This window comes from Oncorhynchus masou, unplaced genomic scaffold, assembly GCF_036934945.1.
Source record: "Oncorhynchus masou masou isolate Uvic2021 unplaced genomic scaffold, UVic_Omas_1.1 unplaced_scaffold_675, whole genome shotgun sequence".
In the NCBI taxonomy this organism is placed as follows: domain Eukaryota; kingdom Metazoa; phylum Chordata; class Actinopteri; order Salmoniformes; family Salmonidae; genus Oncorhynchus; species Oncorhynchus masou.
This window is the reverse complement of record NW_027016922.1, coordinates 35,013-170,580: the sequence shown is the minus strand read 5'-3', so window position 1 is coordinate 170,580 and position 135,568 is coordinate 35,013. Positions and strand designations below refer to the sequence as shown.

General features: G+C 45.8%; 2 protein-coding genes and 1 pseudogene across 2 annotated transcripts; 2 read left to right on the top strand and 1 right to left on the bottom strand.

The window, feature by feature from the left end:
• Positions 1-15,346: 15,346 nt before the first annotated feature.
• galr1b (galanin receptor 1b) lies at positions 15,347-83,843 on the top strand. Its single transcript, XM_064965161.1, has 3 exons — positions 15,347-16,462; positions 55,591-55,656; positions 81,728-83,843. The coding sequence occupies exons 1-3, from the start codon at positions 15,788-15,790 to the stop codon at positions 82,046-82,048; spliced, it is 1,062 nt and encodes a 353-aa protein (XP_064821233.1). The 5' UTR covers positions 15,347-15,787; the 3' UTR covers positions 82,049-83,843.
• A 21,567-nt stretch (positions 83,844-105,410) lies between these two features.
• LOC135539336 (galactose-specific lectin nattectin-like) lies at positions 105,411-106,082 on the bottom strand. Its single transcript, XM_064965159.1, has one exon. The coding sequence runs from the start codon at positions 105,985-105,987 to the stop codon at positions 105,472-105,474; it is 516 nt and encodes a 171-aa protein (XP_064821231.1). The 5' UTR covers positions 105,988-106,082; the 3' UTR covers positions 105,411-105,471.
• Positions 106,083-133,750: 27,668 nt separating this feature from the next.
• LOC135539340 (C2 calcium-dependent domain-containing protein 4C-like) lies at positions 133,751-135,123 on the top strand (annotated as a pseudogene).
• Positions 135,124-135,568: the final 445 nt, after the last annotated feature.

The window sequence follows — 135,568 nt, the reverse complement described above, 5'->3', positions numbered from 1 at the left end:
TGTGCTCTAGGGCAACAGTGTCTAGATGGAATTTGTATTTGTGGTCCTGGTGACTGGACCTTTTTTGGAACACCATTATTTTGGTCTTACTGAGATTTACTGTCAGGGCCCAGGTCTGACAGAATCTGTGCATAAGATCTAGGTGCTGCTGTAGGCCCTCCTTGGTTGGTGACAGAAGCACCAGATCATCAGCAAACAGCAGACATTTGACTTCAGATTCTAGTAGGGTGAGGCCGGGTGCTGCAGACTTTTCTAGTGCCCGTGCCAGTTCGTTGATATATATGTTGAAGAGGGTGGGGCTTAAGCTGCATCCCTGTCTAACCCCACGACCCTGTGTGAAGAAATTTGTGTGTTTTTTGCCAATTTTAACCGCACACTTGTTGTTTGTGTACATGGATTTTATGATGTCGTATGTTTTACCCCCAACACCACTTTCCATCAGTTTGTATAGCAGACCCTCATGCCAAATTGAGTCGAAGGCTTTTTTGAAATCAACAAAGCATGAGAAGACTTTGCCTTTGTTTTGGTTTGTTTGGTTGTCAATTAGGGTGTGCAGGGTGAATACATGGTCTGTTGTACGGTAATTTGGTAAAAAGCCAATTTGACATTTGCTCAGTACATTGTTTTCATTGAGGAAGTGCACGAGTCTGCTGTTAATGATAATGCAGAGGATTTTCCCAAGGTTACTGTTGACGCATATTCCACGGTAGTTATTGGGGTCAAAATTGTCTCCATATTTGTGGATTGGGGTGATCAGTCCTTGGTTCCAAATATTGGGGAAGATGCCAGAGCTAAGGATGATGTTAAAGAGTTTTAGTATAGCCAATTGGAATTTGTTGTCTGTATATTTGATCATTTCATTGAGGATACCATCAACACCACAGGCCTTTTTGGGTTGGAGGGTTTTTATTTTGTCCTGTAACTCATTCAATGTAATTGGAGAATCCAGTGGGTTCTGGTAGTCTTTAATAGTTGATTCTAAGATCTGTATTTGATCATGTATATGTTTTTGCTCTTTATTCTTTGTTATAGAGCCAAAAAGATTGGAGAAGTGGTTTACCCATACATCTCCATTTTGGATAGATAATTCTTCGTGTTGTATCTCTATCTCTCTGTCTCTGTGTCTCTGTGTATTTCTGTCTCTCTTCTCTGTCTGTCTGTCTGTCTGTCTGTCTGTCTGTCTGTCTGTCTGTCTGTCTGTCTGTCTGTCTGTCTGTCTGTCTGTCTGTCTGTCTGTCTCTGTCTCTGTCTCTGTCTCTGTCTCTGTCTCTGTCTCTCTTTATCTGTGTGTGTGTGTGTCTGTCTCTGTCTCTCCATTCAATTCCATTCAATTCCATTAAATTCAATTAAATTTGCTTTATTGGCATGATGTAACAATGTACACATTACCAAAGCTTACTTTGGATATTTACAATATGAAAATAATAAGAATCAAAATTGTCATCAGGACAACAGTAACAACGATAACCAAGTGTCAAAATAACCATACATTGAACAATAACATTAAGCATAGAGTAGAGGACATGTGCAGGTTGATTGGTCTGTCAGACACTGTCCCTCATCTTATGTCAGGCACAATGTAGTGGTCTGCCAACCCACAGCTCTCTGTGTCCTCCCCCAACAGAACGGGTAGCCTATCCTCATCAGAGAGGTCTTTAAAACCTTGAATAAGTGTTTTGAAAACCTTGAATAAGAGCCTGTACTTTGTCAAGGTTTTTCTAAGGTTTTGATCAGTAACCATGGCCAAATATTTAGCCACAGTGTAGTGTCGATTTAGGGCCAGATAGCACAGCCTTTTGCTTTGTGTTTGTGCTTGTGTTTCCCCTTATTAAGGTAATGTAGTTTTGTTTTGACTGTGTTGTAATTTGTTTTCTTCTGATTGTTTGGATGTTCTGGTCCTGAGGCTTCAGTGTGTTAGTAGAACAGGTTAGTGAACTCAGGACCAGGACCAGCTCGACGAGGGGACTGAGGCTTCAGTGCGTTAGTAGAACAGGTTAGTTAACTCAGCCCCAGGACCAGCTGGATGAGGGGACTGAGGCTTCAGTGTGATAGTAGAACAGGTTAGTGAACTCAGCCCCAGGACCAGCTGGATGAGGGGACTGAGGCTTCAGTGTGTTAGTAGAACAGGTTTGTGAACTCAGCCCCAGGACCAGCTGGATGAGGGGACTGAGGCTTCAGTGTGTTAGTAGAACAGGTTTGTGAACTCAGGACCAGCTGGATGAGGGGACTGAGGCTTCAGTGTGTTAGTAGAACAGGTTAGTGAACTCAGCCCAAGGACCAGCTGGATGAGGGGACTGAGGCTTCAGTGTGTTAGTAGAACAGGTTTGTGAACTCAGCCCCAGGACCAGCTGGATGAGGGGACTGAGGCTTCAGTGTGTTAGTAGAACAGGTTAGTGAACTCAGCCCCAGGACCAGCTGGATGAGGGGACTGAGGCTTCAGTGTGTTAGTAGAACAGGTTAGTGAACTCAGGACCAGCTGGATGAAGGGACTGAGGCTTCAGTGTGCTAGTAGAACAGGTTAGTGAACTCAGCCCCAGGACCAGCTGGATGAGGGGACTGAGGCTTCAGTGTGTTAGTAGAACAGGTTAGTGAACTCAGGACCAGCTGGATGAAGGGACTGAGGCTTCAGTGTGCTAGTAGAACAGGTTTGTGAACTCAGCCCCAGGACCAGCTGGATGAGGGGACTGAGGCTTCAGTGTGTTAGTAGAACAGGTTAGAGAACTCAGCCCCAGGACCAGCTGGATGAGGGGACTCTTTTCTTTGCTCAGCTCTTGGCATTGCAGGGCTTGGTAATGATATGAGGAGGTCACTGTATTTTAGATGTTTCCAAAACTTAATTGCTCTTTTTTGAGTTTTCATTATTAGTGGATATTGGCCTAATTCTGCCCTGCATGCATTGTTTGTAGTTTTCCTCTGGACATGTAGGAGAATCTTACAGAACTCTGCATGCAGGGTTTTAATGGGGTGTTTGTCCCATTGGGTGAAATCTTGTTTTGCAAGTGGACCCCACACCTCGCTGCAATAAAGTGCAATTGGTTCAATGACACATTCAATTAGTTTTAGCCAAATTTGAATAGGTATTTATTATTTGAATTCGTTTTTTAATGGTGTAGAATGCCTGCGTGCTTTCTCTCTCAGTTCATTCACTGCCTCATTAAGGTGTCCAGTTGAGCTTATTTTTAAACCTCAGTAATTGTAGTGTGTTTAGGACTCTATATACTCCTGGTCAGTAATAGTTGAGTTTCTTATAGAGCTCCTGGTCAGTAATAGTTTAGTTTCTTATAGAGCTCCTGGTCAGTAATAGTTTAGTTTCTTATAAAGCTCCTGGTCAGTAATAGTTTAGTTTCTTATAGAGCTCCTGGTCAGTAATAGTTTAGTTTCTTATAGAGCTCCTGGTCAGTAATAGTTTAGTTTCTTATAGAGCTCCTGGTCAGTAATAGTTTAGTTTCTTATAGAGCTCCTGGTCAGTAATAGTTTAGTTTCTTATAGAGCTCCTGGTCAGTAATAGTTTAGTTTCTTATAGAGCTCCTGGTCAGTAATAGTTTAGTTTCTTATAGAGCTCCTGGTCAGTAATAGTTTAGTTTCTTATAGAGCTCCTGGTCAGTAATAGTTTAGTTTCTTATAGAGCTCCTGGTCAGTAATAGATTAGTTTCTTATAGAGCTCCTGGTCAGTAATAGTTTAGTTTCTTATAGAGCTCCTGGTCAGTAATAGTTTAGTTTCTTATAGAGCTCCTGGTCAGTAATAGTTTAGTTTCTTATAGAGCTCCTGGTCAGTAATAGTTTAGTTTCTTATAGAGCTCCTGGTCAGTAATAGTTTAGTTTCTTATAGAGCTCCTGGTCAGTAATTGGGGAGTCCAGTGGATTTTGATATTCCTCTATAGCTTTTTCTAATCCATTCAAATTCTCATGAATTTGGCGTTTGTCACGACTTCCGCCGAAGTTGGCCCCGTCCTCTGAGTAATATGGGGATTCTTAGTGGGGGGGGATCTCCTCTGAGCAATATGGGGATTCTGAGGGGGGATCTCCTCTGAGCAATATGGGGATTCTGAGGGGGGGGATCTCCTCTGAGTAATATGGGGATTCTGAGGGGGGGGATCTCCTCTGAGTAATATGGGGATTCTTAGTGGGTGGGGATCTCCTCTGAGTAATATGGTGATCCTGAGGGGGGGGGGATCTCCTCTGAGTAATATGGTGATTCTGGGGGGGGGGGGGGATCTCCTCTGAGTAATATGGTGATTCTGAGGGGGGGATCTCCTCTGAGTAATATGGTGATTCTGAGGGGGGATCTCCTCTGAGTAATATGGGGATTCTGAGGGGGGATCTCCTCTGAGTAATATGGGGATTCTGAGGGGGGGATCTCCTCTGAGTAATATGGGGATTCTGGGGGGGATCTCCTCTGAGTAATATGGGGATTCTGAGGGGGGGGGGATCTCCTCTGAGTAATATGGTGATTCTGAAGGGGGGATCTCCTCTGAGTAATATGGGGATTCTGGGGGGGATCTCCTCTGAGTAATATGGGGATTCTGGGGGGGATCTCCTCTGAGTAATATGGGGATCCTGAGGGGGGGGATCTCCTCTGAGTAATATGGGGATTCTGAGGGGGGGATCTCCTCTGAGTAATATGGGGATCCTGAGGGGGGGGGGGTCTCCTCTGAGTAATATGGTGATTCTGAGGGGGGGGATCTCCTCTGAGTAATATGGGGATTCTGAGGGGGGGGATCTCCTCTGAGTAATATGGGGATTCTGAGGGGGGGATCTCCTCTGAGTAATATGGAGATTCTGAGGGGGATCTCCTCTGAGTAATATGGGGATTCTGAGGGGGGATCTCCTCTGAGTAATATGGAGATTCTGAGGGGGGGATCTCCTCTGAGTAATATGGGGATTCTGAGGGGGGGGATCTCCTCTGAGTAATATGGAGATTCTGAGGGGGGAGGGTCTCCTCTGAGTAATATGGGGATTCTTAGGGGGAGATCTCCTCTGAGTAATATGGGGATTCTTAGTGGGGGGGGGGGGGGTCTCCTCTGAGTAATATGGGGATTCTGAGGGGGGGGATCTCCTCTGAGTAATATGGGGATTCTGAGGGGGGGGATCTCCTCTGAGTAATATGGAGATTCTGAGGGGGGGGAGGGTCTCCTCTGAGTAATATGGGGATTCTTAGGGGGGAGATCTCCTCTGAGTAATATGGGGATTCTTAGTGGGGGGGGGGGGGTCTCCTCTGAGTAATATGGGGATTCTGAGGGGGGGATCTCCTCTGAGTAATATGGGGATTCTGAGGGGGGGGGGATCTCCTCTGAGTAATATGGTGATTCTGAGGGGGGGGATCTCCTCTGAGTAATATGGGGATTCTGAGGGGGATCTCCTCTGGGTAATATGGGGATTCTGGGGGGGGGGATCTCCTCTGAGTAATATGGGGATTCTGAGGGGGGGATCTCCTCTTAGTAATATGGGGATTCTGAGGGGGGGGATCTCCTCTGAGTAATATGGGGATTCTGAGGGGGGGGATCTCCTCTGAGTAATATGGGGATTCTGAGGGGGGGGATCTCCTCTGAGTAATATGGGGATTCTGAGGGGGGGATCTCCTCTGAGTAATATGGGGATTCTGAGGGGGGGATCTCCTCTGAGTAATATGGGGATTCTGAGGGGGGATCTCCTCTGAGTAATATGGGGATTCTGGGGGGGGGATCTCCTCTGAGTAATATGGGGATTCTGAGGGGGGGATCTCCTCTGAGTAATATGGGGATTCTGAGGGGGGATCTCCTCTGAGTAATATGGGGATTCTGAGGGGGGGATCTCCTCTGAGTAATATGGGGATTCTGAGGGGGGGATCTCCTCTGAGTAATATGGGGATTCTGAGGGGGGGATCTCCTCTGAGTAATATGGGGATTCTGAGGGGGGGATCTCCTCTGAGTAATATGGGGATTCTGGGGGGGATCTCCTCTGAGTAATATGGGGATTCTGAGGGGGGGATCTCCTCTGAGTAATATGGGGATTCTGAGGGGGGGGATCTCCTCTGAGTAATATGGGGATTCTGAGGGGAGGGGGATCTCCTCTGAGTAATATGGGGATTCTGAGGGGGGGATCTCCTCTGAGTAATATGGGGATTCTGAGGGGGGGATCTCCTCTGAGTAATATGGGGATTCTGGGGGGGATCTCCTCTGAGTAATATGGGGATTCTGAGGGGGGGATCTCCTCTGAGTAATATGGGGATTCTGAGGGGGGGGGGATCTCCTCTGAGTAATATGGGGATTCTGGGGGGGATCTCCTCTGAGTAATATGGGGATTCTGGGGGGGGGATCTCCTCTGAGTAATATGGGGATTCTGAGGGGGATCTCCTCTGAGTAATATGGGGATTCTGAGGGGGGATCTCCTCTGAGTAATATGGGGATTCTGAGGGGGGGATCTCCTCTGAGTAATATGGGGTTTCTGAGGGGGGGGGATCTCCTCTGAGTAATATGGGGATTCTGAGGGGGGGATCTCCTCTGAGTAATATGGGGATTCTGAGGGGGGGGGATCTCCTCTGAGTAATATGGGGATTCTGAGGGGGGGATCTCCTCTGAGTAATATGGGGATTCTGAGGGGGGGATCTCCTCTGAGTAATATGGGATTCTGAGGGGGGATCTCCTCTGAGTAATATGGGGATTCTGGGGGGGGGGGGATCTCCTCTGAGTAATATGGGGATTCTGAGGGGGGGATCTCCTCTGAGTAATATGGGGATTCTGAGGGGGGATCTCCTCTGAGTAATATGGGGATTCTGAGGGGGGGATCTCCTCTGAGTAATATGGGGATTCTGAGGGGGGATCTCCTCTGAGTAATATGGGGATTCTGAGGGGGGGATCTCCTCTGAGTAATATGGGGATTCTGAGGGGGGGGATCTCCTCTGAGTAATATGGGGATTCTTAGTGGGGGGATCTCCTCTGAGTAATATGGGGATTCTTAGTGGGGGGGGATCTCCTCTGAGTAATATGGGGATTCTTAGTGGGGGGATCTCCTCTGAGTAATATGGGGATTCTTAGTGGGGGGATCTCCTCTGAGTAATATGGGGATTCTGAGGGGGGGGATCTCCTCTGAGTAATATGGGGATTCTGAGGGGGGATCTCCTCTGAGTAATATGGGGATTCTGAGGGGGGATCTCCTCTGAGTAATATGGGGATTCTGAGGGGGGATCTCCTCTGAGTAATATGGGGATTCTGGGGGGGGGATCTCCTCTGAGTAATATGGAGATTCTGAGGGGGGGGATCTCCTCTGAGTAATATGGGGATTCTGAGGGGGGGATCTCCTCTGAGTAATATGGGGATTCTGAGGGGGGGGATCTCCTCTGAGTAATATGGGGATCCTGAGGGGGGGATCTCCTCTGAGTAATATGGGGATTCTGAGGGGGGGGATCTCCTCTGAGTAATATGGATATTCTGAGGGGGGGTCTCCTCTGAGTAATATGTGGATTCTGGGGGGGGGATCTCCTCTGAGTAATATGGAGATTCTGAGGGGGGGGGGGATCTCCTCTGAGTAATATGGGGATTTTTAGTGGGGGGGGGGGATATATATCGCACAAAGAAACACATATTTTTCTGTCAGTACAAGTTATTTTTTTCAGTTTTAACCAAATGTGATATTTGCCAATTTTGAAGAGATCGATTAGATGTTGTAGTTGGGATTTGTACCAAATGATCAATCCTCCAGAGTCTCTTCCTCTGTTGACAGAGATGTGTTTCTGTGACGGCAGAGTGACTTCTCTCTAACCTGTGGGAGAGTGACCTCTCTGTAACCTGTGGGACAGTGACCTCTCTGTAACCTGTGGGGCAGTGACCTCTCTGTAGCCTGTGGGACAGTGACCTCTCTGTAACCTGTGGGACAGTGACCTCTCTGTAGCCTGTGGGACAGTGACCTCTCTGTAGCCTGTGGGACAGTGACCTCTCTGTAGCCTGTGGGACAGTGACCTCTCTGTAGCCTGTGGGACAGTGACCTCTCTGTAGCCTGTGGGACAGTGACCTCTCTGTAGCCTGTGGGACAGTGACCTCTCTGTAGCCTGTGGGACAGTGATGGCACAGTGACCTCTCTGTAACCTGTGGGACAGTGACCTCTCTGTAGCCTGTGGGACAGTGACCTCTCTGTAACCTGTGGGACAGTGACCTCTCTGTAACCTGTGGCACAGTGACCTCTCTGTAGCCTGTGGGACAGTGACCTCTCTGTAACCTGTGGGACAGTGACCTCTCTGTAACCTGTGGCACAGTGACCTCTCTGTAGCCTGTGGGACAGTGACCTCTCTGTAGCCTGTGGGACAGTGACCTCTCTGTAGCCTGTGGGACAGTGACCTCTCTGTAGCCTGTGGGACAGTGACCTCTCTGTAGCCTGTGGGACAGTGATGGCACAGTGACCTCTCTGTAACCTGTGGGACAGTGACCTCTCTGTAGCCTGTGGGACAGTGACCTCTCTGTAGCCTGTGGGACAGTGACCTCTCTGTAGCCTGTGGGACAGTGACCTCTCTGTAACCTGTGGGGCAGTGACCTCTCTGTAGCCTGTGGGGCAGTGACCTCTCTGTAGCCTATGGGACAGTGACCTCTCTGTAGCCTGTGGGACAGTGGCCTCTCTGTAGCCTGTGGGACAGTGACCTCTCTGTAGCCTGTGGGACAGTGACCTCTCTGTAACCTGTGGGACAGTGACCTCTCTGTAACCTGTGGGACAGTGACCTCTCTGTAGCCTGTGGGACAGTGATGGCACAGTGACCTCTCTGTAGCCTGTGGGACAGTGATGGCACAGTGACCTCTCTGTAGCTTGTGGGACAGTGACCTCTCTGTAGCCTGTGGGACAGTGACCTCTCTGTAGCCTGTGGGACAGTGATGGGACAGTGACCTCTCTGTAGCCTGAGGGGCAGTGACCTCTCTGTAGCCTGTGGGACCGTGACCTCTCTGTAGCCTGTGGGACAGTGATGGCACAGTGACCTCTCTGTAGCCTGTAGGACAGTGACCTCTCTGTAGCCTGTGGGACAGTGACCTCTCTGTAGCCTGTGGGACAGTGACCTCTCTGTAGCCTGTGGGACAGTGGCCTCTCTTTAGCCTGTGGGACAGTGACCTCTCTGTAACCTGTGGGACAGTGACCTCTCTGTAGCCTGTGGGACAGTGACCTCTCTGTAGCCTGTGGGACAGTGACCTCTCTGTAGCCTGTAGGACAGTGACCTCTCTGTAGCCTGTGGGACAGTGATGGCACAGTGACCTCTCTGTAGCCTGTAGGACAGTGACCTCTCTGTAGCCTGTGGGACAGTGACCTCTCTGTAGCCTGTGGGACAGTGACCTCTCTGTAGCCTGTGGGACAGTGACCTCTCTGTAGCCTGTGGGACAGTGACCTCTCTGTAGCCTGTGGGACAGTGACCTCTCTGTAACCTGTGGGACAGTGACCTCTCTGTAGCCTGTGGGACAGTGACCTCTCTGTAGCCTGTGGGACAGTGACCTCTCTGTAGCCTGTGGGACAGTGACCTCTCTGTAACCTGTGGGACAGTGACCTCTCTGTAACCTGTGGGACAGTGACCTCTCTGTAGCCTGTGGGACAGTGACCTCTCTGTAGCCTGTGGGACAGTGACCTCTCTGTAGCCTGTGGGGCAGTGACCTCTCTGTAACCTGTGGGACAGTGACCTCTCTGTAACCTGTGGGACAGTGACCTCTCTGTAGCCTGTGGGACAGTGACCTCTCTGTAGCTTGTGGGACAGAGACCTCTCTGTAGCCTGTGGGACAGTGACCTCTCTGTAACCTGTGGGACAGTGACCTCTCTGTAACCTGTGGCACAGTGACCTCTCTGTAGCCTGTGGGACAGTGAGTGACAATGTCAACCTTACATCATGTCTCCTGCAGAATAATGATGTCAACATCTTTAAGATGTGTGTTGAACTCCAGCATTAAACTCTTCAGTCTGGAGGTTGATGAGTTTAGGCCCTGAATGTTCCACATGCTAACTGATAGGTTGATGAGTTTAGGCCCTGTACTAACTGATAGGTTGATGAGTTTAGGTCCTGTACTAACTGATAGGTTGATGAGTTCAGGCCCTGTACTAACTGATAGGTTGATGAGTTTAGGTCCTGTACTAACTGATAGGTTGATGAGTTTAGGCCCTGTACTAACTGATAGGTTGATGAGTTCAGGCCCTGTACTAACTGATAGGTTGATGAGTTTAGGCCCTGTACTAACTGATAGGTTGATGAGTTTAGGTCCTGTACTAACTGATAGGTTGATGAGTTCAGGCCCTGTACTTACTGATAGGTTGATGAGTTTAGGCCCTGTACTAACTGATAGGTTGATGAGTTCAGGCCCTGTACTAACTGATAGGTTGATGAGTTTAGGTCCTGTACTAACTGATAGGTTGATGAGTTCAGGCCCTGTACTTACTGATAGGTTGATGAGTTTAGGCCCTGTACTAACTGATAGGTTGATGAGTTCAGGCCCTGTACTAACTGATAGGTTGATGAGTTTAGGCCCTGTACTAACTGATAGGTTGATGAGTTTAGGCTCTGTACTAACTGATAGTGATTTCATGTTGCAGAAAGAGAGATTAGCAGTCAGAAATGCAGTAACTATAAACTATTACGTTGTCTATATATATATATATATATATATATATATATATATATATATATATATATATATATAAAATAAATATTCCTATTCACTGAACAAGTAAACTGTTCGTACAATAGGTCTCTCTCTCTCTCTGTCTCTCTCTCTCTCTCTCTCGCTCTCTCTCGCTCTCTCTCGCTCTCTCTCGCTCTCTCTCGCTCTCTGTCTCTCTCTGTCTCTCTCTGTGTGTGTGTGTCGCTATCTCTCTCTCTCTCTCTCTCTGTGTATCTGTCTATCTCTCAATTCAATTCTAGGGGTTTTATTGGCATGGGACACATATGTTAACATTGCCAAAGCAAGTGTGGTAGATAATTTGTTTCAAACTTAAGGAAGAGATTAATTATTGATTGATCCCCTAATTGAATCCTGCTGTGTAACGATATGCGCTGAGAGTCAGGAAGCAAGTTCAGGAAGTGAGTGTTTTAATCAACAAACACAACAGAATTTTATTTCACCTTTATTTAACCAGGTAGACCAGATCACCTTTATTTAACCAGGTAGACCAGATCACCTTTATTTAACCAGGTAGGCCAGTTGAGAACAAGTTCTCATTTACAACTGCGACCTGGCCAAGATAAAGCAAAGCAGTGCGACACAAACAACAACACAGAGTTACACATGGAATAAACAAACGTACAGTCAATAACACAATAGAAAAGTCTATATACAGTGAGTGGAAATGAGGTAAGATTAGGGAGGTAAGGCAATAAATATGCCGTAGTGGCGAAGTAATTTAGCATTTAAACACTTATAATACAAAATAAGAACCAGGAACAGAAACAATAACGCCTGGGGATGGAACCAAATGGAGTGACATATATAGGGAAGGAACCAAATGGAGTGACATATATAGGGAAGGAACCAAATGGAGTGACATATATAGGGAAGGAACCAAATGGAGTGACATATATAGGGAAGGAACCAAAGGGAGGGAATAGGGAAGGAACCAAAGGGAGGGACATATATAGGGAAGGAACCAAAGGGAGTAACATATATAGGGAAGGAACCAAAGGGAGTGACATATATAGGGAAGGAACCAAAGGGAGAGACATATATAGGGAAGGAACCAAAGGAAGTGACAAGTATAGGGAAGGAACCAAATGGAGTGACATATATAGGGAAGGAACCAAATGGAGTGACATATATAGGGAAGGAACCAAATGGAGTGACATATATAGGGAAGGAACCAAATGGAGTGACATGTATAGGGAAGGAACCAAAGGAAGTGACATATATAGGGAAGGAACCAAAGGGAGGGACATATATAGGGAAGGAACCAAATGGAGTGACATATATAGGGAAGGAACCAAAGGGAGGGAATAGGGAAGGAACCAAAGGGAGGGACATATATAGGGAAGGAACCAAAGGGAGTAACATATATAGGGAAGGAACCAAAGGAAGTGACATATATAGGGAAGGAACCAAAGGGAGGGACATATATAGGGAAGGAACCAAAGGGAGAGACATATATAGGGAAGGAACCAAAGGGAGGGAATAGGGAAGGAACCAAAGGGAGGGACATATATAGGGAAGGAACCAAAGGGAGGGACATGTATAGGGAAGGAACCAAAGGGAGGGACATATATAGGGAAGGAACCAAAGGGAGGGACATGTATAGGGAAGGAACCAAAGGGAGGGACATATATAGGGAAGGAACCAAAGGGAGGGACATATATAGGGAAGGAACCAAAGGGAGAGACATATATAGGGAAGGAACCAAAGGGAGGGACATATATAGGGAAGGAACCAAAGGGAGTGACATATATAGGGAAGGAACCAAAGGGAGGGACATATATATAGGGAAGGAACCAAAGGGAGGGACATATATAGGGAAGGAACCAAAGGGAGGGAATAGGGAAGGAACCAAAGGGAGGGACATATATAGGGAAGGAACCAAAGGGAGTAACATATATAGGGAAGGAACCAAAGGAAGTGACATATATAGGGAAGGAACCAAAGGGAGTGACATATATAGGGAAGGAACCAAAGGGAGTGACATATATAGGGAAGGAACCAAAGGGAGAGACATATATAGGGAAGGAACCAAATGGAGTGACATATATAGGGAAGGAACCAAAGGGAGTGACATATATTGGGAAGGAACCAAAGGGAGTGACATATATAGGGAAGGAACCAAAGGGAGTGACATATATAGGGAAGGAACCAAATGGAGGGACATATTTAGGGAAGGAACCAAATGGAGGGACATATATAGGGAAGGAACCAGGGAGTGACATATATAGGGAAGGAACCAAAGGGAGGGACATATATAGGGAAGGAACCAAAGGGAGGGAATAGGGAAGGAACCAAAGGGAGGGACATATATAGGGAAGGAACCAAAGGGAGGGACATGTATAGGGAAGGAACCAAAGGGAGGGACATATATAGGGAAGGAACCAAAGGGAGGGACATGTATAGGGAAGGAACCAAAGGGAGGGACATATATAGGGAAGGAACCAAAGGGAGGGACATATATAGGGAAGGAACCAAAGGGAGAGACATATATAGGGAAGGAACCAAAGGGAGGGACATATATAGGGAAGGAACCAAAGGGAGTGACATATATAGGGAAGGAACCAAAGGGAGGGACATATATATAGGGAAGGAACCAAAGGGAGGGACATATATAGGGAAGGAACCAAAGGGAGGGAATAGGGAAGGAACCAAAGGGAGGGACATATATAGGGAAGGAACCAAAGGGAGTAACATATATAGGGAAGGAACCAAAGGAAGTGACATATATAGGGAAGGAACCAAAGGGAGTGACATATATAGGGAAGGAACCAAAGGGAGTGACATATATAGGGAAGGAACCAAAGGGAGAGACATATATAGGGAAGGAACCAAATGGAGTGACATATATAGGGAAGGAACCAAAGGGAGTGACATATATTGGGAAGGAACCAAATGGAGTGACATATATAGGGAAGGAACCAAAGGGAGTGACATATATTGGGAAGGAACCAAAGGGAGGGACATATATATAGGGAAGGAACCAAAGGGAGGGACATATATATAGGGAAGGAACCAAAGGGAGGGAATAGGGAAGGAACCAAAGGGAGGGACATATATAGGGAATAAACCAAAGGAAGTGACATATATAGGGAAGGAACCAAAGGGAGTGACATATATAGGGAAGGAACCAAAGGGAGTGACATATATAGGGAAGGAACCAAAGGGAGGGAATAGGGAAGGAACCAAAGGGAGGGACATATATAGGGAAGGAACCAAAGGGAGGGAATAGGGAAGGAACCAAAGGGAGGGACATATATAGGGAAGGAATCAAAGGGAGTAACATATATAGGGAAGGAACCAAAGGAAGTGACATATATAGGGAAGGAACCAAAGGGAGTGACATATATAGGGAAGGAACCAAAGGGAGGGACATATATATATATATATATAGGGAAGGAACCAAAGGGAGGGAATAGGGAAGAAACCAAAGGGAGGGACATATATAGGGAAGGAACCAAAGGGAGTAACATATATAGGGAAGGAACCAAAGGAAGTGACATATATAGGGAAGGAACCAAAGGGAGTGACATATATAGGGAAGGAACCAAAGGGAGTGACATATATAGGGAAGGAACCAAAGGGAGGGAATAGGGAAGGAACCAAAGGGAGGGACATATATAGGGAAGGAACCAAAGGGAGGGAATAGGGAAGGAACCAAAGGGAGGGACATATATAGGGAAGGAACCAAAGGGAGTAACATATATAGGGAAGGAACCAAAGGAAGAGACATATATAGGGAAGGAACCAAAGGGAGGGACATATAGGGAAGGAACCAAAGGGAGAGACATATATAGGGAAGGAACCAAATGGAGGGACATATATAGGGAAGGAACCAAAGGGAGAGACATATATAGGGAAGGAACCAAATGGAGGGACATATATAGGGAAGGAACCAAAGGGAGAGACATATATAGGGAAGGAACCAAAGGGAGGGACATATATAGGGAAGGAACCAAAGAGAGGGACATATATAGGGCAGGCAATCGGGGAGGTTATGGAGTCCAGGTGATTGTCGTAATGCACTGACACGCGTAACGATGGTGACAGGTGTGCTCCATAAGGAGCAGCCTGGTGACCTCGAGAGACCGGAGAGGGAGCACACGTGACATGCAGGGGTTCATAGAAGGCCAAAACTATCCTCGAGGCAGTGTTTTGTTTTTGGTTTGGATATCCAACCAAGTGATACTTTCGTCTTGCCACGTCGTATTTTATCCAAGGATTTCTCTCTGTCAAATATTCAAGATTCGAGTTAGCACAAATATTAATAACACTTGCTATTGTCAATAATTATATAAATATATTTAATTTTAAATGATGTCAGACAATGAAATGAAACGTCCTATAACATAAAAGCCTGATAGAAATCAGAGATCGCTGCTGCCGGGAGGAACTTGTATAAATAAGTTGTTCTTTTCTTTCCGGTCTTCACACCTCAGTGTTTCACTCAAACCCTTTCAGCTCCGTTGTATAATGATCTCCAGACCTACTCCACAGTAGAGGTTATCAACCTGTTGGTAACCTGTTTACAATAGCAATAAGGCACCTTCACGGGTTTGTGGTATATGGCCAATATACTACGGCTAAGGGCTGTGTTCAGGCACCCGGCGATGCGTAGTGCTTATGAACAGTCCATAGCCGTGGTATATTGGCCATATACCACACCCACTCGTTTCTTATTGCTTAATTATACCATTAAGGTTTTAGTACAGTTTTTTTTACAGCAGAAGGAACCAGCGCTAAAAGGTCTCCGTGTTCATGTTACTATAAGGAGCTCCGAGAGGTTTTGGAGAACACATGGTTTCATTTTACCGCTTCATGACCGCCTGGGTGAGCCTGTACTGTATCTGTCATAGCCAGGCTGTCGTTAGTGTGATCCGTCGAAGACGCGCATCGGGAGACCGAGCCTCCTTTCACTTGTTGTAGGCGGCTTTTCTCACAAGTGGATAAACGCATAACCATTTCCTCCAAACGATGCGTAAAAGTAGCCTAAACCCAAAACATCTGGAACTTGACACAGCAGTGTTACTGGACTGAGTGTGATACACAGACCAGATTGTATATCATGCGAGGCTCTGGACAACATCACCACTTTCTCCGGAGATAGCGACGCTGTTATTTCTTAAACTCCTGGAACGTCTGGACGAGGACGCCGCCGCCTTGTGAGAGAGAAAACCATGCTGCTGCCGGGCAACGAAACGGGCTACGTCTGGACCGAGTTATTAAACACCGGCAACCTGACGGCGTGTGCCGGTGAAGAAGACCACGGTGGTCCGGAGGCGGTGATTGTTCCGGTGATTTTTGGATGTATATTTTTCCTGGGTGTCGTCGGAAACTCTCTCGTGATGATTGTAATAGGGAGAATCAAGGCCCGGCGCAACAGAAGTACGACAAACGTTTTCATCCTCAATTTAAGTATAGCGGATCTATTGTTTTTGCTATTTTGTGTCCCGTTCCAGGCTACTATATACTCGCTACCTGAGTGGATATTTGGAGCCTTTTTATGTAAATGTGTTCACTATTTAGTGATGGTGTGTATGCTGGTGAGCATCTTCACGCTCGTTGCCATGTCAGTGGACAGGTACATAGCTGTTGTACACTCCAAAAAGTCCCCCTGCATTCGCAACAGGAGGAATGCCCTCATAGGGGTCTGTGTTATTTGGACACTATCGTTCATATTCTCTGTACCAGTGGCGCAACACCAGATACTTACTGACCACCCGGAAGCGCCGAACAGTTCGTTCTGCTGGGAAGCGTGGTACGCAAGCGCTTCCAAACACACCTACAAAGTCACTATTTTAGTCATTGGCTATCTGTTGCCGTTGGGGTTGATCATATGCTGCTATGCGAAGGTAAGACAACTTTTCATCTGTCGTAGAGAAACTGTCAAACGCTTACCATTTTACGCACAGGTTAGGGTGTACAACATGAGGTGGGAACGCGCTAAGGTATAATGGAAAATGACACAATGATGACATTTATTGGGCTATAATGCTAGCGTTTTTCATCCAAGCGCGGCAATAAATGCTGTGAGCGAGAACAAAGTGCGAACGTGCGGCACCACTGCGCTCCGGAAAACCTGCGCGTGTGTCAGTGCTCTTTGTACCCGGCTGCGTGACCGTTTTTGTTTTACCCTGTGCGGTGTTGGGTTCAGAGGCCGAGAGTTTCTGACAGTCCTTTATAGTCCTTCTTATGGTTTACTACAGACTGGGTTACCTTGAGAAATTACCTATATAGTCCTTCTTATGGTTTACTACAGACTGGGTTACCTTGAGAAATTACCTATATAGTCCTTATGGTTTACTACAGACTGGGTTACCTTGAGAAATTACCTATATAGTCCTTATGGTTTACTACAGACTGGGTTACCTTGAGAAATTACCTATACAGTCCTTCTTATGGTTTACTACAGACTGGGTTACCTTGAGAAATTACCTATATAGTCCTTATGGTTTACTACAGACTGGGTTACCTTGAGAAATTACCTATATAGTCCTTATGGTTTACTACAGACTGGGTTACCTTGAGAAATTACCTATACAGTCCTTATGGTTTACTACAGACTGGGTTACCTTGAGAAATTACCTATATAGTCCTTCTTATGGTTTACTACAGACTGGGTTACCTTGAGAAATTACCTATATAGTCCTTCTTATGGTTTACTACAGACTGGGTTACCTTGAGAAATTACCTATACAGTCCTTCTTATGGTTTACTACAGACTGGGTTACCTTGAGAAATTACCTATACAGTCCTTCTTATGGTTTACTACAGACTGGGTTACCTTGAGAAATTACCTATACAGTCCTTATGGTTTACTACAGACTGGGTTACCTTGAGAAATTACCTATATAGTCCTTCTTATGGTTTACTACAGACTGGGTTACCTTGAGAAATTACCTATATAGTCCTTATGGTTTACTACAGACTGGGTTACCTTGAGAAATTACCTATATAGTCCTTATGGTTTACTACAGACTGGGTTACCTTGAGAAATTACCTATATAGTCCTTCTTATGGTTTACTACAGACTGGGTTACCTTGAGAAATTACCTATATAGTCCTTATGGTTTACTACAGACTGGGTTACCTTGAGAAATTACCTATATAGTCCTTCTTATGGTTTACTACAGACTGGGTTACCTTGAGAAATTACCTATACAGTCCTTCTTATGGTTTACTACAGACTGGGTTACCTTGAGAAATTACCTATATAGTCCTTATGGTTTACTACAGACTGGGTTACCTTGAGAAATTACCTATATAGTCCAGACTTTACCTTGATGGTTTACTACAGACTGGGTTACCTTGAGAAATTACCTATATAGTCCTTATGGTTTACTACAGACTGGGTTACCTTGAGAAATTACCTATATAGTCCTTCTTATGGTTTACTACAGACTGGGTTACCTTGAGAAATTACCTATATAGTCCTTCTTATGGTTTACTACAGACTGGGTTACCTTGAGAAATTACCTATACCTTCTTATGGTTTACTACAGACTGGGTTACCTTGAGAAATTACCTATACAGTCCTTCTTATGGTTTACTACAGACTGGGTTACCTATGAGAAATTACCTATACCTAGTCCTTCTTATGGTTTACTACAGACTGGGTTACCTTGAGAAATTACCTATACAGTCCTTATGGTTTACTACAGACTGGGTTACCTTGAGAAATTACCTATATAGTCCTTCTTATGGTTTACTACAGACTGGGTTACCTTGAGAAATTACCTATATAGTCCTTATGGTTTACTACAGACTGGGTTACCTTGAGAAATTACCTATATAGTCCTTATGGTTTACTACAGACTGGGTTACCTTGAGAAATTACCTATACAGTCCTTATGGTTTACTACAGACTGGGTTACCTTGAGAAATTACCTATATAGTCCTTATGGTTTACTACAGACTGGGTTACCTTGAGAAATTACCTATATAGTCCTTATGGTTTACTACAGACTGGGTTACCTTGAGAAATTACCTATACAGTCCTTATGGTTTACTACAGACTGGGTTACCTTGAGAAATTACCTATACAGTCCTTATGGTTTACTACAGACTGGGTTACCTTGAGAAATTACCTATACAGTCCTTATGGTTTACTACAGACTGGGTTACCTTGAGAAATTACCTATACAGTCCTTATGGTTTACTACAGACTGGGTTACCTTGAGAAATTACCTATACAGTCCTTCTTATGGTTTACTACAGACTGGGTTACCTTGAGAAATTACCCTATGGTTTACTAGTCCTTGAGAAATTACCTATATAGTCCTTATGGTTTACTACAGACTGGGTTACCTTGAGAAATTACCTATACAGTCCTTATGGTTTACTACAGACTGGGTTACCTTGAGAAATTACCTATATAGTCCTTATGGTTTACTACAGACTGGGTTACCTTGAGAAATTACCTATACAGTCCTTATGGTTTACTACAGACTGGGTTACCTTGAGAAATTACCTATATAGTCCTTATGGTTTACTACAGACTGGGTTACCTTGAGAAATTACCTATATAGTCCTTATGGTTTACTACAGACTGGGTTACCTTGAGAAATTACCTATACAGTCCTTATGGTTTACTACAGACTGGGTTACCTTGAGAAATTACCTATACAGTCCTTATGGTTTACTACAGACTGGGTTACCTTGAGAAATTACCTATATAGTCCTTATGGTTTACTACAGACTATTACCTTGAGAAATTACCTATACAGTCCTTCTTATGGTTTACTACAGACTGGGTTACCTTGAGAAATTACCTATACAGTCCTTATGGTTTACTACAGACTGGGTTACCTTGTCCTTATGAAATTACCTATACCTATACAGTCCTTATGGTTTACTACAGACTGGGTTACCTTGAGAAATTACCTATACAGTCCTTATGGTTTACTACAGACTGGGTTACCTTGAGAAATTACCTATATAGTCCTTATGGTTTACTACAGACTGGGTTACCTTGAGAAATTACCTATACAGTCCTTATGGTTTACTACAGACTGGGTTACCTTGAGAAATTACCTATACAGTCCTTATGGTTTACTACAGACTGGGTTACCTTGAGAAATTACCTATATAGTCCTTATGGTTTACTACAGACTGGGTTACCTTGAGAAATTACCTATACAGTCCTTCTTATGGTTTACTACAGACTGGGTTACCTTGAGAAATTACCTATACAGTCCTTATGGTTTACTACAGACTGGGTTACCTTGAGAAATTACCTATACAGTCCTTATGGTTTACTACAGACTGGGTTACCTTGAGAAATTACCTATACAGTCCTTATGGTTTACTACAGACTGGGTTACCTTGAGAAATTACCTATACAGTCCTTCTTATGGTTTACTACAGACTGGGTTACCTTGAGAAATTACCTATACAGTCCTTATGGTTTACTACAGACTGGGTTACCTTGAGAAATTACCTATATAGTCCTTATGGTTTACTACAGACTGGGTTACCTTGAGAAATTACCTATATAGTCCTTATGGTTTACTACAGACTGGGTTACCTTGAGAAATTACCTACTACCTTATGGTTTACTACAGACTGGGTTACCTTGAGAAATTACCTATATAGTCCTTATGGTTTACTACAGACTGGGTTACCTTGAGAAATTACCTATATAGTCCTTATGGTTTACTACAGAAATTACCTATATAGTCCTTATGGTTTACTGGGTTACCTTGAGAAATTACCTATATAGTCCTTCTTATGGTTTACTACAGACTGGGTTACCTTGAGAAATTACCTATATAGTCCTTATGGTTTACTACAGACTGGGTTACCTTGAGAAATTACCTATATAGTCCTTATGGTTTACTACTTATGGTTTACTACAGACTGGGTTACCTTGAGAAATTACCTATACAGTCCTTATGGTTTACTACAGACTGGGTTACCTTGAGAAATTACCTATATAGTCCTTATGGTTTACTACAGACTGGGTTACCTTGAGAAATTACCTATACAGTCCTTATGGTTTACTACAGACTGGGTTACCTTGAGAAATTACCTATATAGTCCTTATGGTTTACTACAGACTGGGTTACCTTGAGAAATTACCTATACAGTCCTTATGGTTTACTACAGACTGGGTTACCTTGAGAAATTACCTATACAGTCCTTATGGTTTACTACAGACTGGGTTACCTTGAGAAATTACCTATATAGTCCTTATGGTTTACTACAGACTTTACTTGATTACCTATACAGTCCTTCTTATGGTTTACTACAGACTGGGTTACCTTGAGAAATTACCTATATAGTCCTTATGGTTTACTACAGACTGGGTTACCTTGAGAAATTACCTATACAGTCCTTATGGTTTACTACAGACTGGGTTACCTTGAGAAATTACCTATACAGTCCTTAGTCCTTTATGGTTTACTACAGACTGGGTTACCTTGAGAAATTACCTATACAGTCCTTATGGTTTACTACAGACTGGGTTACCTTGAGAAATTACCTATATAGTCCTTCTTATGGTTTACTACAGACTGGGTTACCTTGAGAAATTACCTATATAGTCCTTCTTATGGTTTACTACAGACTGGGTTACCTTGAGAAATTACCTATATAGTCCTTATGGTTTACTACAGACTGGGTTACCTTGAGAAATTACCTATATAGTCCTTCTTATGGTTTACTACAGACTGGGTTACCTTGTCCTTATGGTTTAAATTACCTATATAGTCCTTATGGTTTACTACAGACTGGGTTACCTTGAGAAATTACCTATACAGTCCTTATGGTTTACTACAGACTGGGTTACCTTGAGAAATTACCTATACAGTCCTTATGGTTTACTACAGACTGGGTTACCTTGAGAAATTACCTATATAGTCCTTATGGTTTACTACAGACTGGGTTACCTTGAGAAATTACCTATACAGTCCTTATGGTTTACTACAGACTGGGTTACCTTGAGAAATTACCTATACAGTCCTTATGGTTTACTACAGACTGGGTTACCTTGAGAAATTACCTATACAGTCCTTATGGTTTACTACAGACTGGGTTACCTTGAGAAATTACCTATATAGTCCTTATGGTTTACTACAGACTGGGTTACCTTGAGAAATTACCTATATTCCTTCTTATGGTTTACTACAGACTGGGTACCTTGAGTCCTATATGTCCTTATGGTTTACTACAGACTGGGTTACCTTGAGAAATTACCTATACAGTCCTTATGGTTTACTACAGACTGGGTTACCTTGAGAAATTACCTATATAGTCCTTATGGTTTACTACAGACTGGGTTACCTTGAGTCCTTATGGTTTACTACAGACTTTACCTTGAGAAATTACCTATACAGTCCTTATGGTTTACTACAGACTGGGTTACCTTGAGAAATTACCTATACAGTCCTTATGGTTTACTACAGACTGGGTTACCTTGAGAAATTACCTGAGAAATTACAGTCCTTCTTATGGTTTACTACAGACTACAGTCCTTCTTATGGTTTACTACAGACTGGGTTACCTTGAGAAATTACCTATACAGTCCTTCTTATGGTTTACTACAGACTGGGTTACCTTGAGAAATTACCTATACAGTCCTTATGGTTTACTACAGACTGGGTTACCTTGAGAAATTACCTATACAGTCCTTATGGTTTACTACAGACTGGGTTACCTTGAGAAATTACCTATATAGTCCTTCTTATGGTTTACTACAGACTGGGTTACCTTGAGAAATTACCTATATAGTCCTTATGGTTTACTACAGACTGGGTTACCTTGAGAAATTACCTATATAGTCCTTATGGTTTACTACAGACTGGGTTACCTTGAGTCCTTATGGTTTATTACCTATAGAAATTACCTATACAGTCCTTGGTTTACTACAGTCTGGGTTACCTTGGTTTATATAGTCCTTATGGTTTACTACAGACTGGGTTACCTTGAGAAATTACCTATACAGTCCTTCTTATGGTTTACTACAGACTGGGTTACCTTGAGAAATTACCTATATAGTCCTTCTTATGGTTTACTACAGACTGGGTTACCTTGAGAAATTACCTATATAGTCCTTATGGTTTACTACAGACTGGGTTACCTTGAGAAATTACCTATATAGTCCTTATGGTTTACTACAGACTGGGTTACCTTGAGAAATTACCTATATAGTCCTTATGGTTTACTACAGACTGGGTTACCTTGAGAAATTACCTATACAGTCCTTATGGTTTACTACAGACTGGGTTACCTTGAGAAATTACCTATATAGTCCTTATGGTTTACTACAGACTGGGTTACCTTATTACTACAGACTGGGTTACTTGAGAAATTACCTATACAGTCCTTATGGTTTACTACAGACTGGGTTACCTTGAGAAATTACCTATACAGTCCTTATGGTTTACTACAGACTGGGTTACCTTGAGAAATTACCTATACAGTCCTTATGGTTTACTACAGACTGGGTTACCTTGAGAAATTACCTATATAGTCCTTCTTATGGTTTACTACAGACTGGGTTACCTTGAGAAATTACCTATATAGTCCTTCTTATGGTTTACTACAGACTGGGTTACCTTGAGAAATTACCTATACAGTCCTTATGGTTTACTACAGACTGGGTTACCTTGAGAAATTACCTATATAGTCCTTATGGTTTACTACAGACTGGGTTACCTGGTTTACTTATGGTTTACTACAGACTGGGTTACCTTGAGAAATTACCTATATAGTCCTTATGGTTTACTACAGACTGGGTTACCTTGAGAAATTACCTATATAGTCCTTATGGTTTACTACAGACTGGGTTACCTTGAGAAATTACCTATATAGTCCTTCTTATGGTTTACTACAGACTGGGTTACCTTGAGAAATTACCTATATAGTCCTTCTTATGGTTTACTACAGACTGGGTTACCTTGAGAAATTACCTATACAGTCCTTCTTATGGTTTACTACAGACTGGGTTACCTTGAGAAATTACCTTGATTACCTATATAGTCCTTCTTATGGTTTACTACAGACTGGGTTACCTTGAGAAATTACCTATACAGTCCTTATGGTTTACTACAGACTGGGTTACCTTGAGAAATTACCTATATAGTCCTTCTTATGGTTTACTACAGACTGGGTTACCTTGAGAAATTACCTATATAGTCCTTATGGTTTACTACAGACTGGGTTACCTTGAGAAATTACCTATATAGTTTACCAGACTGGTTACCTTATGGTTTACTACAGACTGGGTTACCTTGAGAAATTACCTATATAGTCCTTATGGTTTACTACAGACTGGGTTACCTTGAGAAATTACCTATATAGTCCTTATGGTTTACTACAGACTGGGTTACCTTGAGAAATTACCTATATAGTCCTTATGGTTTACTACAGACTGGGTTACCTTGAGAAATTACCTATATAGTCCTTATGGTTTACTACAGACTGGGTTACCTTGAGAAATTACCTATATAGTCCTTATGGTTTACTACAGACTGGGTTACCTTGAGAAATTACCTATATAGTCCTTATGGTTTACTACAGACTGGGTTACCTACCTATGTCCTTATGAAATTACCTATTACCTAGTCCTTCTATGGTTTACTACAGACTGGGTTACCTTGAGAAATTACCTATATAGTCCTTATGGTTTACTACAGACTGGGTTACCTTGAGAAATTACCTATATAGTCCTTATGGTTTACTACAGACTGGGTTACCTTGAGAAATTACCTATACAGTCCTTATGGTTTACTACAGACTGGGTTACCTTGAGAAATTACCTATATAGTCCTTATGGTTTACTACAGACTGGGTTACCTTGAGAAATTACCTATACAGTCCTTATGGTTTACTACAGACTGGGTTACCTTGAGAAATTACCTATATAGTCCTTATGGTTTACTACAGACTGGGTTACCTTGAGAAATTACCTATACCTAGTCCTTATGGTTTACTACAGACTGGGTTACCTTGAGAAATTACCTATATAGTCCTTATGGTTTACTACAGACTGGGTTACCTTGAGAAATTACCTATATAGTCCTTATGGTTTACTACAGACTGGTCCTTATGTTTACTACAGACTGGGTTACCTTGAGAAATTACCTATACAGTCCTTATGGTTTACTACAGACTGGGTTACCTTGAGAAATTACCTATACAGTCCTTATGGTTTACTACAGACTGGGTTACATTGAGAAATTACCTATACAGTCCTTCTTATGGTTTACTACAGACTGGGTTACCTTGAGAAATTACCTATATAGTCCTTATGGTTTACTACAGACTGGGTTACCTTGAGAAATTACCTATATAGTCCTTATGGTTTACTACAGACTGGGTTACCTTGAGAAATTACCTATACAGTCCTTATGGTTTACTACAGACTGGGTTACCTTGAGAAATTACCTATATAGTCCTTATGGTTTACTACAGACTGGGTTACCTTGAGAAATTACCTATATAGTCCTTATGGTTTACTACAGACTGGGTTACCTTGAGAAATTACCTATATAGTCCTTATGGTTTACTACAGACTGGGTTACCTTGAGAAATTACCTATATAGTCCTTCTTATGGTTTACTACAGACTGGGTTACCTTGAGAAATTACCTATACAGTCCTTATGGTTTACTACAGACTGGGTTACCTTGAGAAATTACCTATATAGTCCTTCTTATGGTTTACTACAGACTGGGTTACCTTGAGAAATTACCTATATAGTCCTTCTTATGGTTTACTACAGACTGGGTTACCTTGAGAAATTACCTATATAGTCCTTATGGTTTACTACAGACTGGGTTACCTTGAGAAATTACCTATATAGTCCTTATGGTTTACTACAGACTGGGTTACCTTGAGAAATTACCTATATAGTCCTTCTTATGGTTTACTACAGACTGGGTTACCTTGAGAAATTACCTATATAGTCCTTCTTATGGTTTACTACAGACTGGGTTACCTTGAGAAATTACCTATATAGTCCTTCTTATGGTTTACTACAGACTGGGTTACCTTGAGAAATTACCTATACAGTCCTTATGGTTTACTACAGACTGGGTTACCTTGAGAAATTACCTATATAGTCCTTCTTATGGTTTACTACAGACTGGGTTACCTTGAGAAATTACCTATATAGTCCTTATGGTTTACTACAGACTGGGTTACCTTGAGAAATTACCTATATAGTCCTTATGGTTTACTACAGACTGGGTTACCTTGAGAAATTACCTATACAGTCCTTCTTATGGTTTACTACAGACTGGGTTACCTTGAGAAATTACCTATATAGTCCTTCTTATGGTTTACTACAGACTGGGTTACCTTGAGAAATTACCTATATAGTCCTTATGGTTTACTACAGACTGGGTTACCTTGAGAAATTACCTATATAGTCCTTCTTATGGTTTACTACAGACTGGGTTACCTTGAGAAATTACCTATATAGTCCTTCTTATGGTTTACTACAGACTGGGTTACCTTGAGAAATTACCTATATAGTCCTTCTTATGGTTTACTACAGACTGGGTTACCTTGAGAAATTACCTATATAGTCCTTATGGTTTACTACAGACTGGGTTACCTTGAGAAATTACCTATATAGTCCTTATGGTTTACTACAGACTGGGTTACCTTGAGAAATTACCTATATAGTCCTTATGGTTTACTACAGACTGGGTTACCTTGAGAAATTACCTATATAGTCCTTATGGTTTACTACAGACTGGGTTACCTTGAGAAATTACCTTATGGTTTACTACAGACTTATGGTTTACTACAGACTGGGTTACCTTGAGAAATTACCTATATAGTCCTTCTTATGGTTTACTACAGACTGGGTTACCTTGAGAAATTACCTATATAGTCCTTATGGTTTACTACAGACTGGGTTACCTTGAGAAATTACCTATATAGTCCTTCTTATGGTTTACTACAGACTGGGTTACCTTGAGAAATTACCTATATAGTCAGTCCTTATGGTTTACTACAGACTGGGTTACCTTGAGAAATTACCTATACAGTCCTTATGGTTTACTACAGACTGGGTTACCTTGAGAAATTACCTATATAGTCCTTATGGTTTACTACAGACTGGGTTACCTTGAGAAATTACCTATATAGTCCTTATGGTTTACTACAGACTGGGTTACCTTGAGAAATTACCTATATAGTCCTTATGGTTTACTACAGACTGGGTTACCTTGAGAAATTACCTATACAGTCCTTATGGTTTAAATTTACCTAGAAATTACCTATAGTCCTTATGGTTTACTACAGACTGGGTTACCTTGAGAAATTACCTATACAGTCCTTATGGTTTACTACAGACTGGGTTACCTTGAGAAATTACCTATACAGTCCTTCTTATGGTTTACTACAGACTGGGTTACCTTGAGAAATTACCTATATAGTCCTTATGGTTTACTACAGACTGGGTTACCTTGAGAAATTACCTATACAGTCCTTATGGTTTACTACAGACTGGGTTACCTTGAGAAATTACCTATATAGTCCTTATGGTTTACTACAGACTGGGTTACCTTGAGAAATTACCTATATAGTCCTTATGGTTTACTACAGACTGGGTTACCTTGAGAAATTACCTATACAGTCCTTCTTATGGTTTACTACAGACTGGGTTACCTTGAGAAATTACCTATACAGTCCTTCTTATGGTTTACTACAGACTGGGTTACCTTGAGAAATTACCTATATAGTCCTTCTTATGGTTTACTACAGACTGGGTTACCTTGAGAAATTACCTATATAGTCCTTATGGTTTACTACAGACTGGGTTACCTTGAGAAATTACCTATATAGTCCTTATGGTTTACTACAGACTGGGTTACCTTGAGAAATTACCTATATAGTCCTTCTTATGGTTTACTACAGACTGGGTTACCTTGAGAAATTACCTATACAGTCCTTATGGTTTACTACAGACTGGGTTACCTTGAGAAATTACCTATATAGTCCTTCTTATGGTTTACTACAGACTGGGTTACCTTGAGAAATTACCTATATAGTCCTTATGGTTTACTACAGACTGGGTTACCTTGAGAAATTACCTATATAGTCCTTATGGTTTACTACAGACTGGGTTACCTTGAGAAATTACCTATATAGTCCTTCTTATGGTTTACTACAGACTGGGTTACCTTGAGAAATTACCTATATAGTCCTTCTTATGGTTTACTACAGACTGGGTTACCTTGAGAAATTACCTATATAGTCCTTCTTATGGTTTACTACAGACTGGGTTACCTTGAGAAATTACCTATATAGTCCTTATGGTTTACTACAGACTGGGTTACCTTGAGAAATTACCTATATAGTCCTTCTTATGGTTTACTACAGACTGGGTTACCTTGAGAAATTACCTATATAGTCCTTATGGTTTACTACAGACTGGGTTACCTTGAGAAATTACCTATATAGTCCTTATGGTTTACTACAGACTGGGTTACCTTGAGAAATTACCTATACAGTCCTTATGGTTTACTACAGACTGGGTTACCTTGAGAAATTACCTATATAGTCCTTATGGTTTACTACAGACTGGGTTACCTTGAGAAATTACCTATATAGTCCTTATGGTTTACTACAGACTGGGTTACCTTGAGAAATTACCTATACAGTCCTTATGGTTTACTACAGACTGGGTTACCTTGAGAAATTACCTATATAGTCCTTATGGTTTACTACAGACTGGGTTACCTTGAGAAATTACCTATATAGTCCTTCTTATGGTTTACTACAGACTGGGTTACCTTGAGAAATTACCTATATAGTCCTTATGGTTTACTACAGACTGGGTTACCTTGAGAAATTACCTATATAGTCCTTAGTCCTTCTTATGGTTTACTACAGACTTTACTACAGACTGGGTTACCTTGAGAAATTACCTATACAGTCCTTCTTATGGTTTACTACAGACTGGGTTACCTTGAGAAATTACCTATACAGTCCTTATGGTTTACTACAGACTGGGTTACCTTGAGAAATTACCTATATAGTCCTTATGGTTTACTACAGACTGGGTTACCTTGAGAAATTACCTATATAGTCCTTATGGTTTACTACAGACTGGGTTACCTTGAGAAATTACCTATACCTATATAGTCCTTATGGTTTACTACAGACTGGGTTACCTTGAGAAATTACCTATATAGTCCTTATGGTTTACTACAGACTGGGAGAAATTACCTTGAGAAATTACCTTGAGAAATTACCTATAGTCCTTATGGTTTACTACAGACTGGGTTACCTTGAGAAATTACCTATACAGTCCTTATGGTTTACTACAGACTGGGTTACCTTGAGAAATTACCTATATAGTCCTTATGGTTTACTACAGACTGGGTTACCTTGAGAAATACAGTCCTTATGGTTTACTACAGACTGGGTTACCTTACCTATATAGTCCTTCTTATGGTTTACTACAGACTGGGTTACCTTGAGAAATTACCTATATAGTCCTTATGGTTTACTACAGACTGGGTTACCTTGAGAAATTACCTATACAGTCCTTCTTATGGTTTACTACAGACTGGGTTACCTTGAGAAATTACCTATATAGTCCTTCTTATGGTTTACTACAGACTGGGTTACCTTGAGAAATTACCTATATAGTCCTTCTTATGGTTTACTACAGACTACCTTGAGTCCTTACTCCTTATGGTTTACTACAGACTGGGTTACCTTGAGAAATTACCTATACAGTCCTTATGGTTTACTACAGACTGGGTTACCTTGAGAAATTACCTATATAGTCCTTATGGTTTACTACAGACTGGGTTACCTTGAGAAATTACCTATACAGTCCTTATGGTTTACTACAGACTGGGTTACCTTGAGAAATTACCTATACAGTCCTTATGGTTTACTACAGACTGGGTTACCTTGAGAAATTACCTATATAGTCCTTATGGTTTACTACAGACTGGGTTACCTTGAGAAATTACCTATATAGTCCTTCTTATGGTTTACTACAGACTGGGTTACCTTGAGAAATTACCTATATAGTCCTTATGGTTTACTACAGACTGGGTTACCTTGAGAAATTACCTATATAGTCCTTATGGTTTACTACAGACTGGGTTACCTTGAGAAATTACCTATATAGTCCTTCTTATGGTTTACTACAGACTGGGTTACCTTGAGAAATTACCTATATAGTCCTTATGGTTTACTACAGACTGGGTTACCTTGAGAAATTACCTATACAGTCCTTATGGTTTACTACAGACTGGGTTACCTTGAGAAATTACCTATATAGTCCTTATGGTTTACTACAGACTGGGTTACCTTGAGAAATTACCTATATAGTCCTTATGGTTTACTACAGACTGGGTTACCTTGAGAAATTACCTATACAGTCCTTATGGTTTACTACAGACTGGGTTACCTTGAGAAATTACCTATACAGTCCTTATGGTTTACTCCTTATGGTTTACTACAGACTGGGTTACCTTGAGAAATTACCTATACAGTCCTTATGGTTTACTACAGACTGGGTTACCTTGAGAAATTACCTATATAGTCCTTATGGTTTACTACAGACTGGGTTACCTTGAGAAATTACCTATACAGTCCTTATGGTTTACTACAGACTGGGTTACCTTGAGAAATTACCTATACAGTCCTTATGGTTTACTACAGACTGGGTTACCTTGAGAAATTACCTATATAGTCCTTATGGTTTACTACAGACTGGGTTACCTTGAGAAATTACCTATACAGTCCTTATGGTTTACTACAGACTGGGTTACCTTGAGAAATTACCTATACAGTCCTTATGGTTTACTACAGACTGGGTTACCTTGAGAAATTACCTATATAGTCCTTATGGTTTACTACAGACTGGGTTACCTTGAGAAATTACCTATATAGTCCTTCTTATGGTTTACTACAGACTGGGTTACCTTGAGAAATTACCTATACAGTCCTTATGGTTTACTACAGACTGGGTTACCTTGAGAAATTACCTATACAGTCCTTATGGTTTACTACAGACTGGGTTACCTTGAGAAATTACCTATACAGTCCTTATGGTTTACTACAGACTGGGTTACCTTGAGAAATTACCTATACAGTCCTTATGGTTTACTACAGACTGGGTTACCTTGAGAAATTACCTATATAGTCCTTATGGTTTACTACAGACTGGGTTACCTTGAGAAATTACCTATATAGTCCTTCTTATGGTTTACTACAGACTGGGTTACCTTGAGAAATTACCTATATAGTCCTTCTTATGGTTTACTACAGACTGGGTTACCTTGAGAAATTACCTATATAGTCCTTCTTATGGTTTACTACAGACTGGGTTACCTTGAGAAATTACCTATACCTAGTCCTTATGGTTTACTACAGACTGGGTTACCTTGAGAAATTACCTATATAGTCCTTATGGTTTACTACAGACTGGGTTACCTTGAGAAATTACCTATATAGTCCTTATGGTTTACTACAGACTGGGTTACCTTGAGGAAATTACTTATGGTTTACTACAGACTGGGTTACCTTGAGAAATTACCTATACAGTCCTTATGGTTTACTACAGACTGGGTTACCTTGAGAAATTACCTATACAGTCCTTATGGTTTACTACAGACTGGGTTACCTTGAGAAATTACCTATATAGTCCTTATGGTTTACTACAGTTACCTTGAGAAATTACCTATACAGTCCTTATGGTTTACTACAGACTGGGTTACCTTGAGAAATTACCTATATAGTCCTTATGGTTTACTACAGACTGGGTTACCTTGAGAAATTACCTATATAGTCCTTATGGTTTACTACAGACTGGGTTACCTTGAGAAATTACCTATACAGTCCTTCTTATGGTTTACTACAGACTGGGTTACCTTGAGAAATTACCTATACCTAGTCCTTATGGTTTACTACAGACTGGGTTACCTTGAGAAATTACCTATACCTAGTCCTTATGGTTTACTACAGACTGGGTTACCTTGAGAAATTACCTATACAGTCCTTCTTATGGTTTACTACAGACTGGGTTACCTTGAGAAATTACCTATACAGTCCTTATGGTTTACTACAGACTGGGTTACCTTGAGAAATTACCTATACAGTCCTTCTTATGGTTTACTACAGACTGGGTTACCTTGAGAAATTACCTATATAGTCCTTCTTATGGTTTACTACAGACTGGGTTACCTTGAGAAATTACCTATATAGTCCTTATGGTTTACTACAGACTGGGTTACCTTGAGAAATTACCTATACAGTCCTTCTTATGGTTTACTACAGACTGGGTTACCTTGAGAAATTACCTATACAGTCCTTCTTATGGTTTACTACAGACTGGGTTACCTTGAGAAATTACCTATATAGTCCTTATGGTTTACTACAGACTGGGTTACCTTGAGAAATTACCTATACAGTCCTTATGGTTTACTACAGACTGGGTTACCTTGAGAAATTACCTATATAGTCCTTATGGTTTACTACAGACTGGGTTACCTTGAGAAATTACCTATACAGTCCTTATGGTTTACTACAGACTGGGTTACCTTGAGAAATTACCTATACAGTCCTTATGGTTTACTACAGACTGGGTTACCTTGAGAAATTACCTATATAGTCCTTCTTATGGTTTACTACAGACTGGGTTACCTTGAGAAATTACCTATACCTATAGTCCTTCTTATGGTTTACTACAGACTGGGTTACCTTGAGAAATTACCTATACAGTCCTTATGGTTTACTACAGACTGGGTTACCTTGAGAAATTACCTATATAGTCCTTATGGTTTACTACAGACTGGGTTACCTTGAGAAATTACCTATATAGTCCTTCTTATGGTTTACTACAGACTGGGTTACCTTGAGAAATTACCTATATAGTCCTTATGGTTTACTACAGACTGGGTTACCTTGAGAAATTACCTATACAGTCCTTATGGTTTACTACAGACTGGGTTACCTTGAGAAATTACCTATATAGTCCTTATGGTTTACTACAGACTGGGTTACCTTGAGAAATTACCTATATAGTCCTTATGGTTTACTACAGACTGGGTTACCTTGAGAAATTACCTATACAGTCCTTATGGTTTACTACAGACTGGGTTACCTTGAGAAATTACCTATACAGTCCTTATGGTTTACTACAGACTGGGTTACCTTGAGAAATTACCTATACAGTCCTTATGGTTTACTACAGACTGGGTTACCTTGAGAAATTACCTATATAGTCCTTATGGTTTACTACAGACTGGGTTACCTTGAGAAATTACCTATACAGTCCTTATGGTTTACTACAGACTGGGTTACCTTGAGAAATTACCTATATAGTCCTTATGGTTTACTACAGACTGGGTTACCTTGAGAAATTACCTATATAGTCCTTATGGTTTACTACAGACTGGGTTACCTTGAGAAATTACCTATACAGTCCTTATGGTTTACTACAGACTGGGTTACCTTGAGAAATTACCTATACAGTCCTTCTTATGGTTTACTACAGACTGGGTTACCTTGAGAAATTACCTATACAGTCCTTCTTATGGTTTACTACAGTTACCTTGAGAAATTACCTATATAGTCCTTATGGTTTACTACAGACTGGGTTACCTTGAGAAATTACCTATATAGTCCTTATGGTTTACTACAGACTGGGTTACCTTGAGAAATTACCTATATAGTCCTTATGGTTTACTACAGACTGGGTTACCTTGAGAAATTACCTATACCTAGTCCTTATGGTTTACTACAGACTGGGTTACCTTGAGAAATTACCTATACAGTCCTTATGGTTTACTACAGACTGGGTTACCTTGAGAAATTACCTATATAGTCCTTCTTATGGTTTACTACAGACTGGGTTACCTTGAGAAATTACCTATATAGTCCTTCTTATGGTTTACTACAGACTGGGTTACCTTGAGAAATTACCTATATAGTCCTTATGGTTTACTACAGACTGGGTTACCTTGAGAAATTACCTATACAGTCCTTATGGTTTACTACAGACTGGGTTACCTTGAGAAATTACCTATATAGTCCTTATGGTTTACTACAGACTGGGTTACCTTGAGAAATTACCTATATAGTCCTTATGGTTTACTACAGACTGGGTTACCTTGAGAAATTACCTATATAGTCCTTCTTATGGTTTACTACAGACTGGGTTACCTTGAGAAATTACCTATATAGTCCTTATGGTTTACTACAGACTGGGTTACCTTGAGAAATTACCTATATAGTCCTTCTTATGGTTTACTACAGACTGGGTTACCTTGAGAAATTACCTATATAGTCCTTATGGTTTACTACAGACTGGGTTACCTTGAGAAATTACCTATATAGTCCTTCCTTATGGTTTACTACAGACTGGGTTACCTTGAGAAATTACCTATATAGTCCTTATGGTTTACTACAGACTGGGTTACCTTGAGAAATTACCTATATAGTCCTTATGGTTTACTACAGACTGGGTTACCTTGAGAAATTACCTATATAGTCCTTATGGTTTACTACAGACTGGGTTACCTTGAGAAATTACCTATATAGTCCTATATAGTCCTTATGGTTTACTACAGACTGGGTTACCTTGAGAAATTACCTATATAGTCCTTATGGTTTACTACAGACTGGGTTACCTTGAGAAATTACCTATACAGTCCTTATGGTTTACTACAGACTGGGTTACCTTGAGAAATTACCTATATAGTCCTTATGGTTTACTACAGACTGGGTTACCTTGAGAAATTACCTATACAGTCCTTCTTATGGTTTACTACAGACTGGGTTACCTTGAGAAATTACCTATACAGTCCTTATGGTTTACTACAGACTGGGTTACCTTGAGAAATTACCTATATAGTCCTTATGGTTTACTACAGACTGGGTTACCTTGAGAAATTACCTATATAGTCCTTATGGTTTACTACAGACTGGGTTACCTTGAGAAATTACCTATATAGTCCTTATGGTTTACTACAGACTGGGTTACCTTGAGAAATTACCTATATAGTCCTTATGGTTTACTACAGACTGGGTTACCTTGAGAAATTACCTATATAGTCCTTATGGTTTACTACAGACTGGGTTACCTTGAGAAATTACCTATATAGTCCTTCTTATGGTTTACTACAGACTGGGTTACCCTGAGAAATTACCTATATAGTCCTTATGGTTTACTACAGACTGGGTTACCTTGAGAAATTACCTATATAATCCTTCTTATGGTTTACTACAGACTGGGTTACCTTGAGAAATTACCTATATAGTCCTTCTTATGGTTTACTACAGACTGGGTTACCTTGAGAAATTACCTATATAGTCCTTATGGTTTACTACAGACTGGGTTACCTTGAGAAATTACCTATATAGTCCTTATGGTTTACTACAGACTGGGTTACCTTGAGAAATTACCTACTACAGTCCTTCTTATGGTTTACTACAGACTGGTTTACTACAGACTTACCTTGAGAAATTACCTATATAATCCTTCTTATGGTTTACTACAGACTGGGTTACCTTGAGAAATTACCTATATAGTCCTTCTTATGGTTTACTACAGACTGGGTTACCTTGAGAAATTACCTATATAGTCCTTATGGTTTACTACAGACTGGGTTACCTTGAGAAATTACCTATATAGTCCTTATGGTTTACTACAGACTGGGTTACCTTGAGAAATTACCTATATAGTCCTTCTTATGGTTTACTACAGACTGGGTTACCTTGAGAAATTACCTATATAGTCCTTCTTATGGTTTACTACAGACTGGGTTACCTTGAGAAATTACCTATATAGTCCTTCTTATGGTTTACTACAGACTGGGTTACCTTGAGAAATTACCTATATAGTCCTTATGGTTTACTACAGACTGGGTTACCTTGAGAAATTACCTATACAGTCCTTCTTATGGTTTACTACAGACTGGGTTACCTTGAGAAATTACCTATATAGTCCTTCATATAGTTTACTACAGACTGGGTTACCTCGACAAACTACTTTGGTTGATATTTGTTACCATACACATACTGTCACTGAACCCAGAACTAAAATACTGTTGTTTTTAACCCAGAACTAAAATCTTGCATAATTTTGTCAGATTCTATGTTATTATTGTCCAGATAGATGACCATAGAAATGACAACCATAGCTCCTTTATTAATAATATAAAACATTATAATAGTAGGCAGAATGACAGCAGCATACGGTACGTGGTGTGTGTGTCTGTGTGTGTCTGTGTGTGTCTGTGTGTGTGTGTGTGTGTGTCTGTGTCTGTGTCTGTGTCTGTGTCTGTGTGTGTGTGTGTGTGTGTGTGTGTGTGTGTGTGTGTGTGTGTGTGTGTGTGTGTGTGTGTGTGTGTGGGCGTGTCTGTGTCTGTGTGTGTGTGTGTGTGTGTGTGTGTGTGTGTGTGTGTCTGTGTGTGTGTGTGTGTGTGTGTCTGTGTCTGTGTCTGTGTCTGTGTCTGTGTGTGTGTGTGTGTGTGTGTGTGTGTGTGTCTGTGTCTGTGTGTGTGTGTGGGCGTGATAGGAAGGCACACAGCCATAAAACACACGTTTTTCCAGCAGCAGTCTGTGATCCATAATGTCAAAAGTCGCACCGAAGTCCAACAAAAACAGCCCCCTTTTCATCATCAATTTAACTCAGTCAAACAGGGCTGAAAAGTGACTGGTAGCAAGAATGTATAAACACTGATGGTAATATACTCATGGTAATATATACATGTAAACATAAATACTGATGGTAATATACTCATGGTAATATATACATGTAAACATAAATACTGATGCTAATATACTCATGGTAATATATACATGTAAACATAAATACTGATGGTAATATACTCATGGTAATATATACATGTAAACATAAATACTGATGGTAATATACTCATGGTAATATATACATGTCTACATGGCTGAAATTACCAATGAAATATACCTGCTGGAGCGTATGCTATGGGTGGGTGCTGCTATGGTGACCAGTGAGCTGAGATAAGGTGGAGCTTTACCTAGCTTAGACTTATAGATGACCTGGAGCCAGTGAGTTTGGCGACAAATGTGAAGCGAGGGCCAGCCAACGAGAGCATACAGGTCGCAGAGGTGGGTCGTATTTAGGGCTTTGGTGACAAAACGGATGGCACTGTGATAGACTACATCCAATATGCTGAGTAGAGTGTTGGAGGCTATTTTGTGAATTACATCGCCGAAGTCGAGGATCGGTAGTATGGTCAGTTTTACGAGGGTATGTTTGGCAGCATGAGTGAAGGATGCTTTGTTGAGAAATAGGAAGCCGATTCTAGATTTCATTTTGGATTGGAGATGCTTAATGTGAGTCTAGAAGGAGAGTTTACAGTCTAACCAGACACCTAGGTATTTGTAGTTGTCCACAAGTCAGAACCGTCCAGAGTAGTGATCCTAGATGGGCGGGGTAGTGTGGGCAGCGATCGGTTGAAGGGCATGCATTTAGTTGTACTTGCATTAAAGAGCAGTTGGAGGCCATGGAAGGAGAGTTGTATGGCATTGAAGCTCGTCTGGAGGTTCAAAAGTAGAAGCTCGAACTGTTTGGGTACAGAACAGGATAGCATGACAGAACTCTGCAGACTATCTGCAGTAGATCTCAACTCCTCCCCCTCTGGCAGTTCTATCTTGGCGGAAAATGTTGTAGTTGGCGATGGAAATTTCAGAATTTTTGGTGGCCTTCCTAAACCAGATTTCAGACACGGCTGGGACATCAAGGTTGGCGGAGTGTGCTAAAGCAGTGAATAAAACAAACTTATTGAGGAGGCATCTGATGTTAACATGCATGAAACCAAGGCTTTTCCGGTTACAAAAGTCAACAAATGATAGCGCCTGGGGAATAGGAGTGGAACTGGTGGCTCCAGGGCCTGGGTTAACCTCTACATCACCAGAGGAACAGAGGAGGAGTAGGATAAGGTTACGGCTAAAGGCTATAAGAACTGGCCGTCTAGTGCGTTGGGGACAGAGAATAAAAAGAGAATATTTCTGGACGTGGTAGAATAGATTCAGAGCATAATGTACAGTCAATGGTATGGTAGGATGTGAGTACAGTGGAGGTAAACCTAGGCGTTGAGTGACGATGAGAGAGGTTTAGTCTCTGGAGGCACCAGTTAAGCCAGTTGAGGCCTCTGCATGTGTGTGGGGTGGGACAAAAGAGCTATCTAAGGCATGTTGAGCGGGACTGAGGGCTCTAAAGTGAAATAAAACAATAAGAACTAGCCAAGACAGCAGTAGACAAGACATATTGACATTAGAGAGAGGCTTAAACTAATCACAGGTGTTGATCAGGAGAGCTAAGACCACAACGAGTAAATGGCGATGAATGGGCAGAGCGGGTCAGTTAGATACATACAGGAGTTCGAGGCCGACAGGTAAACAAAATGAGGTAACGTGTTATTGAAACAGTCCAGGTGTGTAGCCAAGTGATCATAGGGTCAAAAGAGCAGCAATAGGTGAGTCAAGGTACCGTTTGGTAGTCACTAGCACGGGAGCAGGGGACACAGCGTTCAGAAAAGCTAGCAGGCTGGGGCTAGTAGATGGTTCTTCGGCGACATTGTAACAGAATAGCCTGTTGAGACCACATCGGATGATCACGCCGGCAGTCCAGTCGTGAATGGATCGGCGGGGCTCCGTGCCGACAATAAAAGGGTCCAGGCCAATTGGCAAAGGAGATATTGTAGCCCTAGAATTTGCTGGTAATATGGGCCTAGCTCAAGGCTAGCTGGTGCTTGCTTCGGGACAGAGGCGTTAGCTAGCAGTAGCCTCTCGTTTGCAGCTAGCGAGCTGCGATGACCCGGTGTAATGATCCACAGCGGCAGGCATCCGGTGCTGTGGTAGAGAGAAGCGGTCCGATATGCTCTGGGTTGATATCGCACCTGTGCAGACTGGCAGGTATTGCCCGAGCTAATGCTGGCTGGTGACCGAGAAAAAGGTGAAGACCTCTAGCCGTGTTCATGTTACTATAAGGAGCTCCGAGAGGTTTTGGACAACACATGGTTTCATTTTACCGCTTCATGACCGCCTGGGTCAGCCAATACTGTATCTGTCATAGCCAGGCTATCATTAGTGTGTTCCGTTGAAGACGCGCATCGGGAGACCAAGCCTCCAGACTGGCAGGTATTGCCCGAGCTCAGGCTGGCTGGTGACCGAGAAAAAGGTGAAGACCTCTAGCCGTGGCTAACAAAGACTAGTAGCTGGCTAGCTGCTGATGGAAGTTCCCGTTATAAGGAATAAAAATAGCAGAACCGTACCACATTGGGTGAGGCGGGTAGCAGGAAAGTATATTTAGTTCGTAGATAGAAAGTGAGATTAAGATATATACGAAAAAGACAGTCTATTTACACGGGATAAGACACTGGATAAGACAAAGACAAACACACACGTCTTACTGCTATGCCATCTTGGATTTTTTTTAATGTTTGTGTTACTTCACAGTCCCCGTTGTTCCATAAGGTACATTTTTACCTGCTTTTTAAATATGATTCTACTGCTTGCATCAGTTTCCTGGTGTGGAATAGAGTTCCATGTAGTCATGGCTCTATGTAGTACTGTGCGCCTCCCATAGTCTGTTCTGGACTTGGCATGTCTTGTGGGGTATTCATGGTCGTCCGAGCTGTGCGCCAGTATTTTAAACAGACAGCTCGGTACATTCATTTTGTCAACACCTCTTACAAAAACAAGTAATGAGGAAGTCAATCTCTCTTCCACTTTGAGCCATGAGAGATTGACATGCATGTCATTAATGTTTGCTCTCCGTGTACTTTTAAGGGCAGCCGTGCTGCTCTGCTCTGACCCAACTGCAATTTTCCCAAGTCCCTCTTTGTGGCACCTGACCACACAACTGAGCAGTGGTCCAGGTGAGACAAAACTAGGGCCTGTAGGACCTGCCTTGTTGATAGTGTTGTTAAGAAGGTAGAGCAGTGCTTTATTATGGACAGACTTCTCCCCATCTTAGCTACTGTTGTATCAATATGTTTTGACCATGACAGTTTATAATCCAGGGTTTCTCCAAGCAGTTTAGTCACCTCAACCTGCTCAATTTCCACATTATTCATTACGAGATGTTGTTGAGGTTTAGGGTTTAGTGAGTGTTTTGTTCCAAATATAATGCTTTTAGTTTTAGAAATATTTAGGGCTAACTTATTCCACCAACTCGGAAACTAACTGCAGCTCTTTGTTGAGTGTTGCAGTCATTTCAGTCTCTTTAGTAGCTGATGTGTATAGTGTTGAGTCATCCACATACATTGAAATACATAGAAACTCTGGCTTTACTCAAAGTCAGTGGCATGTCGTTAGTAAAGATTGAAAAAGATCAACGGGCCTAAACAGCTACCCTGGGGAATTCCTGATTCTAACTGGATTATATTTGATAGGCTTCCATTTAACACCCTCTGTGTTCTGTTAGACAGGTAACTCTTTATCTGCATTAAAGCAGGGGGTGTAAAGCCATAACACATTCTAGAACACCCTATGTGTTCTGTTAGACAGGTAACTCTTTATCCACATTATAGCAGGGGGTGTAAAGCCATAACACATTCTAGAACACCCTATGTGTTCTGTTAGACAGGTAACTCTTTATCCACATTATAGCAGGGAGTGTAAAGCCATAACACATTCTAGAACACCCTATGTGTTCTGTTAGACAGGTAACTCTTTATCCACATTATAGCAGGGGGTGAAAGCCATAACACATTCTAGAACACCCTCTGTGTTCTGTTAGACAGGTAACTCTTTATCCACATTATAGCAGGGGGTGTAAAGCCATAACACATTCTAGAACACCCTCTGTGTTCTGTTAGACAGGTAACTCTTTATCCACATTATAGCAGGGGGTGTAAAGCCATAACACATTCTAGAACACCCTCTGTGTTCTGTTAGACAGGTAACTCTTTATCCACATTATAGCAGGGAGTGTAAAGCCATAACACATTCTAGAACACCCTCTGTGTTCTGTTAGACAGGTAACTCTTTATCCACATTATAGCAGGGGGTGAAAGCCATAACACATTCTAGAACACCCTCTGTGTTCTGTTAGACAGGTAACTCTTTATCCACATTATAGCAGGGGGTGTAAAGCCATAACACATTCTAGAACACCCTATGTGTTCTGTTAGACAGGTAACTCTTTATCCACATTATAGCAGGGGGTGAAAGCCATAACACATTCTAGAACACCCTCTGTGTTCTGTTAGACAGGTAACTCTTTATCCACATTATAGCAGGGGGTGTAAAGCCATAACACATTCTAGAACACCCTATGTGTTCTGTTAGACAGGTAACTCTTTATCCACATTATAGCAGGGGGTGAAAGCCATAACACATTCTAGAACACCCTCTGTGTTCTGTTAGACAGGTAACTCTTTATCCACATTATAGCAGGGGGTGTAAAGCCATAACACATTCTAGAACACCCTCTGTGTTCTGTTAGACAGGTAACTCTTTATCCACATTATAGCAGGGGGTGTAAAGCCATAACACATTCTAGAACACCCTCTGTGTTCTGTTAGACAGGTAACTCTTTATCCACATTATAGCAGGGGGTGTAAAGCCATAACACATTCTAGAACACCCTCTGTGTTCTGTTAGACAGGTAACTCTTTATCCACATTATAGCAGGGGGTGTAAAGCCATAACACATTCTAGAACACCCTCTGTGTTCTGTTAGACAGGTAACTCTTTATCCACATTATAGCAGGGGGTGTAAAGCCATAACACAGACGTTTTTCCAGCAGCAGACTATGATAGATCATGTTAAAATCTGCACTGAAGTCTAACAAGACAGCCCCCCCACAATCATTTTATCATCAATTTCTCTCAGCCAATCATCAGTCATTTGTGTAAGTCCCGTGCTTATTGAGTGTCCTTCCCTATATGAGTGCTGAAAGTCTGTTGTCAATTTGTTTACTGTGAAATAGCACTGTATCTGGTCAAACACATTGTTTTTTCCAGAAGTTTACTAAGGGTTGGTAACAGACTGATTGGTCGGCTATTTGAGCCAGTAAAGGGGGCTTTACTGTTCTTGGGTAGCTGAATGACTGTAGCTTCCCAGGCTTGAGGGCTTAAATTAGGCCTAGTAGGTTTAAATTGAGTATGTGGCAAATAGGAGTGGCAATACCGTCCGCCATTATCCCGAGTAAATTTCCATCCATTGTCAGACACCGGTGGCTTGTCATTGTTGATAAACAACAATCATTCTGCCACACTGACTTTACGGAATTTCTTTCACACGGACTTTACGGAATTTCTTCCACACGGACTTTACGGAATTTCTTCCACATTGACTTTACGGAATTTCTTCCACACGGACTTTACGGAATTTCTTCCACACTGACTTTACGGAATTTCTTCCACACTGACTTTACGGAATTTCTTCCACACTGACATTACGGAATTTCTTCCACACTGACTTTACGGAATTTCTTTCACACGGACTTTACGGAATTTCTTCCACACTGACTTTACGGAATTTCTGCCACACTGACTTTACGGAATTTCTTCCACACTGACTTTACGGAATTTCTTCCACACTGACTTTACGGAATTTCTTCCACACTGACTTTACGGAATTTCTTCCACACTGACTTTACGGAATTTCTTCCACACTGACTTTACGGAATTTCTTCCACACTGACTTTACGGAATTTCTTCCACACTGACTTTACGGAATTTCTTCCACACTGACTTTACGGAATTTCTGCCACACTGACTTTACGGAATTTCTGCCACACTGACTTTACGGAATTCGAAAGTACAATGCTCGTCTTTTATAATTTGGTCAGATATACTTGGATGTGTAGTGTCAGAGTTTGTTGCAGGCATGTCATCCCAAAGCTGGTTGATCTTGCCAATGAAAAAATTATTAATTGTGTTGGCAATATCAGTGGGTTTTGTGATAAATGAGCCATCTCACTCAATGAATGACAGAGCCAACTTGGCTTTTTCCCCCAAAAATGTTCATTTAAGGTGCTTTTTATTATCATTCTTAATATAATTTATCTTTGATGCATAGTATAGTTCATTTTTATTTAGTTTAGTCACATGATTTCTTAATTTGCAGTACGTTTATCAATCGGTTGTGCTGCCAGACTCATTTGCCATACCTTTTGCCTCATCCCTCTCAACCATACAATTTTTCACTTCTTCATCAATCCAAGAGGATTTAACCGTTTTCCACTTCCTCATCAATCCAAGGAGATTTAACAGTTTTTCACTTCCTCATCAATCCAAGGGGATTTAAGTTTTTCACTTCCTCATCAATCCAAGGGGATTTAACAGTTTTTCACTTCCTCATCAATCCAAGGGGATTTAACCGTTTTTCCAGTCATTTTCTTAACGGATGCATGCTTATTAGTAACTGGAATAAAGCAATTTCATAAATGTGTCCAGTGTAGCATCTGGTTGCTCCTCATTACACACCACAGACCAGCAAATATTCTTTACATCATCAACATATGAATCACTACAGAACGTATTGTATGACTTCTTATACACTATATTAGGCCCAGCCTGACCTCTTATACACTATATTAGGCCCAGCCTGACCTCTTATACACTACATTAGGCCCAGCCTGACCTCTTATACACTATATTAGGCCCAGCCTGACCTCTCATACACTATATTAGGCCCAGCCTGACCTCTCATACACTATATTAGGCCCAGCCTGACCTCTTATACACTATATTAGGCCCAGCCTGACCTCTCATACACTATATTAGGCCCAGCCTGACCTCTCATACACTATATTAGGCCCAGCCTGACCTCTTATACACTATATTAGGCCCAGCCTGACCTCTTATACACTATATTAGGCCCAGCCTGACCTCTCATACACTATATTAGGCCCAGCCTGACCTCTCATACACTATATTAGGCCCACCCTGACCTCTTATACACTATCATAAGGTGAATTCACCAATTTGTAAGTCGCTCTGGATAAGAGCGTCTGCCAAATGACTTAAATGTAAATGTAATATTAGGCCCAGCCTGACCTCTTATACACTATATTAGGCCCAGCCTGACCTCTTATACACTATATTAGGCCCAGCCTGACCTCTTATACACTATATTAGGCCCAGCCTGACCTCTTATACACTATATTAGGCCCAGCCTGACCTCTTATACACTATATTAGTTCCAGCCTGACCTCTTATACACTATATTAGGCCCAGCCTGACCTCTTATACACTATATTAGGCCCAGCCTGACCTCTTATACACTATATTAGTCCCAGCCTGACCTCTTATACACTATATTAGGCCCAGCCTGACCTCTTATACACTATATTAGGCCCAGCCTGACCTCTCATACACTATATTAGGCCCAGCCTGACCTCTTATACACTATATTAGGCCCAGCCTGACCTCTTATTCACTATATTAGGCCCAGCCTGACCTCTTATACACTATATTAGGCCCAGCCTGACCTCTCATACACTATATTAGGCCCAGCCTGACCTCTTATACACTATATTAGGCCCAGCCTGACCTCTCATACACTATATTAGGCCCAGCCTTTGTAACTGTGGTTTTCCTAGACATGGCTCCTATATTGTGATCACTACACCCAGTGGATCTGGATACTACTTTAGAGCAAATGTCTGCAGCATTAGTAAAGATGTGATCAATACATGTTGATGATGTCATTCCTGTGCTGTTTGTATCTACCCTGGTAGGTTGACTGATAACCTGAACCAGGTTGCAGGTACTGGTTACAGTTTGAAGCTTTTTTTCCTGAGTGGGCAGCTTGATGAGAGCCAGTCAATATTTAAATCACCCAGAAAATATACCTCTCTGTTGATATCACAAACATTATCAAGCATTTCACACACATTATCCAGATAGTGACTGTTAGCACTTGGTGGTCTATAGCAGCTTCCCACCAGAATGGGCTTCAGGTGAGGCAGATGAACCTGTAGCCATTATTACTTCAACAGTATTTAACATTATCCAGATACTGACTGTTAACACTTGGTGATCTATAGCAGCTTCCCACCAGAATGGGCTTCAGGTGAGGCAGATGAACCTGTAGCCATTATCACGTCAACAGTATTTAACATTATCCAGATACTGACTGTTAACACTTGGTGGTCTATAGCAGCTTCCCACCAGAATGGACTTTAGTTGAGGCAGATGAACCTGTAGCCATTATCACTTCAACAGTATTTAACATTATCCAGATACTGACTGTTAACACTTGGTGGTCTATAGCAGCTTCCCACCAGAATGGGCTTTAGGTGAGGCAGATGAACCTGTAGCCATTATCACTTCAACAGTATTTAACATTATCCAGATACTGACTGTTAACACTTGGTGGTCTATAGCAGCTTCCCACCAGAATGGGCTTTAGGTGAGGCAGATGAACCTGTAGCCATTATCACTTCAACAGTATTTAACATTATCCAGATAGTGACTGTTAACACTTGGTGGTCTATAGCAGCTTCCCACCAGAATGGTCTTTAGTTGAGGCAGATGAACCTGTAGCCATATTACTACAACAGTATTTAACATTATCCAGATAGTGACTGTTAACACTTGGTGGTCTATAGCAGCTTCCCACCAGAATGGTCTTTAGTTGAGGCAGATGAACCTGTAGCCATTATCACTTCAACAGTATTTAACATTATCCAGATACTGACTGTTAACACTTGGTGGTCTATAGCAGCTTCCCACCAGAATGGGCTTTAGTTGAGGCAGATGAACCTGTAGCCATTATTACTTCAACAGTATTTAACATTATCCAGATAGTGACTGTTAACACTTGGTGGTCTATAGCAGCTTCCCACCAGAATGGGCTTTAGGTGAGGCAGATGAACCTGTAGCCATTATCACTTCAACAGTATTTAACATTATCCAGATAGTGACTGTTAACACTTGGTGGTCTATAGCAGCTTCCCACCAGAATGGGCTTTAGTTGAGGCAGATGAACCTGTAGCCAGATCACTTCAACAGTATTTAACATTATCCAGATAGTGACTGTTAACACTTGGTGGTCTATAGCAGCTTCCCACCAGAATGGGCTTTAGGTGAGGCAGATGAACCTGTAGCCATATTACTTCAACAGTATTTAACATGAGATCCTCTCTAAGGTTTACAGGAAGCTGGTTCTTTATATAGTCCGCAACACCGCCGACGGGGCGTTTCTGTCTCTTCTGTAGATGTTATAACCATGTATTGCTTCCACTGTATCATCAAAGCTATTGTTACGGATACCAGTATCCTGTGTGTGTATCCTGTGTTCTTTTCTCTCCTTCTCCCCACACAGGTGAAAATCATCACTCCCCAATCAGTCACCAATCCAATCATCAATCAGAAGACACGCCTCCTCCTGTTGTCCTACCCTATCACAGTTCCTTTCCCTTTAAAAACCCCATCAGTTGTTTGCTCTAGAGCTCAATCTCTCTGTAAATGCCATGTCTGTAGGTCTCTGTGTTTCACTCTCTCGTTGTGTCTTAACCTCTCTTTTGTTTGAGCACCTCCAGAGCACTTTGTCCTCACCTGTGAGTATTGTTTTTGGTTATGGCGTTTGTGTTTGTTTGCTGGTGGGAAAAGGGGGAACCAAGACAAGTCGCCCATGGGCATACACTACCCGTAGGTCAACTTTGTTAAATACACTAGTTAGAACTGGGTGGACCACCCACTGTATTTTTGGTTAGTTAGCTGCTGTTAAAGTAGGCTAGTCTAGCTTAGGTTTTTTTTTAATACTTATTGTTTCTTTCCTTCGGTCTAGCTCAGCCCCTTTCCCCCCCCCCCATTACCGTGTGTTTTCAAATAAACCTTGAGTTTGACGGTAGATTTCAGTTGTCCTGGTTATTTCGTTCACACTTTTGCTTTGTCACTATTATAATTTGCATGAGTTATGTTACGGGTCTCATTACCATTCCCCCCCCTCCCCCCCCTAGACTGTCGGGCCAAAAAGGGATCCGTAACAGCTATTATCTAAGCGAGTTTCAGAGATATGAATGTCATCTGTTTACAAGCAAGTTAATGAATTCATGGACCTTGTTTCTCAGTATGTTAATATTGGCTATTTTTAGCACTTTTCTGTCTTGCTTGATTGTTTTTACTGCTGTACTGGGAAGCTTATCAGATGTAGACTTGATAGTGCAGGGTGAGCTGCACAAAGTGGTCTTCCTACTGGGACACACCCCCTCAGTGGTCTTCCTACTGGGACACACCCCCTCAGTGGTCTTCCTACTGGGACACACCCCCTCAGTGGTCTTCCTACTGGGACACACCCCCTCAGTGGTCTTCCTACTGGGACACACCCCCTCAGTGGTCTTCCTACCGGGACACACCCCCTCAGTGGTCTTCCTACCGGGACACACCCCCTCAGTGGTCTTCCTACCGGGACACACCCCCTCAGTGGTCTTCCTACCGGGACACACCCCCTCAGTGGTCTTCCTACCGGGACACACCCCCTCAGTGGTCTTCCTACCGGGACACACCCCCTCAGTGGTCTTCCTACCGGGACACACCCCCTCAGTGGTCTTCCTACCGGGACACACCCCCTCAGTGGTCTTCCTACCGGGACACACCCCCTCAGTGGTCTTCCTACCGGGACACACCCCCTCAGTGGTCTTCCTACCGGGACACACCCCCTCAGTGGTAACAGTGGTCTTCCTACCGGGACACACCCCCTCAGTGGTAACAGTGGTCTTCCTACCGGGACACACCCCCTCAGTGTTAACAGTGGTCTTCCTACCGGGACACACCCCCTCAGTGTTAACAGTGGTCTTCCTATAGGACACACCCCCTCAGTGGTCTTCCTACTGGGACACACCCCCTGAGTGGTCTTCCTACTGGGACACACCCCCTCAGTGTTAACAGTGGTCTTCCTACCGGGACACACCACCTCAGTGTTAACAGTGGTCTTCCTACCGGGACACACCCCCTCAGTGGTCTTCCTACCGGGACACACCCCCTCAGTGGTCTTCCTACCGGGACACACCCCCTCAGTGTTAACAGTGGTCTTCCTATAGGACACACCCCCTCAGTGTTAACAGTGGTCTTCCTATAGGACACACCCCCTCAGTGGTCTTCCTACTGGGACACACCCCCTCAGTGGTCTTCCTACTGGGACACACCAGCTCAGTGTTAACAGTGATCTTCCTATAGGACACACCCCCTCAGTGTTAACAGTGGTCTTCCTACTGGGACACACCCCCTGAGTGGTCTTCCTACTGGGACACACCCCCTCAGTGGTCTTCCTACCGGGACACACCCCCTCAGTGGTCTTCCTACCGGGACACACCCCCTCAGTGGTCTTCCTACCGGGACACACCCCCTCAGTGGTCTTCCTACCGGGACACACCCCCTCAGTGTTAACAGTGGTCTTCCTATAGGACACACCCCCTCAGTGTTAACAGTGGTCTTCCTACTGGGACACACCCCTCAGTGTTAACAGTGGTCTTCCTATAGGACACACCCCCTCAGTGGTCTTCCTACTGGGACACACCCCCTCAGTGGTCTTCCTACTGGGACACACCAGCTCAGTGTTAACAGTGATCTTCCTATAGGACACACCCCCTCAGTGTTAACAGTGGTCTTCCTACTGGGACACACCCCCTGAGTGGTCTTCCTACTGGGACACACCCCCTCAGTGGTCTTCCTACCGGGACACAGCCCCTCAGTGGTCTTCCTACCGGGACACACCCCCTCAGTGGTCTTCCTACCGGGACACACCCCCTCAGTGTTAACAGTGGTCTTCCTACCGGGACACACCCCCTCAGTGTTAACAGTGGTCTTCCTATAGGACACACCCCCTCAGTGTTAACAGTGGTCTTCCTACTGGGACACACCCCCTCAGTGTTAACAGTGGTCTTCCTACCGGGACACACCCCCTCAGTGTTAACAGTGGTCTTCCTATAGGACACACCCCCTCAGTGTTAACAGTGGTCTTCCTACTGGGACACACCCCCTCAGTGTTAACAGTGGTCTTCCTATAGGACACACCCCCTCAGTGGTCTTCCTACTGGGACACACCCCCTCAGTGGTCTTCCTACTGGGACACACCAGCTCAGTGTTAACAGTGATCTTCCTATAGGACACACCCCCTCAGTGTTAACAGTGGTCTTCCTACTGGGACACACCCCCTGAGTCGTCTTCCTACCGGGACACACCCCCTCAGTGGTCTTCCTACCGGGACACACCCCCTCAGTGGTCTTCCTACCGGGACACACCCCCTCAGTGTTAACAGTGGTCTTCCTACCGGGACACACCCCCTCAGTGTTAACAGTGGTCTTCCTATAGGACACACCCCCTCAGTGTTAACAGTGGTCTTCCTACTGGGACACACCCCCTCAGTGTTAACAGTGGTCTTCCTATAGGACACACCCCCTCAGTGGTCTTCCTACTGGGACACACCCCCTCAGTGGTCTTCCTACTGGGACACACCAGCTCAGTGTTAACAGTGATCTTCCTATAGGACACACCCCCTCAGTGTTAACAGTGGTCTTCCTACTGGGACACACCCCCTCAGTGGTCTTCCTACTGGGACACACCACCTCAGTGTTAACAGTGGTCTTCCTACTAGGACACACCACCTCAGTGTTAACAGTGGTCTTCCTATAGGACACACCCCCTCAGTGTTAACAGTGGTCTTCCTACTACACCACCTCAGTGATAACAGTGGTCTTCCTTTAGGACACACAACCTCAGTGGTCTTCCTACTAGGACACACCACCTCAGTGTTAACAGTGGTCTTCCTATAGGACACACCACCTCAGTGTTAACAGTGGTCTTCCTACTGGGACACACCACCTCAGTGTTAACAGTGGTCTTCCTACTGAGACACACCACCTTAGTGATCTTCCTTTAGGACACACCACCTCAGTGGTCTTCCAACTAGGGCACACCAGCTCAGTGGTCTTCATACTGGGACACACCCCCTCAGTGTTAACAGTCATCTTCCTACTGGGACACACCCCCTCAGTGTTAACAGTGGTCTTCCTACTGGGACACACCCCCTCAGTGTTAACAGTGGTCTTCCTATAGGACACACCTCCTCAGTGTTAACAGTGGTCTTCCTACTGGGACACACCCCCTCAGTGTTAACAGTGGTCTTCCTATAGGACACACCCCCTCAGTGTTAACAGTGGTCTTCCTATAGGACACACCCCCTCAGTGTTAACAGTGGTCTTCCTATAGGACACACCACCTCAGTGTTAACAGTGGTCTTCCTACTGGGACACACCACCTCAGTGTTAACAGTGGTCTTCCTATAGGACACACCACCTCAGTGTTAACAGTGGTCTTCCTACTGGGACACACCCCCTCAGTGGTCTTCCTACTGGGACACACCCCCTCAGTGTTAACAGTGGTCTTCCTACTGGGACACACCACCTCAGTGTTAACAGTGGTCTTCCTACTGGGACACACCCCCTCAGTGTTAACAGTGGTCTTCCTATAGGACACACCTCCTCAGTGTTAACAGTGGTCTTCCTACTGGGACACACCCCCTCAGTGTTAACAGTGGTCTTCCTATAGGACACACCCCCTCAGTGTTAACAGTGGTCTTCCTATAGGACACACCCCCTCAGTGTTAACAGTGGTCTTCCTACTAGGAAACACCACCTCAGTGTTAACAGTGGTCTTCCTATAGGACACACCACCTCAGTGTTAACAGTGGTCTTCCTACTGGGACACACCCCCTCAGTGTTAACAGTGGTCTTCCTATAGGACACACCTCCTCAGTGTTAACAGTGGTCTTCCTATAGGACACACCACCTCAGTGTTAACAGTGGTCTTCCTACTGGGACACACCCCCTCAGTGATAACAGTGGTCTTCCTATAGGACACACCCCCTCAGTGTTAACAGTGGTCTTCCTATAGGACACACCACCTCAGTGTTAACAGTGGTCTTCCTACTAGGACACACCTCCTCAGTGATAACAGTGGTCTTCCTACTAGGACACACCACCTCATTTACCTGCATTTAACAGGTGACATCAATAAGGGATCATAGCGTTCACCTGCAATCACCTGGTCAGTCTAGGTCATGGAAAAAGGTGCTCCTAATGCTTTGTCCACTCAGTGTATAAATACTGATGGTAATATGTACAGTACGTGTAAACAGGAGTAATAGTGACCAGTATCAGGATGAATGGATACTAATAGTAATGACAATCAGCTCTCAATCAACAGCAGTATATCGGAAACAATACATCTAATCAGTAACAATTTTAGCAGCAGTGTAGGTGTGAGGGGGACAAGCAGTTGTTAGCCATTGAACAGTCTTATGGCTAGGAAATAGAAGTTTTCCAAGGCCGTCTATTCTCCAAGGCCGTCTATTCTCCAAGGCCGTCTATTCTCCAAGGCCGTCTATTCTCCAAGGCCTTCTATTCTCCAAGGCCGTCTATTCTCCAAGGCCGTCTATTCTCCAAGGCCGTCTATTCTCCAAGGCCGTCTATTCTCCAAGGCCGTCTATTCTCCAAGGCCGTCTATTCTCCAAGGCCGTCTATTCTCCAAGGCCGTCTATTCTCCAAGGCCGTCTATTCTCCAAGGCCTTCTATTCTCCAAGGCCCCATACTTGACACCTGTCTATTCTCCAAGGCCTTCTATTCTCCAAGGCCGTCTATTCTCCAAGGCCGTCTATTCTCCAAGGCCTTCTATACCCCAAGGCCTTCTATACCCCAAGGCCTTCTATACCCCAAGGCCTTCTATACCCCAAGGCCGTCTATTCTCCAAGGCCGTCTATTCTCCAAGGCCGTCTATTCTCCAAGGCCGTCTATTCTCCAAGGCCGTCTATTCTCCAAGGCCGTCTATTCTCCAAGGCCGTCTATTCTCCAAGGCCGTCTATTCTCCAAGGCCTTCTATACCCCAAGGCCTTCTATACCCCAAGGCCTTCTATACCCCAAGGCCTTCTATACCCCAAGGCCTTCTATACCCCAAGGCCTTCTATACCCCAAGGCCTTCTATACCCCAAGGCCTTCTATACCCCAAGGCCGTCTATTCTCCAAGGCCGTCTATTCTCCAAGGCCGTCTATTCTCCAAGGCCGTCTATTCTCCAAGGCCGTCTATTCTCCAAGGCCGTCTATTCTCCAAGGCCGTCTATTCTCCAAGGCCGTCTATTCTCCAAGGCCGTCTATTCTCCAAGGCCGTCTATTCTCCAAGGCCGTCTATTCTCCAAGGCCGTCTATTCTCCAAGGCCTTCTATTCTCCAAGGCCGTCTATTCTCCAAGGCCGTCTATTCTCCAAGGCCGTCTATTCTCCAAGGCCGTCTATTCTCCAAGGCCGTCTATTCTCCAAGGCCGTCTATTCTCCAAGGCCGTCTATTCTCCAAGGCCGTCTATTCTCCAAGGCCTTCTATTCTCCAAGGCCTTCTATTCTCCAAGGCCTTCTATTCTCCAAGGCCTTCTATTCTCCAAGGCCTTCTATTCTCCAAGGCCTTCTATTCTCCAAGGCCTTCTATTCTCCAAGGCCTTCTATTCTCCAAGGCCTTCTATTCTCCAAGGCCTTCTATACTTCTATACCAGTGTAATAGTTTGAGCCTGAATTCGTAAAGGTTTAAATAGAACATATTTATAGCTCAGGGGACTGTGGTCAAATATCAGTACAAGATGTTCTCCACTGACATGTCCTCATTAGTGTTGCTAAATGTCCTCTTTCTGGTTTGATGGATTATTCCACTGTGTATATGTCACGTCCTGACCTTAGTTTCCTTTGTATGTATGTTTCTATTCTAGGTTGGTCAGGGCGTGAGTTGGGGGTGCGTATTCTATGTTTTGTTCTTGTGTTTATATTTCTGTGTTTGACCTGGTATGGTTCCCAATCAGAGGCAGCTGTCAATCGTTGTCTCTGATTGAGAACCATACTTAGGCAGCCTGTTTTCTCACTGTTAGTTGTGGGTAGTTGTTGTCTCTGATTGGGAACCATACTTAGGCAGCCTGTTTTCCCACTGTTAGTTGTGGGTTGTTGTTGTCTCTGATTGAGAACCATACTTAGGCAGCCTGTTTTCCCACTGTTAGTTGTGGGTTGTTGTTGTCTCTGATTGAGAACCATACTTAGGCAGCCTGTTTTCCCACTGTTAGTTGTGGGTTGTTGTTGTCTCTGATTGAGAACCATACTTAGGCAGCCTGTTTTCCCACTGTTAGTTGTGGGTTGTTGTTGTCTCTGATTGAGAACCATACTTAGGCAGCCTGTTTTCCCACTGTTAGTTGTGGGTTGTTGTTGTCTCTGATTGAGAACCATACTTAGGCAGCCTGTTTTCCCACTGTTAGTTGTGGGTTGTTGTTGTCTCTGATTGAGAACCATACTTAGGCAGCCTGTTTTCCCACTGTTAGTTGTGGGTAGTTGTTGTCTCTGATTGGGAACCATACATAGGCAGCCTGTTTTCCCACTGTTAGTTGTGGGTAGTTGTTGTCTCTGATTGGGAACCATACTTAGGCAGCCTGTTTTCCCACTGTTAGTTGTGGGTAGTTGTTGTCTCTGATTGGGAACCATACTTAGGCAGCCTGTTTTCCCACTGTTAGTTGTGGGTGGTTATTTTCCGTTTCAGTGTTTTCACCATACAGGACTGTTTCTGGTTTCGTTTATTCGCTTGTTCCTTTGTTTTCTGTGTTCAGTGGAATAAATATGACGAACACTTACCACGCTACATATTGGTCTGATATTTCCTCCTCAGAAGAGTAAGACAACAACTGTTACAGTATATATTCCACTGTGTATTTGTTCCGCTGTGTATTTGCTCCGCTGTGTATTTGCTCCGCTGTGTATTTGCTCCGCTGTGTATTTGCTCCGCTGTGTATTTGCTCCGCTGTGTATTTGCTCCGCTGTGTATTTGCTCCGCTGTGTATTTGCTCCGCTGTGTATTTGCTCCGCTGTGTATTTGCTCCGCTGTGTATTTGCTCCGCTGTGTATTTGCTCCGCTGTGTATTTGCTCCGCTGTGTATTTGCTCCGCTGTGTATTTGCTCCGCTGTGTATTTGCTCCGCTGTGTATTTGCTCCGCTGTGTATTTTCCTCATGTCCCTGTTTCCATTTATTTTTTCATCTTTAGTTCTGCGTTGTTGGGAGAGGACCCTCCAGTCAGCATTCCACTGTTATTCTACACGTGTTGTTTACCAAGCAAGTGGCGAATAAAATCAGATTGGATTTGTCCTCTGTATATCCTCTCTCTGCGGTTCCAAATGACACACTATTCCCTTTATAGTGCACTACTATGAGAAAGGCCTATTGGGCTCTGGTCTATAGTAGTGCACTATGTAGGGAATAGGGTGCCATTTGGAATGCAGGCCTTGGGTAAAACATTGAAAGTGCAGTCGGCGCACCAATTCATCCCAAGAGGTGTTCGATGGGGTTGAGGTCAGGGCTCTTTGCAGACCAGTCAACTTCTTCGACGCCAATTTTGACAAAGTGTTTTTGTATGGATCTCGACTTTGTGCACGGGGTCATTGTCATGCTGAAACAGGAAAGGGCCTTCCCCAAACTGTTGCCACAAAGTTAGAAGCACAGAATCGTCGAGAATGACGCTGTATCGTTAAGATTTCCTGGAAATAAGGGGCCTAGTCCGAACCATTATTCCTCATCCACCAAACTTTACAGTTAGCACTATGCATTGGGGCAGTCGGCTTTCAATTCATCCCAAAGGTGTTTGATGGGGTTGAGGTCAGGGCTCTGTGCAGACCAGTCATGTTCTTCCACACCAATCTCAACAAACCATTTCTGTATGGAACTCACTTTGTGCACGAGGGGGGGGGCATTGTCATCCTAAAACAAGAAAAGGTCCTTATCCAAACTTGTCACAAAGTTGGAAGGACAGAATCATCTAGAATGTCACTGTACGCTGTAGCGTTAAGATTTCCCTTCACTGGAACTAAGGGGCCTAGTCCGAACCATGAGAAACAGCCCCAACACACTTCACAATTGGTATGCTTTGGTGCAGGTGGCATCTGCCAAACCCAGATTCGTCCGTGAGACTGGCAGATGGTGAAGCGTGATTCATCACTCCAGAGAACATTAGTCTCCCACTCTACAGTCTTGAGCATCATGCTTTTCTCCTCCAACCTAGAATAGCTGTTTGATAAGATGTCATTTCAGACAAATCCACTCTGTGTATTTCATTTCTGACCCATTTCATGTTCCTCTGAGACGGGCTTTTACCCCCTATAGCCTGGTCCCAGATTGTGCTGTCTTGCTAAATGTTGAGGCTTCCTGGAGTGGTACTAAGCTAGCTGATGGGCTGGTGCTTGTGTGTCAATAACCCATGTACACACAGAGTACTGATGGGCCGCAGAGCACTGATGGGACACAGAGTACTGATGGGACACAGAGCACTGATGGGCCACTGATGGGCCACAGAGCACTGATGGGCCACAGAGCACTGATGGGCCACAGAGCACTGATGGGCCACAGAGCACTGATGGGACACAGAGCACTGATGGGACACAGAGCACTGATGGGACACAGAGCACTGATGGGACACAGAGCACTGATGGGCCATGTGTACATGAGGAATGTTGACGATGTCATCCCGAGACCGTGTATGTCACGGTAACTACGGTCTTCCATCCAGAGGAGAGGGATAAGGGCTTCCTTTCTCCCACAGATTAGACAGGGACGTATGTGCTGTTATTAAGGCCAACTGACTGTCCACGAGGAAGGACCTCTATCACATCTTCGCAATGTATCTGTTATGATGCCAAATGGCTAAATTGTCATTATTTGGCCACTATGTCCTATTTATTGCCTTTACCTCCCTTATCTAACACGGTACCTCATTTTGGGGCCCACGCACGTTGAGCGTTGTTTATTCCGTGTGTAACTCTGTGTTGTCGTTTGTGTCGCACTCCTTTTGCTTTATCTTTGCCAGGTCGCAGTTATAAATGAGAACTTGTCTACGTGGTTAAATAAAGGTGAAATAAATAGATAAATAAATAAAAATGAAACGTTTATACATTTAACCGCATACTGTTTATCACGATTGAATTCCAAGTATATAGAGAACTGAATGTGTTCAGACTGTTATGTTGATGATGCGTTTCCTTTTCCTCTTCAGGTGTTATTCCATCTGCACAAGAAGATGAAGAATATGTCCAAGAAATCAGAACGCTCAAAAAGAAAGGTACACCTGTGACTCTGTTAGATACACCTGTTTCTCTGTTGATACACCTGTTTCTCTGTTGATACACCTGTTTCTCTGTTGATACACCTGTTTCTCTGTTAGATACACCTGTTTCTCTGTTAGATACACCTGTTTCTCTGTTAGATACACCTGTTTCTCTGTTAGATACACCTGTGACTCTGTTAGATACACCTGTGACTCTGTTAGATACACCTGTGACTCTGTTAGATACACCTGTGACTCTGTTAGATACACCTGTGACTGTTAGATACACCTGTGACTGTTAGATACACCTGTGACTCTGTTAGATACACCTGTGACTCTGTTAGGTACACCTGTGACTCTGTTGGTACACCTGTGACTCTGTTGGTACACCTGTGACTCTGTTGGTACACCTGTGACTCTGTTGGTACACCTGTGACTCTGTTGGTACACCTGTGACTCTGTTGGTACACCTGTGACTCTGTTGGTACACCTGTGACTGTTAGATACACCTGTGACTGTTAGATACACCTGTGACTGTTAGATACACCTGTGACTCTGTAGATACACCTGTGACTCTGTAGATACACCTGTGACTCTGTAGATACACCTGTGACTCTGTAGATACACCTGTGACTCTGTTAGATACACCTGTGACTCTGTTGGTACACCTGTGACTCTGTTGGTACACCTGTGACTCTGTTGATACACCTGTGACTCTGTTGATACACCTGTGACTCTGTAGGTACACCTGTGACTCTGTAGATACACCTGTGACTCTGTAGATACACCTGTGACTCTGTAGATACACCTGTGACTCTGTAGATACACCTGTGACTCTGTAGATACACCTGTGACTCTGTTAGATACACCTGTGACTCTGTTAGATACACCTGTGACTCTGTTAGATACACCTGTGACTCTGTTAGATACACCTGTGACTCTGTTAGATACACCTGTGACTCTGTTAGATACACCTGTGACTGTTAGATACACCTGTGACTGTTAGGTACACCTGTGACTCTGTTGGTACACCTGTGACTCTGTTGGTACACCTGTGACTCTGTTGGTACACCTGTGACTCTGTTGGTACACCTGTGACTCTGTAGATACACCTGTGACTGTTAGATACACCTGTGACTGTTAGATACACCTGTGACTCTGTAGATACACCTGTGACTCTGTAGATACACCTGTGACTCTGTTAGATACACCTGTGACTCTGTTGATACACCTGTGACTCTGTTGATACACCTGTGACTCTGTAGATACACCTGTGACTCTGTAGATACACCTGTGACTCTGTAGATACACCTGTGACTCTGTAGTTACACCTGTGACTCTGTAGATACACCTGTTTCTCTGTAACACCTGTTTCTCTGTTGATATACCTGTGACTCAAACGTAACACCTGTTTCTCTGTTGCACCTGTTTCTCTGATGCACCTGTGACTCCAACGTAACAACTGTTTCTCTGTTACACCTGTGACTCCAACATAACACCTGTTTCTCTGTTGATACACCTGTGACTCCAACGCAACACCTGTTTTCCATGATACACCTGTTTTCCATGATACACCTGTTTTCCATGATACACCTGTTTTCCATGATACACCTGTTTTCCATGATACACCTGTTTTCCATGATACACCTGTTTCTCTGATACACCTGTTTCTCTGTTGATACACCTGTTTCTCTGTTGATACACCTGTTTCTCTGTTGATACACCTGTGACTCCAACATAACACCTGTTTCTCTGTTGTTACACGTAACACATACACACCTTTGGACAAGGTCATGTTTTACCTCCAACCAACTGTTGGTAATAGTGACTGTTGGTAATAGTGACTGTTGGTAATAGTGACTTCTCGCTCCCATCCATCCATTCATCTATCTCTCTGTTCCCCTGACACCACAGCTCTCTGCACCCATCCATCTCTCTCTGTTCTCCTGACACCACAGCTCTCTGCACCCATCCATCTATCTATCTGTTCCCCTGACACCACAGCTCTCTGCTCCCATCCATCTATCTATCTGTTCCCCTGACACCACAGCTCTCTGCACCCATCCATCTATCTCTGTTCCCCTGACACCACAGCTCTCCGCTCCCATCCATCCATCTATCTGTTCCCCTGACACCACAGCTCTCTGCTCCCATCTATCTATCTGTTCCCCTGACACCACAGCTCTCTGCACCCATCCATCTATCTATCTGTTCCCCTGACACCACAGCTCTCCGCTCCCATCCATCCATCTATCTGTTCCCCTGACACCACAGCTCTCTGCTCCCATCTATCTATCTGTTCCCCTGACACCACAGCTCTCTGCTCCCATCTATCTATCTGTTCCCCTGACACCACAGCTCTCTGCGCCCATTCATCTATCTGTTCCCCTGACACCACAGCTCTCTGCTCCCATCTATCTGTTCCCCTGACACCACAGCACTCTGCTCCCATCCATCTATCTATCTGTTCCCCTGACACCACAGCTCTCTGCTCCCATCCATCTATCTATCTGTTCCCCTGACACCACCACTCTCTGCTCCCATCCATCTATCTGTTCCCCTGACACCACCACTCTCTGCTCCCATCCATCTATCTGTTCCCCTGACACCACAGCTCTCTGCTCCCATCCATCTATCTATCTCTCTGTTCCCCTGACACCACAGCACTCAGCTCCCATCTATCTCTCTGTTCCCCTGACACCACAGCTCTCTGCTCCCATCCATCTATCTGTTCCCCTGACAACACAGCTCTCTGCTCCCATCCATCTATCTTTCTGTTCCCCTGACACCACCACTCTCTGCTCCCATCCATCTATCTGTTCCCCTGACACCACAGCTCTCTGCTCCCATCCATCTATCTATCTCTCTGTTCCCCTGACACCACAGCTCTCTGCTCCCATCCATCCATCTATCTATCTATCTGTTCCCCTGACACCACCACTCTCTGCTCCCATCCATCTATCTATCTGTTCCCCTGACACCACCACTCTCTGCTCCCATCCATCTATCTATCTATCTGTTCCCCTGACACCACAGCTCTCTGCTCCCATCCATCCATCTATCTATCTGTTCCCCTGACACCACAGCTCTCCGCTCCCATCCATCTATCTATCTGTTCCCCTGACACCACAGCTCTCCGCTCCCATCCATCTATCTATCTATCTGTTCCCCTGACACCACAGCTCTCTGCTCCCATCCATCCATCTCTGTTCCCCTGACACCACAGCTCTCCGCTCCCATCCATCCATCTATCTGTTCCCCTGACACCACAGCTCTCTACTCCCATCCATCTATCTATCTGTTCCCCTGACACCACAGCTCTCTACTCCCATCCATCTATCTCTCTGTTCCCCTGACACCACAGCTCTCCGCTCCCATCCATCTATCTATCTATCTGTTCCCCTGACACCACAGCTCTCCGCTCCCATCCATCCATCTATCTATCTGTTCCCCTGACACCACAGCTCTCCGCTCCCATCCATCCATCTATCTATCTGTTCCCCTGACACCACAGCTCTCCGCTCCCATCCATCTATCTATCTGTTCCCCTGACACCACAGCTCTCCGCTCCCATCCATCTCTGTTCCCCTGACACCACAGCTCTCCGCTCCCATCCATCCATCTATCTGTTCCCCTGACACCACAGCTCTCCGCTCCCATCTATCTATCTATCTGTTCCCCTGACACCACAGCTCTCTGCTCCCATCCATCTATCTGTTCCCCTGACACCACAGCTCTCCGCTCCCATCCATCCATCTATCTGTTCCCCTGACACCACAGCTCTCCGCTCCCATCCATCTATCTGTTCCCCTGACACCACAGCTCTCCGCTCCCATCCATCTATCTGTTCCCCTGACACCACAGCTCTCCGCTCCCATCCATCTATCTATCTGTTCCCCTGACACCACAGCTCTCCGCTCCCATCCATCCATCTATCTGTTCCCCTGACACCACAGCTCTCCGCTCCCATCCATCCATCTATCTGTTCCCCTGACACCACAGCTCTCCGCTCCCATCCATCTATCTGTTCCCCTGACACCACAGCTCTCCGCTCCCATCCATCTATCTGTTCCCCTGACACCACAGCTCTCCGCTCCCATCCATCTATCTATCTGTTCCCCTGACACCACAGCTCTCCGCTCCCATCCATCTATCTATCTATCTGTTCCCCTGACACCACAGCTCTCCGCTCCCATCCAGCCTAATGCGCCCTAATAGAGACAGCACCTTAACCAGTGGTTACAGAGTTACCTTGTTAACTGTTGAGGAGAAAAATAGCAGACTGAAAAAAAATAATGATGCTTATGATGTGAGAGAGTGGAACACAGCTGCTCAGTAGAGTAACCTGTTAGAAAGAGCCTCTCCCACCACCCCCCTCCTCTCCCCTCCCACCACCCCCCCCTCCTCCATCCATCCCTCCTGATATCAGAGTTAGTGAGGACAGTGATGTGAGAGAGTGGAACATAGCTGCTCAGTAGAGTAACCTGTTAGAAAGAGTCTGATTACCCCCCTCCCCTCCTCTCCCTCCTGATACCCCCCTCCCCTCCTCTCCCTCCTGATACCCCCTCCCTCTCCTCTCCCTCCCTCCTGATATCAGAGTTAATGAGGACAGTGATGTGAGAGAGTGGAACACAGCTGCTCAGTAGAGTAACCTGTTAGAAAGAGCCTGCTATCCTCCCCTCCTCTCCCCTCCTACCACCCCCCTCCTCTCCCTCCCTCCTGATATCAGAGTTAGTGAGGACAGTGATGTGAGAGAGTGGAACACAGCTGCTCAGTAGAGTAACCTGTTAGAAAGAGCCTGATATCCTCCCCTCCTCTCCCTCCTGATATCAGAGTTAGTGAGGACAGTGATGTGAGAGAGTGGAACACAGCTGCTCAGTAGAGTAACCTGTTAGAAAGAGCCTGATATCCTCCCCTCTCCCCTCCCACCACCCCCCCCCCTGATATCCCACCACCCCCCCCTCCTGATATCCCCCCTCACATCCCTCCCTCCTGATATCCCCCCCCTCACTCCCTCCATCTCCCCTCCCTCCTGATACCCCCCCTCCATCTCCCCTCCCTCCTGATACTCCCTCTCCCCTCCCTCCCTCCTGACACTCCCCCTCCCCTCCCCTCCCTCCCTCCTGATATCCTCCCTCTCCCCTCCCTCCCCCTCCCTCGTCTCTCCTCTACACGTGGTGTAACGACAACCAGAGATAGACAGTAACTATAGCAACACACGTACCTTCAACCTTGGGACTCTGTGTCTGTGTCTCAAACGGACCCTATTCTCTAGGGTGCACTAACTTTTCACCACAGCCCTGTGCAACAGTAGTGCACTATATAGGGGAATAGCGTGTCAATAGGGATGCAGTCTTTACCTCTCAAATGCTCAGTAGCGTATCTGGAAGACGTCTATGAGAAGAGCTGCAGAGATCATTCAGGGTTGAACATCACAGATTCCAGGAAAAAGGTGCAGAAATAAACCATATTGCTTAAGGGACAGGGGAGGGTTGTCAAACTGATTTAACAGGGGAGGGGAGGGTTGTCAAACTGATTTAACAGGGGAGGGGAGGGTTGTCAGACTGATTTAACAGGGGAGGGAGGGTTGTTAAACTGATTTAACAGGACAGGGAGGGTTGTCAAACTGATTTAACAGGGGAGGGTTGTCAAACTGATTTAACAGGGGAGGGGAGGGTTGTCAAACTGATTTAACAGGGGAGGGTTGTCAAACTGATTTAACAGGGGAGGGGAGGGTTGTCAGAATGATTTAACAGGGGAGGGGAGGGTTGTCAGAATGATTTAACAGGGGAGGGGAGGGTTGTCAGAATGATTTAACAGGGGGGGAGGGTTGTCAGACTGATTTAACAGGGGAGGGGAGGGTTGTCAAACTGATTTAACAGGGGAGGGTTGTCAGACTGATTTAACAGGGGAGGGGAGGGTTGTCAGAATGATTTAACAGGGGAGGGGAGGGTTGTCAGACTGATTTAACAGGGGAGGGGAGGGTTGTCAGACTGATTTAACAGGGGAGGGGAGGGTTGTCAGACTGATTTAACAGGGGAGGGGAGGGTTGTCAAACTGATTTAACAGGGGAGGGTTGTCAAACTGATTTAACAGGGGAGGGTTGTCAAACTGATTTAACAGGGGAGGGGAGGGTTGTCAAACTGATTTAACAGGGGAGGGGAGGGTTGTCAAACTGATTTAACAGGGGAGGGGAGGGTTGTCAAACTGATTTAACAGGGGAGGGGAGGGTTGTCAGACTGATTTAACAGGGGAGGGGAGGGTTGTCAAACTGATTTAACAGGGGAGGGGAGGGTTGTCAGACTGATTTAACAGAGGAGGGTTATCAAACTGATTTAACAGGGGAGGGGAGGGTTGTCAAACTGATTTAACAGGGGAGGGGAGGGTTGTCAGACTGATTTAACAGGGGAGGGGAGGGTTGTCAAACTGATTTAACGGGGGAGGAGGGTTGTCAAACTGATTTAACAGGGGAGGGGAGGGTTGTCAAACTGATTTAACAGGGGAGGGGAGGGTTGTCAAACTGATTTAACAGGGGAGGGTTGTCAAACTGATTTAACAGGGGAGGGTTGTCAAACTGATTTAACAGGGGAGGGGAGGGTTGTCAAACTGATTTAACAGGGGAGGGGAGGGTTGTCAAACTGATTTAACAGGGGAGGGGAGGGTTGTCAAACTGATTTAACAGGGGAGGGGAGGGTTGTCAAACTGATTTAACAGGGGAGGGGAGGGTTGTCAAACTGATTTAACAGGGGAGGGGAGGGTTGTCAAACTGATTTAACAGGGGAGGGTTGTCAAACTGATTTAACAGGGGAGGGGAGGGTTGTCAAACTGATTTAACAGGGGAGGGGAGGGTTGTCAAACTGATTTAACAGGGGAGGGGAGGGTTGTCAAACTGATTTAACAGGGGAGGGGAGGGTTGTCAAACTGATTTAACAGGGGAGGGTTGTCAAACTGATTTAACAGGGGAGGGGAGGGTTGTCAAACTGATTTAACAGGGGAGGGGAGGGTTGTCAGACTGATTTAACAGGGGAGGGGAGGGTTGTCAAACTGATTTAACAGGGGAGGGTTGTCAAACTGATTTAACAGGGGAGGGGAAGGTTGTCAAACTGATTTAACATGGGAGGGGAGGGTTGTCAAACTGATTTAACAGGGGAGGGGAAGGTTGTCAAACTGATTTAACAGGGGAGGGGGGGTTGTCAAACTGATTTAACAGGGAAGGGGAGGGGAGGGTTGTCAGACTGATTTAACAGGGGAGGGGAGGGTTGTCAGACTGATTTAACAGGGGAGGGGAAGGTTGTCAAACTGATTTAACATGGGAGGGGAGGGTTGTCAAACTGATTTAACAGGGGAGGGGGTTGTCAAACTGATTTAACAGGGGAGGGAGGGTTGTCAAACTGATTTAACAGGGGAGGGGGGTTGTCAGACTGATTTAACAGGGGAGGGGAGGGTTGTCAGACTGATTTAACAGGGGAGGGGAAGGTTGTCAAACTGATTTAACATGGGAGGGGAGGGTTGTCAAACTGATTTAACAGGGGAGGGGGTTGTCAAACTGATTTAACAGGGGAGGGGAGGGTTGTCAAACTGATTTAACAGGGGAGGGGGGTTGTCAAACTGATTTAACAGGGGAGGGGGGTTGTCAAACTGATTTAACAGGGAAGGGGAGGGGAGGGTTGTCAGACTGATTTAACAGGGGAGGGGAGGGTTGTCAGACTGATTTAACAGGGGAGGGGAAGGTTGTCAAACTGATTTAACATGGGAGGGGAGGGTTGTCAAACTGATTTAACAGGAGAGGGGAGGGTTGTCAAACTGATTTAACAGGGGAGGGGGGGTTGTCAAACTGATTTAACAGGGGAGGGGAGGGGAGGGTTGTCAGACTGATTTAACAGGGGAGGGGAGGGGAGGGTTGTCAAACTGATTTAACAGGGGAGGGGAGGGTTGTCAAACTGATTTAACAGGGGAGGGGAGGGTTGTCAAACTGATTTAACAGGGGAGGGTTGTCAAACTGATTCAACAGGGGAGGGGAGGGTTGTCAGACTGATTTAACAGGGGAGGGGAGGGTTGTCAAACTGATTTAACAGGGGAGGGGAGGGTTGTCAAACTGATTTAACAGGGGAGGGGAGGGTTGTCAAACTGATTTAACAGGGGAGGGGAGGGTTGTCAAACTGATTTAACAGGGGAGGGGAGGGTTGTCAAACTGATTTAACAGGGGAGGGGAGGGTTGTCAAACTGATTTAACAGGGGAGGGGAGGGTTGTCAAACTGATTTAACAGGGGAGGGGAGGGTTGTCAAACTGATTTAACAGGGGAGGGGAGGGTTGTCAAACTGATTTAACAGGGGAGGGTTGTCAAACTGATTTAACAGGGGAGGGTTGTCAAACTGATTTAACAGGGGAGGGGAGGGTTGTCAGACTGATTTAACAGGGGAGGGGAGGGTTGTCAAACTGATTTAACAGGGGAGGGTTGTCAAACTGATTTAACAGGGGAGGGGAAGGTTGTCAAACTGATTTAACATGGGAGGGGAGGGTTGTCAAACTGATTTAACAGGGGAGGGGAAGGTTGTCAAACTGATTTAACAGGGGAGGGGGGTTGTCAAACTGATTTAACAGGGAAGGGGAGGGGAGGGTTGTCAGACTGATTTAACAGGGGAGGGGGGTTGTCAGACTGATTTAACAGGGGAGGGGAAGGTTGTCAAACTGATTTAACATGGGAGGGGAGGGTTGTCAAACTGATTTAACAGGGGAGGGGGTTGTCAAACTGATTTAACAGGGGAGGGGAGGGTTGTCAAACTGATTTAACAGGGGAGGGGGTTGTCAAACTGATTTAACAGGGGAGGGGGGTTGTCAAACTGATTTAACAGGGAAGGGGAGGGGAGGGTTGTCAGACTGATTTAACAGGGGAGGGGAGGGTTGTCAGACTGATTTAACAGGGGAGGGGAAGGTTGTCAAACTGATTTAACATGGGAGGGGAGGGTTGTCAAACTGATTTAACAGGGGAGGGGAGGGTTGTCAAACTGATTTAACAGGGGAGGGGAGGGTTGTCAAACTGATTTAACAGGGGAGGGGGGGTTGTCAAACTGATTTAACAGGGGAGGGGAGGGGAGGGTTGTCAGACTGATTTAACAGGGGAGGGGAGGGGAGGGTTGTCAAACTGATTTAACAGGGGAGGGTTGTCAAACTGATTTAACAGGGGAGGGGAGGGTTGTCAAACTGATTTAACAGGGGAGGGGAGGGTTGTCAAACTGATTTAACAGGGGAGGGGAAGGTTGTCAGACTGATTTAACATGGGAGGGGAGGGTTGTCAAACTGATTTAACAGGGGAGGGGGGTTGTCAAACTGATTTAACAGGGGAGGGGAGGGTTGTCAAACTGATTTAACAGGGGAGGGGAGGGTTGTCAGACTGATTTAACAGGGGAGGGAGGGTTGTCAGACTGATTTAACATGGGAGGGGAGGGTTGTCAAACTGATTTAACATGGGAGGGGAGGGTTGTCAAACTGATTTAACAGGGGAGGGGAGGGTTGTCAAACTGATTTAACAGGGGAGGGGGGGTTGTCAAACTGATTTAACAGGGGAGGGGGGGTTGTCAAACTGATTTAACAGGGGAGGGGAGGGTTGTCAAACTGATTTAACAGGGGAGGGTTGTCAAACTGATTCAACAGGGGAGGGGAGGGTTGTCAGACTGATTTAACAGGGGAGGGGAAGGTTGTCAAACTGATTTAACATGGGAGGGGAGGGTTGTCAAACTGATTTAACAGGGGAGGGGGGTTGTCAAACTGATTTAACAGGGGAGGGGAGGGTTGTCAAACTGATTTAACAGGGGAGGGGGGTTGTCAAACTGATTTAACAGGGGAGGGAGGGTTGTCAGACTGATTTAACAGGGGAGGGGAAGGTTGTCAAACTGATTTAACATGGGAGGGGAGGGTTGTCAAACTGATTTAACAGGGGAGGGGGGGTTGTCAAACTGATTTAACAGGGGAGGGGGGGTTGTCAAACTGATTTAACAGGGGAGGGGAGGGGAGGGTTGTCAGACTGATTTAACAGGGGAGGGGAGGGAGGGTTGTCAAACTGATTTAACAGGGGAGGGTTGTCAAACTGATTTAACAGGGGAGGGGAGGGTTGTCAAACTGATTTAACAGGGGAGGGGAGGGTTGTCAGACTGATTTAACAGGGGAGGGGAGGGTTGTCAAACTGATTTAACATGGGAGGGGAGGGTTGTCAAACTGATTTAACAGGGGAGGGGGTTGTCAAACTGATTTAACAGGGGAGGGGAGGGTTGTCAAACTGATTTAACAGGGGAGGGGGTTGTCAAACTGATTTAACAGGGGAGGGGAGGGGAGGGTTGTCAGACTGATTTAACAGGGGAGGGGAGGGGAGGGTTGTCAAACTGATTTAACAGGGGAGGGGGGGGGTTGTCAAACTGATTTAACAGGGGAGGGTTGTCAGACTGATTTAACAGGGGAGGGGAGGGTTGTCAGACTGATTTAACAGGGGAGGGGAGGGTTGTCAAACTGATTTAACAGGGGAGGGGAGGGTTGTCAGACTGATTTAACAGGGGAGGGTTGTCAGACTGATTTAACAGGGGAGGGGAGGGGAGGGTTGTCAAACTGATTTAACAGGGGAGGGGAGGGTTGTCAAACTGATTTAACAGGGGAGGGGAGGGTTGTCAAACTGATTTAACAGGGGAGGGGAGGGTTGTCAAACTGATTTAACAGGGGAGGGGAGGGTTGTCAAACTGATTTAACAGGGGAGGGGAGGGTTGTCAAACTGATTTAACAGGGGAGGGTTGTCAAACTGATTTAACAGGGGAGGGTTGTCAAACTGATTTAACAGGGGAGGGGAGGGTTGTCAGACTGATTTAACAGGGGAGGGGAGGGTTGTCAAACTGATTTAACAGGGGAGGGTTGTCAAACTGATTTAACAGGGGAGGGGAAGGTTGTCAAACTGATTTAACATGGGAGGGGAGGGTTGTCAAACTGATTTAACAGGGGAGGGGAAGGTTGTCAAACTGATTTAACAGGGGAGGGGGGGTTGTCAAACTGATTTAACAGGGAAGGGGAGGGGAGGGTTGTCAGACTGATTTAACAGGGGAGGGGAGGGTTGTCAGACTGATTTAACAGGGGAGGGGAAGGTTGTCAAACTGATTTAACATGGGAGGGGAGGGTTGTCAAACTGATTTAACAGGGGAGGGGGGTTGTCAAACTGATTTAACAGGGGAGGGGAGGGTTGTCAAACTGATTTAACAGGGGAGGGGGTTGTCAAACTGATTTAACAGGGGAGGGGGGTTGTCAAACTGATTTAACAGGGAAGGGGAGGGGAGGGTTGTCAGACTGATTTAACAGGGGAGGGGAGGGTTGTCAGACTGATTTAACAGGGGAGGGGAAGGTTGTCAAACTGATTTAACATGGGAGGGGAGGGTTGTCAAACTGATTTAACAGGGGAGGGGAGGGTTGTCAAACTGATTTAACAGGGGAGGGGAGGGTTGTCAAACTGATTTAACAGGGGAGGGGGTTGTCAAACTGATTTAACAGGGGAGGGGAGGGGAGGGTTGTCAGACTGATTTAACAGGGGAGGGGGGGAGGGTTGTCAAACTGATTTAACAGGGGAGGGTTGTCAAACTGATTTAACAGGGGAGGGGAGGGTTGTCAAACTGATTTAACAGGGGAGGGGAGGGTTGTCAAACTGATTTAACAGGGGAGGGGAAGGTTGTCAGACTGATTTAACATGGGAGGGGAGGGTTGTCAAACTGATTTAACAGGGGAGGGGGGGTTGTCAAACTGATTTAACAGGGGAGGGGAGGGTTGTCAAACTGATTTAACAGGGGAGGGGAGGGTTGTCAGACTGATTTAACAGGGGAGGGGAGGGTTGTCAGACTGATTTAACATGGGAGGGGAGGGTTGTCAAACTGATTTAACATGGGAGGGGAGGGTTGTCAAACTGATTTAACAGGGGAGGGGAGGGTTGTCAAACTGATTTAACAGGGGAGGGGGTTGTCAAACTGATTTAACAGGGGAGGGGGGTTGTCAAACTGATTTAACAGGGGAGGGAGGGTTGTCAAACTGATTTAACAGGGGAGGGTTGTCAAACTGATTCAACAGGGGAGGGGAGGGTTGTCAGACTGATTTAACAGGGGAGGGGAAGGTTGTCAAACTGATTTAACATGGGAGGGGAGGGTTGTCAAACTGATTTAACAGGGGAGGGGGGGTTGTCAAACTGATTTAACAGGGGAGGGGAGGGTTGTCAAACTGATTTAACAGGGGAGGGGGGGTTGTCAAACTGATTTAACAGGGGAGGGGAGGGTTGTCAGACTGATTTAACAGGGGAGGGGAAGGTTGTCAAACTGATTTAACATGGGAGGGGAGGGTTGTCAAACTGATTTAACAGGGGAGGGGGTTGTCAAACTGATTTAACAGGGGAGGGGGTTGTCAAACTGATTTAACAGGGGAGGGGAGGGGAGGGTTGTCAGACTGATTTAACAGGGGAGGGGAGGGGAGGGTTGTCAAACTGATTTAACAGGGGAGGGTTGTCAAACTGATTTAACAGGGGAGGGGAGGGTTGTCAAACTGATTTAACAGGGGAGGGGAGGGTTGTCAGACTGATTTAACAGGGGAGGGGAGGGTTGTCAAACTGATTTAACATGGGAGGGGAGGGTTGTCAAACTGATTTAACAGGGGAGGGGGGGTTGTCAAACTGATTTAACAGGGGAGGGGAGGGTTGTCAAACTGATTTAACAGGGGAGGGGGTTGTCAAACTGATTTAACAGGGGAGGGGAGGGGAGGGTTGTCAGACTGATTTAACAGGGGAGGGGAGGGGAGGGTTGTCAAACTGATTTAACAGGGGAGGGGGGGGGTTGTCAAACTGATTTAACAGGGGAGGGGAGGGTTGTCAGACTGATTTAACAGGGGAGGGGAGGGTTGTCAGACTGATTTAACAGGGGAGGGAGGGTTGTCAAACTGATTTAACAGGGGAGGGGAGGGTTGTCAGACTGATTTAACAGGGGAGGGGAGGGTTGTCAGACTGATTTAACAGGGGAGGGGAGGGTTGTCAAACTGATTTAACAGGGGAGGGTTGTCAAACTGATTTAACAGGGGAGGGGAGGGTTGTCAAACTGATTTAACAGGGGAGGGGAGGGTTGTCAAACTGATTTAACAGGGGAGGGGAGGGTTGTCAGACTGATTTAACAGGGGAGGGTTGTCAGACTGATTTAACAGGGGAGGGGGGGTTGTCAAACTGATTTAACAGGGGAGGGGAGGGTTGTCAAACTGATTTAACAGGGGAGGGTTGTCAAACTGATTTAACAGGGGAGGGGAGGGTTGTCAGACTGATTTAACAGGGGAGGGTTGTCAAACTGATTTAACAGGGGAGGGGAGGGTTGTCAGACTAATTTAACAGGGGAGGGTTGTCAAACTGATTTAACAGGGGAGGGGGGTTGTCAAACTGATTTAACAGGGGAGGGGAGGGTTGTCAAACTGATTTAACAGGGGAGGGGGGGTTGTCAAACTGATTTAACAGGGGAGTGGGGGTTGTCAAACTGATTTAACAGGGAAGGGGAGGGGAGGGTTGTCAGACTGATTTAACAGGGGAGGGGAGGGTTGTCAGACTGATTTAACAGGGGAGGGGAAGGTTGTCAAACTGATTTAACATGGGAGGGGAGGGTTGTCAAACTGATTTAACAGGGGAGGGGGTTGTCAAACTGATTTAACAGGGGAGGGGAGGGTTGTCAAACTGATTTAACAGGGGAGGGGAGGGTTGTCAGACTGATTTAACAGGGGAGGGGAGGGGAGGGTTGTCAAACTGATTTAACAGGGGAGGGTTGTCAAACTGATTTAACAGGGGAGGGGGGGTTGTCAAACTGATTTAACAGGGGAGGGGAGGGTTGTCAGACTGATTTAACAGGGGAGGGGAGGGTTGTCAGACTGATTTAACAGGGGAGGGGAGGGTTGTCAAACTGATTTAACAGGGGAGGGTTGTCAAACTGATTTAACAGGGGAGGGTTGTCAAACTGATTTAACAGGGGAGGGGAGGGTTGTCAAACTGATTTAACAGGGGAGGGGAGGGTTGTCAAACTGATTTAACAGGGGAGGGGAGGGTTGTCAGACTGATTTAACAGGGGAGGGTTGTCAGACTGATTTAACAGGGGAGGGTTGTCAAACTGATTTAACAGGGGAGGGGAGGGTTGTCAAACTGATTTAACAGGGGAGGGTTGTCAGACTGATTTAACAGGGGAGGGGAGGGTTGTCAGACTAATTTAACAGGGGAGGGTTGTCAAACTGATTTAACAGGTGAGGGGAGGGTTGTCAAACTGATTTAACAGGGGAGGGGAGGGTTGTCAAACTGATTTAACAGGGGAGGGGAGGGTTGTCAGACTAATTTAACAGGGGAGGGTTGTCAAACTGATTTAACAGGGGAGGGGAGGGTTGTCAGACTGATTTAACAGGGGAGGGGGGGGAGGGTTGTCAAACTGATTTAACAGGGGAGGGGAGGGTTGTCAGACTGATTTAGGAGGGGAGGGGAGGGTTGTCAGACTGATTTAACAGGGGAGGGGAGGGGAGGGTTGTCAAACTGATTTAACAGGGGAGGGGAGGGTTGTCAGACTGATTTAGGAGGGGAGGGGAGGGTTGTCAAACTGATTTAACAGGGGAGGGTTGTCAAACTGATTTAACAGGGGAGGGGAGGGTTGTCAAACTGATTTTGTTACCTTGGGGAGGGTTCGGTGTGTTTTAGGGGGGGGGACAGGGGAGGGTAGTGTGTTTTGGCGGGGAAACATGGGAGGGTAGTGTGTTTTGGGGGGGACAGGGGAGGGTAGTGTGTTTTGGGGGGGGAACAGGGGAGGGTAGTGTGTTTTGGGGGGGACAGGGGAGGGTAGTGTGTTTGGGCGGGGGAAAAATGGGAGGGTAGTGTGTTTTGGGGGGGACAGGGGAGGGTAGTGTGTTTTGGGGGGGACAGGGGAGGGTAGTGTGTTTTTTCTATATAAGGTCCCACAGTTGACAGTGCATGTCAGAGCAAAATCCAAGCCATGAGGTCGAAGGAATTGTCCGTAGAGCTACGAGACAGGATGGTGTCGCGGCACAGATCTGGGAAAGGGAACCAGAACAAGGTATCCCAAGAACACAGTGGCCTCCATCATTCTGAAATGTTACAAGTTTGGAACCACCAAAACTCTACCTAGAGCTGGCCGCCCGGACAAACTGAGCAATCAGGGAAGAAGGGCCTTGGTCAGGGAGGTGACCAAGAACCCGATGGTCACTCTGACTGAGCTCAAGTGTTCCTCTGTGGAGATGGGAGAACCTTCCAGAAGGACTTGGCAGCACTCCACCAATCAGGCCTTTATTGTAGTGGCCAGACGGAATCCATTTCTCAGCAAAAGGCACATGGCAGCCCACTTGGAGTTTGCAAAAAGGCACTTAAAGACACTCAGACCATGAGAAACAAAATGATCTGGTCTGATGAAACCAAGATTTAAATCTTTGGCCTGAATAACATGCCTCACGTCTGGAGGAAACCTGGCACCATCCCTACGGTGAAGCATGGTGGTGGCAGCATCATGCTGTGGGGATGTTTTTCAGCTGCAGGGACTGGGAGACTAGTCAGGATCGAGGGAAAGATGAACGGAGCAAAGTACAGAAAGATCCTTGATGAAAACCTGCTCCAGAGCGCTCAGGACCTCAGACTGGGGCGAAGGTTCATCTTCCAACAGGACAACGACCCTAAGCACACAGCCAAGACAACGCAGTATTGGCTTTGGGACAAGTCTCTGAATGTCCTTGAGTGGCCCAGCCAGAGCCCAGACTTGAACCTGATTGAACATCCTTGGAGAGACCTGAAAACAGCTGTGCAGCAACGCTCCCTCATCCAACCTGACAGAGCTTGAGAGGATCGGAAGAAAACAATGGGAGAAACATGCCAAATTCAGCTGTGCCAAGTTTGTAGCGTCATACTCAAGAAGAGTCAAGGCTGTAATCGCTGCCAAAGGTGCTTCAACAACGTGCTGAGTAAAGGGTCTGAATACTTATGTACATTTGATATCTAAGTTTTTTATTTTACTTTTATAAATTAGCAAAAATGCCTAAAGTAGTTTTCCTTTGTCATTATGGGGTATGGTGATGTCATTATGGGTGGGGTATGGTGATGTCATTATGGGTGGGGTATGGTGTGTAAATTGATGAGGGACCAAAACAAGTGGATCCATTTTAGACTAACGCTGTAACGTAACAAAATGTAGAAAAAGTGAAGGGGTCTGAATACTTTCCGAATGTCAAGAATGTGAAAAGCTGTCATCAAGGCAAACAGTGGCTCTTTGTTTAACACTTTTTTTGGTTACTATATGATTCCATATGTTCTTTCATAGTTTTCATGTCTTCACTGTTATTCTACAATGTAGAAAATAGTACAAAAATAAAAAATTAAAAAACCGTTGAATGAGTAGGTGTGTCCAAACTTGTGTATGATATAATTGGAGCCAGTTTACTCCTACAACAGGACAATGATCCAAAGCACAGCTTCAAACTATGCAAGAACTATTTAGGGAAGAAGCAGTCAGCTGATATTCTGTCTATAATGGAGTGGCCAGCACAGTCACCGGATCTCAACCATATTGAGCTGTTGTGGGAGCAGCTTGACCGTATGGTATGTAAGAAGTGACCATCAAGCCGATCCAATTTGTGGGAGGTGCTGTAGGAAGCATGGGGTGAAATCTCTTCAGATTACCTCAACAAATTGACGACTAGAATGCCAAACATCCGCAAAGGCTGTATTTGCTGCAAACAGAGAATTATTTTGAACTGATATTGCAGGCGAAAGCCTGAGGAAAATCCAATCAGGAAATGACTCTTATTTTGAAAGCTCTGTGTTCCTATGCATCCCTATTGACCATTGAAAGGGATATCAACCAGATTCCATTTTCTGTGGCTTCCCTAAGGTGTCTACAGCCTTTAGACGTAGTTTCAGGCCTTTATTTTGAAGAATGAGCGTAAACGTCCACATTGCGTAAGTGGTCAGTTGTTGGCTCTCAGTGTGATTTTTGCACAAAACAGAGGTAGCCATTTTTCCTCCCAGTCCTAGTGAAAAGCCAACTGTTCCGGTTGATATATTATTGAATAGATATTTGAAAAACACCTTGAGGATTGATTATAAAAAACGTTTGCCATGTTTCTGTAGATATTATGGATATAATTTGGAATTTTTGTCTGCGTTGTCGTGAACGCTATTTCCGGGGATTCCTGGGCATAACGCATCAAACAAACAGAGGTATTTGGATATAAAATTATCTTTATGGAGCAAAAGGAACATTTGCTGTCTAACTGCGAGTCTCGTGAGTGAAAACATCCGAAGATCATCAGAGGTAAACGATTAATTTGATTGCTTTTCTGATTTTCGTGACCAAGTTACCTGCCGCTAGGTGTACATAATGTTTTGCTTGTATTGTTTTCGCTGTTAAGCATAATTTCAAAATCTGAGATGACAGGGTGATTAACAAAAGGTTAAGCTGTGTTTCGCTATATTTCACTTGTGATTTCATGAATGCGAATATTTTCTAGTAAGATTATTTGTCCGTTGCGCTATGCTATTTAGCGTAGTTGATGACAATTATCCCGGATCCGGGATGGGTGGTTCCAAGAGGTTTCAACTGCCTTGTTCAGGGGGCAGAACGACACTAGGCTACCTGCTGGTTACTAGTCCAACACTCTAACCACTAGGCTACCTGCTGGTTACTAGTCCAACACTAGGGGGCAGAACAGATTTTTACCTTGTCAGCTATGGGGATTTGATACAGAAACCTTTTGGTTACTAGTCCAACGCTTTAACCACTAGGTTACCTGCTGGTTACTAGTCCAATGCTCTAACCACTAGGCTACCTGCTGGTTACTAATCCAACGCTCTAACCACTAGACTACCTGCTGATTACTAGTCCAACGCTCTAACCACTAGGCTACCTGCTGGTTACTAGTCCAACGCTCTAACCACTAGACTACCTGCTGGTTACTAGTCCAACGCTCTAACCACTAGGCTACCTGCTGGTTACTAGTCCAATGCTCTAACCACTAGGTTACCTGCTGGTTACAAGTCCAACGCTCTAACCACTAGGCTACCTGCTGGTTACTGACCCAACGCTCTAACCACTAGGCTACCTGCTGGTTACTGACCCAACGCTCTAACCACTAGACTACCTGCTGGTTACTAGTCCAACACTCTAGCACTAAGCTACCTGCTGGTTACTAGTCCAACACTCTAGCACTAAGCTACCTGCTGGTTACTAGTCCAACACTCTTACCACTAGGCTATCTGCTGGTTACTAGTTCAACGCTCTAACCACTAGTCTACCTGCTGGTTACTGGCCCAACGCTCTAACCACTAGTCTACCTGCTGGTTACTAGTCCAACGCTCTAACCACTAGGCTACCTGCTGGTTACTAGTCCAACGCTCTAACCACTAGTCTACCTGCTGGTTACTAGTCCAACGCTCTAACCACTAGGCTACCTGCTGGTTACTAGCCCAACTCTCTAACCACTAGTCTACCTGCTGGTTACTAGTCCAACGCTCTAACCACTAGGCTACCTGCCGCCATTGTGCAGCAGCCAATTGATGACTGGAAAGAGACATCTTTTACGAAACATTTTTTTTAATGACATTCAGAGATTGTCATGCCAAGCCTTCTATATTGGGTAAACCTATAAGGTAGTGAGGGATGTGTTTTCTGTTTGTCCAGATTGACATAATCGATTTATTGTCATCTTGAAAACATAAAACATGATATTGAAGTGCCCGAAGTCGGTATGCTTTGTTTATTGGTTGTGTGGTGCATTGGCACAGAAACCTGTTGATTGGGAAATTTGTTTCATAAATTTTATATAATTATAAATATGTCATCAAAATGTTGAAAATCTGATTTCCTCATAGCTGATGATTGTCTGCAGCTGGCTCTGATCGTAGTGTTACGAAACAGGCAGGTAGAGCTCCTCTGTGGTCATCAGTGAACCCTCAACCTTCTGGTCGGCTCTGATCGTAGTGTAACGAAACAGCCAGGTAGAGCTCCTCTGTGGTCATCAGTGAACCCTCAACCTTCTGGTCGGCTCTGATCGTTGTGTAACGAAACAGGCAGGTAGAGCTCCTCTGTGGTCGGCAGCGAACCCTCAACCTTCTGGTCGGCTCTGATCGTAGTGTAACGAAACAGGCAGGTAGCGCTCCTCTGTGGTCGGCTCTGATCGTAGTGTAACGAAACAGGCAGGTAGAGCTCCTCTGTGGTCGGCAGTGAACCCTCAACCTTCTGGTCGGCTCTGATCGTAGTGTAACGAAACAGGCAGGTAGAGCTCCTCTGTGGTCGGCTCTGATCGTAGTGTAACGAAACAGGCAGGTAGAGCTCCTCTGTGGTCGGCTCTGATCGTAGTGTAACGAAACAGGCAGGTAGAGCTCCTCTGTGGTCGGCTCTGATCGTAGTGTAACGAAACAGCCAGGTAGAGCTCCTCTGTGGTCGGCAGCGAACCCTCAACCTTCTGGTCGGCTCTGATCGTAGTGTAACGAAACAGGCAGGTAGAGCTCCTCTGTGGTCGGCAGCGAACCCTCAACCTTCTGGTCGGCTCTGATCGTAGTGTAACGAAACAGGCAGGTAGAGCTCCTCTGTGGTCGGCAGTGAACCCTCAACCTTCTGGTCGGCTCTGATCGTAGTGTAACGAAACAGCCAGGTAGAGCTCCTCTGTGGTCATCAGTGAACCCTCAACCTTCTGGTCGGCTCTGATCGTTGTGTAACGAAACAGGCAGGTAGAGCTCCTCTGTGGTCGGCAGCGAACCCTCAACCTTCTGGTCGGCTCTGATCGTAGTGTAACGAAACAGGCAGGTAGAGCTCCTCTGTGGTCGGCTCTGATCGTAGTGTAACGAAACAGGCAGGTAGAGCTCCTCTGTGGTCGGCAGTGAACCCTCAACCTTCTGGTCGGCTCTGATCGTAGTGTAACGAAACAGGCAGGTAGAGCTCCTCTGTGGTCGGCTCTGATCGTAGTGTAACGAAACAGGCAGGTAGAGCTCCTCTGTGGTCGGCTCTGATCGTAGTGTAACGAAACAGCCAGGTAGAGCTCCTCTGTGGTCATCAGTGAACCCTCAACCTTCTGGTCGGCTCTGATCGTTGTGTAACGAAACAGGCAGGTAGAGCTCCTCTGTGGTCGGCAGCGAACCCTCAACCTTCTGGTCGGCTCTGATCGTAGTGTAACGAAACAGGCAGGTAGAGCTCCTCTGTGGTCGGCAGCGAACCCTCAACCTTCTGGTCGGCTCTGATCGTAGTGTAACGAAACAGGCAGGTAGAGCTCCTCTGTGGTCGGCAGTGAACCCTCAACCTTCTGGTCGGCTCTGATCGTAGTGTAACGAAACAGGCAGGTAGAGCTCCTCTGTGGTCGGCAGTGAACCCTCAACCTTCTGGTCGTCTCTGATCGTAGTGTAACGAAACAGGCAGGTAGAGCTCCTCTGTGGTCGGCAGTGAACCCTCAACCTTCTGGTCGGCTCTGATCGTAGTGTAACGAAACAGGCAGGTAGAGCTCCTCTGTGGTCGTCAGTGAACCCTCAACCTTCTGGTCGGCTCTGATCGTAGTGTAATGAAACAGGCAGGTTGAGCTCCTCTGTGGTCGGCTCTGATCGTAGTGTAACAAAACAGGCAGGTAGAGCTCCTCTGTGGTCGTCAGTGAACCCTCAACCTTCTAAACCCATAGCCCTGTGTGGGATCGATTGTGCCTCAAAAGCAAAGTCGATATATACCTTTATAAACACAGGGTCGCTTCAGTTATTGTTATTTGTGGTCGTAATCATTATTTTGAGTTCATTCTATGACAGGGTGTTCAATTTATTTTACAGTAGAAGTTTCCATCTTCCTCCCGGGGAAGGACTGCCCGTTCCATGATCTCGCCATCACGGTTGACAACTCCATTGTGTCCTCCTCCCAGAGCGCTAAGAACCTTGGCGTGATCCTGGACAACACCCTGTCGTTCTCAACCAACATCATGGCGGTGGCCCGTTCCTGTAGGTTCATGCTCTACAACATCCGCAGAGTACGACCCTGCCTCACACAGGAAGCGGCGCAGGTCCTAATCCAGGCACTTGTCATCTCCCGTCTGGATTACTGCAACTCGCTGTTGGCTGGGCTCCCTGCCTGTGCCATTAAACCCCTACAACTCATCCAGAACGCCGCAGCCCGTCTGGTGTTCAACCTTCCCAAGTTCTCTCACGTCACCCCGCTCCTCCGCTCTCTCCACTGGCTTCCAGTTGAAGCTCGCATCCGCTACAAGACCATGGTGCTTGCCTACGGAGCTGTGAGGGGAACGGCACCGCAGTACCTCCAGGCTCTGATCAGGCCCTACACCCAAGCAAGGGCACTGCGTTCATCCACCTCTGGCCTGCTCGCCTCCCTACCATTGAGGAAGTACAGTTCCCGCTCAGCCCAGTCAAAACTGTTCGCTGCTCTGGCCCCCCAATGGTGGAACAAACTCCCTCACGACGCCAGGACAGCGGAGTCAATCACCACCTTCCGGAGACACCTGAAACCCCACCTCTTCAAGGAATACCTAGGATAGGATAAGTAATCCTTCTCACCACCCCCCCCCTTAATGATTTAGATGCACTATTGTAAAGTGGCTGTTCCACTGGATGTCAGAAGGTGAATTCACCAATTTGTAAGTCGCTCTGGATAAGAGCGTCTGCTAAATGACTTAAATGTAAATGTAAATGTTGTAGTTCTCTGTGTCAGCAGTGTTGTTGTAGTTCTTTGTGTCAGCAGTGTTGTTGTAGTTCCTTGTGTCAGCAGTGTTGTTGTAGTTCTGTGTGTCAGCAGTGTTGTTGTAGTTCTTTGTGTCAGCAGTGTTGTAGTTCTTTGTGTCAGCAGTGTTGTAGTTCTTTGTGTCAGCAGTGTTGTAGTTCTTTGTATCAGCAGTGTTGTAGTCCTTTGTGTGAGCAGTGTTGTAGTTCTTTGTGTCAGCAGTGTTGTAGTTCTTTGTGTCAGCAGTGTTGTAGTTCTTTGTGTCAGCAGTGTTGTAGTTCTTTGTGTCAGCAGTGTTGTAGTTCTTTGTGTCAGCAGTGTTGTAGTTCTTTGTGTCAGCAGTGTTGTTGTTCTTTGTGTCAGCAGTGTTGTTGTTCTTTGTGTCAGCAGTGTTGTAGTTCTTTGTGTCAGCAGTGTTGTAGTTCTTTGTGTCAGCAGTGTTGTTGTTCTTTGTGTCAGCAGTGTTGTTGTTCTTTGTGTCAGCAGTGTTGTTGTTCTTTGTGTCAGCAGTGTTGTTGTAGTTCTTTGTGTCAGCAGTGTTGTAGTGATTTGTGTCAGCAGTGTTGTTGTAGTTCTTTGTGTCAGCAGTGTTGTAGTGATTTGTGTCAGCAGTGTTGTTGTAGTTCTTTGTGTCAGCAGTGTTGTAGTAGTTCTTTGTGTCAGCAGTGTTGTTGTAGTTCTTTGTGTCAGCAGTGTTGTAGTTCTTTGTGTCAGCAGTGTTGTAGTTCCTTGTGTCAGCAGTGTTGTAGTTCTTTGTGTCAGCAGTGTTGTTGTAGTTCTTTGTGTCAGCAGTGTTGTTGTAGTTCCTTGTGTCAGCAGTGTTGTAGTTCTTTGTGTCAGCAGTGTTGTAGTAGTTCTTTGTGTCAGCAGTGTTGTAGTTCCTTGTGTCAGCAGTGTTGTAGTTCCTTGTCTCAGCAGTGTTGTAGTTCTTTGTGTCAGCAGTGTTGTAGTTGTAGTTCTTTGTGTCAGCAGTGTTGTAGTTGTAGTTCTTTGTGTCAGCAGTGTTGTTCTTTGTCAGCAGTGTTGTAGTTCTGTGTCAGCAGTGTTGTAGTTCTTTGTGTCAGCAGTGTTGTAGTTCTTTGTGTCAGCAGTGTTGTTGTTCTTTGTGTCAGCAGTGTTGTAGTTCCTTGTGTCAGCAGTGTTGTAGTTCCTTGTGTCAGCAGTGTTGTAGTTCTTTGTGTCAGCAGTGTTGTAGTTCTTTGTGTCAGCAGTGTTGTAGTTCTTTGTGTCAGCAGTGTTGTAGTTCTTTGTGTCAGCAGTGTTGTAGTTCTTTGTGTCAGCAGTGTTGTAGTTCTTTGTGTCAGCAGTGTTGTAGTTCTTTGTGTCAGCAGTGTTGTAGTTCTTTGTGTCAGCAGTGTTGTAGTTCTTTGTGTCAGCAGTGTTGTAGTTCTTTGTGTCAGCAGTGTTGTAGTTCTTTGTGTCAGCAGTGTTGTAGTTCTTTGTGTCAGCAGTGTTGTAGTTCTTTGTGTCAGCAGTGTTGTAGTTCTTTGTGTCAGCAGTGTTGTAGTTCTTTGTGTCAGCAGTGTTGTAGTTCTTTGTGTCAGCAGTGTTGTAGTTCTTTGTGTCAGCAGTGTTGTTGTAGTTCTTTGTGTCAGCAGTGTTGTTGTAGTTCTTTGTGTCAGCAGTGTTGTTGTAGTTCTTTGTGTCAGCAGTGTTGTTGTAGTTCTTTGTGTCAGCAGTGTTGTTGTAGTTCTTTGTGTCAGCAGTGTTGTAGTTCCTTGTGTCAGCAGTGTTGTAGTTCTCTGTGTCAGCAGTGTTGTAGTTCTTTGTGTCAGCAGTGTTGTTGTAGTTCTTTGTGTCAGCAGTGTTGTTGTAGTTCTTTGTGTCAGCAGTGTTGTAGTTCTCTGTGTCAGCAGTGTTGTAGTTCTCTGTGTCAGCAGTGGTGTTGTAGTTCTTTGTGTCAGCAGTGTTGTAGTTCTTTGTGTCAGCAGTGGTGTTGTAGTTCTTTGTGTCAGCAGTGTTGTAGTTCTTTGTGTCAGCAGTGTTGTAGTTCTTTGTGTCAGCAGTGTTGTAGTTCTTTGTGTCAGCAGTGTTGTTGTAGTTCTTTGTGTCAGCAGTGTTGTAGTTCTTTGTGTCAGCAGTGTTGTTGTAGTTCTTTGTGTCAGCAGTGTTGTAGTTCTTTGTGTCAGCAGTGTTGTAGTTCTTTGTGTCAGCAGTGTTGTAGTTGTAGTTCCTTGTGTCAGCAGTGTTGTAGTTCTTTGTGTCAGCAGTGTTGTTGTAGTTCTTTGTGTCAGCAGTGTTGTTGTAGTTCTTTGTGTCAGCAGTGTTGTTGTAGTTCTTTGTGTCAGCAGTGTTGTAGTTGTAGTTCTTTGTGTCAGCAGTGTTGTAGTTGTAGTTCCTTGTGTCAGCAGTGTTGTAGTTGTTCTTTGTGTCAGCAGTGTTGTTGTAGTTCTTTGTGTCAGCAGTGTTGTTGTAGTTCTTTGTGTCAGCAGTGTTGTAGTTCTTCGTGCTGCTTAGTGCCAGAGGAAGATCACCAGTCAATTAGCCCGGCAGTAGCAGCGTTGCCCAGGACTAGCAGTAAATTGCATAGTTAGCTTTGTTCTGTTTGCTACAGAGTGAACCTGTGAAGTAGACTGAACCCACCTGTAACCCCATTCGCTGCTCTAACGTGTGTCTATGGAGGGAATGGATGGGAAGAGTGCGACAGCAGAATTGAGAATTGCCGCTGATACTACCAGTTACCCTGACTACAGTGAGTACTGTGGAGTCAAAATATTGTAGTGACCTTAACACCTAACGACCTTGTAAAGAGGTTTGGACCTCTTGGCGTAATGGTTGAGGAAGGCTGGACCTGGGTTCGTGTCCCGGTCAAGGCTACCCCTGGACCTGGGTTCGTGTCCCGGTCAAGGCTACCCCTGGACCTGGGTTCGTGTCCCGGTCAAGGCTACCCCTGGACCTGGGTTCGCATCCCGGTCAAAGCTACCCCTGGAATACACTACAATATGCAAAGTACCAGTTCTAATACACTCTTAGTTAAAAAGGTGCTATCTAGAACCTGAAAGGGTTCTTTGGTTGTCCCCCATAGGAGAAGCCTGTTTGGTTCTACATAGAACCCTTTTGGTGTCCAGGTAGAAGCATTTTAAGTTATATGAAGAACCCTTTCCACAGAGGGTTGTACCTGGAACCCAAAAGGGTTCTGCCTGGAACCCAAAAATGGTTCTACCTGGGCGCCAAAAAGGGTTCTGCCTGGAACCCAAAAGAGTTCTACCTGGACACCAAAAAGGGTTCTCCTATGTGGGACAGCTGAAGAACCCTTATCTAACTGAGTGTATTGCTAATATCAGATGTGTAGGATTATGATTTGGTTGAAAGCCTCTGGCCCCTAGGCATTACATACACACTGTTAATATTGCAGTGAATCTGAGTGGCTCTTTAGAAATTAAACAATTACATTTCACCAGCAAACTTCCTTGGCTGAGACATCGAGCCAATTAAGCAGACATATCCTTTACAGATACAGAGCTCTCATACAGTACCTTCTTAATGATGAATTGGGGAGGTTGTGAGGCAGCTTTTCTATTGTTTGATGAGGCACATTGTTGCCAGTTCTCTCTCCTGATCAGTCTCTCTCGAATATCAGATACTGTGAGTCCCCTGGTGATGCAGGACTCTGTAATCAGTCACAGCTTGGAGTTAACCTCTCGTATTACTTCTAACGTCTGCCTAGGGAAAACGGTCTTCATCGGAGCACATTAATAAACATCCATCTCCTCCTCCCTCCTCCCTCTCTCCCTCCTACCTCCTTATCCCACTCCACTCTACTCTCTCCTCTCCCCCTCTCCTCCCCCTTCCCCTCCCCACTCCCCTCTCCTCCCCCTCCTCCCCCTTCCCCTCCCCACTCCCCTCTCCTCCCCCTCCTCTACTCCCCCCTCTCCTCCTCCTCCCCTCCCCCACTCCCCTCTCATCCCTCCTCCCCCTCTCCCTCCCCACTCCTCTCTCCCTCCCCACTCCCCTCTCCTCCCTCCCCCCCCCTCTCCCTCTCCCTCTCTCACTCCTCCCCCACTCCCCCTCCTCCTTCCTCATCCCCCTCTCCCTCTCCCTCTCCTCCTCCCTTCCCCCACTCCCCTCTCATCACTCCTCCCCCTCCCTCCCTCCCCACTCCCGTCTCCCTCCCCCTCCCCTCTCCCTCCCCTCTCCCTCCCCCTCCCCCTCCCTCCCCTCCCCCTCCCCCCACTCCCCTCTACTCCCTCCCTCCCCCTCTCCCTCCCCCTCTCCCTCCCCCCCCTCCTCCCCCCCTCCTCCCCCACTCCTCCCCCACTCCTCCCCCTCTCCCTCCCTCCCTCCCTCCCTCCTCTCCCTCCTCCCCCACTCCCCCTCCTCCTTCCTCACCCCCCCCCTCCCTCCCCCTCCTCTCCTCCTCCTCCAGACAGCCCAGACGGTCCTCCTGGTGGTCGCAGCCTTCCTGACCTGTTGGATGCCTCATCACATCATCGCCATGTGGGTGGAGTTTGGAGTGTTCCCGCTCAACGACGCCTCCTTCGCGTTACGGATCATCTCCCACTGCCTGGCGTACGGGAACTCCTGCATCAACCCCATCCTGTACGCCTTTCTGTCAGAGAACTTCCGGAAGGCCTGTCGCCAGGTGTTCACCTGTCGGTTCCTCTACCCTCCACCCCCACAGGAGAAGGTGGTGCGCATCCGCATGGAGAACTTCTCAACTACACACTCTGTTACCACTAATATCTGACACCACACACTCTATTACCACTAATATCTGACACCCCACACTCTATTACCACTAATATCTGACACCCCACACTCTATTACCACTAATATCTGACACCCCACACTCTATTACCACTAATATCTGACACCCCACACTCTATTACCACTAATATCTGACACCACACATTCTATTACCACTAATTTCTGACACCCCACACTCTTTTACCACTAATATCTGACACCACACATTCTATTGCCACTAATATCTGACACCCCACACTCTATTACCACTCATTTCTGACACCACACATTCTATTACCACTAACATCTGACACCACACATTCTATTACCACTAATATCTGACACTACGCATTCTATTACCACTAATATCTGACACTACGCATTCTATTACCACTAATATCTGACACCCCACACTCTTACCACTCATCTGACACCACACACTCTATTACCACTAATATCTGACACCACACATTCTATTACCACTAATATCTGACACCACACATTCTATTACCACTAATATCTGACACCACAAACTCTATTACCACTAATATCTGACACCACACACTCTATTACCACTAATATCTGACAGCACACATTCTATTACCACTCATATCTGGCACCACACACTCTATTACCACTAATATCTGACAGCACACACTCTATTACCACTAATATCTGACACCACACACTCTATTACCACTAATATCTGACACCACACACTCTATTACCACTAATATCTGACACCACACACTCTATTACCACTCATATCTGACACCACACATTCTATTACCACTAATATCTGACACCACACCACACACTCTATTACCACTAATATCTGACACCACACATTCTATTACCACTAATATCTGACACCACACATTCTATTACCACTCATTTCTGACACCCCACACTCTTACCACTCATCTGACACCACACACTCTATTACCACTAATATCTGACACCACACACTCTATTACCACTAATATCTGACACCACACACTCTATTACCACTAATATCTGACACCACACAATCTGACACCACACACTCTATTACCACTCATATCTGACAGCACACACTCTATTACCACTAATATCTGACACCACACACTATTACCACTAACATCTGACACCACACACTCTATTACCACTAACATCTGACACCACACACTCTATTACCACTCATATCTGACACCACACCACACACTCTATTACCACTAATATCTGACACCACACATTCTATTACCACTAATTTCTGACACCCCACACTCTTACCACTCATCTGACACCACACACTCTATTACCACTAATATCTGACACCACACATTCTATTACCACTAATATCTGACACCACACACTCTATTACCACTAATATCTGACACCACACAATCTGACACCACACACTCTTACCACTCATATCTGACACCACACACTCTATTACCACTCATATCTGACACCACACACTCTATTACCACTCATATCTGACACCTACCACTCATATCTGACACCACACACTCTATTACCACTAATATCTGACACCACACATTCTATTACCACTAATATCTGACACCACACATTCTATTACCACTAATATCTGACACCACACCACACACTCTATTACCACTAATATCTGACACCACACATTCTATTACCACTAATATCTGACACCCCACACTCTATTACCACTAATATCTGACACCACACATTCTATTGCCACTAATATCTGACACCACACACTCTATTACCACTAATATCTGACACCACACAATCTGACACCACACACTCTATTACCACTCATATCTGACACCACACACTCTATTACCACTAATATCTGATACCACACACTCTATTACCACTAATATCTGACACCACACATTCTATTACCACTAATATCTGACACCACACCACACACTCTATTACCACTAATATCTGACACCACACATTCTATTACCACTCATATCTGACACCCCACACTCTATTACCACTAATATCTGACACCACACATTCTATTGCCACTAATATCTGACACCCCACACTCTATTACCACTCATTTCTGACACCACACATTCTATTACCACTAACATCTGACACCACACATTCTATTACCACTAATATCTGACACTATGCATTCTATTACCACTAATATCTGACACTACGCATTCTATTACCACTAATATCTGACACCACACATTCTATTACCACTAATATCTGCACTATATTACCACTAATTCTGACACCACACACTATATTACCACTAACATCTGACACCACACATTCTATTACCACTAACATCTGACACCACACACTCTATTACCACTAATATCTGACACCACACACTCTATTACCACTAATATCTCACACCACACATTCTATTACCACTATTATCTGACACCACACATTATATTACCACTAATATCTGACACCACACCACAAAACTGGGACGACTGGGGCAAGACTGGGGCTGGGGCAAGACTGGGGCTGGGGCAAGACTGGGGCTGGGGCAAGACTGGGGCTGGGACAAGACTGGGACTGGGACAAGACTGGGACTGGAACAAGACTGGACCTGGAACAAGACTGGGGCTAGAACAAGACTGGGCCTGGGACAAGACTGGGCCTGGGACAAGACTGGGCCTGGGACAAGACTGGGCCTGGGACAAGACTGGGGCTGGGACAAGACTGGGGCTGGGACAAGACTGGGGCTGGGACAAGACTGGGTCAAGACTTGGGCTGGGACAAGCCTGGGACTGGGACAAGACTGGGTCAAGACTGGGGCTGGGACAAGACTGGGACTGGAACAAGACTGGGACTGGGGCTGGGCCAAGACTGGGGCTGGAACAAGACTGGGGCTGGGACAAGACTGGGACTGGGACAAGACTGGGTCAAGACTGGGGCTGGGACAAGACTGGGACTGGGACTGGAACAAGACTGGGACTGGGGCTGGGCCAAGACTGGGGCTGGGACAAGACTGGGGCTGGGACAAGACTGGGGCTGGGACAAGACTGGGGCTGGGACAAGACTGGGGCTGGGACAAGACTGGGGCTGGGACAAGACTGGGACTGGGACTGGAACAAGACTGGGACTGGGGCTGGGCCAAGACTGGGGCTGGGCCAAGACTGGGGCTGGGACAAGACTGGGGCTGGGACAAGACTGGGACTGGAACAAGACTGGGGCTGGAACAAGACTGGGACTGGAACAAGACTGGGGCTGGGACAAGACTGGGACTGAGGGTGTGACTGGGACAAGACTGGGACTGGGACAAGACTGGGACTGGAACAAGACTGGGGCTGGAACAAGACTGGGGCTGGAACAAGACTGGGACTGGGACAAGACTGGGTCAAGACTGGGGCTTGGACAAGACTGGGACAAGACTGGGTCAAGACTGGGGCTTGGACAAGACTGGGACTGGGACAAGACTGGGTCAAGACTGGGGCTGGGACAAGACTGGGACTGGGACTGGAACAAGACTGGGACTGGGCCAAGACTGGGGCTGGGACAAGACTGGGGCTGGGACAAGACTGGGACTGGGACAAGACTGGGACAAGACTGGGACTGGAACAAGACTGGGGCTGGAACAAGACTGGGGCTGGAACAAGACTGGGACTGGAACAAGACTGGGGCTGGAACAAGACTGGGGCTGGAACAAGACTGGGACTGGAACAAGACTGGGGCTGGGACAAGACTGGGACTGCGGGTGTGACTGGGACAAGACTGGGACAAGACTGGGGCTGGAACAAGACTGGGGCTGGAACAAGACTGGGGCTGGAACAAGACTGGGACTGGAACAAGACTGGGACTGGAACAAGACTGGGACTGGAACAAGACTGGGACTGGAACAAGACTGGGGCTGGAACAAGACTGGGGCAAGACTGGGACTGGGACAAGACTGGGACAAGACTGAGACAAGACTGGGACAAGACTGGGACAAGACTGGGACAAGACTGGGACAAGACTGGGACAAGACTGAGACAAGACTGGGACTGGAACAAGACTGGGACAAGACTGGGGCTGGAACAAGACTGGGACAAGACTGGGACAAGACTGGGACAAGACTGGGACAAGACTGAGACAAGACTGGGACTGGAACAAGACTGGGACAAGACTGGGGCTGGAACAAGACTGGGACAAGACTGGGGCTGGAACAAGACTGAGACAAGACTGGGACAAGACTGGGACAAGACTGGGACAAGACTGGGACAAGACTGGGACTGCGGGTGTGACTGGGACAAGACTGGGACAAGACTGGGGCTGGAACAAGACTGGGACAAGACTGGGACAAGACTGGGGCTGGAACAAGACTGGGACAAGACTGGGACTGCGGGTGTGACTGGGACAAGACTGGGTCAAGACTGGGACTGGAACAAGACTGGGACTGGAACAAGACTGGGACTGGAACAAGACTGGGACTGGAACAAGACTGGGACTGGAACAAGACTGGGGCTGGAACAAGACTGGGTCAAGACTGGGGCTGGAACAAGACTGGGACAAGACTGGGACTGCGGGTGTGACTGGGACAAGACTGGGTCAAGACTGGGACTGGAACAAGACTGGGACTGGAACAAGACTGGGACTGGAACAAGACTGGGACTGGAACAAGACTGGGACTGGAACAAGACTGGGGCTGGAACAAGACTGGGTCAAGACTGGGGCTGGAACAAGACTGGGACTGGAACAAGACTGGGACTGGAACAAGACTGGGACTGGAACAAGACTGGGACTGGAACAAGACTGGGACTGGAACAAGACTGGGGCTGGAACAAGACTGGAACAAGACTGGGACTGGAACAAGACTGGGACTGGAACAAGACTGGGGCTGGAACAAGACTGGGGCTGGAACAAGACTGGGACAAGACTGGGGCTGGGACAAGACTGGGGCTGGGACAAGACTGGGACAAGACTGGGACTGGGACAAGACTGGGACTGAGGGTGTGACTGGGACTGGGGCAGGGGGATGGGACCCAGCAGATTGCGACCCCCAACAGATAAAGCAGCCAAACTGCAAGTCTACGTACTCTTCAAATGCTGGATTTGTTTCCTTTTTGATTTTGTGACGAGGCTTTTAAACACACAGACCTGAAACAGCCAATGCAGACACACTCTTCAACTGAGGCCTGTGATTGGTGATTCTGTTGATCAGGGTGATTATGGAGAACTGAGACATGGCACTGACCTAGATGGGGAGATTTGACTAATTGATTGGATTAGGCCTCACAATCAATTGATACTGATCGACTGTGAAAGCAGATGATCTTGAGAACATTTTTGAATTACAGCCAGTGTTCAGCAAGACGCTTAAATATTCCAAACACACAGATCTGGCAACACAGACAAACTCTTCAGCTTCTGAAACCTCTGATTGATGGAACTCTCCATCAGTCTTACCTGACCGCCACTGACTTAAATGACTGATGACTTTTTGATTGAATAGATGTGGAAGGAGGGTGAGCTTGAAACATTACGGAAACTACCAGCAGTATTCCTGCAAGGTTTTTTATTAAAATGATATATTTTTTAGGTTAGAGATAACAGAACAAAACATTTTATAATAACTGTAAGCTTGTGGAAAAGTAGAGGAAGAGTTGAAGGATCTACTTGACTTTACTCTTCGTTGAAAATTGAAACTCTGAACTGAACTGTCTGACAGTACAAATGAATTTAATTTTAAACTTGTCAACTCTTCAGCGATTACTACTTTTAAGTGGTGGTCCCAAATGGCACCTTATTCACTATGTAGTGCACTACTTTGATTATATGTCTAGTCCAAAGTAGCACACTGTATAGGGAAGAGTGTGCCGTTTAGAACACGACCTACAATGGAGTGCTGCTCGCCTGCATTGATCAATGTGTTTGTGCATTTGCATGAAATTTTATACATTTAAGTCTCCGTGGAATAGTTTAAGTGTCAGTATAGATGTTAAATGTTTGTAAGATTTTACCCCTGTGTAATTCATGTACTGTGTATAAGTACTTTTCTACATTCCCAGCATGTCTTCTATTCATCTGGTATGGTCACCAGTGTTCCTGTATTGGTAAAACAAAATGGAGGACAACATGTCTTACATTCATCTGGTATGGTCACCAGTGTTCCTGTATTGGTAAAACAAAATGGAGGACAACATGTCTTACATTCATCTGGTATGGTCACCAGTGTTCCTGTATTGGTAAAACAAAATGGAGGACAACATGTCTTGGTCACCAGTGTTCCTGTATTGGTAAAACAAAATGGAGGACAACATGTCTTGGTCACCAGTGTTCCTGTCTTGGTAAAACAAAATGGAGGACAACATGTCTTACATTCATCTGGTATGGTCACCAGTGTTCCTGTATTGGTAAAACAAAATGGAGGACAACATGTCTTGGTCCCCAGTGTTCCTGTCTTGGTAAAACAAAATGGAGGACAACATGTCTTGGTCACCAGTGTTCCTGTATTGGTAAAACAAAATGGAGGACAACATGTCTTACATTCATCTGGTATGGTCACCAGTGTTCCTGTATTGGTAAAACAAAATGGAGGACAACAAGTCTTACATTCATCAGGTATGGTCACCATTGGTCCTGTATTGGTAAAACAAAATGGAGGACAACATGTCTTACATTCATCTGGTATGGTCACCAGTGTTCCTGTATTGGTAAAACAAAATGGAGGACAACATGTCTTACATTCATCTGGTATGGTCACCACTGTTCCTGTATTAGTAAAACAAAATGGAGGACAACAAGTCTTACATTCATCAGGTATGGTCCCCAGTGTTCCTGTATTGGTAAAACAAAATGGAGGACAACATGTCTTACATTCATCTGGTATGGTCACCAGTGTTCCTGTATTGGTAAAACAAAATGGAGGACAACAAGTCTTACATTCATCAGGTATGGTCACCAGTGTTCCTGTATTGGTAAAACAAAATGGAGGACAACATGTCTTGGTCACCAGTGGTCCTGTATTGGTAAAACAAAATGGAGGACAACATGTCTTGGTCACCATTGGTCCTGTATTGATGAAACAAAATGGAGGACAACATGTCTTACATTCATATTGTATGGTCACCAGTGTTCCTGTCTTGGTAAAACAAAATGGAGGACATGTCTTGGTCACCAGTGTTCCTGTCTTGGTAAAACAAAATGGAGGACAACATGTCTTACATTCACCAGCTATGGTCACCATTGGTCCTGTATTGGTGAAACAAAATGGAGGACAACATGTCTTACATTCATATTGTATGGTCACCACTGTTCCTGTATTAGTAAAACAAAATGGAGGACAACATGTCTTGGTCACCAGTGGTTCTGTATTGGTAAAACAAAATGGAGGACAACATGTCTTGGTCACCAGTGGTCCTGTATTGGTAAAACAAAATGGAGGACAACGTGTCTTACATTCATCTGGTATGGTCACCACTGTTCCTGTCTTGGTAAAACAAAATGGAGGACATGACTTGGTCACCAGTGTTCCTGTCTTGGTAAAACAAAATGGAGGACAACATGTCTTGGTCACCAGTGTTCCTGTCTTGGTAAAACAAAATGGAGGACAACATGTCTTACATTCATCTGGTATGGTCATCAGTGTTCCCGTCTTGGTAAAACAAAATAGAGGACAAAAAAAGAACAGAGATATATAAAGATGAGCACCTCCATCTGCATCTCAAATGGCACCCTATTGCCTATATAGTGCACTACTTTGGACCAGAGCCCTATGGCACCCTATTCCCTATATAGTGCACTACTTTAGACCAAAGCCCTATGGCACCCTATTCCCTATATAGTGCACTACTTTAGACCAGAGCCCTATGGAACCCTATTCCCTATATAGTGCACTACTTTAGACCAAAGCCCTATGGCACCCTATTCCCTATATAGTGCACTACTTTAGACCAAAGCCCTATGGCATCCTATTCCCTATATAGTGCACTACTTTAGACCAGAGCCCGATGGCACCTTATTCCCTATATAGTGCACTACTTTTAAACAGAACCCATAGTGCTGTATATAGAAAATAGGATGTACTTTGTTGGCCTAAACACATAACTTCATTCCCCGATGTGAAGAGTTAAAACCCTACAGGAGGGGAGCTCTCCAGGAACAGGGTTGGAATTAAAACCTACAGGAGGGTTTCTCTCTAGGATCAGGGTTGGAGTTAAAACCTACAGGAGGGTCTCTATCCATGAACAGGGTTGGAGTTAAAACCTACAGGAGGGTTTCTCTCTAGGATCAGGGTTGGAGTTAAAACCTACAGGAGGGTAGCACTCCAGGAACAGGGTTTGGAATTAAAACCTACAGGAGGGTCTCTATCCAGGAACAGGGTTTGGAATTAAAACCTACAGGAGGGTAGGTCTCCAGGAACAGGTGTCAGGATTTGGCCAGGGTTGTTCCGGGTTTTGGTCACTAGATGCCCCCATTGTGCTTTTTGACCTTGTGTTTTTTCCCTTGTTCCCCATTATTATTTGCACCTGTGCCTCGTTTCCCCTGATTGTATTTAAACCCTTAGTTTCCCTCAGTTCTGTGCTCTGTGTTTGTATGTTAGCACCCAGCCCTAGTGTTCTGTGTATTCTCCAGGAACAGGGTTTTTGGATACCTACCACCTTTTGGATTAAAACCTACAGGAGGGTCTCATCTTCTGGGTTCTGCTGAGGAACAGGGTTTGGAATTAAAACCTTAAGTGGTCAGGAGGGTCTCATCCAGGAACCTCAGGAGGGTATCCAGGAACAGGGTTTGGAGGTCTCCAGGAACAGGTGTCAGGATTTGGCCAGGGTTGTTCCGGGTTTTTGGTCACTAGATACCCCATTGTGCTTTTTGACCTTGTGTTTTTCCCTTGTTCCCCATTATTATTTGCACCTGGTTTGGAATTAAAACCTACAGGAGGGTAGCACTCCAGGAACAGGGTTTGGAATTAAAACCTACAGGAGGGTCTCTATCCAGGAACAGGGTTTGGAATTAAAAGGAACAGGGTTTGGAATTAAAACCTACAGGAGGGTAGGTCTCCAGGAACAGGGTTTGGAATTAAAACCTACAGGAGGGTAGGTCTCCAGGAACAGGGTTGGAGAGCCATTGAAAATGAGTCTGTTGACATCATTGCCACCTCTCAGCTCGTGGCAAGCGCATTGTCTGCTGCTGTGGTCTGTTGGAAGGAGCTGCCGCCACTGTTACCATTCTGAGTTCACTGTTTATGCATTCCATGTTTATAGGAGATGTGCAAGCAGAATAATTACCCTGCTCTGTTTATTAAAACCCTGCGACACTGTACTCCCACCACGAACATAAATGCCAAACCTATTCCCTATATAGTGGTACTACTATAGACCAGAGCCCTATTCCCTATATAGTGGTACTACTATAGACCAGAGCCCTATTCCCTATATAGTGGTACTACTATAGACCAGAGCCCTATTCCCTATATAGTGGTACTACTATAGACCAGAGCCCTATTCCCTATATAGTGGTACTACTAGACCAGATACTATTCCCTATATAGTACCTACTATAGAGCCCTATTCCCTATATAGTGGTTCTACTACTCCTATTCCCTATACAGTGGTATACTATAGACCAGAGCCTATTCCCTATATAGTACACTAGACCAGAGCCCTATAGGTGGTTCTACAGAAAGACCCTATTCCCTATATAGTGGTAACTATAGACCAGAGTCCTATTCCTCTATCTTTTTACACTGGGCTTTGTGGTTCTCCCAGAGTTATTCCCTATATTCCTTAGTCCAGAATCCTGACAAACCTCACTACCAGTCCCTGTGGTACCGATGACAAGCATACCCATAACATGATGCTGCCAGAGCCACAATACTTGAAAACTACATAGGGTTTCACTCTTGTGTTGTATTGGGTTTGACTATTCCCTAAGCCTGTAGCTAGAAAGTTAATGTATTTGTTGTGGTTATAGCCACAATACAGTGGTACCCATAATGAAAATGAGCGTGGTTCTAAAACAGGTTTTTACATAAGTATTCAGACCCTTTGTACTATGAGATTCTGAAATTGAGCTCAGGTGCATTCCCTTATAGTTTCCACTTTCCTATATATGTTACTCATCCTTGAGATGTTTACTACAACCTATTCCACCTATATAGATTGGAGCCCTATTCCCTCAATATAGTGGTACACCAGAGTCCTATTCAATATATTTAGACCACCGCCACTATAGTGGTACACTGACAGGTCACTACCTTATAGTGGTACACTATAGACCAAATCCCTAATATGTATTTATAAAGCCCTTCCACCTATATAGTACACCCAGCTGATATCTCAAAGTGCTACAGAAGCCCTACCCTATATAGTGGTACCTAAACCACCCCAAACAGCAAATTCCCTAATGCAGGTGTTGACCAGAGCCCTATTCCCTATATAGTTACTATATACCAGGCCCTAGGAAAGACAAGAGCCCTCCCTCTAGAAAGGCCAAATAGTGGTACTACTTTGAAGAAATTCCCTATAGTGGAACTACTATAGACCAGAATTCCAGGCTACTATAGACCAGAGGGTGGCCAGTCCTACTTCTGGCTGTGCCGGTGGAGATTATAACAGAACATGGTCCACAGATGTTCAAATGTTCAATAAATGACCAGCATGGTCAAATAATTGATCTGGGACAGGTAGCATAAGGATGCGTCCAGTGAACAGGTAGCATTGGATTCCATATCCGCATTATTAAAGTGGCAGAAGTGTCAGTTGAAACCACTGGAGCAGCAGCAGATAGAAGCTGACCAGGTGGACTGGGGATGAGCAAGGATTCATCATGCCAGGTAACATCCTGAGGCATGGTCCACCACAAACCCTCTGGGAGGAAGAAAGAACAGAGTGGATTAGAGAGTGCTTTTGGTGAACATGCTTGAAATTCACATAGGCGGTGTGTGAGGACACCTGGATAAGACAGGAGAAGTACTCCAGATATAACAAACTGACTCTAGCCCCCGTTGTTGGTAATCAACACATAAAACACTGCAGCATAAATACAGGAGGCTGAGACAGGAGGGGGATCAGGGGGAGACACCCTGTGACCCCATCCGATGAGTACCCAGTTGCTGGACAGGGATGACCAAACAAGAAGGATATAACCCTCATCCACTTTGTCCAAAGCACAGTTTCCACACCTACTAGAGGGATATCTTCAGCCACCATGACTTATAATCCTGGGACAAGGCCAGTATAGCCTCACAAAGATCTCCGTCCACGGCACATACCCATAACATGGCACCACACCCTCAATATATTTACACACTGCAGGTCACCATCCACCTCAATATATTTACACACTGCAGGTCACCTTCCACCTCAATATATTTACACACTGCAGGTCACCTTCCACCTCAATATATTTACACTACAGGTCACCTTCCACCTCAATATATTTACACACTGCAGGTCACCTTCCACCTCAATATATTTACACACTGCAGGTCACCTTACACCTCAATATATTTACACACTGCAGGTCACCATACACCTCAATATATTTACACACTGCAGGTCACCTTCCACCTCAATATATTTACACACTGCAGGTCACCTTCCACCTCAATATATTTACACACTGCAGGTCACCTTCCACCTCAATATATTTACACACTGCAGGTCACCTTCCACCTCAATATATTTACACTGTCACCTTCCACCTCAAATATTTATAAAGCCCTTACATCAGCTGATATCAAAGTGTCACCTTCCAAAACCCCAATATATTTACACACTGCTAGGTCACCTTCCACCTCAATATATTTACACACTGCAGGTCACCATAAATCCAGCTGGTCAATATTGATTTACAGGTAGCACGTCCAGTGAACAGGTCACCTTCCACAGCACAAGGTATATTTTCACACTAATCAGGTCACCATTCACACCTCAATATATTTACACACTGCAGGTCCCCAACACATAAACCTCAGCATATATTGGAGGCTGACACAGGAACACTGCCCCATCCGGTCACCCAAACAAGAAGGATTACACCTCAATATATTTACACACTGCAGGTCACCCATCTCCGCCACACCTCAATATATTTACACACTGCAGGTCACCATCCACCTCAATATATTTACACACTGCAGGTCACCCATCAATATATTTACACCTCAATATAATTATTTACACACTGCAGGTCACCATACACCTCAATATATTTACACACTGCAGGTCACCATCCACCTCAATATATTTACACACTGCAGGTCACCATACACCTCAATATATTTACACACTGCAGGTCACCATACACCTCAATATATTTACACAGAACAAAGATCAGCAAAACATAAATACATTCCCAGCATGCACTGTTGGCATTTCAGGTTTAAACTTCTCAGCATGGTGTTTTGACTGTCTCTATCATGTGTTGTATATCAGTATGTGTTTGGTGTTGTTTTGTCTAAACGGTCACTTTGACTGTCTCTATCATGTGTTGTATATCAGTATGTGTTGGTGTTGTTTTGTCTGTTGGTGGTGTTTTGACTGTCTCTATCATGTGTTGTATATCAGTATGTGTTTGGTGTTGTAACATTCAGCTATAAACTAGATCAGCTATGTGTTGGGCCCAGCAACATCCAGCTATAAACTAGATCAGCTTTGTGTCGGGCCCAGCATCATTCAGCTATAAACTAGATCAGCTATGTATTGGGCCCAGCAACATTCAGCTATAAACTAGATCAGCTATATATTGGGCCCAGCAACATCCAGCTATAAACTAGTTCAGCTATGTGTTGTGTTTACAGCATGTGTTTGCGGTATATGTTCGTTAGCTACGATGACAAGTTCACATCACCTCAGCCAGTGCAGAGCAACCTACTCCTCCCATCACTCATCAACGCCCTGAGAGCAAGCAAGTACCCATCAACGGCAGCTATAAACAACAGTTATCGTATTACAATCTGCAAATAGAATAAAACCAGTTGACATGTGAGTCCCAAATGGCACCCTATTCCCTAAACAGTGCACTTGTAATGCCCGGGGTGTAGTGGAGGAAGGAGTGAGACGTAGGAGACAGAGTTCAGAGTAGCGCTACTTCTTTATTCACCGACCCAGTGACAACAGACACCACTCAAAACAAATGCCCCAAAACACAGGGGAACTAAACAGTCCCAAAACACAGGGAAAAACTAAAACACAGTCCCAAAACACAGGGGAACTAAACAGCCCCAAAACACAGGGGAACTAAACAGCCCCAAAACACAGGGAAACTAAACAGTCCCAAAACACAGGGGAACTAAACAGCCCCAAAACACAGGGGAACTAAACAGCCCCAAAACACAGGGGAACTAAACAGTATCAAAACACAGGGGAACTAAACAGTATCAAAACACAGGGGAACTAAACAGTCCCAAAACACAGGGGAACTAAACAGTCCCAAAACACAGGGGAACTAAACAGTCCCAAAACACAGGGGAACTAAACAGTCCCAAAACACAGGGGAACTAAACAGCCCCAAAACACAGGGGCACTAAACAGTCCCAAAACACAGGGGAACTAAACAGTCCCAAAACACAGGGGGAACTAAACAGTCCCAAAACACAGCCCCAAAACACAGGGAACTAAACAGTCCCAAAACACAGGGGAACTAAACAGTCCCAAAACACAGGGGAACTAAACAGCCCCAAAACACAGGGGAACTAAACAGTATCAAAACACAGGGGAACTAAACAGTCCCAAAACACAGCGGAACTAAACAGTCCCAAAACACAGCGGAACTAAACAGTCCCAAAACACAGGGGAACTAAACAGTCCCAAAACACAGGGGAACTAAACAGTATCAAAACACAGGGTAACTAAACAGCCCCAAAACACACGGTAACTAAACAGTCCCAAAACACAGGGGAACTAAACAGCCCCAAAACACAGGGGAACTAAACAGTATCAAAACACAGGGTAACTAAACAGTCCCAAAACACAGGGTAACTAAACAGCCCCAAAACACAGGGTAACTAAACAGTCCCAAAACACAGCGGAACTAAACAGTCCCAAAACACAGGGAACTAAACAGTCCCAAAACACAGGTGAACTAAACAGTCCCAAAACACAGGGGAACTAAACAGCCCCAAAACACAGGGTAACTAAACAGTCCCAAAACACAGGGGAACTAAACAGTATCAAAACACAGGGGAACTAAACAGTCCCAAAACACAGGGGAACTAAACAGTATCAAAACACAGGGGAAAACTAAAAACAGCCCCAAAACACCCCAAAACACAGGGCAACTAAACAGTCCCCAAAACACAAAAAACAGTCCCAAAACACAGGGGAACTAAACAGCCCCAAAACACACAGTAACTAAACAGTCCCAAAACACAGGGGAACTAAACAGTATCAAAACACAGGGTAACTAAACAGTCCCAAAACACAGGGGAACTAAACAGCCCAAAACACAGGGTAACTAAACAGTCCCAAAACACAGTAAAAACACAGGGTAACTAAACAGTATCAAAACACAGGGTAACTAAACAGCCCCAAAACACAGGGTAACTAAACAGTCCCAAAACACAGGGGAACTAAACAGTCCCAAAACACAGGGGAACTAAACAGTATCAAAACACAGGGGAAAACTAAAACAGTCCCAGTCCCAAAACACAGGGTAACTAAACAGCCCAAAACACAGGGGAACTAAACAGCCCCAAAACACAGGGGAACTAAACAGTCCCAAAACAAAACACAGGGGAACTAAACAGCCCCAAAACACAGGGGGGAACTAAACAGTCCCAAAACACAGGGGAACTAAACAGTATCAAAACACAGGGGAACTAAACAGTAAACCCCAAAACACAGGGGAAAACACAGGGAACTAAACAGTAAACAGTCCCAAAACACAGGGGAACTAAACAGCCCCAAAACACAGGGGCACTAAACAGTCCCAAAACACAGGGGAACTAAACAGTCCCAAAACACAGAAAACACAGGGGAACTAAACAGTCCACAAAAAACACAAAACACAGGGGAACTAAACAGTCCCAAAACACAGGGGAAACAGCCCCAAAACACACAGTAAAAACAGTCCCAAAACAAAACAAACAGCCCCAAAACACACAGGGAACTAAACAGTATCAAAACACAGGGGAACTAAACAGTCCCAAAACACAGCCCCAAAACACAGGGTAACTAAACAGTCCCAAAACACAGGGTAACTAAACAGGGTAACTAAACAGTCCCAAAACACAGGGGAACTAAACAGTCCAGTATCAAAACACAGGGGAACTAAAAAACACAGGGGAACTAAACAGTATCAAAACACAGGGTAAACAGCCCCAAAACACAGGGGAACTAAACAGTCCCCAAAACACAGGGGGAACTAACTAAACAGTCCCCCAAAACACAGGGGAACTAAACAGCCCCAAAACACAGGGGAACTAAACAGTATCAAAACACAGGGGAACTAAACAGTCCCAAAACACAGGGGAACTAAACAGCCCCAAAACACAGGGTAACTAAACAGTCCACAAAACACAGGGGAACAGCCCAAAACACAGGTGAACTAAACAGTCCCAAACTAAACAGTCCCAAAACACAGGGGAACTAAAACACAAACAGTCCCAAAACACAGGGGAACTAAACAGTCCCAAAACACAGGGGAACTAAACAGCCCCAAAACACAAGGGCACTAAACAGTCCCAAAACACAGGGGAACTAAACAGTCCCAAAACACAGAGGAACTAAACAGTCCCAAAACACAGGGGAACTAAACAGTCCCAAAACACAGGGGAACTAAACAGCCCCAAAACACAGGGGAACTAAACAGTATCAAAACACAGGGGAACTAAACAGTCCCAAAACACAGCGGAACTAAACAGTCCCAAAACACAGCGGAACTAAACAGTCCCAAAACACAGGGGAACTAAACAGTCCCAAAACACAGGGGAACTAAACAGTATCAAAACACAGGGTAACTAAACAGCCCCAAAACACACAGTAACTAAACAGCCCCAAAACACAGGGGAACTAAACAGTATCAAAACACAGGGTAACTAAACAGTCCCAAAACACAGGGTAACTAAACAGCCCCAAAACACAGGGTAACTAAACAGTCCCAAAACACAGCGGAACTAAACAGTCCCAAAACACAGCGGAACTAAACAGTCCCAAAACACAGGTGAACTAAACAGTCCCAAAACACAGGGGAACTAAACAGCCCCAAAACACAGGGTAACTAAACAGTCCCAAAACACAGGGGAACTAAACAGTATCAAAACACAGGGGAACTAAACAGTCCCAAAACACAGGGGAACTAAACAGTATCAAAACACAGGGGAACTAAACAGCCCCAAAACACAGGGGAACTAAACAGTCCCAAAACACAGGGCAACTAAACAGCCCCAAAACACACAGTAACTAAACAGTCCCAAAACACAGGGGAACTAAACAGCCCCAAAACACACAGTAACTAAACAGTCCCAAAACACAGGGGAACTAAACAGTATCAAAACACAGGGGAACTAAACAGTATCAAAACACAGGGTAACTAAACAGCCCCAAAACACAGGGTAACTAAACAGTCCCAAAACACAGGGTAACTAAACAGCCCCAAAACACAGGGGAACTAAACAGTCCCAAAACACAGGGGAACTAAACAGCCCCAAAACACAGGGTAACTAAACAGTATCAAAACACAGGGGAACTAAACAGTATCAAAACACAGGGGAACTACACAGTCCCAAAACACAGGGGAACTAAACAGTATCAAAACACAGGGGAACTAAACAGCCCCAAAACACAGGGGAACTAAACAGTCCCAAAACACAGGGTAACTAAACAGCCCCAAAACACAGGGGAACTGAACAGTCCCAAAACACAGGGGAACTAAACAGTCCCAAAACACAGGGGAACTAAACAGTCCCAAAACACAGGGGAACTAAACAGTCCCAAAACACAGGGCAACTAAACAGCCCCAAAACACACAGTAACTAAACAGTCCCAAAACACAGGGGAACTAAACAGCCCCAAAACACAGGGGAACTAAACAGTCCCAAAACACAGGGTAACTAAACAGCCCCAAAACACACAGTAACTAAACAGTCCCAAAACACAGGGGAACTAAACAGTATCAAAACACAGGGGAACTAAACAGTATCAAAACACAGGGTAACTAAACAGTCCCAAAACACAGGGTAACTAAACAGTCCCAAAACACAGGGTAACTAAACAGCCCCAAAACACACGGTAACTAAACAGCCCCAAAACACAGGGGAACTAAACAGTATCAAAACACAGGGGAACTACACAGTCCCAAAAAGCAGCTCACGTACACGACCAACCGTGCCATACATGCGTGTACAAAGAGTACACATAAAACAATCCCGCACACCCAGCAGGCGGGCCGGCTGGCTAATAAAGCCCATCTAATGAACCTACTTTAACAACAGGTGTAACTAATAAACAGACAAGGAGGGGGAGGAAAAGATCAGTGGCAGCTCGAAGGCAGGTGACGACCTTCGGTAGGAGTCGTGACAGCACTACTGTTGACCAGAGCCCACACCTTATACATCAGAACTCAGCATAAGACCCACAGCTAGAATCACAGAAGTTTATTGACCAAACAGAAAGGGGCAGGCAGAAGACAGGGTCAAGTGCAGGCAGATGTAACCAATGTGAAACGGCTAGCTAGTTAGCGGTGGTGCTAGCTAGTGTAACCAATGTGAAACGGCTAGCTAGTTAGCGGTGGTGCTAGCTAGTGTAACCAATGTAAAACGGCTAGCTAGTTAGCGGTGGTGCTAGCTAGTGTAACCAATGTGAAACGGCTAGCTAGTTAGCAGTGATGCGCGCTAAATAGCGTTTCGATCGGTGACGTCACCCGCTCTGAGACCTTGAAGTAGCGGTTCCCTTTGCTCTGCAAGGGCCGCGACTTTTGTGGAGCGATGGGTAACGATGCTTCGTGGGTGTCCGTTGTTGATGTGTGCAGGGGGTCCCTGGTTCGAGCCCGGCGAGGGGACGGACAGAAGTTATACTGTTACACAGAGGTCTGTAATCCAGGGCAGAGTCAGTAAGGTACATTGTTGACCTCTCGACACCGTTGACCTACAGTATAGGACAGGATATGTGACATGATGTGCAGTACAGTGCCCGACAGGACATGTACTGATTAACCTATGATCTCTCTACATCGTTGACCGACAGGATATGTGACATGATGTGCAGTACAGTGCCCGACAGGACATGTACTGATTAACCTATGATCTCTCTACACTGTTGACCTACAGTATAGGACAGGATATGTGACATCATGTGCATTTATTTAATTTATTTATACATTTTTATTGAATCTTTATTTCACTAGGCAAGTTAGCTAAGAACAAATTCTTATTTACAATGACGGACTACCCCGACTAAACCCGGACAATCACGTCCGGTTGTGATACAGCCTGGAATCGAACCAGGGTCTGTAGTGACGCCTCTAGCCCTGAGATGCAGTACCTTAGACCACTGTGATACAGCCTGGAATCGAACCAGGGTCTGTAGTGACGCCTCTAGCCCTGAGATGCAGTACCTTAGACCACTGTGATACAGCCTGGAATTGAACCAGGGTCTGTAGTGACGCCTCTAGCCCTGAGATGCAGTACCTTAGACCGCTGTGATACAGCCTGGAATAGAACCAGGGTCTGTAGTGACTCCTCTAGTACTGAGATGCAGTGCCTTAGACCGCTGTTATACAGCCTGGAATAGAACCAGGGTCTGTAGTGACGCCTCTAGCCCTGAGATGCAGTGTCTTAGACCGCTGTGATACAGCCTGGAATCGAACCAGGGTCTGTAGTGACGCCTCTAGATGCAGTGCCTTAGACCACTGTGATACAGCCTGGAATCGAACCAGGGTCTGTAGTGACGCCTCTAGATGCAGTGCTTTAGACCACTGCGCCAGGAGAGTTGGCAGAGAGGCCAATGGTAGATCATTATGTTAATTTCTCATTGAGAAGTGTTTGGCTCAATTCCTTGTTTTCCATAAGCAGCATTTTTCCAAGATAAGGTGGTAGTGCGACCATGACACGTAACCCAGTAGTTGTATATGTCTGCAGCTGTGGTCTTCCCATGTTATTTTTAGTTTGGTCCCAGAGCCTCACAAAGCGTCTCAGAGTAAGAGTGCTGATCTAGGATCAGGTCCGTCACTCATATTCATTACGATTTTAAAAAAAACAGCTCCTAGTTCAGTAGTTCTTCCTTTGTGAATACAGGCCTTTATCTCAGTTACTGGAGGGTAGGGGGACATGTCAAACCAGTCCTTCCTTTGTGAATTTAGGCCTTTATCTCAGTTACTGGAGGGTAGGGGGACATGTCAAACCTTAAGGTATGGAACGTCGTTTGGTCGTTGCGTGTCGAAAAGATACACGTCAAATAACAATATTTGACGCCTCAAATAAGCTTTTAATTTGACACGTAAAATTACATCATTCTATTATAAATGTTTCTGCGCGTGCAAGCCAAGCGCCACCAAACGAGCAGGATCAATTTTTTTTGCAAATATCTTTGATACAGATGTTATTTTCAACTTCTGTGGTAGCAAGTTTTAGCTTGGTAGCTAGCATTAGCTTGGTAGCTAGCTTAAGCTTGGTAGCTAGCTTAAGCTTGGTAGCTAGCTTTAGCTCGGTAGCTAGCTTTAGCTCGGTGGCTAGCTTAAGCTCGGTGGCTAGCTTTAGCTTGGTAGCTAGCTTAAGCTTGGTAACTAGCTTTAGCTTGATACCTAGCTTCAACTTGGTACCTAGCTAGCACCACTGCAAACAGCCTGAAAACAATGACCGGTAGAAACTGCTGTCATTTACTACTTAACCCTGTTTCCCAAAGCTAATGTTATAAGCTTGTGTTGTCATGTGTTTCTGTTTTGCTATGTTGTCGTCTTATGTCTCTCTTTATGCTGTGTTGTCTCTCTTGTTGTGATGTGTGTTTTGTCCTATTATTTATTTATTTATATATAAATAGCCTAAAAATAAACATCCCTTTTTCAGGACCCTGTCTTTCAAAGATCATTTGTAAAAATTCAAATAACTTCACAGATCTTCATTGTAAAGGGTTTAAACATTGTTTCCCATGCTTGTTCAATGAACCATGAACAATTAATGAACATGCACCTGTGGAACGGTCGTTAAGACACTAACAGCTTACAGACGGTAGGCAATTAAGGTCACATTTATGAAAACTTAGGACACTAAAGAGGCCTTTCTACTGCCTCTGAAAAACACCAAAAGAAAGATGCCCAGGGTCCCTGCTCATCTGCGTGAACATGCTGCAAGGAGGCATGAGGACTGCAGATGTGGCCAGGGCAATAAATTGCCATGTCCGTACTGTGAGACGCCTAAGACAGCTCTACAGGGAGACACGACGGACAGCTGATTGTCCTCGCAGTGGCAGACCACGTGTAACAACACCTGAACAGGATCGGTACATCCGAACATCACACCTGCGGGACAGGTACAGGATGGCAACAACAACTGCCCGAGTTACACCAGGAATGCACAATCTCTCCATCAGTGCTCAGACTGTCCCCAATAGGCTGAGAGAGGCTGGACTGAGGGCTTGTAGCAGGTCCTCACCAGACATCACCGGCAACAATGTCGCCTATGGGCACAAACCCACCATCGCTGGACCAGACAGGACTGGCAAAAAGTGCTCTTCACTGACGAGTCACGGTTTTGTCTCACCAGGGATGATGGTTGGATTTGCGTTTATCGTCGAAGGAATGAGCGTTACACCGAGGCCTGTACTCTGGAGCTGGATCGATTTGGAGGTTGAGGGTCCGTCATGGTCTGGGGCGGTGTGTCACAGCATCATCGGACTGAGCTTGTTGTCCTTGCAGGCAATCTCAACGCTGTGCGTTACAGGGAAGACATCATTGGAGAAGGGCAGGTCCAGAGCTTGGAGAAGGGCAGGTCCAGAGCTTGGAGAAGGGCAGGTCCAGAGCTTGGAGAAGGGCAGGTCCAGAGCTTGGAGAAGTGCAGGTCCAGAGCTTGGAGAAGGGCACGTCCAGAGCTTGGTGAAGGGCAGGTCCAGAGCTTGGAGAAGGGCAGGTCCAGAGCTTGGGGAAGGGCAGGTCCAGAGCTTGGGGAAGGGCAGGTCCAGAGCTTGGGGAAGGGCAGGTCCAGAGCTTGGGGAAGGGCAGGTCCAGAGCTTGGGGAAGGGCAGGTCCAGAGCTTGGAGAAGGGCAGGTCCAGAGCTTGGAGAAGGGCAGGTCCAGAGCTTGGAGAAGGGCAGGTCCAGAGCTTGGAGAAGGGCAGGTCCAGAGCTTGGAGAAGGGAAGGTCCAGAGCTTGGTGAAGGGCAGGTCCAGAGCTTGGAGAAGGGCAGGTCCAGAGCTTGGTGAAGGGCAGGTCCAGAGCTTGGAGAAGGGCAGGTCCAGAGCTTGGGGAAGCGCAGGTCCAGAGCTTGGGGAAGGGCAGGTGCGCGTGACAAAACTTTACCAGGATCGCAGCATACGTATCGATGAATCGTTGTGACAGATGAAATACGAGTGATAGTGTAATCGATGCGTAATAACTACTGTAAACAATGAATATACGTGTTAAATGATTATGTGAAGTGCAGTCATATTTAGGGCCTGATTGGTCAATAAACTTATTTCACACTTCAAATAGTGTTGTTTGACGTGTATCTTTTTTTGACACGAAAAGACCCAAACGGCGTTCCGTAATTAGATAGTTGGTAGCTGTCACTTCCAGAATGTGTTCAGTGTGACTTGTTTATAGCAGTGGCCAAGGTCTAAGGCACTGCATCTCAGTGCAAGAGGCGTCACTACAGAACCTGGTTCGAATCCAGGCTGCATCACATCCGGCCGTGATTGGGAGTCCCATAGGGCGGCGCACAATTTGGCGTCGTCTGGATTTTGCCCGGGGTAGGCCGTCATTGAAAATAAGAATTTGTTCTTAAAACCTTTTGTGACTAGGGGGCAGTATTTACATTTTTGGAAAAATAACATTCCCGTAGTAAACGGGATATTTTGTCAGGACAAGATGCTAGAATATGCATATAATTGACAGCTTAGGATAGAAAACACTCTAAAGTTTCCAAAACTGTAAAAATATTGTCTAAGTAGAACAGAACTGATATTGCAGGCGAAAGCCTGAGAAAAATCCAATCCGGAAGTGCCTCGTGTTTTGAAAGCTCTGCGTTCCAATGCGTCCCTATTGAGCAGTGAAAGGGCTATCAAACAGATTACTTTTTCTCCGTACTCCCCAAGGTGTCTACAGCATTGTGACCTAGTTTTACGCATTTATGTTGAAGAATACCTTAAACGGCCACATTGCGCAGGTGGTCACCTGATGGCTCCCAGAGTGATTCTTCCGCAAAATACAGAGGTAGCCATTATTCCAATCGGTCCTACTGAAAAACCACTTGTCCCGGTGGATATACAGTATTATCAAATAGATTTTTGAAAAACACCTTGAGGATTGATTATAAACAACGTTTGCCATGTTTCTGTCGATATTATGGAGCTAATATGGAGCTAATTTGGAATATTTTTCGGAGTTTTCGTGACTGCAATTTCGGGGTGATTTCTCAGCCAAATGTGAAGAACAAACGGAGCTATTTCGCCTACAAAAATAACATTGGCTATCTAACTGGGAGTCTCGTGAGTGAAAACATCCAAAGCTCATCAAAGGTAAACGATTTAATATGATTGCTTTTCTGATTTCCGTGACCAAGTTATCTGCTGCTAGCTGGACAAAATGCAGCTTTGGCTGTAAAGCATATTTTGAAAATCTGAGATGACAGGTGATTAACAAAAGGCTAAGCTGTGTCTCAATATATTTCACTTGTGAGTTTCATGAATAGGAATATTTTCTAGGAATATTTATATCCTTTGCGTTATGCTAATTAGTGTCAGTCGATGATTATGCGGCAGGGTAGCCTAGTGGTTAGAGCTTTGGACTAGAAACCGAAAGGTTGCAAGTTCGAATCCCCGAGCTGACAAGGTACAAATCTGTCGTTCTGCCCCTGAACAGGCAGTTAACCCACTGTTCCTAGGCCGTCATTGAAAATGACTTGCCATGTTAAATAAAGGTAAAAAAAAATAATAATTGCTCCCGCATGCGGGATGGGGAGTCACTAGAGGTGTTAACTGACTTGCCTAGTTAAATAAACCTAATAAAAAGAAATAGAATACATTATACAATGATAGGTGACTCCGTGGCATTGTAAACATGGAGTAACTGTCATGGCAACCAGTACCGGTGCCAGAGGCCTAGATTTGGTTCTGGTTGCTGTGACAACAACCCTGTTATTTTACCTGTTCTGTTTTTATGGGGTGAGAAACACTTGATCTAAGAGACAGAGTTGCATGTCATACAGATAGTGTCAGACCTCACATCTAAACCAACACTACACACTCACTACTTCTCAGTCTAACCAAGGGGAGAATAAAGGACACGTTGAATCAGACAGAGGACCAACAAGGAGCTTTCAGTGAAAGGTTTTTTATTTATTTATGGAAACCAAAGCATCTTTTGAACTAAAGACTCAGAGGTTCAGAGGCCGGGACGCGTGGCGCAGACAAAGGCAGACTTGTTGGAGCAGAATGTGTCGTTCCACAGCTTGTCATTCTGGGAGTTAGTGTGAACACAGTTCTCCGGATAGAGACCAACTCCATTATTGGGCTCACCTGAAGACCAGCTCGTGTAGACCACCTTGGAGCCGTCCGCCCACATCCATCTCCCTTCCTTGTGGAGGTCACTCAGCCCAATCCAGGTATAGCTTTCAGCTGGGTCGAAGCTCTTGATCAGGTTTTTCACGAAGCTGAATTCCCCTTTGTTGTTCACAGAGGCCAGATTGGCTCCCAGGGACACGCAGTAGGACTCTGCATCGGCCCAGTCCAGCTGAGAGGCGACGTACCTGAAGCACCGGTTGTTGTATCTTGACCAGTCCTGGGGACAGTCGGTATAATGAGGCTCTGAAAGCTCCCCCTCCTGGTCAGACACGGGAGTGCAGTGTAGAGCACCAACAGCCAGGCTGAGAAGACAGAGGAAGCGGAGGGGAACAGACATGTTGAAGAGGTTTCTGTTCCTAGTGAAGAGTCACTGAAGTAGACAGGAGAATGACTCTAGTGTCCTGGGTTCTGGTCTGCAGGTCTGCTCCTGTGTTCTGGGCTAGCTAGGTAGGAAGGTATGTTGGCTTTTATCTCATGTTGAGAGGGTGGGGAGGAGTTGGCAGAGAGGCCATTGGTAGATCATTATGTTCATTTCTCATTGAGAAGTGTTTTTCTGAATTCTATGTTTTCCATAAGCAGCATTTTTCCAAGATAAGGTGGTAGTGCGACCATGACACGTAACCCAGTAGTTGTATATATCTGCAGCTGTGGTCTTCCCATGTTATTTTTAGTTTGGTCCCAGTGCCACTCATCACAAAGCGTCTCAGAGTAAGAGTGCTGATCTAGGATCAGGTCCGTCACTCATATTCATTATGATTTAAAAAAAACACAACTCCAAGTTCAGTAGTCCTTCCTTTGTGAATACAGACCCATATCTCAGTTACTAGATAAAGTAATGCGCCATTGAGAGCGTGCTGTCTGGCGGTGTCACCGCCTGGGACGACAACAACACCGTCCCAAACCTGCAGGACTTTCCAGAGGTGGGTGTGGTCAGCCCAACGCATCACCAGGAGCCCACTGCCTGGGACGGCAACAACACTGTCCCAAACCTGCAGGACCGTCCCAAACCTGCAGGACTTTCCAGAGGTGGGTGTGGTCAGCCCAACGCATCACCAGGAGCCCACTGCCTGGGACGACAACAACACCGTCCCAAACCTGCAGGACTTTCCAGAGGTGGGTGTGGTCAGCCCAACGCATCACCAGGAGCCCACTGCCTAGGACGGCAACAACACCGTCCCAAACCTGCAGGACTTTCCAGAGGTGGGTGTGGTCAGCCCAACGCATCACCAGGAGCCCACTGCCTGGGACGGCAACAACACTGTCCCAAACCTGCAGGACTTTCCAGAGGTGGGTGTGGTCAGCCCAACGCATCACCAGGAGCCCACTGCCTGGGACGGCAACAACACTGTCCCAAACCTGCAGGACTTTCCAGAGGTGGGTGTGGTCAGCCCAACGCATCACCAGGAGCCCACTGCCTGCCCTCCAGGACATCTACAGCAATCGGCGATACAGGAAAGACAAGAAGATCATCATCGGCCTGTCCACCCCACTACCATCCAGAAGATCATCAAGGACCTCAGCCACCCGAGCCACGGCCTGTCCACCCCACTACCATCCAGAAGATCATCAAGGACGTCAGCCACCCGAGCCACGGCCTGTCCACCCCACTACCATCCAGAAGATCATCAAGGACCTCAGCCACCCGAGCCACGGCCTGTTCACCCCACTACCATCCAGAAGATCATCAAGGATGCCGGGGCGGCAGGGTAGCCTAGTGGTTAGAGAGTTGGACTAGTAACCGGAAGGTTGCAAGTTCAAACCCTTGAGCTGACAAGGTATAAATCTGTCGTTCTGCCCCTGAACAGGCAGTTAACCCACTGTTCCCAGGCCGTCATTGAAAATAAGAATTTGTTCTTAACTGACTGGTTAAATAAAGGATTAATAATAATACCCGAGCCACAGCCTGTTCACCTCTCTACCATCTAGTAAATGGAGACAGTACAGGTGCATCAAATCTGGAATGGAGAGACTGGTAAACAGCCAGGTCATCAGACTGGTAAACAGCCAGACCATCAGACTGGTAAACAGCTTCTATCTCCAGGCCATCAGACTGGTAAACAGCCAGGCCATCAGACTGGTAAACAGCTTCTATCTCCAGACCATCAGACTGGTAAACAGCCAGGCCATCAGACTGGTAAACAGCCAGGCCATCAGACTGGTAAACAGCCAGGTAAACAGCCAGGCCATCAGACTGGTAAGCAGCCAGGCCATCAGACTGGTAAACAGCCAGGTAAACAGCCAGGCCATCAGACTGGTAAACAGCCAGGCCATCAGACTGGTAAGCAGCCAGGCCATCAGACTGGTAAACAGCCAGGCCATCAGGCTGGTAAACAGCTTCTATCTCCAGGCCATCAGGCTGGTAAACAGCTTCTATCTCCAGGCCATCAGACTGGTAAACAGCTTCTATCTCCAGGCCATCAGACTGGTAAACAGCCAGGCCATCAGGTTGGTAAACAGCTTCTATCTCCAGGTCATCAGACTGGTAAACAGCCAGGCCATCAGACTGGTAAACAGCTTCTATCTCCAGGCCATCAGACTGGTAAACAGTCAACACTCGCTGGCCTCTGCCCAGTAGCCTGCCCTGAACCTTAGTCAGTGTCACTAGCTGGCCTCTGCCCAGTACCCTGCCCTGAACCTTAGTCAGTGTCACTAGCTGGCCTCTGCCCAGTACCCTGCCCTGAACCTTAGTCAGTGTCACTAGCTGGCCTCTGCCCAGTACCCTGCCCTGAACCTTAGTCAGTGTCACTAGCTGGCCTCTGCCCAGTACCCTGCCCTGAACTTTAGTCAGTGTCACCAGCAGGTCTCTGCCCAGTACCCTGCCCTGAACCTTAGAGACTGCTGCTCTATGTACATTGGTCTGACAGTGAAGAGGACATACTCGGTATTCATATCCCAAAAAGAAAGAAATGATTACACTACAATACATTTCAATAGAACGATAGCAAAAAAATATTGCTGGATGGCATTCAGAGATAGATGGGAAGAGCTGAACAATGGGATTTAAAAAACAAACTAAACTAACAATGGGATTTAAAAACCATAACTATTTGTAAAATAGACTGTGTCTCTAAAATATATATAGTATGTATAAGCAGGAAGTAGAAGCCAAAGGGTTGTTGTCCATTAGTTTACTCCCTGATTAGGGGAAGGGTGGTAGGGTTAGTGGCAAACCTAATAAGTAATAAAATATATATATGGGGATTGGAATTGATGCAGAAATTACATTGATGGAAGCCACAATCTATCTGCAATATTAAAGCTGATCTACCCTTAAAATAAAATGATTATGTATGTGGCTATATGAAAAGTATAAGGGCCCTGTAATGTAGGTAACAGGTAGTCTAGTGGTTAGAGTGTTGGACTGAACCAGCAGGTCACCTCGTGGTTGCCCGTTGGACTTGTAACCTTAGCAGGTGTCACTAGTGGTTAGAGTGTTGGACTAGTAACCAGCAGGTAGACTAGTGGTTAGAGCTGGACTAGTAACCAGCAGGTAGCCTAGCCCTGAACCTTAGACAGTGTCACTAGAACCTTAGTCAGTGTCACTAGCTGGCCTAGTGCCCAGTAGCCTGCCCTGAACCAGCAGGTAGTCAGTGGTTAGAGTGTTGCCCAGTAACCAGCAGGTAGCCCTGGTTAACCTTGGACAGTGTCAGCAGGTAGCTCTGGTTAGTACCCTTGCCCTAGAACCTTAGTCAGGTCAGCCTAGTGGTTAGAGTGTTGGACTGAACCTTAGTCAGGTAGCCTAGTGGTTAGAGCGTTGGACTAGTAACCAGCAGGTAGACTAGTGGTTAGTAGCCTTGGACCTGTAACCTTAGTCAGGTAGCCTAGTGGTTAGAGCCTTGGACTAGAACCAGTCAGGTAGCTAGTGGTTAGAGTGTTGCCCTAGTAACCAGCAGGTCACTAGTGGTTTGAGTGTTGGACTGTAACCAGCAGGTAGCCTAGTGGTTAGAGTGTTGGACTAGAACCAGCAGGTAGCTAGTGGTTAGAGCGTTGGACTAGTAACCAGCAGGTAGTCAGTGGTTAGACTGCCCTGAACCTTAGAGACTGCTGCCTCTGGGCCAGTAACCAGCAGGTAGACTAGTGGTTAGAGTGTTGGACTAGTAACCAGCAGGTAGTCTAGTGGTTAGAGTGTTGGGCCAGTAACCAGAAGGTAGTCTAAAAATGGTTGCTGGTTGGACATTCAGAGATAGCCTGTGGTTAGAGCATTGGACTTAAAAACCAAACAAAGATAACCTAGTTGTTAGAGTGTTGGACTAGTAAAAGCATAGTCTAGTGGTTAGAGCGTTGGACTAGTAACCAGCAGGTAGCCTAGTGGTTAGTTTATTGGACTAGTAACCAGCAGGTAGCCTAGTGGTTAGAGTGTTGGACTAATAACCAGCAAAAGGTAGTCTAGTGGTTAGAATTGATGCAGATAACCAGCAGGTAGCCTAGTGGTTGCAGAAAGCGTTGGACTACCCCCCAGCAGGTAGACTAGTGGTTATGTATGTGGACTATATGAAAAGTAGGTAGCCTAGTGGTTAGAGTGTTGGACTAGTAACCAGCAGGTAGCCTAGTGGTTAGAGCGTTGGACTAGTAACCAGCAGGTAGCCTAGTGGTTAGAGCGTTGGACTTGTAACCAGCAGGTAGTCTAGTGGTTAGAGTGTTGGACTAGTAACCAGCAGGTAGCCTAGTGGTTAGAGCGTTGGGTCAGTAACCAGCAGGTATCCTAGTGGTTAGAGCGTTGGACTAGTAACCAGCAGGTAGCCTAGTGGGTAGAGCGTTGGGTCAGTAACCAGCAGGTAGCCTAGTGGGTAGAGTGTTGGACTAGTAACAGAAAAGGTTGCTGGATCAAATCCCCTGAGCTGACAAGGTAAAAAATCTGTCGTTCTGGCCCCTGAACAAGGCAGTTAACCCACTGTTCCCCTGAACAAGGCAGTTGGTTAACCCACTGTTCCCCTGAACAAGGTCGTTAACCCACTGTTCCCCTGAACAAGGCCGTTAACCCACTGTTCCCCTGAACAAGGCAGTTAACCCACTGTTCCCCTGAACAAGGCAGTTAACGCACTGTTCCCTGAACAAGGCAGTTAACCCACTGTTCCCCTGAATAAGGCAGTTAACCCACTGTTCCCCGGTAGGCCGTCATTGTAAATAAGAATTTATTCTTAACTGACTTGCCTACTTAAATAAAGGTTAAAAAATAATATATATTTTGTTTACAGCAGTACTGTGCATCTAAGTCAATTTTCCCCCCTTTGTGACATTGCATCTCATCCTATTCTATCCTGTCTCACCTAAACAGACAACGTCATTAGCTCAGTTTCTATCCAGATAGTGGCACTTTGCTGCTCAGGTTTCCAACATGACCTGTGTTGCTGTGATGCCTGGTTCCCAGCACTTAGAGGCATCTAATTCTCCTCCAGTCCTCTTTAGTGATGTTAACGAGCCACTTGAGACCCAGGAGCTTTCTAACAGCGCCTGTGTTCCAAACGGCACTCTATTCTCTTTTATAGTGCACTAGTGTTGTCCATGCTCTGGTGAAACGCAGTGCACTATATAGGGTGACATTTGGGAGCATCCAGTTGGATAGATCTAACAGCCTGCTGGGAGATGCTGCCACTCTAACAGATTTAACAGGGTGAACCCAAAGCCAGGTTCTGGTCAGCCAGCTGGATAGCTCTAACAGATCTAACAGGGGGTGAACCCACAGCAGTGTTCTGGTCAGCCAGCTGGAGTCTAACAGGTTAGTCAGCTGGAGCTCTAGTGGTTAACCCAAAGAGGTTCGTTGGACTAGTAACCGAAAGGTTGCAAGTTCAAATCCCCAGAGCTGACAAGGTACAAAATCTGTCGTTCTGCCCACTGTTCCTAGGCCGTCATTGAAAATAAGAATTTGTTCTTAACTGACTTGCCTGGTTAAATAAAGGTAAAAATAAAAAGCCAGGTTCTGGTCAGCCAGCTAAAAACCCACAGCCAGGTTCTGGTCAGCCAGCTGGATAGCTCTAACCGGTCTGACTGACTGATGCTGGGTGATGTCCAGTCTGGGTCTATACAGATGGTTCCTAATGACTGACTGATGCTGGGTTATGATGGTCAGTCTGGGTCTATACAGATGGTTCCTCATGACTGACTGATGCTGGGTTATGATGGTCAGTCTGGGTCTATACAGATGGTTCCTAATGACTGACTGATGATGATGGTCAGTCTGGGTCTATACAGATGGTTCCTAATGACTGACTGATGCTGGGTTATGATGGTCAGCCTGGGTCATACAGATGGTTCCTAATGACTGACTGATGCTGGGTTATGATGGTCAGCCTAATGACTGACTGATGCTGGGTGATGATGGTCAGTCAGATGGTTCCTAATGACTGACTGATGCTGGGTTATGATGATGGTCATACAGATGGTTCCTGACTGACTGATGCTGGGTTATGATGGTCAGATGGTTTCTAATGACTGACTGATGCTGGGTGATGATGGTCAGTCTGACTGTCTGATGGTCACCTTAACATACAGATGGTTACCTTAACCCTTAACCCCTTACATTAAACCTTAACCCTTACATTAAACCTTAACCCATTACCTTACCTTAACCCTTACATTGACCCTTACATTAAACCTTAACCCTTACCTTAACCCTTACATTAAACCTTAACCTTAACCCTTACCTTAACCCTTACATTGACCCTTACATTAAACCTTAACCCTTACCTTAACCCTTACCTTAACCCCCTTACCCCTTACCTTAACCCTTACCTTAACCCTTACATTAAACCTTAACCCTTACATTAAACCTTAACCCTTACCTTACCTTAACCCTTACCTCAACCCTTACTGTAGAAAAGGCCCATAGAGTTGTTGGAATAATCCTTTAATTCATTGCCATTTACTCAGCTGGGCCAGGGGCGCTTTAATTAGGTCAGGTGGAAATGTCCGACAGATCTCAACTCCATAAAAGGAGGAAATGGCCATCGCCTGATCTCGCTGCTTTCTCTTCCTGAACTCCATCTGATCCACGTAAATCCACCGACTCTTACCTTTCATCTGAATTATCTGTGGTGATCGGGAGAGTGGGCCATTCGTTATTGTTTTCACCGCGGAGCGCGGCTTGGAGCGCACACTTCAAACATATTGTGTTTTTTTTGTTGTTGTTTTTTTACCTTTATTTAACTAGGCAAGTCAGTTAAGAACAAATTTTGATTTTCAATGACGGCCAAGGAACAGTGGGTTAACTGCCTTGTTCAGGGGCAGAACGACAGATTTGTATCTTGTCAGCTCGGGGATTTCAACTTGCAACTTTCCGGTTATTAGTCCAACGCTCTAACCACTAGGCTACCCTGCCGCCCCTCCACTCTAACCACTAGGCTACCCTACCGCCCCTCCACTCTAACCACTAGGCTACCCTGCCGCCCCTCCACTCTAACCACTAGGCTACCCTACCGCCCCTCCACTCTAACCACTAGTCTACCCTGCCGCCCCTCCACTCTAACCACTAGGCTACCCTGCCGCCCCTCCACTCTAACCACTAGGCTACCCTGCCGCCCCTCCACTCTAACCACTAGGCTACCCTGCCGCCCCTCCACTCTAACCACTAGGCTACCCTGCTGCCCCGTAATGTGAATTATCAATGATTAAGTCCCTACGTATCCTCATAGGCCAATTATGCAATCGATATGGTTCATGTGTATTGAAATTAATTATATGGACACATGAAGACAATTGAAAGAGTGAAATGAGACACGTCATTGTTTGCTAACTGATCGACTTTGATAATGGGGATTATAGATTGTATCACCGTTCACTGTTTGTATTCTTTCATGATTTATGATAAATAGTTACGAGCCTAAAATGACTCGCGGATGATTCCTATTGACTTCTTAATGAACTGGACTGTTGAACTCCCTAAATTATGTTAATAATGAATGATCTGATTTGATCATGAATTTGATTGGATACATGTTATCTGTTTCCTTTGTGAAGCACAGACTACTCAGTAAATATACCACTTTATGGTTAAAGGACTTCCTGCCTCAGTCTCATCCATTCCTGTCACCTGACACCTGACCACCTGTTCACCTTCACTGTCAGTCATCCTACCTGTCCAGCTACCCACACAGATTCCACTAATCTTTCACTTACATTAAACCTTACATTTTAATTTTTACCTTTATTTAAAATGGCAAGTCAGTTAAGAACAAATTCTTATTTTCAATGACGGCCTAGGAACAGTGGGTTACCTACCTGTTCAGGGGCAGAATGACAGATTTGTACCTTGTCAGGTAAGGTAAGGGTTAAGGTAAGGGTCAGCTAGGGGATTTGAACTTGCAACCTTTGTTACTAGTCCAACGCTCTAACCACTAGGCTACCCTGCCGCCCCAACATTAAACCTTACCTTAACCCTTACATTAAACCTTAAACCTTACCTTAACCCTTACATTAAACCTTACCTTAACCCTTACATTAACCCTTACATTAACCCAGCCGCCAAGCTGTCCACTCACCGAACACAATAGCTAAGGCTTCAGCCACCAAGCTGCCCACTCACAGAACACTATAGCTGAGGCTTCAGCCAACAAGCTGTCCACTCACAGAACACTATAGCTGAGGCTTCAGCCAACAAGCTGTCCACTCACAGAACACTATAGCTGAGGCTTCAGCCACCAAGCTGTCCACTCACAGAACACTATAGCTGAGGCTTCAGCCAACAAGCTGTCCACTCACAGAACACTATAGCAGAGGCTTCTGCCACCAAGCTGTCCACTCACAGAACTCTATAGCTGAGGCTTCAGCCAACAAGCTGTCCACTCACAGAACACTATAGCTGAGGCTTCAGCCAACAAGCTGTCCACTCACAGAACACTATAGCTGAGGCTTCAGCCACAAGCTGTCCACTCACAGAACACTATAGCTGTTCAGCCACCAAGCTGTCCACTCACAGAACACTATAGCTGAGGCTTCAGCCAACAAGCTGTCCACTCACAGAACACTATAGCTGAGGCTTCAGCCAACAAGCTGTCCACTCACAGAACACTATAGCTGAGGCTTCAGCCAACAAGCTGTCCACTCACAGAACACTATAGCTAAGGCTTCCACTCACAGAACACTATAGCTGAGGCAAGCTGTCCACTCACAGAACACTATAGCTGAGGCTTCAGCCAACAAGCTGTCCACTCACAGAACACTATAGCTGAGGCTTCAGCCAACAAGCTGTCCACTCACAGAACACTATTCAGCCACCAAGCTGTCCACTCACAGAACACTATTGCTAAGGCTTCAGCCAACAAGCTGTCCACTCACAGAGCCAACAAGCTGTCCACTCACAGAACACTTATAGCTGAGGCTGTCAACAAGCTGTCCACTCACAGAACACTATAGCTGAGGCTTCAGCCAACAACAGCACTGTCCACTCCACAGAACACTATAGCTGAGGCTTCAGCCAACAAGCTGTCCACTCACAGAACACTATAGCTGAGGCTTCAGCCACCAAGCTGTCCACTCACAGAACACTATTGCTAACACGTTTGGGTAAATGGCTCAAGGTTTTCTTTGCGTGACCTGTCTTTGTCTGCTCCATCTAGGATTGTTACTTTGTCTTTATTCTTTAGAGAGGGATCAGCAGTTAACCTGAACCATCATTCTCCCTGCTCTAAACTCTCACCCTGATTATTGTGTTGTGTGAAGTATTGATTACAATATATCTAGATGGGATCAATGTCTTAGGAACAGACCCTTTTGGTAATGGACCTTGTCTGTAATGATCGGAATTGGTGTTTTCCGCTTTAGTCGCCTAGCGCCCAGCGCCGATTTCACAGAGCCCACTTTCAAAACACGCAGACAATACTTTATGGTTTAACGGCTTTCCTTTTTTATAAAAGCATTTCTTTTCTTTGTCTGCGTTACCTCGGAACAGAACAGCCGTGAATGGAAATACCCGACATCGTTCTCCCCAAGTTCTCACCGCACTGTTGTGTTGTCTGAAGTGTTGACTACAGGATGATGAGATGGTTGCAACAGAGAGATTATATGTCTCGATCAGGGATCAACGAGAATCAACCCAGGCATGATTATTTTCTTGAGCACATGGGGTCAAAAAAAAACATCATGACAAATCATTTGGAGACTGCAAAGAAACAACAATCATTTCAAAACTTTCTCACATTTTTTTTTTTATACAATCACGTGTCTCTCTATTATCAGTGGCAATACTTAGGAAAAGATTTTGTAAAATGACTAGGAACTGATTTCCTGGTGTTTTTCTAACAATGATAATTATCAACAAAAATTATTGTGATGGGCCCTGTTGGGATGGGCCCTGTTGGGATGGGCCCTGTTGGGGATGGGCCCTGTTGAGATGGGCCCTGTTGAGATGGGCCCTGTTGAGATGGGCCCTGTTGAGATGGGCCCTGTTGAGATGGACCCTGTTGAGATGGACCCTGTTGAGATGTGCCCTGTTGGGGATGGGCCCTGTTGAGATGGACCCTGTTGGGGAAGTACCTGTTGAGGATGGACCCTGTTGGGATGGACCCTGTTGGGGATGGGTCCTGTTGAGATGTGCCCTGTTGAGATGGACCCTGTTGGGGAAGTACCCTGTTGAGGATGGACCCTGTTGGGATGGACCCTGTTGGGATATACCTTGTTGAGGGGTGGACCCTGTTGGGGAAGGGCCCTGTTGGGATGGGCCCTGTTGGGATGGACCCTGTTGGGATGGGCCCTGTTGGGATGGGCCCTGTTGGGATGGGCCCTGTTGGGATGGGCCCTGTTGGGGATGGGCCCTGTTGAGATGGACCCTGTTGGGGATGGACCCTGTTGAGGATGGACCCTGTTGAGATGTGCCCTGTTGAGATGTGCCCTGTTGAGATGTGCCCTGTTGAGATGGACCCTGTTGAGATGTGCCCTGTTGAGATGGACCCTGTTGGGGATGTACCCTGTTGGGATGGACCCTGTTGGGGAAGGATACCCTGGGCCCTGTTGGGGAAGGGAAGGGGTGGACCCCCTGTTGGGGATGGACCCTGTTGGGGATGGGGATGGGCCCTGTTGGGGATGGACCCTGTTAGGATGTACCCTGTTGGTGAAGGAACCTGTTGGGAAGGACCCTGTTGGGAAGGACCCTGTTCGGTATATACCTTGTTGGGATGGACCCTGTTGGGATGGACCCTGTTCGGTATATACCTCGTTGGGATGGACCCTGTTCGGGATGGACCCTCTTGGGATGGACCCTGTTGGGGATGGACCCTGTTGGGGACGGATCTTATTGGGAACGGACCCTGTTGGGGATGGACCCTGTTGGGGATGGACCCTGTTGGGGATGGACCTTGTTGGTGGGTATACCTTGTTGGGATGGACCCTGTTTGGATGGACCCTGTTGGGGATACACCTTGTTGGACATATATACCCTGTTGGGGATGGATGGACCCTGTTGGGCATATATACCCTGTTGGGGATGGACCCTGCATATATGGACCCTGTTGGGGATGGACCCTGTTGGGGACCCTGTTGGGGATGGACCCTGTTGGGGATGGACCTTGTTGAGGGATGGACCATTTCAGGAATTGAGACCCTACTTTTTTTACCATGTTGGGGATGGACCCTGTTGTTGTTTCACTGTTGTAGTTTTGTTGTGTTGTATTTTGTTGTGTTGTATTATATTGTGTTTTGTGTGGTGGTTTGTGTGTGGTGGTTGTGTGTGTGTGGTGGTGTGGTGGTGTGTGGTGGTGTGTGTGGTGGTGGTGTGTGTTATATGTACACGCTGACAACTTCCTCCTGACCTCTTGCCAGGTTCACCTCGTAAAAAGAGGTTTGTAACCTCAGTGTTCTTTTTCAAGGTTAAATAAAGGTCAACTTAAAAGTCCTATTCAGTAGGTCGGCTATACCGTTTCCCACACATCCTCACTGTAGTTTAGCGTGAAGTATTGATTACAACATGTCTCGATGATCTGGTGACCATTCCCTGGGAAAGGACCCCCTGTTGGGTAATGGCTTTCAGGGCTTTCAGAGCAAAATGGGTTGAGAGGGATCTTTCTACACACACGTCTGTGTCCATATATCCATCTGTATCCCCCGCGTGTATAATCCACCGACGTCGCCACGTTGAACACAACCGCCCAAATACAAATAGCGGAACCGCTGGGTTAATAACGTTCGCTCATTTCAATTCAGGGAGCAAATGAGGAAATAATTACCTTCATCGGCGCCTCCAGCTGTGACTGGCAGTCGGCATGTGGCTCAATCCCAGGAAAGCAAGACTCAATCACCTGCTGCCTTGGAGACACTTCAAACCAGTTGCTCCTGAGACTCCATTACGGGGACAGAGTTTCCCATCTCCAGGTATATATAGAGAGGAACACTGATGAAACAGACTCCATTAGGGAGACAGAGTTTCCATCTCCAGGTATATATAGAGAGGAACACTGATGAAACAGACTCCATTAGGGGGACAGAGTTTCCATCTCCAGGTATATATAGAGAGGAACACTGATGAACACCCATCTCCAGATGAAACAGATGAAACAGACTCCATTAGGGGGACAGAGTTTCCCATCTCCAGGTATATATATAGAGGAACACTGATGAAACAGACTCCATTAGGGGGACAGAGTTTCCATCTCCAGGTATATATATAGAGGAACACTGATGAAACAGACTCCATTAGGGGGACAGAGTTTCCATCTCCAGGTATATATAGAGGAACACTGATGAAACAGACTCCATTAGGGGGACAGAGTTTCCATCTCCAGGTATATATAGAGAGGAACACTGATGAAACAGACTCCATTAGGGGACAGAGTTTCCATCTCCAGGTATATATAGAGAGGAACACTGATGAAACAGACTCCATTAGGGGGACAGAGTTTCCATCTCCAGGTATATATAGAGAGGAACACTGATGAAACAGACTCCATTACGGGGACAGAGTTTCCCATCTCCAGGTATATATAGAGAGGAACACTGATGAAACAGACTCCATTAGGGGGACAGAGTTTCCATCTCCAGGTATATATAGAGGAACACTGTTGAAACAGACTCCATTATGGGGACAGAGTTTCCATCTCCAGGTATATATATATAGAGGAACACTGATGAAACAGACTCCATTAGGGGGACAGAGTTTCCATCTCCATGTATATATAGGGGAACACTGATGAAACAGAGGGGAGGAGAGGGGTGTCCAGGTGTATATAGAGAGGGGAACACTGATGAAACAGACTCCATTAGGGGACAGAGTTTCCATCTCCAGGTATACATATAGCTTGTTATCCAAGTGGACCTTTACCAGGAGAGGAGGAGAGAGAAAAGGGGTAGAGAAGAGGAGAGGTAGAGAGGATGAGAGAGGGAGGGAGGGGAGGGGAGGGAGATTGGAATAGAGATTGGGATGTAGAGAGGAGGAGAGAGAGAGGAGAGAGGGGGTGTAGAGAGGAGGAGAGAGGAGAGAGAGAGGGGAGGAGAGGGGTGTAGAGAGGAGGAGGAGGTGTAGATAGAGAGAGGAGAGAGATGAGGAGAGAGGGGTGTAGAGAGGAGGAGAGAGAGAGGGGTGTCCAGAGGAATAGAGATTGGGATGGAGAGGAGGAGAGAGGGGGAGAGAGGAGGAGAGAGGAGGGGGAGAGAGGGAGGAGAGATGAGGAGAGAGGGGTGAGAGAGAGAGGAGAGAGGAGGAGGGGAGGAGAGGGAGATTGGGATGTAGAGAGGGGGAGAGAGTAGAGGAGAGAGGGTGTAGAGAAGGAGAGAGGAGGAGGGGGGGAGAGAGAGAGAGGGGAGAGAGGAGGGGGTGTAGAGAGGAGAGGATGAGGAGGGGTGTAGAGAGGAGAGAGAGAGAGGAGGGGGTCGAGAGGAGGAGAGATAAGGAGAGAGGAGAGGGGAGGAGAGAGGGGTGTAGAGAGGAGGAGAGAGGGGTGTAGAGAGGAGTAGAGAGGAGAGGGGTGTCGAGAGGAGGAGAGAGGAGGAGAGAGGGAGGAGGGGGAGGAGAGAGGGGTGTTGAGAGGAGGAGAGAGCAGGATAGAGGGGAGAAGAGAGGGGTGTAGAGAGGAGGAGAGAGAGGGGTGGATGAGGAGAGAGGAGGAGAAGGAGGGGTGTAGAGAGGAGAGAGGAGAGGGGAGGAGAGAGGGGAGGAGAGAGGAGAGGGGAGGAGAGAGGAGGAGAGAGGAGAGGGGTGTGCTGGGTACTCCTGAAGTCCGGCTGTCTCACTCTCCAGTCTCTTAAAGGATGACTGATACTCTCCTCGATGCTCTACAACTCCAACTCCAGCCCACAAGTCATTTTCCTTTCTTGTCCTTGTGGAACATCAGTAAAGTAATGTTCAGAGACCCTTATCAGTTAGGTGCCTTCATGTCATCCTGTTGTGAACACTGCAATCCTGTTCATTTGTTTTTTTGAACAGTTGACACCGTTGTCCCCCAGAGTTCCCCCATCTACTCAGATGACTGATCTGATAAGAGGTTTTACGACGACAGCCGCCCCATAACGGGACCTGCTTCTTTAGATTTGACATCGTCTACAACTCAAAGATCCACTCTGGGGTTTTTTTTTTTTTTACAGCTCTTGGTGTAGCTGGTTAAATATGGTTGAAACTATCATGCTGACCTCATGGACTGTCAGTCCTTTCCCGGAAGAGCTCTGTCTATGAATCCCTCTGTTTTAGAACACATCAAGTGGCCACTGTGCCGTTTTCTCGTTTGTGTTCTTAGTCATCACAAAGTGGGCCTTTCTCTGCTATCCTCCTTACATTTAAATCCACCCCGGAATACACTTCTAATTACGCTGACACGCGCTACTGGACGTCTCCTCACTCAGCAGAGGTCGTCACGGTGATTGTTGGATCATGGGGAGGGGGGGGGGGTAAGGATCGTGATTGGATAGTTGCTCTGACATCACCAGGGATTCATTGAGATTAGAGAACAGAGTTATGTCTCAGATGGAACTTGATTCTCAAGTCAGTGGAGTTATTTGGACCGGGCCCTGACGGTAGTAGTGAACTATATAGGGAAGAGGTAGTTATCTGGACCGGGCCCTGACGGTAGTAGTGAACTATATAGGGAAGAGGTAGTTATTTGGACCGGGCCCTGACGGTAGTAGTGAACTATATAGGGAAGAGGTAGTTATTTGGACCGGGCCCTGACGGTAGTAGTGAACTATATAGGGAAGAGGTAGTTATTTGGACCGGGCCCTGACAGTAGTAGTGACCTATATAGGGAAGAGGTAGTTATCTGGACCGGGCCCTGACGGTAGTAGTGGGAAGAGGTAGTTATCTGGACCGGGCCCTGACAGTAGTAGTGAACTATATAGGGAAGAGTTATCTGGGGCCCTGACAGTAGTAGTGAACTATATAGGGAAATGACAGTAGTAAACTATATAGGGAAGAGGTAGTTATCTGGACCGGGCCCTGACAGTAGTAATGTAAGATAGTAGGGAAAGAGGTAGTTATCTGGACCGGGCCCTGACAGTAGTAGTGACCTATATAGGGAAGAGGTAGTTATCTGGACCGGGCCCTGACAGTAGTAGTGACCTATATAGGAAGAGGTAGTTATCTGGACCGGGCCCTGACAGTAGTAGTGAACTATATAGGGAAGAGGTAGTTATCTGGACCGGGCCCTGACAGTAGTAGTGACCTATATAGGGAAGAGGTAGTTATCTGGACCGGGCCCTGACAGTAGTAGTGAACTATATAGGGAAGAGGTAGTTATCTGGACCGGGCCCTGACAGTAGTAGTGAACTATATAGGGAAGAGGTAGTTATCTGGACCGGGCCCTGACAGTAGTAGGGAAGAGGTAGTTATCTGGACCGGGCCCTGACAGTAGTAGTGAACTATATAGGGAAGAGGTAGTTATCTGGACCGGGCCCTGACGGTAGTAGTGAACTATATAGGGAAGAGGTAGTTATTTGGACCGGGCCCTGACAGTAGTAGGGAAGAGGTAGTTATCTGGACCGGGCCCTGACGGTAGTAGTGACCTATATAGGGAAGAGGTAGTTATCTGGACCGGGCCCTGACGGTAGTAGTGACCTATATAGGGAAGAGGTAGTTATCTGGACCGGGCCCTGACAGTAGTAGTGAACTATATAGGGAAGAGGTAGTTATCTGGACCGGGCCCTGACAGTAGTAGTGACCTATATAGGGAAGAGGTAGTTATCTGGACCGGGCCCTGACAGTAGTAGTGACCTATATAGGGAAGAGGTAGTTATCTGGACCGGGCCCTGACATTAGTAGGGAAGAGGTAGTTATCTGGACCGGGCTCTGACGGTAGTAGTGACCGATATAGGGAAGAGGTAGTTATCTGGACCGGGCCCTGACAGTAGTAGGGAAGAGGTAGTTATCTGACCGGGCCCTGACAGTAGTAGGAAGAAGGGTAGTTATCTGGACCGGGCCCTGACGGTAGTAGTGACCTATATAGGGAAGAGGTAGTTATTTGGACCGGGCCCTGACGGTAGTAGTGAACTGGGAAGAACTATATAGGGAAGAGGTAGTTATTTGGACCGGGCCCTGACAGTAGTAGGAAGAGGTAGTTATCTGGACCGGGCCCTGACAGTAGTAGTGACCGATACAGTGAAGAGGTAGTTATCTGGACCGGGCCCTGACGGTAGTAGTGACCTATATAGGGAAGAGGTAGTTATTTGGACCGGGCCCTGACAGTAGTAGTGACCGATATAGGGAAGAGGTAGTTATCTGGACCGGGCCCTGACAGTAGTAGTGACCTATATAGGGAAGAGGTAGTTATCTGGACCGGGAAGACAGTAGTAGTGACCGATATAGGAAGAGGTAGTTATTTGGACCGGGCCCTGACAGTAGTAGACGAGTTATCTGGACCGGGCCCTGACAGTAGTAGGGAAGAGGTAGTTATCTGGACCACTAGACAGTAGAAGAGGTAGTTATCTGGACCGGGCCCTGACACCCAGTAGTGAACTATATAGGGAAGAGGTAGTTATCTGGACCGGGCCCTGATGTTTAGTGAACTATTCTGGAAGAGGTAGTTATCTGGACCGGGCCCTGACAGTAGTGACATATAGGGAAGAGGTAGTTATCTGGACCGGGCCCTGTGTGTAGTAGTGACCTATATAGGGAAGAGGTTTATCTGGACACCCTGACGGTAGTACCGTGAACTCTATAGACTCTAAGAGGTAGTTATCTGGATAATGACATTATAGTTCTAGTCTGGACCGGGCCCTGACAGTAGTAGTGACCTATAGGGAAGAGGTAGTTATCTGGACCCCCTGACAGTAGTAGGGAAGAGGTAGTTATTTGGACCGGGCCCTGACAGTAAGTGAAGGAAGAGGTAGTTATTGGACCGGGCCATCTCTTGACAATATTAGGGAAGAGGTAGTTATTGGACCGGGCCCTGACAGGAAGTAGTCTATATAGGGAAGAGGTAGTTATCTGGACCGGGCCCTGACAGTAGTCTGTAAAGAGGTAGTTATTGGACCGGGCCCTGACAGTAGTAGTGAAATTGTAGTTATTAAACATCCCTGACAGTGTAGTGTTTAAAGAGGTAGTTATTGGACCGGGCCCTGACAGTTTTAGGGATATCTATCTGGACCTTTATCCATCTTTATATTTTGGTACCTTCCCTGAATAAGTCTTATAGGGAAGAGGTAGTTATCTGGACCGGGCCCTGACAGTGAAGAGGTAGTTATCTGGACCGGGCCCTGACGGTAGTAGTGAACTATATAGGGAAGAGGTAGTCTCACAGGTCCCTGAAATGGACAGAAATATTTGGACCGGGCCCTGACAATCCTGTGAAATCTGATATAGGGAAGAGGTAGTTATCTGGACCGGGCCCTGAAAGTGTGATTATAGGGAAGATAGTTATCTGGACCGGGCCCTGACCAGTAGTAGTGAACTATTGCAGGCTGTTATCTGGACATGGCTCACATAGTACACCATCATCCCATCTGGACCGGGCCCTGACCTAGTGACCCAGTCCAAGTTATCTGGACCGGGCCCTGACAGATGACCACATATAGGGAAGAGGTAGTTATTGGACCGGGCCCTGACCAGTACTGCCCTTTATCTGGACCGGGCCCTGACAAAGTAGTGAACACCTATAGGGAAGAGGTAGTTATCTGGACCGGGCCCTGACGGTAGTAGTGAACTATATAGGGAAGAGGTAGTTATCTGGACCGGGCCCTGACGGTAGTAGTGAACTATATAGGGAAGAGGTAGTTATCTGGACCGGGCCCTGACGGTAGTAGTGACCTATATAGGGAAGAGGTAGTTATCTGGACCGGGCCCTGACTAGTAGTGAACTATATAGGAAGAGGTAGTTATCTGGACCGGGCCCTGACTCATCACCAGTAGTGAACATCTCTCTGCAACTGGATCCTGGACTTCCTATGGGAAGAGGTAGTTATCTGGACCGGGCCCTGACAGTAGTGAACTATATAGGGAAGAGGTAGTTATCTGGACTGGGCCCTCAACACGGTAGGAACTATATAGGGAAGAGGTAGTTATCTGGACCGGGCCCTAGTCCCCTAGTGTGCTATATAGTTATCACCCCTGACTGTAGTAGTGAACTATATAGGGAAGAGGTAGTTATCTGGACCGGGCCCTGACGGTAGTAGTGAAGAGGTAGTTATCTGGACTAGGGAAGAGGTGATCTGGACCGGGCCCTGGCAATGATGAGACAACCTACGAGGTAGTTATCTGGACCAGGCCCTGTAGTATCTGTGACCTATCTCACGCAAGAGGTAGTTATCTGGACCGGGCCCTGACAGTAGTAGGGAACTATTAGTAGGGAACTAGGGAAGAGTAGTTATCTGGACCGGGCCCTGACAGTAGTAGGGAAATTATATAGGGAAGAGGTAGTTATCTGGACCGGGCCCTGAAGTAGTAGGGAAGAGGTAGTTATTTGGACAGGGCCCTGACAGTAGTAGTGACCGATATATCAAGATATATTTAGACAGGGCCCTGACACTAGTTTAGTTAGCTATTTGGACCGGTCCCTGACGTAGTAGTGACCGATATAGTTTTGAGGTAGTTATTTGGACCGGGTAGAAGAATAGAAGATACAGCCACTAGACAGTAGAAGATACAGACCCCAACACCCAGCAGGTGATCGGTAACACGCTGTGACCCCCTGATGTTTGTCATTCTGGTGTGTTTCTTTTCTGAAGGGGACAGCAGCAGGACAGCAGGAGTGTGAGTGTGTTTATCCTGATAGATTATATGTCACTTTGACTCTCCATGACTCTATAATAGTATCTATAATGAGATGTTCTAGTCTACAGGACCTCTTCTTTATGGACAGAAATGAAGATCAAATCTCCCTACAGAGGACGTTTCCTCTGAAAGGAAGGAAATACCGCCATCTCTTGGACAATATTAGAACTACAAGTTTTGTGCCAAGACAGGAAGTTCATGAAGTCACCACTAGAGGGTAGAAGTCTGTAAAATTCCCGGGTAAATTGTACATTAAACATCATGATTGTTGTTTAAAAGTTATTGCTGATGTTTTGGGATATCTATCCTGTTCCTTTATCCATCTTTATATTTTGTTGTACCTTCCAATAAGTCTTAAACAGGCCATACATAACTTCACAGAGCTCTTGGGGCCAAAATGGGTCCCTGAAATGGACAGAAATCATAGTTTTAAACAGGCGATGCATCAAACCGGAACAATCCTGGCCAAATCCTGACAGTCCCTGTGCCCAAGTACTGGTAACCTGCCTAAATGATTACAGCCCATATACTCACGTCTGTAGCCATGAAGTGCTTTGCAAGGCTGGTCATGGCTCACATCAACACCATCATCCCAGAAACCTTAGACCCAGTCCAATTTGCATACCGCCCCAACAGATCCACAGATGACGCCATCTCTATTGCTCCACACTGCCCTTTCCCCACCTGGACAAAAGGAACACCTATGTGAGAATGCTGTTCATTGACGACAGCTCAGCGTTCAACCCCATTGTGCCCTCCAAACTCATCACAAGCTCTGGACCCTGGGATAACATCTCCCTCTGCAACTGGATCCTGGACTTCCTGATGGGCTGGTGAAGGTAGGCAACAACACCTCTGCCACGCTGACCCTCAACACGGAGGCCCCTCAAGGGTGCATGCTTAGTCCCCTCCTGTGCTCCATGTTCACCCATGACTGTGTGGTAACTCCCTGACTTCAACACCATGATTGCGATGGTGGTAGGCCTGATCACCGATGGCAATGATGAGACAACCTACGAGGTCAGAGACCAGGCAGTGTGGTGCCAGTCTCTCACGCACACCTGTTACTGGTACTCCCTGAAATGTATTCCAGGTGAATACCTCATGAAGCTGGTTGACTGCCGAGAGTGTGCAAAGCTGTCATCAAGGCAAAGGGTGGCTATGAAGAATCTCTATTTGAAGAATATATCAAATATATTTAGATTTGTTTAACACTTTTTTTAGTTACTACATGATTCCATATTGTTATTTCATAGTTTTGATGTCTTCACTATTATTCTACAAAAATAGTAAAAATAAAGAAAAACCCATGAATGATAAGGTGTTCTAAAACTTGTGACCAGAGGTTTACCACTAATACCTAATTATTATCTATCCTGATGTCTAGTCACTTTACCCTGCCTTCATGTAAATATTCTGGTACTGGTACTCCCTGAATATAGCTCCACATTGATCTGGTACTCCCTGTATATAGCTCCACATTGATCTGGTACTGGTACTCCCCACATTGATCTGGTATATATAGCTCCACATTGATCTGGTACTGGTACTCCCTGTATATAGATCCACATTGATCTGGTACTCCCTGTATATAGCTCCACATTGATCTGGTACTGGTACTTCCTGTATATAGCTCCACATTGATCTGGTACTGGTACTCCTGTATATAGCTCCACATTGATCTGGTACTGGTACTCCCTGTATATAGCTCCACATTGATCTGGTACTGGTACTCCCTGTATATATCTCCACATTGATCTGGTACTGGTACTTCCTGTATATAGTTCCACATTGATCTGGTACTGGTACTCCCTGTATATAGCTCCACATTGATCTGGTACTCCCTGTATATAGCTCCACATTGATCTGGTACTGGTACTCCCTGTATATAGCTCCACATTGATCTGGTACTGGTACTTCCTGTATATAGCTCCACATTGATCTGGTACTGGTACTTCCTGTATATAGCTCCACATTGATCTGGTACTGGTACCTGTATATAGCTCCACATTGATCTGGTACTGGTACTCCCTGTATATAGCTCCACATTGATCTGGTACTGTATAAAGTACATTCCTGTATATAGCTCCACATTGATCTGGTACTCCCTGTATATAGCTCCACATTGATCTGGTACTGGTACTTCCTGTATATAGCTCCACATTGATCTGGTACTGGTACTTCCTGTATATAGCTCCACATTGATCTGGTACTGGTACTCCCTGTATATAGCTCCACATTGATCTGGTTCTGGTACTTCCTGTATATAGCTCCACATTGATCTGGTTCTGGTACTCCCTGCATATAGCTCCACATTGATCTGGTACTGGTACCCTGTATATAGCTCCACGTTGATCTGGTACTGGTACTTCCTGTATATAGCTCCACATTGATCTGGTACTGGTACTTCCTGTATATAGCTCCACATTGATCTGGTACTGGTACTTCCTGTATATAGCTCCACATTGATCTGGTACTGGTACTCCCTGTATATAGCTCCACATTGATCTGGTACTGGTACTCCCTGTATATAGCTCCACATTGATCTGGTACTGGTACTTCCTGTATATAGCTCCACATTGATCTGGTACTGGTACTCCCTGTATATAGATCTCCACATTGATCTGGTACTGGTACCCTGTATATAGCTCCACATTGATCTGGTACTGGTACTTCCTGTATATAGCTCCACATTGATCTGGTACTCCCTGTATATAGCTCCACATTGATCTGGTACTGGTACTTCCTGTATATAGCTCCACATTGATCTGGTACTGGTACTCCCTGTATATAGCTCCACATTGATCTGGTACTGGTACTTCCTGTATATAGCTCCACATTGATCTGGTACTGGTACTCCCTGTATATAGCTCCACATTGATCTGGTACTTCCTGTATATAGCTCCACATTGATCTGGTACTGGTACTTCCTGTATATAGTCCACATTGATCTGGTACTGGTACTCCCTGTATATAGCTCCACATTGATCTGGTACTGGTACTCCTGTATATAGATCCACATTGATCTGGTACTGGTACTTCCTGTATATAGCTCCACATTGATCTGGTACTGGTACTTCCTGTATATAGCTCCACATTGATCTGGTATATTAGCTCCACATTGATCTGGACTAGCAACTGGTTGAAAGTATATAGCTCCACATTGATCTGGTACTGGTACTCCCTGTATATATCTGATCCCATTGAACAGGTACTGGTACTTCCTGTATATACTCCACATTGATCTGGTACTGGTACTCCCTGTAAATAAGAATTGATCTGGTACTGGTACTCCCTGTTAAATCCAATTGATCTGGTACAAATAAATAAAAATATAGCTCCACATTGATCTGGTACTTCCTGTGTATACAGTGGGGCAAAAAGTATTTAGTCAGCCACCAACTGTGCAAGTTCTCCCACTTAAAAAGATGAGAGAGGCTTGTAATTTTCATCATAGGTACAGTTCAACTATGACAGACAAAATTAGAAAAAAAAAAATCCAGAAAATCACATTGTAGGATTTTTAATGAATTTATTTATGGTGGAAAATAAGTATTTGGTCAATAACAAACAAGCAAGATTTCTGGCTCTCACAGACCTGTAACTTCTTCTTTAAGAGGCTCCTCTGTCCTCCACTCGTTACCTGTATTAATGGCACATGTTTGAACTTGTTATCAGTATAAAATACACCTGTCCACCACCTCAAACAGTCACACTCCAAACTCCACTATGGCCAAGACCAAAGAGCTGTCAAAGGACACCAGAAACAAAATTGTAGACCTGCACCATGCTGGGAAGACTGAATCTGCAATAGGTAAACAGCTTGGTTTGAAGAAATCAACTGGGAGCAATTATTAGGAAATGGAAGACATACAAGACCTCTGATAATCTCCCTCGATCTGGGGCTCCACGCAAGATCTCACCCCGTGGGGTCAAAATGATCACAAGAATCCCAGAACCACACGGGGGACCTAGTGAATGACCTGCAGAGAGCTGGGACCAAAGTAACAAAGCCTTCCATCAGTAACACACTACGCCGCCAGGGACTCAAATCCTGCAGTGCCAGACGTGTCCCCCTGCTTAAGCCAGTACATGTCCAGGCCCGTCTGAAGTTTGCTAGAGAGTAGTTGGATGATCCAGAAGATGATTGGGAGAATGTCATATGGTCAGATGAAACCAAAATATAACTTTTTGATACAAACTTGTCGTGTTTGGAGGACAAAGAATGCTGAGTTGCATCCAAAGAACACCATACCTACTGTGAAGCATGGGGGTGGAAACATCATGCTTAGGGGCTGTTTTTCTGCAAAGGGACCAGGACGACTGATCCGTGTAAAGGAAAGAATGAATGGGGCCATGTATCGTGAGATTTTGAATGAAAACCTCCTTCCATCAGCAAGGGCATTGAAGATGAAAGTGGCTGGGTCTTTCAGCACAACAATGATCACAAACACACCGCCTGGGCAATGAAGGAGTGGCTTCAGAAGAAGCATTTCAAGGTCCTGGCTGTGGTCTCTGTGGTGTCTCTGGTCTGGTCTGACTGTGGTCTCTCCCATGTCTCTCTGGTGTGTCTGGTCTGGCTGTGGTCTCTCCCATGTCTCTCTGGTGTGTCTGTGGCTGTGGTCTCTCCAATGACTCTGGTGTGTCTGGTCTGGCTGTGGTCTCTGTGGTGTGTCTGGTCTGGCTCTGGTCTCTGTGGTGTGTTTGGTCTGGTCTCTGTGGTGTGTTTGGTCTGCTGTGGTCTCTGTGGTGTGTCTGGTCTGGCTGTGGTCTCTGTGGTGTGTCTGGTCTGGCTGTGGTCTCTGTGGTGTGTCTGGTCTAGCTGTGGTCTCTGTGGTGTGTCTGGTCTGACTGTGGTCTCTCCAATGTCTCTGTGGTGTGTCTGGTCTGGCTGTGGTCTCTCCCATGTCTCTGTGGTGTGTCTGGTCTGGCTGTGGTCTCTCCCATGTCTCTGTGGTGTGTCTGGTCTGGCTGTGGTCTCTCCCATGTCTCTGTGGTGTGTCTGGTCTGGCTGTGGTCTCTCCCATGTCTCTGTGGTGTGTCTGGTCTAGCTGTGGTCTCTGTGGTGTGTCTGGTCTGGCTGTGGTCTCTGTGGTGTGTCTGGTCTGGCTGTGGTCTCTGTGGTGTGTCTGGTCTGGCTGTGGTCTCTCCCATGTCTATGTGGTGTGTCTGGTCTGTGTGGTCTCTGTGGTGTGTCTGGTCTGACTGTGGTCTCTGTGGTGTCTCTGTGGTGTGTCAGGTCTAGCTGTGGTCTCTGTGGTGTGTCTGGTCTAGCTATGGTCTCTGTGGTGTGTCTGGTCTGGCTGTGGTCTCTGGTCTGACTGTGGTCCTGTGGTCTCTGTGGTGTGGTCTCTGTGGTGTGTCTGGTCTGGCTGTGGTCTCTCCCATGTCTCTGTGGTGTGTCTGGTCTGGCTGTGGTCTCTGTGGTGTGTCTGGTCTGGCTGTGGTCTCTGTGGTGTGTCTGGTCTGGTCTGACTGTGGTCTCTCCCATGTCTCTCTGGTGTGTCTGGTCTGGCTGTGGTCTCTCCCATGTCTCTCTGTGTGTCTGGTCTGGCTGTGGTCTCTCCAATGACTCTGGTGTGTCTGGTCTGGCTGTGGTCTCTGTGGTGTCTCTGTGGTGTGTCTGGTCTGACTGTGGTCTCTCCCATGTCTCTGTGGTGTGTTTGGTCTGCTGTGGTCTCTGTGGTGTGTTTGGTCTGTGTGGTCTCTGTGGTGTGTCTGGTCTGGCTGTGGTCTCTGTGGTGTGTCTGGTCTGGCTGTGGTCTCTGTGGTGTGTCTGGTCTAGCTGTGGTCTCTGTGGTGTGTCTGGTCTGACTGTGGTCTCTGTGGTGTGTCTGGTCTGGCTGTCTCTGTGGTGTGTCTGGTCTGGCTGTGGTCTCTCCCATGTCTCTGTGGTGTGTCTGGTCTGACTGTGGTCTCTCCCATGTCTCTGTGGTGTGTCTGGTCTGGCTGTGGTCTCTCCCATGTCTCTGTGGTGTGTCTGGTCTGGCTGTGGTCTCTGTGGTGTGTCTGGTCTGACTGTGGTCTCTGTGGTGTGTCTGGTCTGGTTGTGGTCTCTATGGTTTGTCTGGTCTGGCTGTGGTCTCTCCCATGTCTCTGTGGTGTGTCTGGTCTGGCTGTGGTCTCTGTGGTGTGTCTGGTCTGACTGTGGTCTCTGTGGTGTCTCTGTGGTGTGTCAGGTCTAGCTGTGGTCTCTGTGGTGTGTCTGGTCTAGCTGTGGTCTCTGTGGTGTGTCTGGTCTGGCTGTGGTCTCTGTGGTGTGTCTGGTCTGGCTGTGGTCTCTGTGGTGTGTCTGGTCTGGCTGTGGTCTCTCCCATGTCTCTGTGGTGTGTCTGGTCTGGCTGTGGTCTCTGTGGTGTGTCTGGTCTGGCTGTGGTCTCTGTGGTGTGTCTGGTCTGACTGTGGTCTCTCACATGTCTCTGTGGTGTGTCTGGTCTGGCTGTGGTCTCTCCAATGACTCTGGTGTGTCTGGTCTGGCTGTGGTCTCTGTGGTGTGTCTGGTCTGGCTGTGGTCTCTGTGGTGTGTCTGGTCTGACTGTGGTCTCTGTGGTGTGTCTGGTCTGGCTGTGGTCTCTGTGGTGTGTCTGGTCTGACTGTGGTCTCTCCCATGTCTCTGTGTGGTCTCTGTGGTGTGTCTGGTCTGGCTGTGGTCTCTGTGGTGTGTCTGGTCTGGCTGTGGTCTCTCCCATGTGCCTGTGGTGTGTCTGGTCTGGCTGTGGTCTCTCCCATGTGCCTGTGGTGTGTCTGGTCTGGCTGTGGTCTCTGTGGTGTGTCTGGTCTGGCTGTGGTCTCTGTGGTGTGTCTGGTCTAGCTGTGGTCTCTGTGGTGTGTCTGGTCTGGCTGTCGTCTCTGTGGTGTGTCTGGTCTGACTGTGGTCTCTCCCATGTCTCTGTGGTGTGTCTGGTCTGACTGTGGTCTCTCCCATGTCTCTGTGGTGTGTCTGGTTTGACTGTGGTCTCTCCCATGTCTCTGTGGTGTGCCTGGTCTGGCTGTGGTCTCTCCCATGTCTCTGTGGTGTGTCTGGTCTGGCTGTGGTCTCTCCCATGTCTCTGCGGTGTGTCTGGTCTGGCTGTGGTCTCTCCCAGTCTCTGTGGTGTGTCTGGTCTAACTGTGGTATCTCCCATGTCTCTGTGGTGTGTCTGGTCTGGCTGTGGTCTCTCCCATGTCTCTGTGGTGTGTCTGGTCTGGCTGTGGTCTCTCCCAGTCTCTGTGGTGTGTCTGGTCTGGCTGTGGTCTCTCCCAGTCTCTGTGGTGTGTCTGGTCTGGCTGTGGTCTCTCCCAGTCTCTGTGGTGTGTCTGGTCTGGCTGTGGTCTCTCCCATGTCTCTGTGGTGTTTCTGGTCTGGCTGTGGTCTCTCCCATGTCTCTGTGGTGTGTCTGGTCTGGCTGTGGTCTCTGTGGTGTGTCTGGTCTGGCTGTGGTCTCTCCCATGTCTCTGTGGTGTGTCTGGTCTGGCTGTGGTCTCTCCCAGTCTCTGTGGTGTGTCTGGTCTAACTGTGGTATCTCCCATGTCTCTGGTGTGTGTCTGTTCATGGTCCAGCTGTTATCCCATGTGCTGACCCCAGGGTGCAGTATCGTGGCATTGGTTGCCGTGTGTTTCCATGTGAACAGCCTGCTGGGCTGGCCTGTCTGTGAAGGGATGACCAGAGAGAACAGCCTGCTGGGTAAATGGATGACCAGGACAGAGAGGGAGGATCTTCTTAACAGCAGTGACCGCTGCCCAGATCAACAGCCCTATTTAACCAGCTTGGCCATCTCCTATAGCATCACACACACTGGATCCTACAGGAGGATCTTACAGGAGGATACGACAGGAAGATACGACAGGAAGATTCTACAGGAGGAACCAACAGGAATATCCTACAGGAAGATCCTATAGGAGGATACTACAGGAGGATCCTATAGGAAGATACGACAGGAAGATCCTATAGGAGGATACTACAGGAAGATCCTACAGGAGGATCCTACAGGAAGATCCTATAGGAGGATACTACAGGAGGATCCTATAGGAGGATACTACAGGAGGATACTACAGGAGGATCCTATAGGAAGATACGACAGGAAGATACTACAGGAAGATACTACAGGAAGATACTACAGGAGGAACCAACAGGAAGATCCTACAGGAAGATCCTATAGGAGGATCCTACAGGAAGATACGACAGGAAGATACTACAGGAAGATACTACAGGAGGAACCAACAGGAATATCCTACAGGAAGATCCTATAGGAAGATACTACAGGAAGATACTACAGGAGGAACCAACAGTAATATCCTACAGGAATATCCTATAGGAGGATACTACAGGAAGATACGACAGGAAGATACTACAGGAGGAACCAACAGGAATATCCTACAGGAAGATCCTATTGGAGGATACTACAGGAAGATACTACAGGAGGATCCTACAGGAGGATCCTACAGGAAGATACGACAGGAAGATACTACAGGAGGAACCAACAGGAATATCCTACAGGAATATCCTACAGGAAGATACGACAGGAAGATCCTATAGGAAGATTCTATAGGAGGATACGACAGGAAGATACTACAGGAGGATCCTACAGGAGGATCCTATAGGAGGGAAACTGAGCCTGACACTCTCTGTTAGTAGACTGACACTGTGCAACAGGTGACTATAATCGCAGGAAGTTAAAGGAACAGGCTTGAATGTGCTCTTACATTCAAGGTCATTTCCTTTACAGTAAAAAACCTTTTGTAGTCAACTATCCCTGTACCAGGATACAGGGATTATTTAAGGAACTGAATTTAATTCAAATATTACATGATGAGGGAGAATTGGCTTTGCAATTATTGGTTTTGAAATGTTGTAGCCGTTGTTGCTTGTGTTTTTTTGGTTTTTGAAAAGTTGTAGCTTTTGTTGCTTGTGTCTTTTGGTTTTGAAAAAGTGGCCTGTGATCTGTCCTCACTGTTAATTTTCATCCTTCTCTTTCTCCAGAGCTGTGATCCTGACAAAGCTCATGTAATGTGGGTCGCTGAACAGATCCGTGTTTCAGTGGCCAAAAACAACCTTCTGTTGCCAATAGCGGAGTACAGCCTCCATATCTCAGACATCATGTTGGGAGAAAGAACATCTCAGGAGAAAGGAAGAAGAAAAACGATCTCTCTGTGTCCTAACATCATCACTCCGAATACTATCCCAGAGTTCTGCATCCCACCAAAGATCTCGTCACAGCAGGAGACGGTGGACTGGAGTAAAACTAGCCCTGTTGGAAAGGTGTCCTTTTCACCTGAGAAGGGCAGCAGCCCGGAGAGGGAGGTGAGAGAAGCCTTCATCAACACTCATCCAACCCTCATCCGGGACGAGACTCCATACGACCAGGGCTTCAGTGATGAGGAGAGTAGCAACGCCGACCCCCAGAGCCAAGCAGCTCTCTCCCTGCCCCACCTGGCCAAGGCCCAGACCTGCTACGGTTTCTGTACCCTCCTGGAGAGCCCCCACACCCGGAGGAAAGAGTCTCTGTTCCACAGCCACCCCAACGCCTGCCCCCTCCCCCTGATCGCTGGCTCTCCCGGGCCTCGCGGCCGCCCCAAAACGTACTCCTCCAGAACCTCATCTCTACCCCACTCCCCGTCATCCTCCTTCAGCCTCACCAAGCTGACCTCTGGCAGGCTGTCTCCGGGAGTCTCCAGGCTGCTGGCTCTCCAGAGACAGAGCACCCTGGACAGTGACACCACCTCCTCCGCCGAGTCTTCCCCCTTCAGCTCCCCTCTCCTGGCCAGGCCGCCTCCCAAGTCCTCCCTGCTCAAAGCCCTGAGCCACGACAGACTGCTGTCCCGGACTATGAGAAACGCTGTGCTCTCCAGAAACAACTCTCTGTCCACGGATGAAGGCAGCTCCACGGACAACAGCCCCAATATCATCCGGAGAGCCTCTGATGCTGGATTAGTAGAACCCCTTCCCGGTGCCTTCACCCTGGCTCCCCCTGCTATCTTCCCCATAGACCTCGTCCTCCACAGAGAGAGGGAGAGTCTAGCTCCTGTAGGTAGAGAGGGGGCACTACGGCTCTCAGCAGAGTACTGCCTAGACAACCAGAGACTCAGAGTGAGGTTGATCAGTGCTGAGGGACTGTATGCTATCGCTGGGAACCCAGGAGCGTTAACTGCAGCATCAGTATCTGTCTGTTACCGGGGAAGATTCAGAAGCAACGCAGCGCGGCGATGAAGAGGAGCAGGAACCCTCTCTTCAACGAGGATTTCTTCTTCTATGGTATCTCACAGGAAGATATCTGCTGTCGGTCGCTGCGGTTCAAAGTTGTCAACAAAATGTCCTCCATGAAAAGGGACTATATTTTGGGAGACTGTGAGATTTTGCTGAAAAGTTTATTATCTATGTAGAAATTGTTTATTTGCTTTAAAAAAATTGTTTTACTAGGCAAGTCAGTTAAAGAATAAATTCTTATTTTCAATGACGGCCTGGGATCAGTGGGTTAACTGCCTGTTCAGGGGCAGAACAACAGATTTGTACATTGTCAGCTCGGAGATTTGAACTTGCAACCTTCCAGTTACTAGTCCAACGCTCTAACCACTAGGCTACCCTGCCAATTGTAAATAAGTATTTAAAAAAAAAACTTTTTATACTGCGACATAATTATTAAATCAACGTAAAAAAAACAATCTGGTTGTTTTGAGTCTTATCCTACTAAAGTGTGACTGTATTCAGGGACAGTTTAATTCACCGGAGGTTGGTGGTACCTTAATTAGGGAGGACGGGCTCGTGGTTGGAGTGGAATCAGTGTTTGGGATCTATGTGTTTGGTGTTCCAGACGTTCAGCAAACCTCC

Bases quoted from the DNA above. Each gene is read 5' to 3' on its own strand.
- galr1b (XM_064965161.1), top strand. From the start codon at position 15,788: ATGCTGCTGCCGGGCAACGAAACGGGCTACGTCTGGACCGAGTTATTA. The intron at 16,463-55,590 runs GTAAGACAACTT...TTTCCTCTTCAG, and splicing joins TCATATGCTGCTATGCGAAG to GTGTTATTCCATCTGCACAA. The intron at 55,657-81,727 runs GTACACCTGTGA...CTCCTCCTCCAG, and splicing joins CAGAACGCTCAAAAAGAAAG to ACAGCCCAGACGGTCCTCCT.
- LOC135539336 (XM_064965159.1), bottom strand. From the start codon at position 105,987: ATGTCTGTTCCCCTCCGCTTCCTCTGTCTTCTCAGCCTGGCTGTTGGT.